The sequence below is a fragment of the Anolis sagrei genome, chromosome 2 (assembly GCF_037176765.1).
Source record: "Anolis sagrei isolate rAnoSag1 chromosome 2, rAnoSag1.mat, whole genome shotgun sequence".
Classification (NCBI taxonomy): Eukaryota; Metazoa; Chordata; class Lepidosauria; order Squamata; family Dactyloidae; genus Anolis; species Anolis sagrei.
In genome coordinates, this window is record NC_090022.1 from 289498999 (window position 1) to 289603633 (window position 104635).

The 104635-nt window shown below is 41.7% G+C and overlaps 1 protein-coding gene across 1 annotated transcript; it reads left to right on the forward strand.

The window, feature by feature from the left end:
• The first annotated feature begins 21157 nt into the window (after positions 1-21157).
• SKOR2 (SKI family transcriptional corepressor 2) lies at positions 21158-86214 on the forward strand. Its single transcript, XM_060761226.2, is given in 10 exon segments — positions 21158-21451; positions 46473-46639; positions 46641-48783; positions 57419-57479; positions 61742-61816; positions 75959-76024; positions 76460-76558; positions 79457-79524; positions 80863-80928; positions 85354-86214. Coding segments are annotated over 9 exon segments (2751 nt in total). The 5' UTR covers positions 21158-21442; the 3' UTR covers positions 80926-80928; positions 85354-86214.
• Positions 86215-104635: the final 18421 nt, after the last annotated feature.

Genomic DNA, 104635 nt, shown 5'->3' on the forward strand with positions numbered 1-104635 from the left:
GGAGCCTTTAAACCTTTCCTTTTCTGGCTTGTTCTGTGTTTTCCGGGCTGTCTGGCCATGTTCCAGAAGCATTCTCTCCTGACGTTTTGCCTGCATCTATGACAGCCATCCTCAGAGGTCTACTGGAGAGCCAGAGCAACCCAATCCGTGTTGCACTCCAGAACAGGAATAGCTCTCTGACTTCAAAACACCACATGCAGAGTAGGAAAAACAATCCTTTTCTATTGAAGATAAGTAAAAACAGCAAATGAGAAAAACGCTTTAAGGGAATAGATAAATCCAATTAAGTTGGAAAATAAGCAGGAACAAATTAGTCCAAAGTATAGTTCAGCAAAGTTCAAAAACAAAGCATCCTCTGAGGATGTATTGTCGAAGGCTTTCATGGCTGGAATCATTAGGTTCTTGTGGGTTTTTTCGGGCTATAGGGCCATGTTCTAGAGGCATCCTCTGAGGATGCTTGCCATAGATGCAGGCGAAATGTCAGGAGAAAATACCTCTAGAACATGGCCATACAGCCCCAAAAAACCTACAACAACCCAGTGATTCCGACCATGAAAGCCTTCCACAATACTTCAAAAACAAAGTCCAGACGGGTTTGTTGTTGGTTTTTTTTTTTGGGGGGGGGGGGGCTATATGGCCATGTTCTAGAGGCATTCTCTCCTGACGTTTCACCTGCATCTATGGCAAGCATCCTCAGAGGTTGTGAGGTCCAGACTTCTCGAATAAAATCCAAAGAAACCGTTCAGGCAAGGCTTTCATGAGAGGAGAACAAGAACTTAGCAGGGATCTGAAACGATGCTTCATCTGACTATATTTCCTATGGTTGGAACTTTATATCCCATCCTTCTATTTTCCCTGAATGCCTCTCATCCTTATCTGAGAAGACTAACACTGTCTGTATGCTCATTGGTTTCTCCAGGTGCCAAATTGTTTTCAAACCCCAAATCCTGGGAACTCTCTGGGAGCAATTCAGGGAGAAAACTATCATCCCTATACTCTGTAGGAACATTCTCATGCAAAACTACACTTTGAACCGATGTCTCTATGTCATTCTCTGCATTACTATTATTGACCAAACCATTGCCATCTTGACCCTCATTGACACAATTCCCCACATCTAAAGCACCTTGATCTTGAAACACAATCACAGGATGAACTTCAACAATCAGAGGGAAACTGGCGCCTTTAAACCTTTCCTTTTCTTGTTTGTTGTTGTTTTCCGGCCTGTGTGGCCATGTTCCAGAAGCATTCTCTCCTGACGTTTCACCTGCATCTATGGCAACCATCCTTAGAGGTTGTGAGGTCTTCTGGAAGACCTCACAACCTCTGAGGATGCCTACCAGAGATGTAGGTGAAATGTCAGGAGAGAATGCTTCTGGAAGGTGGCCACACAGCCAGCAAAACACACAACAACCCCGTGATTCCTCGACAATCCTTTCCTTTTCTATCTGAAAGTCAAATAAATCAGCAAAAAGGCAGGAACACACACACCAGGGATCGAAGTTAGGCAAAAGCAACAGGGAAAGAAAGGGAAAAGAGTAGAGACCAAGCCAGGAATCGAGAGAAACTGTTTGCGTCCAGACTTTGGAAAGGCAGATTTTATGATCAGGAAACTGATTCAGCATTGTATTGTCGAAGGCTTTCATGGCCGGAATCACTGGGTTGCTGTAGTTTTTTTCGGGCTATATGGCCATGTTCTAGAGGCATTCTCTCCTGACGTTTCGCCTGCATCTATGGCAAGCATCCTCAGAGGTAGTGAGGTCTGTTGGAACTAGGAAAATTGGTTTATATATCTGTGGAATGACCAGGGTGGGACAAAGAGCTCTTGTCTGCTGGAGCTAGGTGTGAATGTTTCAACTGACCACCTTGATTAGCATTTGATGGCCTAGCTCCACACCTTCTCTTCTTCAGGCTAAACATTCCTAGCTCTTTAAGCTGCTCCTCATAGGGCTTGTTCTCCAGACTCTTGATCATTTTAGTCAATGTTGACTTTTGTGGAGAGGTGGCTGTCAAGGCAGCGGAAATGGTCAACATTTTCAAATCTTGATGTTCAATGACAGGCCAAGCTTCTGCGAAGGTGTTTAGAGTGGCTTGTAGGTCTTCTTCTGAATGCGCACAGATGACGTTGTCATCAGCATATTGGAGCTCTATCATGATTAGTCCAACATTGAAGCAATGGCTCTGTCCCAGGCTCGATGTACACCAGGTATGGACTTTAGTGGCTGAGGAGGAAAAGGAAGGAGCCTGAAGCTGATAGGAATTATGGGAGTTGAAGTCCAAAACACCTGCGCCTGGAGGGTCCAAGATTGCCCACACCTGACTACCAAATAAGGTAGCAGAATTTTGTGATCGAGCCCTTAGAAGTTGCTGCTGCTGTGGTTGCTGTTGGATCTGATCCCATTGCCAAATAATCTACATTGCCAAATAGTGCGTTATATAGTCAATGTAGACCAGGCATAGGCAAACTTCGGCCCTCCAGGTATTTGGACTTTTAAACCGGAGTATATGTGAGTCTCCACTGTTTTAAACCGGAATATATTAGTCTCCACTGTTTTAAGCCAGGGTATATGAGGCTCCAGTTTTAAAATCGTCTCCGGAGTATATTAGTATCCAGGTTTTTAAACCGAAGTATACGAGTCTCCAGTTTTGTAAACCGGAGTTTATGAGTCTCCATTGATTGAAACTGGAGTATATGAATCTCCAGTTTTCTTATACCGGAGTATATAAACCGGAGTATATGAGCCTCCACTGTTTAAAACTGGAGTACATGAATCTCCAGGTTTTTTTAAACCGGAGTATATGAGTCTCCACTGTTTTAAACCGGAGTATAAGAATCTCCAGTTTTTTAAACCGGGGTATATGAGCCTCCAGTTTAAACCGGAGTATATGAGTCTCCATTGTTTGAAACAGGAGTATAATAAATCTCCAGTTTTTAAACCGGAGTATATGAATCTCCACTGTTTTCAACCGGAGTATATGAATCTCCAGTTTTTTAAACCGGAGTATATGAGTCTTCACTGTTTGAAACGGGAGTATATGAATCTCCAGGTTTTTTTTAAAAAAAACCGGAGTATATGAATCTCCAGGTTTTTAAACCGGAGTATATGAGTCTCCACTATTTTCAACCGGAGTATAATAAATCTCCAGTTTTTAAACCGGAGTATATGAGTCTCCACTGTTTAAAACTGGAGTATATGGATCCCCCCGTTTATTTTTAAACTGGAGTATATGAATCCAGTTTTTAAACCGGAGTATACGAGTCTCCACTGTTTTCAACCGGAGTATATGAATCTCCAGTTTTTTAGACTGGAATAAATGAGTCTCCACTGTTTTAAACAGGTTTATATGAGTTTCAATTGAAAGATAATCAAGGATGGTGTCCTGGGAAATAGGGACCATATAAAATCTACGACGCCATATTAAATCCAGATTATCTGTTTGCACCGGATTATATATCAATGTAGACTCATATAATCCGGATTATATGGCTGTGTAGAGGGCACTACCATTTGGATTATATGACAGTGTAGAAGGTGTTAGAGTATTGTTTTTTCCTCGCCTCTTTCTCCCTCCAATCCATGGAAAGGTTTCAGCAAGAGTCTCAATGGAATTAAATGGACTTCCTTTCAGTGAAATGAGATTTATTTGGGGTCTTGCCCAATGGAAGCAGAAGCTCAAGATTTTAGGACTCTCTGCATTAGTCTTTTCACCTGAAAGGTGGGTTTGGAAATCCAAAGGGAAGAGCATTCGGAAGTGTATGTACACTAGTATAAACCCTCCTTTCGCTTCCCTCCCTGCTTCCCTCTTGCCTGGTGACCACCTACTGCTTTATGGTTGCTTTGTTCCAATGAGGACAATCAAGAGAAGGCTTTATTTACTGTTAACATTCACTTAAAGCAGATGTTAATGAGGCCTCTCAATTTGCCAATGAGATGGGTTTCCCTGCACCCTCCCCTCCCTTGCTTTTGGGAAGGTTTTGGGAGAATTTGAAGGAAAAGGATTGGGTTTTGGGAAGGAAAGGAGCCAATCAAGGTCTTTTGGTGGCAGTTGAATCCTATTTGAGAAAAGTGTTGGGGAATCTGAGTTGTTAGGCTCAAAAATAACCCTCAGTTGGGGTGATTCCACCATAAATATTACAGAGTATCCAGAGGTAGACTTCAAAATCAGCAGAAACTTAAGTGTGGTGAAACTGGGATAAGCTTGCATGTATACTTAGGATGGCTCAGGATTGCAGAGTAGGAACTTTAGGTTCCAAAATATGTATTAAAGCAAAAGAAATACATTCTAGATCAGTGGTTCTCAACCTTAATACAGTCCCTCATGTTGTGGTGACCCCATAGAATCAAAGAGTTGGAAGAGACCTCATGGGCCATTCAGTCCAACCCCATTCTGCCAAGAAGCAGGAATATTGCATTCAAATCACCCCTGACAGATGGCCATCCAGACTCTGTTTAAAAGCTTCCAAAGAAGGAGCCTCCACCACACTCCGGAGCAGAGAGTTCCACTGCTGAACGGCTCTCACAGTCAGGAAGTTCTTCCTCATGTTCAGATGGAATCTCCTCTCTTGTAGTTTGAACCATAACATTATTCTTGTTGCTACTTCATAACTGTAATTTTGCTGCTGTTATTAATCTTAATGCAAATATCTGATATGCAGGATGGATTTTCATTCACTGGACCAAATTTGGCACAAAGACCTCATACATCCAAATCTGAATACTGGTGGGGTTGGGCGGCAAATCTGAATACTGGTGGGGGATTGATTTTGTCATTTGGGAGTTGTAGTTGTTGGGATTTATAGTTCACCTACAATCAAAGAGCATTCTGAACTCCACCAAAGATTGAATTGAACCCATATTGGCACACAGAACTCCCATGACGAACAGAAAATAGTGGAAGGGTTTGCTTGGCATTGATCTTGATTTTTGGAGTTGTAGTTCACCTACAGAGCATTGTGTACTCAAATAATGGTGGATCTGGCCCAAACTTGGCACAAATACATAATATGCCCAAATGTGAACACTGGTGGAGTTTGGGGGAAATAGAGCTTAACATTTGGGAGTTGTAGTTGCTGAGATTTATAGTTCACCTACAATCAAAGAGCATTCTGAACTCCACCAAAGATGGAATTGAACCCATCTTGGCACACAGAACTCCCATGACCAACAGAAAATAGTGGAAGGGTTTGGTTGGCATTGACCTTGATTTTTGGAGTTGTAGTTCACCTACATCCAGAGAGCACTGTGGACTCAAACAATGATGGATCTGGGCCAAACTTGGCACAAATACGCAATATGCCCAAATGTGAACACTGGTGGAGATTGGGGAAAATAGAGCTTCACATTTGGGAGTTGTAGTTGCTGGTTTTTATAGTTCACCTACACTCAAAGAGCATTCTGAACTCCACCAAAGATGGAATTGAATCTTTGGCACACAGAACTCCCCATGACCAACAGAAAATAGTGGAAGAGTTTGGTGGGCATTGACCTTGAGTTTTGGAGTTGTAGTTCTCCTACATCCAGAGAGCACTGTGGACTCAAACAATGATGGATCTGGGCCAAACTTGACACAAATATGCAATATGCCCAAATGTGAACACTGGTGGAGTTTGGGGAAAATAGAGCTTCACATTTGGGAGTTGTAGTTGCTGGTTTTTATAGTTCACCTACAATCAAAGAGCATTCTGAACTCCACCAAAGATTGAATTGAACCCATATTGGCACACAGAACTCCCATGACCAACAGAAAATAGTAGAAGGGTTTGGTGGGCATTGATCTTGATTTTTGGAGTTGTAGTTCACCTACATCCACAGAGCACTGTGGACTCAAACAATGATGGATCTGGGCCAAACTTGACACAAATACTCAATATGCCCAAATGTGAAGATTGGTGGAGTTTGGGGGAAAATAAACCTTGACATTTGGGAGTTGTAGTTGCTGGGATTTATAGTTTACCTACAATCAAAGAGTACTCTGTACCCAGCCCACAATGGATCCACACCAAACTTGGCACACTACCTACATGGGCAATGTTGAATACTGGTGGGACTTTGGGAGGGAGGGGTTGAATTTTGGGAGTTTTAGTTCACCAACACCAAAAAGGAAGGGAAGGACAGATTGAGAGATCTTGAACCCCACCAATGATAGAATTTGGAAAAACTTCCCGCAAAGAACGCTCGTGACCAAAAGAAAGTACTGGGCTGCATGGCCATGTTCCAGAAGCATTCTCTCCTGACGTTTCGCCCACATCTATGGCAGGCATCCTCAGAGATTGTGAAGTCTGTTGGAAACTAGGCAAGTGGGGTTAATACACCTATGGAATAATGTCCAGGGTGGGAGAAAGAAGTGTTGTCTGCTTGAAGCAAGTATGAATGTTGCAATTGATCACATTGATTTGCCTTAAATGATTAGCATTCACCCAGGCAGAAAGAAGCCAAGCTTTTAAGCTGCAAAGCCATTCAATGCTAATTAAGGTGATCCATTGCAACATTCACACTTGCCTCAAGCAGGCAAGACTTCTTTCTCCCACCCTGGACATTCTCAACTAGGATATAGATCAGGAATGGGCAAACTTCGGCCCTTCAGGCGTTTTGGACTTCAACTCCCACAATTCCTAACAGCAACATATAGCATTTCCAGAGAGTTGAGTGCAAGCAAATTCATTCTTATAGCAAAGACTGACTTCCTATTATTATTATTATTATTATTATTATTACTACATGCTTTTCTCTCTTAATCCAGACGCATAATAATTTATTATTATCTTCGTGTAATAATAATATATGATATATAATTATGTATCATAATATAATAACAATATATATTATTATATTATATAATAATATTTTATTATTTTCTTTGTGTAATAATATATAATATATAGTTATCTATAATAATAATAAAACATAATAATATATATTATTATAATAATATAATATAATATAATATAATATTATTTATATTATATTATATTATGTTATTATATATTATTATTTTCTTCATGTCAGGAGCGACTTGCGAAACTGCAAGTCGCTTCTGGTGTGAGCTAAATGGTCGTCTGCAAGAATGTTGCCCAGGAGATGTTTTTGATGTTTTATCATCCTTGTGGGAGGCTTCTCTCATGTCCTGACATGGGGAGCTGGAGCTGACAGAGGGAGCTCAACTCACTCTCCCCACATTTGAACCTCTGACCTGTCGGATAATATTAATAATAATAATAACATAACAATATATTATATTATTATATTACATTATTATTATTATTATTGTATTGTCGAAGGCTTTCAAGACCGGAATCAAGGTGGTCAGTTGAAACATTCACACCTAGCTCCAACAGACAAGAGTCCTTTGTCCCACCCTGGTCATTCCACAGATAGATAAACCCCTTTTTCCTAGTTCCAGAAGACCTCACTACCTCTAGATGCAGGCGAAACGTCAGGAAAAAATGCCTCTAGAACATGGCCATATAGCCCGGAAAAAAACCTACAACTCATTATTATTATTATTATTATTATTATTATTATTATTATTATTTGAAACACAAGATGAGTCCACAGTAGACACTTCTGGCTGTTGAATTGGATCACACGTCAGACACTTCCCAAGTGTTGTTGTTGTTGTTGTTGTTGTTGTTATTAACCTCTAGTCCCCATCCTGTAGTAGAGTCACCCCAAATCTTCCTTGCTACTCAAAGATGAGTAGGCTTGCTTTCTGGAAAAATAATATATTTATTTAGGAAGGAGCTGCTTCCTCTTTGTCAAGGTTCAAAGGGCTGAATGAGGCTTGAATGGACTCCCCTAAAGCAGCCAGCTTCATTGCCGCCAATGAGCTTCAAAATGCTATTCCAGAGACTTTGACATGCCTTAGTCTCCCCCTGAAATGAATGTAAAAGCCCCCCAACATGGAAGCTGCTTCTCCATTGGGTTTCTTCCCCACCTCCTTTCTGCAAATGCAAAGTGATGCGCATATTGCATGCTTCTTCTTCCAAGGGACTTCTGGCAAACTGTGGATTTCAAAGGTTTGTACAACCTCCATTTATCCCCCCCCCCCCAGGCTTTCTTCCCCCTACTCCCAAAAAGGGGGGGGGGGATAGAGGAAATCCACAGCGGGGAAAGAAAGGAAGGTTGTGGCTTGGAAGAGGAGGAAGGCAACCGGCTCCCTTTGGAGACCCAGCAGAGAGAAAAGCAGAAAGACCTGGGAGGGGAATGGGAAAGGGCCCCAGCTGTTTGGAGGCAGCCCCCATTATCCCCTCCACGGCTATTCTGGGCTGACCAGCCTTGCAGAAAGGGAGAGCCCTCAGGTAACGGAGGCTGTGGGTCACAAGGCGGAGGAAGGGGTCGAAAGAGGAGGGATCCCTCCCCCAAAAAACAATATCAGAGGCCAATCTCCCGACTTTGGATTTCTGCACCTCTTTCGGGGTTGTGAAAAATACAATTTGCTGTGGAATTATTTATTTGTAAGAGAAGACCCGGTCACATTTAAATCTGCATTATTATTATTATTATTATTATTATTATTATTATTTGAAACACAACAAGATGAGTCCACAGCAGACAAGACCACTCTGTTGGCTGTTGTACTGGATCACATATTATTATTATTATTATTATTATTATTATTATTGGGTTGTTGTAGGGATTATTATTATTATTATTATTATTTGAAACACAACAAGATAAGTCCACAGAAGACAAGATCACTCTGCTGGCTCTTGGATTGGATCTCACGTCGGATATTATTATTATTATTATTATTATTATTATTATTAGAAACACAACAAGATGAATCCACAGCAACTGAGATCACTCTGCTGGCTGTTGTACTAGATCACACGTCGGACATTATTATTATTATTATTATTATTATTATTATTATTATTATTGGGTTGTTGTAGGGATTATTATTATTATTATTATTATTATTAATTAGAAACACAACAAGATGAGTCCACAGCAGATGAGATCACTCTACTGGCTGTTGTATTGGATCACATATTATTATTATTATTATTATTATTATTATTATTATTATTATTATTGGGTTGTTGCAGGGATTATTATTATTATTTGAAACACAACAAGATGAGTCCACAGCAGATGAGATCACTCTGCTGGCTGTTGTATTGGATCACACGTCGGATATTATTATTATTATTATTGGGTTGTTGTAGGGATTATTATTATTATTATTATTATTATTATTATTATTAGAAACACAACAAGATGAGTCCACAACAGACAAGACCACTCTGATGGCTGTTGTATTGGATCACATATTATTATTATTATTATTATTATTATTATTATTGGGTTGTTGTAGGCATTATTGTTATTATTATTATTATTATTATTATTATTATTACTAGAAACACAGCAAGATGAGTCCACAGCAGACAAGATCACTCTGCTGGCTGTTGAATTGGATCACACGTCGGACATTACTATTATTATTATTATTATTATTATTGTATTGTCGAAGGCTTTCATGGCTGGAATCACTAGGTTCTTGTGGGTTTTTTCGGGCTATAGAGCCATGTTCTAGAGACATTTCTCTAGAGGAGAAATGCCTCTAGAACATGGCTCTATAGCCCGAAAAAACCCACAAGAACCTTATTATTATTATTATTATTATTATTATTATTATTATTATTGGGTTTTGTAGGGATTATTATTATTATTATTAGATACATAACAAGATTAGTACACAGCAAACAAGATGACTATGCTGGCATTTGTATTTGAGCACAAGTCGGGCACTTCCCAAGTGCCTAAGATTGTGTAAAGTCCTATTATTATTATTATTATTATTATTATTATTATTATTATTACTAGAAACACAACAAGAGGAGTCCACAGCAGGCAAGATCACTCTGCTGCCTGTTGTATTGGATCACACGTCGGACTATTATTATTATTATTATTATTATTATTATTATTATTATTGGGTTGTAGGAATTATTATCATTATTATTATTATTAGATACATAACAAGATTAGTACACAGCAAACAAGATGACTATGCTGGCTTTTTATTTGAGCACAAGTCGGGCACTTCCCAAGTGCCTAGGATTGTGTAAAGTCCTATTATTATTATTATTATTATTATTATTATTATTATTATTATTATTATTAGAAACACAACAAGATGAGTCCACAGCAGACAAGATCACTCTGGTGGCTGTTGTATTGGATCTCACGTAGGATATTATTATTATTATTATTATTATTATTATTATTATTATTGGGTTGTTGTGGGAATTATTATTATTATTATTAGATACATAACAAGATTAGTACACAGCAAATAAGATGATTATGCTGGCTTTTTATTTGAGCACAAGTTGGGCACTTCCCAAGTGCCTAGGATTGTGTAAAGTCCTATTATTATTATTATTATTATTATTATTATTATTAGAAACACAACAAGATGAGTCCACAGCAGACAAGATCACTCTGCTGACTGTTGTATTGGACCTCACGTCGGATATTATTATTATTATTATTATTATTATTATTATTATTACTAGCTGTCCCCTGCCACGCGTTACTGTGGCCCACATGGGGGTTCTGTGTGGGAGGTTTGGCCCAATTCTATTGTTGGTGGGGTTCAGTATGCTCTGTGATTGTAGGTGAACTATAATCCCAGCAACTACAACTCCCAAATGCGCAGCTCTATTTTCCCCTGGTCCACCAGTGTTGACATTTGGGCATATGGAGTATTCATGTAGAGTTTGGTCCAGATCCATCATTGTTTGAGTCCACAATGCTCTCTGAATGTAGGTGAACTACAACTCCAAAACACAAGGTCAATGCCCACCAAACCCTTCCAGTATTTTCTGTTGGTCATGGGAGAACTGTGTGCCAAGTTTGGTTCAATTCCATGGTTGGTGGGGTTCAGAGTGCTCTTGGATTGTAGGTGAACTATAAATCCCAGCAACTTCAACTCCCAAATGATAAAATCATTATTTTTTTTGAGTGAAGGACATACATTGGGTTGTTAGGTGTCTTGTGTCCAAATTTGGTGCCAATTCGTCCAGGGGTTTTTGAGTTCTGTGAATACCACAAATCTATTTATATAGATTATTATTATTATTGGGTTGTTGTAGGTATTATTATTATTATTATTATTATTATTATTATTAGGAACACAACAATATGAGTCCACAGCAGACAAGATCACTCTGCTGGCTGTTGTATTGGATATTATTATTATTATTATTATTATTATTATTATGCACCAGCAAATGCCATCCTTGCTCCTTCCATTCCTCTCTCGTTGCTCCTCCGCAGTTTGTTGCATCTGGAAGGTGATTTAGGAGGCTGAAAGAGGGAATGGGGGAGGGAGAGAGAGAGAAAGAGAAGGAAGAAGAAAAGACCCTGAAGTGAGGCGGACTAATTGAAGGCCGGCTTCTCCAGATGGGTCTCCCTTGTCTTTTCCCTCTCTCAGTTTCATTCAGAAGAGTCCCTGCTTCTTTCACATTCAAATGACGGCAGCGGGGATGATATTTCCATCCATGCATCGAATTAAATCCAAATATGCTACTTCCAGTTTCTAATAGATGAGGGAAAAAGCTGGGGAGACGTTATTATTGAGGAAACAGAAGTAATCATTGGGTTGTTGTGAGTTTCCCGGGCTGTATGGCCATGTTCCAGAAGCATTCTCTCCTGACGTTTCGCCTGCATCTATGGCAGGCATAATGCCATAGGTGCAGCCCTATGAGGAGCGGCTTAAAGAGCTGGGTATGTTTAGCTTTCAGAAGAGAAGGCTCAGAGGAGACATGATCATAGAATCATAGAAGAGTTGGAAGAGACCTCATGGGCCATCCAGTCCAACCCCCTGCCAAGAAGCAGGAATATTGCATTCAAATCACCCCTGACAGATGGCCATCCAGCCTCTGTTTAAAAGCTTCCAAAGAAGGAGCCTCCACCACTCCACCATGATAGCCATGTATTATTATATATAAGTATGTGAGAGGAAGTCATAGGGAGGAGGCTTGTTTTCTGCTTCCCTGGAGACTAGGAAGCAATGGATCAATGGCTTCAAACTACAGGAAAGGATATTCCATCTGAACATGAGGAAGAACTTCCTGACTGTGAGAGCTGTTCAGCCGTGGAACTCTCTGCCCTCGACTGTGGCGGAGGCTCCTTCTTTGGAGGCTTTCAAACAGAGCCTGGATGGCCATCTGTGGGGGGTGCTTTAAATGTGATTTTCCTGCTTCTTGACAGGAGGTTGGACTGGATGGCCCATGAGGTCTCTTCCAACTCTATGATTCTGTGATGTAGGAGAAACGTCAGAAGAGAATGCTTCTGGAACATGGCCATACAGTCTGGGGAAACTCACAACAACCTAGTGATTCTGGCCATGAAAACTTTCAACAATAATAATCAGATTCTAGCCAAAGTCACTCTCTTCAAGGACCATGAATTCTCTTGGACTGTTTAATTGGTTGGTTTGTGTTGGGGAATCTGAGCAGTTAGGCTCAAAATAATCCTCAGTTGGGGCGATTCCACCACAAATATAGCAGAGCTCCAGAAGTAAATTTCATTTTCAGTAACATTCATTTTCATTTTCAGTAACAGTAAATTTCAGTAACATTCACACCTAGCTCCAGCAGACAAGAGTCCTTTGTCCCAGCCTGGTCATTCCACAGATATATAAACCCTTTTTCCTAGTTCCAACAGACCTCACTACCTCTGAGGATGCTTGCCATAGATGCAGGTGAAACATCAGGAGAAAATGCCTTTAGAACATGGCTATATAGCCTGGAAAAACCTACAACAACCCAGTAAATTTCATTACCTGTGGTGAGCTAGGATAAGCTCTCACTCCATAGGATGGCTCAGGATTGCAGAGTCAGAACTTTAGGTTCAAAAATATTTAATCAATATTTAGATAGAAAGGTCTAACTTACTAAGTTTCATCTTCTAAAGTAGTAAAATGGTAAAAGTCAAAAAAATTCATGCAGCTACATTTTGCCTAGAGAGAGAGGCAAAGTGCGACCTCACTGGAAGGAAGAACAGGCAGAAGAGATAATAGAAGATGGCAGAGTGGCCAGCCCAGGGCAATAAAAAATACATTTAAAAAGGAAGTTCCCTCACAGATATTCCATTGGGTTGTTGTAGGTTTTTTCGGGCTATATGGTCATGTTCTAGAGGCATTCTCTCCTGATGTTTCGCCTGCATCTATGGCAAGCATCCTCAGAGGTAGTGAGGTCTTTTGGAACTAGGAAAAAAAGGGGTTTATATATCTGTGGAATGACCAGGGTGGGACAAAGGACTCTTGTCTGTTGGAGCTAGGTGTGAATGTTTCAACTGACTACCTTGATTAGCATTTGATGGCCTGGCAGTGCCTGGAGCAATCTTTTGTTGAGAGGTGATTAGATGTCCTTGTTTGTTTCCTCTCTGTTGTTGTGCTGTTCTAATTTTAGAGTTTTTTAATAGCCAGATTTTGTTTAGCTCTTGCTTAGAGCTAAAATACTGGATCAGGGGTGAAACTGGATACTCATCTGGATAATTTTAAACTGGATTTTCTTATGAAATGGAGGGAGATAGATAAACCCATTTTCCTAGTTCCAACAGACCTCACTACCTCTGAGGATGCTTGCCATAGATGCAAGCGAAACGTCAGGAGAGAATGCCTCTAGAACATGGCCATACAGCCCGAAAAACCTACAACAACCCAGTGATTCAGCTATGAAAGCCTTCGACAATACAAGAGCTAAACAACCCATTACTTCCAGGACTTCTTACCATGGCTGTATATCAATGAAAATGGTGCAAATTTCTCAATGAAATCTTCTCTGTTTAAGTGTTTATAAGTGAGTGGCAGCCTGCTGTTGGATGCATTGTTGTACAAACAAGGAGTCATTAATTCAAATCTATTTGAATGTGTAGAGGTAGGAGGTGGGTCCTTTTGCAAAGGAATGAATGTGAAGTCAAAAGGGAGAGGCAGAATTAGGAAAGCAAGGAAGCTGGACCCATTCCTGCATCTTACCTCAAAACATTGAGAGAGACATGATGATGATGATGATGATGATGATGATGATGATGATGATGGTGATGATGGTGATGGTGGTGGTGGTGGCGATGATTATTTTACTCCAAACAGTCTAGATTACAGTTACAGCAAAGAGTACTTGGTGAGGACCCTTATCCACACATTATCCACACATTATAATGTAAACAATATATTCAATGTGGTCATTGCCAGATGCCACGACCCCTTTGTACAGTTCCGCATGTTGTGGTGAACCCCAACCATAACATTATTTTCGTTGCTACTTCATAAGTGTAATTTTGCACATTTTATGAATTTATTTATTTATTTATTTACAACATTTATATGTCACCCTTCTCACCCCAAGGGGACTCAGAGTGGCTTACAAGGTATATATACATCTTCTATATATATATAAATGCTCTGTGCGTAATGAGTACCTTAAAAACAAAAGAACCAATGAACGAAATCACACCAAATTTGGCAACAAAACGTCTCACATCACAAGGAGTGACCATCACTCAAAAAAAAAATATGATTTTGTCATTTGGGAGTTGTAGTTGCTGGGATTTATAGTTCATCTACAATCAAAAAGCATTCTGAACTCCATCAACAATGGAATTGAACCAAACTTGGCACACAGAACTCCCATGACAAATAGAAAATACTGGAAGGGTTTGGTGGGCATTGACCTTGAGTTTTGGAGTTGTAGTTCACCTACATCCAGAAAGTACTGGACTCAAACAATGATGGATCTGGACCAAAATTGGCACAAATATTCAATATGCCCATATGTGAACACTGGTGGAATTTGGGGAAAATAGATCTTGACATTTGGGAGTTGCAATTGCTGGGATGTATAGTTCACCTACAATCAAAGAGCACTCTGAACCTAGCCCACAATAGATCTGCACCAAACTTGGCACACTACCTACATGGGTGACATTGAATACTGGTGGGGTTGGGGGGGTTGCTTTTTAATTTTTGGAGTTGTAGTTCACAAACACCAAAAAGGAAGAGAAGGACAGGCAGAGAGATCTTCAGCCTTCTTTTCCAACATGGTTCCTAAGACCATCAGAAATATATGTTTTCTGATGGTCTTTGGCAACCCCTCTGAAACCCCTCATGACCCCCCTAGGCGTCTTGACCCCCAGGTTGAAAAACACTGAATTAGGCTCAGCTGATATTCCTTGAGAAGGACAAGAGAGCCCTGGCCCTGTTGTATCACTATTATTCCACTTTAATTGCCATGGAAACACTGTTGTATCACTATTATTCCACTTTAATTGCCATGGAAACAATTTGTATAAATTTGGGGGAGTTGTTGTTTTATCTAAGTTCATGGGAAGGACATCCACATGCTCCCTCCCTAATTAGCAATCCTAGGATTCCATAATGTAGAGCCATAGCAATTAATGTGGAACAAGTGTGTTATAACAGCACAGTGTGATAGATTCCTCGGTATACTCACCAAGTTAGGATGGATAACCAATGTCATTTAATGGAGTGCATCTATATTGCAGAATTAATGTGGTTTGACAACCCTTCGGCTGTTGTGGCTGAATGCTATGTAATTGTGGGACTTGTAGTTTGATGAAGCACCAGCACTATTTAGCAGAGAAGGCTAAAGACCTCATGGTATTACTAGGATTGCAAAGCATCACTCTAGGGCAGTGGTTCTCAACATGTGGGTCCCCAGATGTTTTGGCCTTCAACTCCCAGAAATCCTAACAACTGGTAGACTGGCTGGGATTTCTGGGAGTTGTAGACCAACCTGGGGACCCACAGGTTGAGAACCACTGCTCTAAGGTACTTAAAGTGGTGCCAAACTGCATTCATTCAATGTTAAATCTCCTCTCAACATTGAAGCTTCCCTCCCTTCCAAGATTATCAGCTAGGATGCCTGGCAGTTATGGGCATTGTAGTCCAAAAGCATACATTACTAAAATTAGGTGAGCCAGGGTCACATTCACTACCAAGCTCAACTCATAGGAACCATCTTGACTTTCTTAGTGGGAATTGAAGGGTTTAAATGCAACAGGAAGTTATTGAAACCAAGTTTTCTAAATAACATTAAGGGATAGTGCACATTCATAGCATGCAAGGTTCACAATGAGGAAGCGGCTGTTTAGAGGGTTTGGATTCTACCAAAACACCAAATGAAATCTGAGGAGGCTTGCCATAGACGCAGGCGAAACGTCAGGAGAGAATGCCTCTAGACCAGTGGTTCTCAACCTTCCTGATGCTGCGACCCCTCATGTTGTGGCGACCCCCGGCCATAAAATTATTTTCGTTGTTACTTCATAACTCTCATTTTGCTACTATTATTAATCATAATGTAAATATCAAATATCCAGAATGTATTTTCATTCACTGGACCAAATTTTGCACAAATACCTGATAAGCCCAAATTGGAATACTGGTGGGGTTTGTGGAGGGGGGGGGGTGATTTTGTCATTTGGGTGTTGTAGTTGCTGGGATTTATAGTTCACCTACAATCAAAGAACATTCTTAACTCCACCAATGATGGAATTGAACCATACTTGGAACACAGCACTTCCATGACCAACAGAAAATACTGAAAGGATTTGGTGGGCATTGACTTTAAGTTTGGGAGTTGTAGTTCACCTACATCCAGAGAGCACTGTGGACTCAAACAGTGATGGATTAGGACCAAACTTGGCACCAATACTCAATATGCCCAAATGTGAACACTGGTGGAATTTGGGGAAAATAGACTTTGACATTTGAGAGTTGTAGTTGCTGGGATTTATAGTTCACCTACAATCAAAGAACATTCTGAACCCCACCAATGATAGAAGTGAGCCAAACTTCCTACAAAGAAATTGATAATTTGCAACAAGAGAAAGATATGAAAATATGAGAGGGAAAAGACTTCCTCCTGCTTTGAAGTGTGGTGGAGTCTCCATCTTTGGAGATCTGTAAACAGAGGCTGGATGGCTATCTGCCAGGAAGGCTTTGACTTTGTTTCCCTACATGGCAGAATTGGGTTGGACTGGATGACCTTTGGGATCCTTTTCCAAGCCTACGAGTCTATGAATTGGCCTTCTACAATACTTTGCTGCTGTTGTTGTTACTGCTGCTGCTGTTAGGTTGGGTTAGGAATGCAATTCAATTTGTTTACAATGAACTGTAGAAAACTGGATTTAATGTTCCATAATTTGAAAACCAGAAGAGGCCTCCTTTTATTGACATGAGTTGGATGAAAAAGGGACACGTATGTTTACTGTGAATGTCATGAATTTACTCAGAGGTAAATCCCCTTCCATTCAATATGCCTTTCCCCAAAGGATCAGGGCCAATAGCCGGTTCCAGGATTTCTAGTATGTATTTCACATACTAGAAATCACAACACACAGAGAGACCGGTATATATTACTGCCTAAATTTGAATTGTATTATATGCAATTAGGCACCACTTGCACTGCCAGGGCTCCATGCTATGCAATGGTGGGAGTTGTAGTTTTACCAGCTCTGCCTACGAAAGGGTGTGGATGCCTCAGCAAAACACTCTCTGTGTATAGATATGTAAATATTTATAAGTAAATATATATCTTTTATCATGAAATAAATTATACATATGCGTGTGTGTCTATATATATTCCTATAAATATAAATATGTCTAAATATGTGTATATAGATATATGTGTATATAGAGATTTATATATTTTATTTTTATTATTTTATTTATTCACAATTTATTTAAATAAATTGATAAATATAAAAAATATGTGTGTCTATAAATCTATATACACACATATATAGATTTATATTTTATATATATAATATGTGTATATAGATTTATATATTTTTATTTTAATAAAATAAATAAATATTTTATTAATTTACATTTTATTTAAATTAATTAATATAAAACATATATGTGTCTATAAATCTATATACACACATATATAGATTTATATTATATATATATATATATATATATATATATATAATATGTGTATATAGATGTATATTTTTATTTTTATTTATTTTAATAAAATAAATAAATATTTTTATTTATTTACATTTTATTTAAATTAATTAATAAATGTAAAACATATAAGTGCCTATAAATCTATATACACACATATATATGTTTATATTTATTGGTTGATTTAAATAAAATGTAAATAAAATATTTATTTAAATAATTTTAATAAGATTTATATACACATATGTGTACATGTGTGTGTACATGTGTGTGTTTGTGTGTGTGTCTGTGTGTGTGTTTGTATATATATATATCCGCCAATCAGGCAGAAGCGCCTCTGTTTATAAGTAAACTGAATGATCTATGTATGTGTGTAGTGTATATGTGTGTGTACATGTGTGTATTTGTGTGGGTGTGTGTATATATATATCCGCCAATCAGGCAGAAGCGCCTCTGTTTATAAGTAAACTGAATGATCTATGTATGTGTGTAGTGTATATGTGTGTGTACATGTGTGTATTTGTGTGGGTGTGTGTATATATATATCCGCCAATCAGGCAGAAGCGCCTCTGTTTATAAGTAAACTGAATGATCTGTGTGTGTGTGTGTAAATAAGTTATTGTGTGTGTGTAAGAACGATCTGTGTGCGTGTGTATAATTACTTACACACACACACACACACACTCCTATATCATTCAGCTTTGTAGCATAAGGCACATACATGCATTGTATGTATATTCATATATACATACATACATATACATACATGCACATACATGCACATATACATGCACATACATTGTGCATATATATATATACACAGTAAGTTATTATGTGTGTGTAAGAACGATCTGTGTGTGTGTGTATAATTACTTACACACACATATATACACACACACACTCATATATCATTCAGCTTTGCTGATTTGAGCTAATATATATACATACATACATTGTGTGTATATACATACATACATACATATACATACATACATACATGCACATACATTGTGCATATATATATATATATATATATACACACACACACACACACATACACAACAATATACATACACATATATCGTGTAAGTAAGTAAGTAAAGTACAAACCAACCAACCAATACAGACAATGCAAACAAAGCAACAAACAGACATGCATACTTTGGCTTTTATAGATATAGATAGGCATGCAAACACACACAGAGATCAGTATAATATATTAATTATATTGATCTTGTAGCTCTGCCGTTGGAGAGCGGCTTTGTCTTGATTGCTGCGAATGCATATTGCCTTCTTTTTGACACCTGTCTGTTGTGAATACCCGAGGTCCAGTTAGAACCCGAGTCAGAATGACGCCACACGGAGAAATTGATGCAGTTTGATTCCACTTGAACTGCCATGGCTTGTTTGTATGGAATCGTGGGGATTGTAGTATAACGAGGCACCCTTTGGAAGAGGAGACCTTGAGAACTACAAACTTCCAGGATTTCCGGGGCATTGATTGCGCCATGGAGGTTGAAATGGTGTTTCAACCCGACTTATTTTTGCAGTGTAGGCGCCTTTTTTATCGTGCCAAAAAAAAAAAAGGATTTGCAGCCAAGGGTTCCGAATCAGCCCGCGTTCACACGAGATCCGAATCTTCTTCCTCCTCCCTTAAAGAGCGCGACTTCGGACGCATCTACACAGGACAAATGGGCGCAGTTCGAGCCCGCTTTAGCTGCCATGGCTCCTTGCTTTGGGATCTTGGGAGCTGGAGTTTCACAAATTCTTCGGCAATACATCTATCTACTACATTGTCCAATTCACCCAGTTTAGCACCACTTTAGGCTCCATGTCATAATGAAATCCTGGGAGTTGTAGCCTTGAACCTTCTCTGACAGGGTCTCATCAAACTACAGCTCCCAGGATCCCCTAGCATTGAGCCAGGGAAGTTTAAAGCTGTGCCAAACTGCTTTCAATCCACAGAGGCTTGGCACCACTTTAGGCTCAATGGCATTATGAAATCCTGGGAGTTGTAGTCCTGAGCCTTGGTAAACTGGCTGGGATTTCTGGGAGTTGTAGGCCAAAACACCTGGGGACCCACAGGTTGAGAACCACTGTGCCAAGGCCTCATCAAACTACAACTCCCAGAATCCCCTAGCATTGAGCCAGGGAAGTTTAAAGCTGTACCAAGCTGCTTTCAACCCGTAGAAATTTGGCACCACTTTGGGCTCAATGTCATTATGAAATCCTGGGAGTTGTAGTCCTGAGCCTTCTCTGCCAAGGCCTCATCAAACTACAACTCACAAAATCCCCTATCATTGAGCCAGGAAAGTTTAAAGTTGTGCCAAGCTGTTTTCAATCCATAGAGGCTTGGCACCACTTTATGCTCAATGGCATTACGAAATCCTGGGAGTTGTAGTCCTGAACCTTCTCTGCCAGGGCATCACCAAACTACAACTCCCAGGATCCCCTAAAATTGAGTCAGGGAAGTTTAAAGCTGTGCCAAGCTGTTTTCAATCCATAGAAGCTTGGCATCACTTTATGCTCAATGCCATTATGAAATCCTGGGAGTTGTAGCCTTGAACTTTCTCTGCCAGGGCATCACCAAACTACAACTCCCAGGATCCCCTAGCATTGAGCCAGGGAAGTTTAAAGCGGCGCCAAGCTGCTTTCAATACACAGAGGCTTGGCACAAGTTTAGCCTCAATGCCATTATGAAATCCTGGGAGTTGTAGTCCGGAGCCTTCTCTGCCAGGGCCTCACCAAACTACAACTCCCAGGGTCCTCTAGCATTGAGCCAAGACTGTGCCAAGCTGCTTTCAAGCATGGAGCCAGGGAAGTTTAAAGCGGTGCCAAGCTATTTTCAATCCGTAGAGATTTGGCTCCACTTTGGGTTCAATGTCATTATGAAATCCTGGGAGTTGTAGTCCTGAGCCTTCTCTGCCAGGGCCTCGCTAAACTACAACTCCCAGGATCCCCTAGCATTGAGCCAGGGAAGTTTAAAGTGGTGCCAAGCTGCTTGCATTCTACAAAGTAGAGGCACTCTATCCTTTCCCAGCCAGGTTTCTTTCCTTCCTCCTTTCTTCCTTCTTTCCTTCCTTCCCTCCCTTCCTTGCTTCCTCCAGAGGCACAGAAAGAGCTCGGGAGCCGGTGACGTCACCGGGACTAATGGGTGTCGTCCTCTCGGTCCGCCTCTGAGTTCAGAGAGAGAGAGAGAGAGAGAGAGAGGAGAAAGGCAGGCAGGCGCGCAAAGCAAAGCACTCGTCTGGAGTCTCGCCTGGAGCGCACGCAAAAGGCGCATTCCTTTCCTGCGCCTGTCCGTGGGCTGAAGGGGGGCAAAGTCTTGGGATAGCCCCCTCAAAACCAAGCTTGGCCACTCTACCTTGGCTCCAGGAGGAGACCCCCACCCCTCAAAGCCGACTTGACCTCTTTTCCCGGGGCTCTAACACATCCCCCCCACCCCCAAAAAAGGCAGCGGCGTCCATCCCGATGCGCCTTCCTTTCCCGGTGGATGCGCCAGGTAAGGCTTCTCCTTGGCGTGCCTTCTCGCAGGGCCCACGCGTGTCTGGGTCGGGGTGCGTGGGATTCGAGGGGAGATGCGTGTCTAGAGAGAAGCAGAGAGAAGAAGAAGAAGAGGAAGAAGAAGAGGGGCCGCTTTGGCGCCACACCGGCTTCTTTGGAGACGGAGGCTGCAACAGAATTCTCACATTGGAGTGGACTCTGCCTTGTAGTTTTTACTCGAGAAAAAATCCACTTAAAATCCAGTTTCTGCCTCCTGCAAAATTATGGGGTTTGTAGTTTTAGGCTTCTCCTTAAATTACAAACCCCAGAATTCTGCAAGAGGTAGAAACCGGATTTTAAGTGGATTTTTTTCTCGAGTATGTCTACAAAAACTACAAGTGGATTTTAAGTGGATTTTTTCTCTAGTGCGATGAACTATATTGTCGAAGGCTTTCATGGCCGGAATCAGTAGGTTGCTGTGAGTGTTCCCAGGTTGTCTGGCCATGTTCCAGAAGCATTCTCTCCTGACGTTTCGCCTGCATCTATGGCAGGCATCCTCAGAGGTTGTGAGGTCTGTTGAAAACGAGGAAAACCTCACTTGCATTAATGGTCTTGCAGTTTCAAGATCTGGCTGCTTCCTGCCCGGGGGAAATGCTATTCATTCAATGCTAATCAAGGTGATCCATTTCAGCATGCACACTTGTCTCAAGCAGACGAGTTCTTTCTCCCACCCTGGACATTATTCCACAGATATAGAAATATCACTTGCATTGAATGGTCTTGCAGTTTCAAGGTCTGGCTGCTTCCTGCCCGAGGGAAATCCTTTGTTGGGAGGCGAGTAGCTGGCCCTGGCTGTTTCTTGTTTCTTTGTAGACACTCTTTGGCAGAGAAGGCTGAAGTCTCCTAAAGCTGACTATCCCACTATTCTATAGGAGGCAGCCCTGGCAGTTCAAGTGGTCATTCTCTTGTCTGCTTGAGGCAAGTGTCAATGTTGCAATTGGCTACCTTGGTTAGCTTTGAATGGTCTCGCAGCTTCAAGGTCTGGCTGCTTCCTGTCTGGAGAAATCCCTTTTGGGAGATGATTAGCTGGCCCTGATTGTTTAGCATCGAATGGTCTCGCAGCTTCAAGGTCTGGCTGCTTCCTGCCTGGAGAAATCCCTTTTGGGAGATGATTAGCTGGCCCTGATGGTTTAGCATCGAATGGCCTTGCAGCTTCAAGGTCTGGCTGCTTCCTGCCTGGAGAAATCCCTTTTGAGAGATTATTAGCTGGCCCTGATGGTTTAGCATTGAATGGCCTTGCAGCTTCAAGGTCTGGCTGCTTCCTGCCTAAAGAAATCCCTTTTGGAAGATGATTAGCTGGCCCTGATTGTTTAGCATCGAATGGTCTCGCAGCTTCAAGGTCTGGCTGCTTCCTGCCTGGAGAAATCCCTTTTGAAAGATGATCAGTCGGCCGTGGTTGTTTCTTGTTTATTTGCAGAGAAGGCTGAAGATTCCTAAAGCGGTAAATACCACTGTTCCATAGTAGGCAGCCCTGGCAGTTCAAGTGGTGCCGAACCGCATTAATTCTGTAGTGTAGACACACCCAGAGAAGGGAAAGAAGAAGAGAGAGGATAGAAGGAAGGAGGCATCTCCATTCTACAGTTAACGCAGCTTGATTGATACTGCCGAATGCTATGGAATATTGAGATTTGTAGTTGTTAGGTTTTGTGAGTCTAATTCTCTTTTAGCAGAGGTAAAGCCCTTGTGAAACTACAGCTCCCACGACCCGATATCATTGAGCCGTGGCAGTGGAAATGGGTTCACACTGCATTCATTCTCCAGTGTTGATATATAGATGCGCCCTTGATGGGAGAAGGAATTGGCTTGCTTTGAGTTTTCCAGGCTGTATGGCCATGTTTCAGAAGCATTCTCTCCTGACGTTTCGCCTGCATCTATGGCAGGCATCCTCAGAGGTTGTCAAGCCCGGAAAACTCACTGCAATTTAGTGATTCCGGCCATGAAAGCCTTCGACAAGACATTGAAATAGGAAGCGATTTAAAAACAATAATTTGCAATATATGGCACCCAGTGTCTTCCTTTTGGAAATGGGTTTTTAGGGCAAGCTTTTCCTTAAGGAAAGGGAGTCGGTGGCTTGCCAGGTATGGACTCCGAACACCATCAGCCCCAACCCGAAGCCAAGGGGTCAGGGCTGATGGGAATTGTAGTCCAATCGCTTTTTGGTTGCTTAAAAGGCGCAGGAAAGAGCGGAAAACAGTATGAACTAAGTTCTGGGCAGCTCCATCCTCGCTTTGCTTCTTTCCAAAGCTGTCCCATTGACTCTGCTTGGACTGGGCACATCTACACAGTAGAATTAAAGCTATTTGAGGCCTCACAACCTCTGAGGATGCCTGCCATAGATGCAGGCCAAACGTCAGGAGAGAATGCTTCTATACATCCCGGAAAACATACAACAACCCAGTTTGAGGTCACTTTTAACTGCTCAATGGGATGAAGCAGCAAGAGTGCTTGTTCCTCGTCACACTACAACTCTCCTGACTCCATAGCATTGAGCCGCGGCAGTTAAAGCGGCGTCACACTGCATTCATTCCACAGTGTAGATGCAGCCTTAGGAACAGTTCACCTCAAAGCATCAACTGCTCATCTAGAGCAATAACTGAAGGCTTCCAACGCAATAAATATTATAATTGAGTTGTCGAAGGCTTTCATGGCCGGAATCACTGGGTTGTTGTAGGTTTTTTCGGGCTATATGGCCATATTCTAGAGGCATTTTCTCCAGATGTTTCGCCTGCATCTATGGCAAGCATCCTCTGGCAAGCATCCTTTCGCCTGCCATAGATGCAGGCGAAATGTCAGGAGAAAATGCCCCTAGAACATGGCCATATAGCCCGAAAAAACCTACAACAACCCAATTATAATTGCGTTATTATTGCATTTTTAATGTTTTATTATAGAATAGCCGTCCCCTGCCTCGCGATACTGTGTTCCAGTCTGTATATATGTGTTTTGTGTGTGTATTTGTGTATATGTGTATATATGCGTGTATTATCCTATCTGCAGACTTTCAGAAATACCACACAGAAAAAGACAACTGTTAATAGACTACTTGTCTCAAGTGTTGAGCTTTTTGATAAGTGAGTAAATAGTGTGTGTGTATGTGTGTGTGTGTGTTTGTGTACCCACACACATACACAATAGCCGTCCCCTGCCACGCGTTGCTGTGGCCCAGTCTGTGTATATGTGTTTTGTTTGTGTATATATTTGTGTATATGTGTGTTTGTGTTTATATGTGGTTTTCTGCATGTGTTGCAATGAATTTTTTTGGTTTTTGGCTTTTAAAGTATCTTCCACTGTGTTTTTCAGTGTTTTTATGAGTGATATTCACTCGTTGGCCCGATAAGTGTATTGTGTCCAAATTTGGAGACAATTCGTCCAGTGGTTTTTGAATTATGTTAATCTCACAAACGAACATTACATTTTTATTTATATGGATAGACTAGCCGTCCCCTGCCACGCGTTGCTGTGGCCCAGTCTGTGCATTTGTGTTTTGTGTGTGTGTGTGTGTGTGTGTGTGTGTGTATATATATATATATATATATATATATACACATATACATATACATATATACATATACACATATATGTTTATATGTGTGTATATATATATATATATATATGTTTATATGTGTGTATATATTTGTGTATCTGTGTATATATGTGTGTGTGTGTGTATAGATATAGATAGATAGATAGATAGATAGATAGATAGATAGATGTGTGGGGGTATGTGTGGATGTATATATATGTGTGTGTGTAGAAGGGTGTATATAGGTGTGGGGGTATGTGTGGGTGTATATATGTGTGTAGATATGTGTATATATTTGTTTGTTTATAAGTGCATATGTATATTGTGTATATGTGTGTGCTTGTCTTTATGCATATTTGTGTTTATATATGTGTATGTAGGTGTGCATGTCTATATTTGTGTGTGAATGTGAATATGTGTATATGTGTATGTAGATGTATGTGTGTGCTTGGGTATATATATACACGTATGTGTATGTATGTGTGCATGTGTATATGTGTGTGTGTATATATATATATAGTGTACTTTTGAGGTTTGTGTATATTTGAGTATATATGTATTTATGTGGGTATGCACATAGGTGGTAATGTGATATATTTTTTATTTTATTTTTTGGCTTTTTAAGTCTCTTCTGCTGTGTTTTTCAGTGTTTTAATGAGTGATGGTCACTTGTTGGCCTGAGAGGTGTCTTGTGTCCAAATTTGGTGTCAATTCGTTCAGTGGTTTTTGAGTTATGCTAATCCCACAAACGAGCATTACATTTTTATTTATATAGGTGTTGGATTTGCAATTGTTTGTAGGGAGAGCCTTCTGGCAAGGACTGAAGGGGTTTACACTGGGCATCTATATTGTTGAATTAATGGAGTTTGGCACTTCTTGGGGCCCTTCTACGCATCCCTTTATCCCAGAATATCAAGGCAGAAAATCCCGCATTATCTGAGTGTGGACTAATATAATCCGGTTCAAAGCAGATATTGTGGGATTTTCTGCCTTGATATTCTGGAATATAGGGCTGTGTGGAAGTGCTGAATGCTACGGTATCCCGGGAGTTGTAGTTTCACATGGTCCTCAGCCTTCTTTCCCTTCATCAAACTAGGAGTAAACATTTCAGGATTCCTGAAACCGCTCCTGATTTAAGGCTGCATCTTCACTGTGGAATGAATGCAGTGTGGTACCGCTTTAACTGCCGCAGCTCAGTGCTATGGAGAAATAGCAGTTAGGCGTCAAACCGCATTCATTCGACACTACAGACGTCATTTTGGGTTTGCTGAAGACAGGCACCCGATTGCAAAAGGGGAAATTGGGTTTTCTAAGTATTTGGATCATCATCATCATCATCATCATCATTATTATTAGGGAGCCCCCGGTGGCGCAGTGGGTTAAACCGCTGAACTGCTGTGCTTGTTGACCAAAAGGTCGCAGGTTCGAATCCGGGGAGCGGGATGAGCTTCCGCTGTCAGCCCCAGCTTCTACCAACCTAGCAGTTCGGAAACATGCAAATGTGAGTACCAGTAGATCAATAGGTACCGCTCCGGCGGGAAAGTACCTATTGATCTACTATCTCCATGCAGTCGTGCCGGCCACATGACCTTGGAGGTGTCTACGGACAAGGCCGGCTCTTCGGCTTGGAAATGGAGATGAGCACCAACCCCCAGAGTCGGTCACGACTGGACTTCTTGTCAAGGGAAAACCTTTACTTTAAGGATTGGGTCCACTCCACTTAAAATAACCCCTCAAAAGTGTTTGACTAGGACAAGAAAAAAGAAATGGAGAAGAGGCCTTCTCTTCCCTAGGTAGGCCTCGATCCCTTGACGTTTCTTGAGGAAAGTCGGATTTTAATAGAGCTAACATTTTGGACTATTTTAAAAAGCAATACTTCAGTGCATTCCGGCGCTTTTCCGAAGCTGAGGATCAGGCGATTGCCAGCCTGCCGAAGGGGCCTCTCTCTCTTCTACACAGCTCTATAAAATCCGAATTAAACTGCATTATATGGCCTTGTGGATTCAGCAGATATTGTGGATTATCTGCCTTGATACTCTGGATTATGTGGCTGTGTGGAAGGGCGCTCTTTCTCTCTGGTCCGCGTTTGCTCCTCGGATTTTCCTGCGTGTCGGCCGCGTTCAGACAACCCACTCAAGATATTTAGGGTTGTTTTTTCCCCCCGCTGGTTTCGAGCAGGAAAAAGAGCTTGCAAACGTAGGGTGCATTTTCATCTAATTCCTATATTATGATCTCTCCCAATTCTATGGTCGCCCCTTCAACGTCTCCATCGCTATTCCCCCCTCCCTTCCTCCCTCCCTTCTTCGTCTTTTCTTTCTTTCTTTCTTCTTTTCTTTCTTTGCTTCTTAAGTCCTTCCTTTTCATTTCTTTTCTCCCTCCCTTCCTTTTTTACTTTTTCTTTTCCTTCTTTCCTTTCTTCCCTTCCTACTTCCTTCCTTTCTTCTTAACGTTTTCTCTTCCTTCCTTCCTTCCTTCCTTCCATCCTTCCCTTCCTACTTCCTTCATTCTTCCTTTCTTCCCCCTCTTTCTTTCCTTCTTAATTTTTTATTTTCCTTCCTTCCTTCCTTCGTTCATTTCTTTTTTCTTTCTATCCTTCCGTTATTCATTTTTTCTTTTATTCCTTCCTTTTCTTATTTCCTTCCTCTTTTCTCCTTCCTTTCCTTTCTTGTTTTCTTCTTCCACCCTCGTCTTTTATTTTCCTTCCTTCTTTGTTCCTTCCTTCTTATTTATCCCCCTTTATTTTCCTTCTTTCCTTCCTTTTCTTTTTTCCTTCCTCTTTTCTACTTTCTCCCTTTCCTTACTTGTTTCCTTCTTCCTTCCTCGTCTTTTATTTTCCTTCCTTCTTCCTTCCTTCTTATTTCTCCTCCTTTATTTTCTTTCCCTTTCTTCTTTCCTTCCTCTTTTCTCCTTTCTCCCTTTCCTTTCTTGTTTCCTTCTTCCTTCCTCGTCTTTTATTTTCCTTCATTCTTCCTTCCTTCCTTCTTGTTTCTCCTCCTTTATTTTCCTTCCTTCCTTTTATTTCCTTTCCTTCCTCTTTTCCCCTTCCTTTCTTTTCCTTTCCTTTCTTGTTTTCTTCTTCCTTCCTAGTCTTTTCTTTTTCTTCCTTCTTTGTTCCTTCTTGTTTCTCCCCCATTATTTTCCTTCCTTCCTTCCTTTTATTTCCTTTCCTTCCTCTTTCCCCCTTCCTTTCCTTTCCTTTCTTTTCCTTTCCTTTCTTGTTTTCTTCTTCCTTCCTAGTCTTTTATTTTTCTTCCTTCTTTGTTCCTTCCTTCTTGTTTCTCCCCCTTTATTTTCCTCCCTCCCTCCCTTCCTTCCTTTCTCTCCCTCCGAAGAAAGGGAGGCAGGATCCCTTCCTTTGGCCTCTATCCTGAAGTTCTGCCTCTCTGGAATATTATTGGGTGGGTTGCCTTCAGAGGAATCAAGCCAGCACACACTTGCTTGATCTCAGGGCCAACCGCAAAGGCGCTCTCCTAGGTGCTGAAGCTATCTTTGGCTCTTAGGATTGCATACCTCCTCCAGCCTGGAAGAGTAGTTGAAGCATTGGACTTGACTCAGGAGATGAGGAGTCAGATCTTGCTCACTTGGTGACCTTGGACAAGTCACTCCCTCTCAGCCTCAGGGAGAATATGAAACCCCTCTGGACAAACCTTGGCAGGAAAACCCTGGGACAGAGCTGCCCTTAGTCAAATGGGTCTTAAGAGAGCATCAAAACCCAGAGTAGGATCAGCATTTGGAGGCCTTGGTAAGGCCACCTGGGACAGGAGCACACTCCGCTCTTCATTACCATTGACATTCCCTTCTCACCCTCTCTTAAACTAGACTCAGGACACTAAATACCACACCATGACCTCAGTCTCTTTAGTTTAAGGAGGGAGGCACCAGTTTTGGGATCACAGCCTTTATTTATTTATTTATTTGTCGTGTCAGGGCAACCAGCAAATTGTATTACATTTCTAACAGAACAAAACAAACAAACAGACAGACAAAACACAAAATTTGCAAGTTTGGTAGTTGATTAAATGTCCTTTGACCAGTATCTGGCCACTTGGGATGCCTCTGGTGTTGCCGCAAGAAGGTCCTTCATTGTGCATGTGGCAGGGCTCAGGGTGCATTGCAGCAGGTGGTCTGCAATTTGCTCTTCTCCACACTCGCATGTCGTGGATTCCACTTTGTGGCCCCATTTCTTGAGGTTGGCTCCGCATCTCGTGGTGCCAGAGCACAGTCTGTTCAGCGCCTTCCAAGTCGCCCAGTTTTCTGTATGCCCAGGGGGGAGTCTCTCATTTAGTACCAGCCATTGATTGAGGTTCTGGGCTTGAGCCTGCCACTTTTGGACTCTTGCTTGCTGAGGTGTTCCAGCAAGTGTCTCTGTAGATCTTAGAAAACTATTTCTAGATTTAAGTCGTTGACCTGCTGGCTGATACCCAAACAGGGGATGATACCCAAACCACGGCCTTTAGGACAATAACACAAGAATGATATTGCAGTACAAGTATTTTTCAAAAGCAAAGTTAGAAGCCATCCTATCCAGACAGTGTCTATGGCCTAAAATCAATTGATAGAATAGACCAGTGAATCAATAGCAGAAGAGTAAATCCAAGCATAGACAAATCCCATTGTTGTGATGGGTCTGTTCTAGGTGAGGCCAACAATTGGGCGAAAAGGTCCTTGTAAGCAGCTGAAACTAGCATTATGTGCCTCTCCAATACCTCAGTCCCAATTGGAATCTAGACACTGAAGCTTGGCTTTGGGATACAGACTATAACTTCTGCTGGATCTAACACACAGCCCAAACCAGATAGGATTTAATTTGAAATTGCTTCTAATAGAAACCTTTCCCCACAAACAGAATATCAATAGTGGCATCGATTCATATTAAAGTTAGGCATAACTGTTTGTGGATGGCACTACTGAAATTATCGGGCCTTTCTCCCATCCATTTCCCCTTATTCCTGTTGCCCCATCTTGCCCTTTGAGGTCATTGTTAGGTGCCTGCAACGAGGCCATTTTCGATGCAATTTGTCAAATCTCTGGTGGAAATCCCTTCTGAAAATGTCATGAGGTGTGTTAGTGGAAGGGACCTTGTGTTAGGAATATCTATCCTCTCTATATTTATCTATCTATCTATCTATCTATCTATCTATCTATCTATCTATCATCCATCTATCATGGAGCCACCATGGCACTGTGGGTTAAAGCCTTGTTCTGGCAGGACTGAAGACCAGCAGGTTGGAGGTTCAAATCTGGGGAGAGCGTGGATGAGCTCCCTCTGTCAGCTCCAGCTTCCCATACAGGAACATGAGAGAAGCTTCCCACAAGGATGGTGAAACATCAAAATATCCAGGCATCCCCTGGGCAACATCCTTGCAGATGGTCAATTCTCTCACACCAAAAGTGATTTGCAGTTTCTCAAGTCACTCCTGACACGGAAAAAAATGTATCCAATGAATAAGCATTAGGCTATCGTCTAAAAATCTCAGGAAAGTATTCCTAAATTACCCAGAATTCAGAATTACCTTTTCCATTCTCATTTCACATCTCAGCTGCTAGAAGATAATTCTTCAATTTTCATATCATTTTTGGTTCATTGCAATGGTGTATCATTGTATTTTTGGATTTAATTAAATGTGTTATTCGGCATTTAATTATCACTATACAGGAGTCATTGTCAACTTGGGTGGCTAAAATACAAGCATAGAAAGAAAGGATATTAGAAAAGCATAAGGATGCTGGAGTGTGCACATATATACGTCAAATAGGTCGACATAGGTTTCTAATTTAGATGCTGGTGTATCAGAGGAAAATTTTGTTTATCATTAGAATGCTTTTTTTTGGCAAAGTAATCTCTGAAATCCTTGAGAAATATCATTTTATGCTACCAGTTAAAAAGAAAAGCATGAAGCCTTTTACTGTAATTATTTTCCTGTATATATATGTGTGTGTATTGACTAGCACGAATGATGAAAACTTCTGTGTTGCACTGCATTGGAAGCATGCATCTTAATACAGATATTATTTTATTGAATTGTGGATCTTGGTTTTGCCTCTACTGCCCTTCAAGGATGCACACACATTGATTTCTCCTTACTGTTGTGTTTGGTTTACTTGAATATATTTATCACTCGGATATGAGAGTTACAGAACATTCATGTTGTTTTTACATGACCCAAAATGCTTTGTAAGAGAAGGCGAGCCATTGTTCATCAGTTGGCTAAATAAGTACCAGAATGTACAGATAATGAAGCTGTGTCTACATGGTTAGAATTAATGCAGTTTGACACCACTTTAATAATAAATAATAATAAATAATAACATGTTATTTGTATCCCAGCCCCTCTCCCCAAAGGGACTCGGGGCAGCTCACAAGAGAAAAAATAGACTATACATAATGATACTTGACCAATCAAGACAACAACTGCCATGGCTCGATGCTATTGAATCCTGAGAGTTTTAGTACGGTGAGTTACCAGCACTCTTTGGCAAAGAAGGCCAAAGACATTGCAAAACTGCAACTCCAAGGATTCAATAGCATTGTATATGTGGTGTTAAACTGTGACCACTCTAGGTGCATCCTGTGACTAACAACTGTGTGAATGGAGTTGGGGGTTGCATTTGAGGTTATATACAATGGAACAGGAATATTTTTAAACATAAAGTTAGATCTGTGATGCCCCATTCACACATGCAGGCCATCCTCTGACAGTGAAGACATCAAGCAAATATGCCTTTATTAGGCAAACATGGTTATGCACCCACAGTCTATTCAATGTATTTTGGTAAAGTCCAACTAATTATTTTTTTTGTCATGTCAGGAGCGACTTGAGAAACTGCAAGTCACTTCTGGTGTGAGAGAATTTGCCGTCTGCAAGGACGTTGCCGAGGGGCTGCCTGGATGATTTGATGTTTTTATCATCCTTGTGGGAGGCTTCTCTCATGTCCCCACATGAGGAGCTGGATCTGATAGAGGGAGTTCATCCGCCTCTCCCCGGATTTGAACCTGAGACCTGTCCGTCTTCAGTCCTGCCGGCACAGGGGTTTAATCCACTCCATCACCGGGGGCTCCCTAGTCCAACTAATAAAAAAACCTAAAATATAAAATGGCCCTAAGATGCTTTACCTGCACTTAATTTGGGATGGTGACACCATTCCAGGTTCAGTGGATGTGTCCGAAATGTTGAACTAAATTGGTTCAAAACCTTTGATAGCTTCTTTAAAGCCTGAATTAAATCCAATAATAGAATTGACATGGAAGATGCAACATACAGGTTCTTCTAAAGGTCAGTCTTGCTTCATGCATCATAATAATAATAATAATAATAATAATAATAATAATAATAATAATCAGGGACATCTAATCACCTCTCAACAAAAGATTGCTCCAGGCACTGCTAGGCTATCGAATGCTAATCAAGGTGGTTAGTTGAAACATTCACACCTAGCTCCAGCAGACAAGAGTCCTTTGTCCCACCCTGGTCTTTCCACAGATATATAAACCCATTTTCCTACTTCCAACAGACCTCACTACCTCTGAAGATGCTTGCCATAGATGCAGGCAAAACGTCAGGAGAGAATGCCTCTAGAACATGGCCATATAGCCTGAAAAAACCTACAACAACCCAGTGATTCCAGCCATGAAAGCCTTCGACAATATAATAATAATAATAATAATAATAATAATAATAATACATTTTATTTAGATTCCACTTTATCTCTCCAGTTGGACTCAGAGCGGATTACAGTAAATACTAAATACATATAAGGAAAACATTCAATGCCCTTTACACAGTGAATGAACGACATACAATACACAGACAGGTAAAAGCTTTCCCTTTCCATCTCCGGCATCCGGCCATGGGAGGTGCTTTTGTTCCATTTTCCATTCCAAGGAGCCTGTTGTCCATGCACATTTCTGATTGTATTTATTTATTATTTATTTAAAGCATTTATATTCCACCCTTCTCACACCAAGGGGGACTCAGGGCAGAGCACAACATATATATGGCAAACATTCAATGCTGGAACATGAAATAAACTATAAATATACACAAACACTAAAATCAGTCATCTCCACTTAAAATCAATTGTTTTAAACCATCTCAGATCAGCTGTACCAGAGCTGGTCAGCAGGATAGCGTTTCCTATCATTCCTGTGATGGTGGTGGGACTAAGAGCAGGGCCTCCCCAGAGGATCTTAATCTCCACAGTGGTTCATAGAGGGAACCGCAGTGGTTCATAGTGTTCATACAGGTAAACTAGGCTGGAGACATTGTGTCATATGTACTGCAGTTGATGGTGGTTGGTGATGGAAGGGTTAATGTATTAGTTCTAAAGGGTTTAGTAATCTGTAAGTAAGAGTTCATGGGTGAAAGCAATTAGGGGTGAAGGTGTGCAGGTGATGGGTTGCAGCTGGGTGTGACTGGATTTAAGGAGCTAACTTTGAGACTGATCTTTGGGAGAAAAGTATCTGTTATATTTTGGTGGTGGATGCTGCTGGTTTTTCCCCCAGGTCAGTTGGATTTTTTGGTATCCTGACCTGTCTCCTGTAATCTTGGAATCCTGGAACCTTGAACCTTTGGACTGGTTTTTGACTACAGTATAGACCAGGGGTCCTCAAACTAAGGCCTGGGGGCCGGATGAGGCCCTCCAAGGTCATTTACCCGGCCCTCGCTCAGGGTCAATCTAAGTCTGAAATGACTTGAAAACACACAACAACAATTACAACAATCCTATCTCATGAGCCAAAAGCAGGTCCACACTTCCCATTGAGATACTAATAAGTTTATATTTGTTTAAATTGTTCTTCATTTTAATTATTGTATTGTTTTTAAGTGATTTTTGCACTACAAATAAGATATGTGGTATGCATAGGAATTCATTCATATTTTTTTTCAAATTATAATCCGGCCCTCCAACAGTTTGAGGAACTGTGACCCGGCCCTCTGTTTAAAAAGTTTGTGAACCCCTGGTATAGACTCTTGATCCCTGGACTTTGTTTATTGAACTCTCTGCATTTGACCACTGGACTGGACCCTTTTGACTATGGAGTTATTTTTGCTATCAGTTTTTGTTTATTCTGTGGCTGGGTGCTATCTTTACATTTTATGTTTTTTGGTCTATTAAAACAGCCAGCAAGTAAGTGCTGTTTTAATTAAACTATTTGATAAAACTGGGAGTTTGGTTCATCTCTACCTAAACAAGGTAGAGCCCTGGCAACGTGACACATTGCCTGCATATCTGCATGGATCACCCTTTTACCTTCCCGCTGCGGCGGTACCTACTGATCTACTCGCATTACTTGCTTTCGAACTGCTAGATTGGCAGAAGCTAGGGCTGACAGGCAGGAGCTCACCCTGACTCACTGCTTTGAACTGCTAAATCTCTGGTCAACAGATTTCCTGCAGCTAGCAGTTTAACTCACTGCGCTACCACATGTACCTTTTAGCAAGAGAAATCTCTCTTATTAGTAGTATATTCCAGGCTCCACAGGTCCATGGAAAAAGATGCCAAGGTCACATCCTCCTGAGCCTCCAGGTCTCTTATGCTCCCATCCTCACTCTTTATTCTGAATTGGGTTTTGTCCAAAAACAAGCAAAAGAGGTGTTTACTCTTCCTGTTGTTTTCGTTATTTGCCATCAGCTCTAACTTCTGGTGACTTTATGGATGAAAGTCCTCCAAGAGCACCATTGTGCTGCTCAGTTCTTTCAAATTCAGGTTTGTGACTTCCTTGACTGAGTCAATCCACTTGTAATCAAAACCGGCTTCTTTTCCTATTGCCAATCATTACAATATCCTGGGATTCATATTGTGTTGTGATGGGTCCAAAGTACGACAGCCTCAGTTGGCTTGTAGGAAGAGTTTAGGTTCGGTTTGCTTTAGGAAGCATTTGTTTATCTTTCTAGCCACCCAGGGTTTTCTTCTCTAGCACATTTCAAATGAATTGATTTTCTTCCTGTCATCATTCTCCACTGTTCAGCCTGAATACTACTACTACTACTACTACTAATAATAATAATAATATACTTTATTTATATTCTGCTCTATCTCTCTGAGGGGATTCAGAGTGGATTACAGAATACATATATGGTAAACATTCGATGTCATTATACAATTAACAACAAAGACAGACAGTATATAGACCATATCTTGGGAGGTCTGACTTGGCCACGGTAGTCCATGCTCTTGTTACATCCCAAATAGACTACTGCAATGCGCTCTACATGGGGTTGCCTTTGAAGACTGCCCGGAAGCTTCAGCTAGTCCAAAGCTCAGCAGTCAGGTTACTTACGAGAGTGGAGTACAGGGAGCGCACAATGCCCTTGTTACACCAGCTCCACTGGCTGCCTATTAGCTTCCGAGCACCATTCAAAGTGCTAGTTTTGACCTATAAAACCATAAATGGCTCTGGCCACTTTACCTATTTGAACATGTCTCTCCCTATGAACCATCAAGGACTTTAAAATCATCTGGGAATGTGTCTCTCCCTATGAACCATCAAGGACCTTAAGATCATCTGGGGAGGCCCTGCTCTCGGTCTCGCCACCATCGCAGTCGTGTTTGGTGAGGACGAGAGACAGGACCTTCTCCGTGGTGGCCCCTCGGCTATGGAACTCCCTTCCTAAAGAGGCTACATCTGCCCCTTCCCTCCTGACATTTCACAAGACACTTAAGACTTGACTGTGGGAGCAAGCATTTGCAGAATGGACGGTATTTATTGGCATAGATGAGATTTGTATGGACTGCATTTTTTGGACTGATTTGAAGTACGTTTTAAACCTGGCAAACTCTTTTAAAATGTTGATTTATTTATTTATAGCATTTCTATCCCGTCCTTCTCAGGGCGACTCAGGGCGGCTTACACAAGGCAGCAATTCTATCCATACAACAAACAACAATATAACAATAATTTAAAACCATGGATAAATCATTACGTTAAAACAATTAAAAGTATTTGTCAAAAGCATAGAGCCATTCCAGTTCAATTCCATAATTTGTTAAGACCATAAAGCCATTCGAGTTCAATTCCATAACCACGGTGGTGCTACGTCTGTTGACCAAAGGCCTGGTCCCAGAACCATGATTTCAGTTTTTTTCTGAAAAACAGGAGGGAAGAAGCCGACCTGATCTCACTGGGGAGCGAGTTCCACAGGTGGGGGGCCACAGCCAAGAAGGCCCTGTCTCTCATCCCCACCAAACACATTTGCAAAGCTGGCGGAGCCAAGAGCAGGGCCGCCCTGAATGATCTTAGGTTGCAAGGTGGGACGTAAATAGAGACACATTCGGAAAAGTATCATTTTATGTAATTGTGTATTTTATTGGCAAAGGCTTCCTTGTTTTCATCTCCAGCATCTGGAGGCTGTGCTCAACTCCAGCTACAAGGAGATGCTCTTCTTCTCTTTTCCATGCCGAAGAGCCTGTTGTCCATGGACACCTTTATGATTGAATTGCTGACGTGTCTGAATGGATGCCTTTTACCTCCTTGCCAAAGTGGTACCTATTGATCTACTCACATTATTGTTTTCAAACTGCTAAGTAGGCAGAAGCTTGGGCTGATGGCATGAGCTCACCCAACCCCTTGGCTTTGAACTGCCAACCTTTCTATTGGCAAGATTTTTTGCTGCTGGCACTGTACTATCACAGCCTTCATAACCATACACAGAAATTGTAAATACTATATCCTTTTGTGTTTTGAGATATGTATTTATACTTGACAATTTTATCCAGTTCCTTCATGGCTGCCTTTCCATGTCTTAATGGCAGAATGGGATTGGATTGGACAGCCTTTTGGGGTCTCTTCCAACTCTGTGCTTCTAAGGACACTTCATTCAGCTTCGATGCTAAGAAAAATAAGGTCTCTAGGCTCCCTTAGTTTTATTCTTCCAGTGATAAAGAACTTTTTTTGTCCTGTTTTGCCAGATGAAGCCTGAATTGTTAGTCCTAACTAGAATAGACATGTTACGTAAGTGTTGACTCACAATTTAACAGCTGATTGAATGAGTTTCTATTCTGGTTGAGATTGCTAATAAAAGTCGGACCAAAGGCACAGACTGTGATGGCAATGATGACGAATTTATTTTTACCCTGCTTTTCTGAATTGAGAAATTCCTCTCCCCAATAATAATAAAATGGCTTACACTTATAGAAGCATTAAAACACATCAATTAAAAACAATTAAGATAAATGTTAAACTTGTGAAAACCCATTCCTTAGCTCAAGGCACCATTCTTTTCCAATACAATCTACTCTCAGTTACCTGGAACTCATGAAATAATAGTTTAAGTTTATCTTTATTTGTCTTTGATTTTAATGGGTATATTTCAACATTCATATCAATATAGAGTTTATGGTTTGGTATAGTATTAATTAGGCCTATTTTTAGTGGTAACTCAAGCAGTCAGTAACTAGGTTGCAATGAGTTTTCTGGACTGTATGGTCGTGTTCCAGAAGCATTCCCTCCTGATGTTTCACCCACATTTATGACAGGAGTCCTCAGAGGTTGTGAAGTGTGTTTGAAACTAGGCAAGTGGGGTTTATATATTTGTGGAATGTCCAAGGTGGAAGAAAGAACTCTTGTCTGTTGGAGGCAAATATGAATGTTGCAATTAGCCACTGAATAGCTTGGCAGCTTCAAAGTCTAACTGCTTCCTGCCTGGGGAATAATTTGTTGGGTGGTGTTAGCTGGCCCTGATGGTTTCTTGTCTGGAATTCCCCCACACTACAAGAAAGGAGGAAACCACGAAAATGAACCAAATCTGTCTACCATCTGTTTACTATCAGGATAGTAAATAAAGAGCAAAACTCAGAAAAAGGGGAATTCCAGAGGAAAAAACAACCAGGCCCTGCTAACATCTCCCAACAAAGGATTCCACAAGGCAGGATGCAGTCAGCTTCGAAGCTGCAAGGCTATTCAATGCTGATAAAGGTGAGTAATTGCAACATTCACACTTGCCTCCAACAGACAAGAGTTCTTTCTCCCACCCTGGACATTCCACAGATACATAAACTCCATTTTCCTAGTTTCCAACAGACCTCACAACCTCGGAGGATGCTTCCCATAGATGTGGGTGAAACATGAGGAGAGAATACTTCTGGAATGTGGCCATACAGCTTGGAAAACTCACAGCAACCAAGTGATTCCAGCCATGAAAACCTTTGACAATACAATCAGAAACTATATTTTTCCGGCATCTACCAATCCTCATGGGTTTTTGGTTAACTGAGAGTCTACTATATATTGTTTTAAAATACTGCCACTAGAAAGACAACAGGAATATTAGTAAAATGCATAAACATAGAAATAAGTGGCCATCATGGTCTATACTGCTACATACACACATTTCCTGATTTTAAAGATTGTGTTTTTTCTGCAGTGATCATAAAGACATCTTTGGAAACTGCAATAGGTGTCAAACGTCTGTTGTTATAGCTTTGTCTGAATTTCACACTTAATTCATTCATGTTGGGGAGAGTATTTTCAGCTTAATATCTGTTTTGCAAAATGAGATGGATTTTGAATTTTGCTCTATCAGGACATGTGAGAGGCAGTCACATATTTTCTCTCTTTTTTTTTAAAAAAAAAAAACCTACCCAGAATGTCAGGAATGTGCCAGTCACAGGGCGCTGCTTCAATTAAATGTTTCTCCTGGGTGTGTTAATGTAGGGCAAACAAGGATCGCTATATTTAAATATTGGAAGTGATGTCATGTAGAAGATGGAGTGAGCTTATTTTTTTGCTCCTCCAAAGACAAGGACATGGAGCAATGGATTCGAATAGCAAGGTATAAATAAGATTCCAGCTAACACAGGGAAGAGATTGCTGATGGAAATTGCTGCTCACTGGTGGAACAGAGGTTGGATATCTTCCTGTTATAGGTTTATTATTTATTTACAGTATTTATATTCCGCCCTTCTCACCCTGCAGGGGAGTCAGGGTGGATTACAATGTATATATACATGGCAAACATTCAATGCCATAGACACACAACATATATAGACAGACACACAGAGACAATTTAACATTCCAGCTTTTTCATGAGGGTATTCTGGTCACCAGGGGAGCTGTTGCTTCACCGTCCATTTGTGACACTGATGAAGTACTTCCTCATTCTTTGCATGCTTGCTGGAGATTTTTATGGCGTCGTAAATTAGCCTCCCCGCATAAGCGGTACCTACATTTCCTACTTGACAGATGTAACTATCTTTTGGGTTGCAAAGGTTTGACAGCAAGCTACACAAATTGGTCGGAAGCTCACTCCAACCCGGGCTCACTTCGAACTCATGACCTTTTGGTCAGTAGTGATCTTAGTCCCAGCCAGCTGCGCCACAGTTCCAGTGCTTCAATTCTTTGGATTCCTTCATGGCACAGGATGGCTGTTGAGGTCCCTAAGACTCCATTATTTAGCTTTCACAATGCAGCTTGGAAATCCATCACTGGACTCTTGTAGGAGTCTCAGCAAGACGTTTGTCATTTAGGAAAGATGATGCTGGGTGCATCTACACTGTAGAAACAATGTAGTTTGAAACCACTTTAACTGCCATGGCCCAATGCTATGGGATATTGGGGTTTCAGTTGTACAAGCTCTGTAGCCTTCTCTGCCCAAAAGTGCTGATGCCTCACCAAACTTCAAATCCCAGGGTGGTGATACTTAGTCAATGATGAGAAGAGTAGTTTATCAACATCTATTAGACCACAAAGGTTCATACCCCCTGATTTGAAGACATGGTGGTGATACTTAATCAGTATGTCCCACAGCATCTACATTCATGTCTAAATTAACTAATAGGGGATGTACCCATACTCAGAGGCGGCCCTAGGTAATTTTCAATGGTAAGCAAACAGTATTTTGGTGCCCCCCGCAACCAATCACTGATATATATTTTCTGTTCATCGTGGGAGTTCTGTGTGCCATATTTGGTTCAATTCCATCATTGGTGGAGTTCAGAATGCTCTTTGATTGTAGGTGAACTATACATCCCAGTAACTACAACTCACATATGTCAAGGTCTATTTTCCCCCAAGAGTGCCTCAAGAGCACCCCTGGGCAAAATCAACTATCTGCAAATGCTTACTTTGCGTAATGGGTTGAGCTGCCCTGCCCGTACTATAGAATTAATGCGGTTTTGCACCACTTTAGCTGCCTTGGCTAAATGCTATGTAATCCTGGGATTTGCAGTTTGTTGAGGTACCAGCTTTCGTTGTCAGAAAAAGATAAGACTCCCATGTTTCCATGGAACTGAGCCACGGTAGTTAAAGTATGTCAAACTGAATTGATTCTTCAGAATTGATGGATGTACCCTTAGTTGATTATCTCCATACCATCTGAGAATTGTTTTGCACTATAGCTCCCATAATCCACCAGGCAGCATATCTACTGGTCATGTTGGCTAGAAAATGGTGAAAACAGTAGTCCCAAAAATGTAACTTCTCAGAGTGTTTTTTTGGTTACTTTCTCAACCTTACTTTATTGCTTTCCAGACCTGGACACATGTGAGTTGGAAGCAGCAGGAGAACTCCTAAAACAGGAGGAGTTCCCATAAGCACCATCATCTTCTGGACAGCTCTAATTGGGAGTCTCCTAAATAGGATCGTAGCCTTGGCAGGAACCATGAAGGTTATAAAATCTAGTTCCCTGCCATGCAGAAACACAAAAAATATTTCTGAAAAGAGAGGCTCTCGTGGTCCAAGCCATTCTATTTCATGATTGAACAGCTTTTGCAAAGCTCCTTCCTAAAGTTAGCAGGAATCTTTTCCCTGTATTGTCGAAGGCTGGAATCACTGGGTTGTTGTAGGATTTTTCGGACTATATGGCCATGGTCTAGAGGCATTATCTCCTGACGTTTCACCTGTGTCTATGGCAAGCATCCTCAGAGGTAGTGAGGTCTGTTGGAACTAGGAAAAAGGGTTTATATATCTGTGGAATGACCAGGGTGGGACAAAGGACTCTTGTCTGCTGGAGCTGATGTGAATGTTTCAACTGACCACCTTGATTAGCATATAATGGCCTGACAGTGCCTGGAGCAAACTTTTTTTGAGAAGTGCTTAGATGTCCTTGTTTGTTTCCTCTCTGTTGTTGTGCTGTTGTAATTTTAGAGGTTTTTTTTATACTGGTAGCCAAATTTTGTTCATTTTCATGGTTTCCTCCTTTCTGCTAGCCCTAGCAGACAAGAGTCCTTTGTCCCACCCTGGTCATTCCACAGATATATAAACCCCTTTTCCTAGTTCCAACACCCTCACTATCTCTGAGGATGCTTGCCACAGATACAGGTGAAACGTCAGGAGAGAATGCCTCTAGACCATGGCCATTTAGCCCGAAAAAACCTACAACAACCCAATCTTTTCCCTTCTTGTTGTCCCTGGAATTCATTGGTTCATGTCCTAGTTTCTGGAACAACAGTAAACAAGTTTGTTCCATCTTCTACACAGCTTCCCTTGTAATGGTTAGATAGCTTTACAAGAATTAAAGATTCATTTGTATGCGAATCTGTTTTGGTGAGCCCAATAAACTCCATTCTGACAATAGATGCCACCTCCCCATGGCCTATTTTGTTTTGTTGCACTCTGTCATTTATGTTTTGCTAGGAATGCTGTAACTGTAATACTAAGTGCCCAGAGTTACTGACCTGATGTTATGGCCACCCTGAGAACATCCTTGTAAACAACCAACAATCCATGGCTACATTCTGTTCATGCTACATAGACCTCGGATAAAAATTGCCCAAATTGCATTAGATATCACTCATGCATACTTGGTCTTTGTCTGAATAACTCTGAAGTTCTATCAAAATGTTTGGAATAAACATTGTCTACCTCAACCATTGCTGAGAGTACATTGAGTCCTAGTGCAGTGGTTCTCAATCTTCCTAATGTCGCGACCCCTTAATACAGTTCCTCATGTTGTGGTGATCCCCAACCATAACATTATTTTTGTTGCTACTTCATAACTGTAATTTTGCTACTGTGATGAATCGTCATGTAAATATCTGAGATGCAGGATGTATTTTCGTTCACTGGACAAAATTTGGCACAAATACCCAATAGGCCCAAATTTGAATACTGGTGGGTTTGGGGGTGGTATTGATTTTGTCATTTGAGAGTTTTAGTTGATGGAATTTATAGTTCAGCTACAATCAAAGAGCATTCTGAACTCCACTAATGATGGAATTGAACCAAAGTTTACACCCAGAACTCCCATGACCAACAGAAAATACTGGAAGGGTTTGGTGGGCATTGACCTTGTGTTTTGAAGTTGTAGTTTGCCTACTTTCAGAGAGCACTGTGGATTCAAACAATGTTCAATCTGGATCAAACTTGACACAAATACTCAATATGCCCAAACATAGACCTTGATATTTAGGAGTTGTAGTTGTTGGGATTTATAGTTCACCTACAATAAAAGAGCATTCTAGAATTGGGCCAAACTACCCACACAGAACCCCCATGACCAACAGAAAATACTGTGTTTTCTGATGGTCTTTGGTGACCCCTCTGACACCCCCTTGTGACCCCCCCCCCAGGGGTCCTGACCCCCAGGTTGAGAAATACTGTCCTAGTGGATTTGGGCTTTGAACTGGTCATAATATTCCAGGTGAGGCCTGACCAAAATGGAACAGAGTAGAACTATGACTTCTCTCAATTTAAACAATACATTCCTTTTTATTCAGCCTAGAATTGCATTGGGCTTTTTGGATTCCACATCACGTTGTTGGCGCATATTTAGCCTGTGATATAGTAAGACCCCTATATTCTTTTATTCTGTTGCTATCAAGCCAGTTAGGATGACAGAGACAGAAGGGGCTTCATGCTCATAATTGCAGCTTTTTGCTCAATGCTAGATCACTCACAGCAGGCTGCTGTCTATCCTCTTTTTGAAGACACCCAGAGAAGCAGGCCCAATCTTCTCTCAAGACAATTGGTTCCATTACTGAACCACTCTTATTGTCAAAAAGTTTATTCTAATGTTCAAACAATACATTTAGGCTAGGTTACAAAAAAAACAAACACACAGGTAGAGGGTACGCAAAACAGAGCCCAGCTGTACTACACTCAAAAGAGACTTTGAGAATATTGCTGCTCACAAACCAATTGTCATCCATCATCTATTTGTACTGTTTTTTGCTGCCTCTTTCACATACATCATCTTTCTCCTTCTGTCTCATTTTGTCCCTCACATTATAAATATTCTCACTCTTGCCAGAAGTCAGAGTGGATCTCCTAAAGAAAACATTTTGAAATCGATCCAAAACTATGTTCCCGTTTGGAGTGCTCTTGGATCCATCTTCTCAAATGTCAGCTGAGATAGATGGACAGTCAGGAGTGTTTATTATCAGCTTCAGCTGACATGCCAGCTGCACCCCATCTTAGAATTGGAAGATCTAAAGAACATAGTACACATGCTGATATGAGAATTATCCGGAAAGTAAGGTTACGATATTTTTTTTAAATACAAAGAATAAATATATTTTAATAAAACATACTTGGATTGTAGCATAGATATTAAATTATTTTCCCACATAATCACCATTCAGTTCAATAGATTTTGTCATCTGTGGGATTAGTTTTTGTTGCCGGTGTCATAGAAGTTTCTCTTCATCACTTTGATTTTCAGCTTGTCGTTGTCGGAAAAGTGTTGAAGGTGTCCCTTCAATTTAGTGAACAGATGATAGTCACTGGGTGTGAGATCAAGGCTGTGAGAGGGTGGCTTAAAACATCCCAAACAAATGAAGACAACAACTCTTCTGTTACATGAGCGGTGTGTGGACACGCATTGTCATGAAGGAAACAGACTTGTAGTCTCAATGTTGGACTTCTGCAATGCACTGTACATTGGGCGACCTCTGTGTCAAGTTCAGAAACCCCAGTTAGTTCAAAATATGACAGCCAGATTGGTTACAGACATAGCCAGAGAAGAACACATGCAGAGGCGGCTCAAGCCGGTACACGAATTACGCTTTTGCATAGAGCGCGCATCTCGGGGGGGGGGGGGGACTCTTGAGGAGCTCTTGAGGTGCCCCTGCCCCGAACAACACCCAGAGGCAGCTCGCTCTCCCTCCTTCCCTCACAAGTGCGCATGTGCACGTGTGTTGTCTTCCTCTCCTCCTCCTCCTCCTCCTCCTCCTCGCAGGCCAAGGGAGACAACAACACCAGCGTGCATCCCTCTCCTGCTGTTAGGAAGTGTGTGGGGAAGGAGGGGAGTTGCAGGGTGCGCACTTCCTAATGCCAGGAGAGGGATGCGCAGCGGCGTTGCCGGGCATGTGGGAAAAGAGGCATGCACGCATCGCAGGTAAATGGTACAAGTTCCAATGAATCATCTGAGCAATGGTGTTATGCCTCTGCTTGTAGTCTGTCTGTGCCATCTTCTTGCAGCAGCTCAGAATGTGATCTATTGTTTCATCTGCTTGTTTGCAGTCTACACTTGGGATTATTATTGTTGTTGTTGTTATTTGAAACATAACAAGATTAGTACACAGAAAACAAGATTGCTGTACTGGCTGTTGTATTGGATCACACTTTCCAATTGTCTAGGACTGTGTGATGTATCGGCGAATAATGTGTGCAGATCCAAGTCGGGTGGCCTTTTGCAGCTGACAGAGGGTAATTTTGTCAGCAGCGGATTGTTTTTAAGTGCAGGCCAAGATCTTTAGGCACTACACTCAGTGTGCTGATCACCACTGGGACCACCTTTACTGGCTTGTGCCAGAATCTTTGCAGTTCTATCTTTAAATCTTTATATTGTGTAAGCTTTTTTTTTAATAATAATAATAATAATAATAATAATAATAAATTATCATCACATGCTTTTCTCTCTTAATCCAGACGCAACCCATAATAACACTGGGACCACCTTTACTAGCTTGTGCCAGAGTCTTATTATTATTTTGGAATACCTATATTTGCACATATTATGTACACAATGAGATATCTTGGATACTGGACCCAATACTAAACATGAAAATCATTTATGTTTCATATATGCCTTCTGCCCATAGTACAATGGTAATTTTAGACACATGGAACAAAGTTTGTGTATGATGAACCTCCAGAAGCCAAAGGTGTCATTATCTTAGCCACCCATGTGGACAATTTGGGGTTTTGAGGTATAGTGGGCCCTCGGTATTCACTGGGATTTGGTTCCAGGTCCCAACCACAATGGATAAGATACCAAAATATGTTTCTCAAGCCCTATCATATACAGTGTCATAGTAAAATGTGCCCTTTATTTAAAATGACAAAATCATGAAGGGTGTGTGTGTGTGTAAAATATTTTCAAGCAGTGGATAGCTGAATCTGTGGATCCAGAGAAGGTAACTCCACTTGCACCATGATTCACAAGCTCCAGGACTTTTGGATGCCAACTCCCAGATGGGTCAACTGCTTTGGACAATAGGAGCTGAAGACAAAAAATACCGGGAAAACCAGAATGGAGCCTTTGCTGCTCTAGGATCTCACCAAACTCCTAGGGTGCACCTGCACTGTAGAATTAATGCAGTTTGACCCCACTTTAACTGCCACGACTCAATGCTATGGAATCATGGGACCTGTAGTTGGTTTGGTGAGGAACCAGTATGCTTTGGCAGAGAAGGATAAAAACCATGTAAAACTAGAATTCCTGAGATCCTGTGACATTAAGTCAAGGTGGTTAAAATTGGAGCCAGACTGCATTAATTCTACAATGTTGATGCACTCAGAATCCCAGGTTTCCACAGTGTTAATACAATTGTGAATGATGTTGACAAGGCCTCTTAACCAGCCAGGGTAGCTGGATGGAAACCTATCTTTGGGCATTGCTGGAATTATGGACAGGCTGCTAAGGATGGGGTGACTGGGATTTGGGAGAAGCTATGTAGTTTTTAGTGTATTTAAACTATGAAACATCAAAAGTATTAAAGGATACAAAGGATTGCACTGTTTTATTCTAATTTTTTATACAGTCAGTCCCCAAATTATCAACAAAATAGGCTTTGTAGGTTTGTTCTTATGTTGAATTTGTATATAAGTTGGAACAGGTGTATTTTTAGTATAACTCCGACCAAATATAAGCATAGAAAAAGGTCAACATCCCTGTGGTGTTTGTCTTGCTGTCTGTGCCCCTGTTCAGAAGATTTCACTTCACTTTCTGACCCTGTGAAAATTGGATTTTGGAAAATGTGGCTTGTTGAGGAAACAAGAATTGGTGATTAAGCTTCAGTGGAGACCCCTTTCCCCCATAATAACACTTTCAGGAGTGAATTTCCATTCCGTGGTATAGATTTCTCTCACTGCTTATTGTCTCACCCCTGTTCTTCACTAGTTGTTTGTAAGTTGGCCTGTGCTCATATTTTACATGTTTTGATTTGTGTCATATTTGTATTGAGTTGCTTCAGGTCCCTCTATGATGGGAATGATTATAGCAAAACAAATAAGTAAACAAGGGGAGCTAGTCCTCATGATCTCCTTTCTCTCTCTCTTTCTTTCTCTCTTCTTCAGGTGGTGGTGGAGGGGCTCCCGGTGAACCATGGCCAGCAGCAGCCCTTTACCTGTCGTCCCTCCGGATCTGCTCCTGCCGAATCCCTCTGGCACCTTCCCGGGCCCCCCTTTGAACCAGGGCCCCCCTCCTCCTCCCCGCGGTGCCAGCACTCCCTCAGGCCCCTCGCTGTCCACCATGAAGCCCAACCAGGTGGGCCAGGTGGTCCTCTACGGCATCCCCATCGTGTCACTGGTGATCGACGGGCAGGAGCGCCTCTGCTTGGCCCAGATCTCCAACACACTGCTCAAGACTTTCAGCTACAACGAGATCCACAACCGTCGAGTGGCTCTCGGCATCACTTGTGTGCAGTGCACCCCGGTGCAGCTGGAGATCCTCCGCCGGGCAGGCGCCATGCCCATCTCGTCCAGGCGCTGTGGGATGATCACCAAACGGGAAGCCGAGCGCCTCTGCAAGTCCTTCCTGGGTGAGAACCGTCCACCGAAGCTGCCGGACAACTTTGCCTTCGACGTAGGGCACGAGTGCGCCTGGGGCTGCCGAGGCAGCTTCATCCCAGCCCGGTACAATAGCTCACGGGCCAAATGCATCAAGTGTGGCTACTGCAGCTTGTACTTCTCACCCAACAAGTTCATCTTTCACTCGCACCGCGTCCCGGAGGCAAAGTACACGCAACCTGATGCCGCCAACTTCAACTCCTGGCGGAGGCACCTTAAACTCAGCGACAAGACCCCCCCTGACGAGCTGGTCTTTGCCTGGGAGGATGTTAAGGCCATGTTCAATGGTGGGAGCCGGAAAAGGGCACTCCCGCAGGCTTCCAGCAGTCATCACCATCACTCCTTGTCTGTTGGGGGTGCGGCAGGGGCCACCTCGCATTGCCCACCATTAGGTGGTGCTGTCAAGGCCTCTCCAGGTGTGGTGGGTGCAGGAGGGGGTCTGCTCAGCCCACACCTCTTGCCACCCCCACCTCCACCTCCGCCCGAGCTCCACCACCCGCACCACTTGCCTTCCAAGCGCGGGCGCTTCCTCGACGGCACTGAGGCCGAGCTGCAGGAGGCAGTGGCTGCTTTGGTGCAAGGAGGAGGTGGAAACAAAGCTCCTCGCAGCTACCCAGTGATCCCAGTGCCCAGCAAGGGGCCCTCGACCTTTGGGAGCGTCCTGCAGAAGTTCCCATCATGTGGGGGGCTCTTCCCACACCCTTACGGCTTCCCTGCTGCTGCCTTTGGGCTGTGCCACAAGAAGGAAGAGGCAGAGGGGATGGGACAAAGCGGGACCAAAGCCAACTCTGCAACAGTGGCCTCTGCCTCTGCTGCCCCGACGGCGGGACTCTCGGGCCTTTTCTGGCCTGGTGCGAGAAAGGACGCTGCCACTGCTGCTGCTGCCGCCGCCGCCGCTGCTTTCTACCCTCCTTTCTGCATGTTTTGGCCACCCAGGGCCCCTGGAGGGCTCCCCGGTCTTCCAACGTACCTCCAACCGCCTCCTCCACCGCCTCCTCAGCCTCCCAACTGTACCGTCGAGGGCCCCGGATTGCTCCGGCAAGCCTTCCTTGACTTAGGAGACCCCAGCGGGGAAGCGGGGACCCCTGGGGCCCCAAGCGGAGACAGGGAGGCCCGGGGCTTCGAGGGCGAAGAGGCAGTGCCCTCTCCTCCTGCAGAAGGGGGTCCCGCAGCCCCTCCGCCCGCTTTGCTGGAAGAAGCACCCCCGAGGGGCAAGGGCGGTCCCTCTTCCTCCTCCTCTTCCTCTTCATACCACCATTCCAGTGCTTTCCGCCCCGTCGGGGGCAAAGAGGACTCGGAGAGCTTGGCCAAACTCCACCATCACCACCACGCGCATCATCCCCACTCACAGTCCTCCTCTTCCTCACCACCTTTGCTGCTCTTGAGCTCAGAGAGGGAGCCGTCGGGTGCCCACCGCCTCCTCTTGTCCCCCGAAGGCACCAGTTGCAGCTTCAACAGCGAAGAGGAGGAGGAAGAGAGCAGTGCGGAGGAAGGGCAGCCAGAGGAAGGGGAAGAGGAGCCTGAGGTGGACGTGGAGGGGCACAAGGCACCAGAGGAGGAAGAAGAAGAGGAAGAGGAGGAAGAGGAGATGCGGGAGGAAGCGGAGCCAGACGTGGTGGCGGAACATTACCTGCCCAGCCAAGGACTGACGGACACAGGGGAGGACAACAAGGGGCCTGGTCCTGAGAAGCAACAGCTTTCCCCTTCACAGCCCCCTCCTCTTCCTCCCACCGCCTCCCCCAAAAGGGCCAACAGCCCCAGGGACATCCTCCAAGGCACCCAGGAGGCTACGCAGCGGCCCATGGCCCCCTACAAAGATGTAAACACCAATAACACCCTCTTCTCTCCCCTTCTAAGCTTCTTGGAGCCCTGCCTTGTTTGGGTTGGATTTCCCCCTTGGCCTAAGCAGGGGAGGGTCCTACCTTTTTGTCTCCTCTTCCCCCCACTTTGTTGGACAAACCTACTTTCTATGTGTCTGAAATCCCTCTTTCTCTCCCTCTAGGCTTCTTGGAATCCATAATGGTTTATACATAGTTTTAGTATTATGATTCAGAAGGAAAGGAGAGGTAATAGAAAAATACCAAAGTACTAAAAAAGATGTTTATAATACATAACATTACAACGAATAATAATATTGTCAAGGGCTTTCATGGCTGGAATGACTGGGTTGCTGTGAGGTTTCTGGGCTGTATGACCTTGTTCCAGAAGCATTCTCTCCTGACGTTTCGCCTGCATCTGTAGCTGGCATCGTCAGAGGTTCTGTTAGAATCATAGAATCAAAGAGTTGGAAGAGACCTCAAGGGCCATCCAGTCCAACCCCCTGCCAAGAAGCAGGAATATTGCATTCAAATCACCCCTGACAGATGGCCATCCAGCCTCTATTTAAAAAGTTCCAAAGAAGGAGTCTCCACCACACTCCGGGGCAGAGAGTTCCACTGCTGAACGGCTCTCACAGTCAGTGTTGGCAGTGAAGCAAGTGGAGTATATATAGATATCTGTGGAATAACATCCAGGGTGAGAAAAATAACCTTTGTCTGTTTCAGGAAAGTGTGAATATTGCAATAGGGAAGCATGAATTAGCATTTAAGCAGCTATGAGGAGTCCCTTGTAGCACAGTGGGTTAAACTACTGAGCTGCTGAACATGCTGATTGAAAGGTCAGAGGATCGAATCCGGGAAACAGGGTGAGCTCCCACTGTTAATCCTAGCTTCTGCCAACCTAGCAGTTCAAAAACATGCAAATGTGAGTAGATCAATAGATACTGCTCCGGCGGGAAGGTAGCAGCATTCCATGCAGTCATGCTGGCCACATAACCTTGGAGGTGTCTATGGATCGAATCCAGGAAACAGGGTGAGCTCCCACTGTTAACCCTAGCTTCTGCCAACCTGGCAGTTCAAAAACATGCAAATGTGAGTAGATCAATAGATACTGCTCCGGCAGGAAGGTAAGAGCACTCCATGCAGTCATGCTGGCCACATAACCTTGGAGATGTCTATGGACGGCTGCTCTTCTGCTTACAAAAGGAGGTGAGCACCAACCCCCAGAGTCAGACATGACTAGACTTAATATCAGGAGAAAACCTGTTCCTTTACCTAGCCATGAAGCTGAGAAGTCAGTCTGTGATGGTATCTCTGCAACAAAGGCCACCTGTATGCAGATACTCTCACTGATTGACTTTGCAAACTTCATGGCTACTCAAATGCTAATTCAAGTGTGGGAAAAAGAACTCTAGTCTGCTTGCAAGACCATTCAGTGCTAATCAAGGTGGCCAATGGCAACATTTACACTTGCAGTCAACAGACAAGAGTTCTTTCTCCCATTCTTGACATTCCACATAGATATAAACCCCCTTGCCTAGTTTCCAACAGATCTCACAACCTCTGAGGATGCCTGCCGTAGATGTGGGTGAAACGTCAGGAGAGAATGCTTCTGGAACATGGCCATACACAGCAACCCCATAATAATATTAATAATAACAATAATTTTATTTCTTACCCACCTTTCCTTATGGCTCGAGGTGGGTTCCAGAACAACTAAAACACATCCGCACTACAAAAACACCACAAATACACACATTAAAATGTTCCCCTATAAAAGTTACATCTCTATAAAATACATATTAAAATACACCAAACAGAGATTAAACAAAAGACACCTCACAAATCTAAATCTTAAACCATCTCACAAAACTAAGTCTTAAACCAGCACATGAACTGATGACATCCCTGCTATAAGAAAGGTCAACTAGACACACACATACCAAAATTACTACATCTAACAACACTAAATCTCAAAGGAACACACTGATCTAAGACATACCTGCATTGATAAATACACACTAGACATACTGCAGTAACTACTTGATGTAACACAATTTTTGTCCCTGAGTCATAACTGGTCCTATCATTAAAATATGGGAAAAAGATGTTCAATGTATTGTCGAAGGCTTTCATGGCTGGAATCACTAGGTTCTTGTGGGGTTTTTCGGGCTATATGGCCATGTTCTAGAAGCATTTTCTCCTGACGTTTCATCTGAATTGGATTTTTGGGTGGATGCTGTTAAGATGGATGACACCTTTACCATTTGGAGCCATGGAGAAGAAGAACTCAACAGATTCCTGGACCATCAAATGCTAATGAAGGTGGTCCAGTTGAAACATTCACACCTAGCTCCAGCAGAGAAGAGCTCTTTGCCCCACCCCAGTCATTCCACAGATATATAAACCCATTTTCCAAACTCCAACAGACCTCACTACCTCTGAGGATGCTTGACATAGATGCAGGTGAAACATCAGGAGAAAATGCCTCTAGAACATGGTCATATAGCCCGAAAAACCCCACAAGAACCTAATATGGAAAAAGTTTATTGTTTCTGCAGGAGGAACATCCTGCAGTACATTTGGCTATCATTTTACTATGAATATTTTGCTATGAACTCACAAATTTTATTTCTAAGGGTCATTGTGTTAAATGTGTCTAGAGCAGGCATGGGCAAACTTCAGCCCTTCAGGTGTTTTGGACTTCAACTTCCTAAGAGTCGGTAGGCTGTTAGGAACTGTGGAAGTTGAAATCCAAAATACCCGAAGGGCTGAAATTTGCCCATGCCTGCTCTAGAAATGATCAGAAATAAGATTTGTGAGTTCAAATGAGCTTATTCCAAGTTATCTCTGTATAGAAGAAATTGGAGAAAAGTCAATCCTTCAGGTGTTGTTGGACTGTAAGTCCCACTAGCCTTAACCTGAATGGTCAGCATCAACTAATACTGGAAAGCTCAGTTCCACAACATCTGGAGGACCACAATTTATTTACTCTTTGTTAATATGACAGTAACAGCCTGAGGCTGTTAGGAATTGTGGGAGTTGAAGTCCAAAGCACTTGGAGGGCAGATATTTGCCCATACCTGTCATAGAAGTTTGCCCATGCCTGTCAACCAAATTTAACATAGTCTGTGGCCACCATAAAAACAAAGTTTCTGGAGTATAACAACTACTTTCAGAATAAATACCACACAATTAAAACAGGAAATGACACTTTCAAACCAAGAACAGATATTTTTTTCAAATTTTGTTATCTAATGTAATTATTAGGCATGGTTAGGTACTGTCAGAATCTTCATAATTACCTTTTAAAAGAAAACCGGAAGTCCCTTTGCCCATCCAAAGCTTCTCTCACCATTTTTATTCCGACTCAGGAAGTGAGTCGGAAGTGACTCAGTGTTTGGAGGCAAGCAGTTTGCATGCTGGGATGCTTGCCTCCCAGCCAATGAGGGGAGAAGTTTTGGGGAGGGGAGGGGTGGGGTTTTGGCAGAACAGCCATCACACTATATAAAGGACAGTACATGGCTCAGAGGCTCATTGTGAGCCCAGGAAGGGAAGGGGAAAGGGAAAGGGAAGGGAGGTTGTGAAGGGAGGTTGGAAGAAGAGCAGTTGAAAGAGCAGGGCAAGCGGAGAAGGGCTGGGAGCAGGGCTGTTGCCTGACTGTCTGCCTTGCCGCCACTTGTGTGTTGTTGCTGTTGGGGGGGGGGGGGGGGAGAAGAGCCGGACTGCAGAGAACTAGGACAGGGAGAAGGGCTGTTGCGCAATTGCATCTACCATTAACGAAGTGATTCGGAAATTTTGAAAAGTTTCGGAAACATTCAGAATTTCTTTCCAAATCGAACCACCAGTGCACCCTACATCCGAAACGAGTTTTGAACCATATTTTTTGATCAACCAAGCCTAGTAATTATCTATATTTTTAGATTAATTTTTATTCAGATGTAAAGGGGGAGGGAATAGAAAAATAACAAAGGCAGTACCAAATAAGCATATTTTCATAATATATGACATTACAGCTACTGAATCTAACAAAACTCAATCTTAAATGCACAAACTGATGACAAAATTATTGTAAAAAACATGTACTAGACACATGGCTACTGAAACTACTACATCTAATAAAACTAAAGGCAACACACTGATTGAAGACATACCTGCACAAATAAACCCACACTAGACATACTATTCTACAAACCTCGCCCTCATTGTGTCTCAGTTTTTACTCATTGTTATCCCATATTTAGATAACATTACAACCACACTTTTATTAAAATCTTCTAATTCGTTAATCCAATAGTTGAAAATTGCCCCCATGGTTGATGGGAAAAAAGTGATAAATAAGTCCCAACTTTTTTGAAGTTGGTCAAAGATTTCTCCTTTAAGAGGATTATCAGTTTGTCCAATAATGTTTTTCATTTCATTCCTGGAGCCACTGAATAACCCAGGCCCCTTCTACACCACCATTTAACCCAGTTCAAAGCAGATAATCTGGATTTTATATGGCAGTGTAGAAGGGACTCCCCTGCCCATTGCCCCTTTGCAAAGATGTAAATATACCCTTGATTCCCTCCTTCTGAGCTCTTTTGCTGAACTAGAACACTAAAGCACTCAGGCAGGCAATCTCAAGTCTATTCCAAAACTTCAGATTCCAGCATTCCATGGCAATTGGAAAGGTATCAAAGTGGTGCAAATGTGTAGTGTGGATACACTGTCAGGCAACACATGATTCCATTAGTTTTGTGCTCTGCTTCCTGAGTAACAAGTTCAGGAAAAAACAAAAAGTGAGTCCTACAAAGCCTGAAAGTTAGCCTAGCCTTTCCGTGGTTCCTCTTTGATGCTAGAAAATTAAAATCATTAGTACAATTAAATTGCCAGTTTCCCTTGTTGATAGACTGGGCAAACCCATCAGATATTTGTCGCACGTTCATAAAGAGTCCCCATTTGTAGGTTTAATTCTCTAGGAATCTGGCCACTTTTCTAAATCATCTCAGCATTTGTCTCTCCTGTCATGCCTTGTGGCAATTTCTCCTGCCTCTTTTCTTACTGCTATTACTGTACATACAATACAGTAATAGTAAACCCCTGTATCTGTAGGACCAGTATCCGTTGTTTCATTTAGCCACACCCAACTAAGTATGGCTTGTTTAGGCATTTTCTAGGTCCTTCAATATGACTCTTACCATGGTATTGCTTTCAGGCGAGTTCAGTCTAGTTTGTGATTTCACATATCCATGTGAAGTCCAGATATATATTCCTCCATGGAAATGCCATACATTATATGTGCCTGCCTTCGGGTCATCTGTCCACTTATGGCAACCCCATGAATTTCATAGATTAGATAGAATACTTAGAGGTACTTTTACTGGTTCCTTTCTCTGCAATATAACGGTTAACACCTGGGATTCTTTGGTGGTCTCCCATCCAAGGACTACCCAGGGCCAGCTCTGCTTAGCTTCCAAGAGCAGATGGAATCTGGTGCTCTCGGGGTTTAGGGGGCTTAGAATTGTATTTTTTTCACAAGTTAAATAAAACGCTTTTCGTTGCATTTTTCCCACTTTTGTGAAGGTCCTGAATCCCCAACTCCAGTAAATGTGCCAGTATTAGTTGTAAAGGCACTATGCAGCATTCTGGTTTAAAAGGGAGACAGCACTTCTTTGGGTGAGAGCTGTTCAACAGTGGAAATCTCTGCCCTGGATTGTAGTAGAGGCTCCTTCTTTGGAAGCTTTTAAAAAGAGGCTGGATGGCCATCTGTCAGGGGTGCTTTGAATGTAATATTCCTGTTTCTTGGCAGGGGGTTGGACTGGATGGCCCATGAGGTCTCTTCCAACTCTATGATTCTGTGATTCTATAAGAATGCACAATTTGATCAGAGCTACCCATAATCTCTTTTTAGAGACTACCTGTTGACTTTAGCTTAATGGAACTGAATTGCCAGCTTCTGCTTCTCCCACAAGGGACCAAGTGGGCTTGAAGGTGGATCCCATATATATTTACTCCAAAACAAGCTTTGATGTGTGTTCATGGATTCTGTGCATTGTGTGCATTTCACATGTATGGTAAATGTTATTGTCATATAAACAAAGAGTAAACAAACTCTGGTCCTCCAGATATTGAGGGACAGAGCTTTCCAGTATTCCTTGATGCTAACAATTCAGATTAAGGCTGATGGAACTTGCAGTCCAACAACGCCTGAAGGATTGACTTTTCTCCAATTTCTTCTATACAGAGATAACTTGAAATAATCCCCTTTGAACTCACAGATCTTATTTCTGAGGGTCACAGTATTAAATGTGTCTAGAGCAGGGGGTGCTTTGAATGCGATTTCTCTGCTTCTTCGCAGGGGTTGGACTGGATGGCCCACAAGGTCTCGTCCAACTCAATGATTCTATGATTCTCTGGGCAAACCAGCCTCCAAGTGTTTTGGACTTCAGCTTCCACAATTCCTAAAAGCTGATAGGCTGTTAAGAATTGTGGAAGCTGAAGTCCAAAACACCTGGAAGGCTGAAGTTTGCTCATGCCTGGACTAGAGGGATAAGTCTGGTGGAAAGTCCCCATTGATTCAGTACATCAGCATTTGTGTATGCAGATGTCAGCCTGTGGTCCTCAACTATTTTCTCAATGGTTGTTGCCCCCTAGTTTCCTGATACTAAATATCTGAACTCTTTTGAACCTTCTCAATGAAGATCAGGGTGAAAAGGATCTCATCCCTGGCATTTCTTTGTTTCTGTTTACTAGCTAACCTGCAAGTATAGAACATGTTGTGAACAAAGTCCATGTATTAAGTTCCTGCAAGAAGAACCACAGGAAACGTACATAAACATGGCTTCTGTCTGCAGCTTAGCCTAGTGGTTTCCAAGCTTTGGTCTTCCAGATGTCTTGAACTTGAGCTTCCAGAAGCCACAGGCAGCTTGACCAAGAATCAGGAATTTTAGGAGCTAAAGTCCAAAACATCTGGAGGACCAATGTTTAGAAACCACAGGTCCAGCCCAATGATATTATTTTGGAGGCTTGATTTCCATAGGTCTGTTCTAAGCAGGGATAACCCTGAGTCTAATCACTTGGCGTGACTTCTCTTGCTTGGTCCAAACTAGATCAGACCCTATTGAATCAACTGATGAATTAATACGTCCCATTGATTCAATCCATCTACTTCTATGAGGATCTGCAGTACATTTGAGACTTTTCTCTCCACAGTATTAGTGGCCTGAAACCGCATGTCTTGCAGTTGAAGGTTCCCAACCTTCTCATCCAGCATGGCCATAGCTAGCTGAGAATAATGGATATTGTAGTCCAATACATTTTGGAAGGCACCAAGGCAATAAAATCTTGAGATAGATCTGGACAAATGCTTCCAAAAGGGGGAAAATAGACTAAAACAAGACATCCTCCTGTGTTTTGTTTACTCGAGCCCTACCACATAGTAGTAAGATGTATAATGTTCTTGGAGGTTTACAATGAGATGGCAAATAGTCCTTGATGTTGCGCAGCAGCGGATTTTACCCAGCGCCCAAAGTCCAAATGCAATAGAGTCACAGACAAGAGGAAAAATGAACAGAAAAATCTTTACTCTTTCCTCAGCAGAGATGAAACATAAACTTGCAATGTTGCCTACAAAAATTAAACAGTGCAAGACACTTACATAGTCCTTGGAACACAAAATAAGGCATCTTCATCTTAAATCAAATGAGAGAGCAAAACATAAACCTTGAGTAAATATCTATTCCTTCAGAGTAGCTTTTCCATACTACTCCCTAGAGCAAAGCCTTTGAGCATAGATCTCCTCAGAGAAAAAGCTCTCCAGAAGCTCTCCAACACCCACACTGTATTCTAAAAAAAAAAAACCAAACCCATACAGATATACCCCATTGGGTGTGGTTCAAGCTTGCTGGTTGACCTACATTACCAGCTGTACATAATTACCATCATAACAACACACACACTTGGTCCTGCTATGACTTACCGCAACACTTGATTGGTTGGCCACAAGGTCTCCAAAGTCTGCAGCCCTACAGAAGCCATTGAAGGATGCTTCCTATCATCCCTGACCATTAGCCATGCTGATAGAGGGGCTGATGGGAGTTACAGACCAACCACATCCAGATATCCAAGGTTCTCCATCCTTACAAGCTTACCATCTGGAGGAAAAACAAGTCTAAACAAAGAGGCATAATTTTCAATAGTAAAAGTGTGGTAGGCTCCTACACAAAGGGAACTTTCCCCCAAAGTAAACAAGGGTCAGAACTTAGACCAATGTCAGTTCAAGAAACATGCTCTCACTGATGTCAGTCTGTCAAGTTGCATGTTTTTCCATCCTCAGCTAAAATGTGTTTACTTAGAAGTCTGTCTCAATTAATTTAAGGGGACATCAAGCTAAGGAAACATGTCTTGGCCAACTGGCCATGGAGTATCCATTTTAGGGATGGGTGTTTTAAAGCCAAGCATCTTTTGATCCAGAAACCCATAGGAAGACCTCCCCTAATTAAAGTCCCAAGCATAGTCTTTATTCCTATTCTATTCCCGCTTCTGTTCTATTTTTTCCTCTCCCGCCTGCCCTCTCTATCCTGTTAATTGCTCATCGACTGAAGTGGGTTTTTGCTGTTTTAATCCGTGTCTGTTCATTTGTTTTCATTCTGGCAGATTCAGAAGAGCAAGGAAGGGAGCCAAGTTGTCGTATCCCTGAAGGAAAATAATTTCTCAGGCAAGACACAAAGAAATCTCTCTCTCTCTCTCTCCTCTCTCTCTCTTATTCTCTCTCCTGCACAACTAAGAACATTGTTGAAATTGACTAATGCTATCTCTGGGTGGAGACTGGGTTATGTCCTTGGATGTTGCTTTTGAAACTGCTGTTGAATGTGACTTCCAAATCATCATTCCTCAAAAATTCAGAATACAGACACACACACACACACACACACACACACACATATATATACATACATACACACATATATATACACCTACATACACACAACATATTATAGTACATTAGATCAGGGTTACTATTAGACTATATAGTAGATTGATCTGACGTGTGGGTAACACACACATTTCAAAGCTGTTTTTCCAGCTACAAAATGTCTGCATGGCACTTCCATCTTGCTGCATACCTTCCAAATTTATGCCAATTTGAAAACAACTGGCTCATAGAATATTTTGGAGCTGAGAATGTGTGACTTGCCCAAGGTCATCTGAGCAAGGAATTGAACCCTATTTGCCATAGTTCAATGCTTATCTACTAGACCTGGGCAATCCATGATTCTAAATGGTTCTAAAGTACTTACAAAACTAAAATTCTGGTGGTGAAAATTTCAGAACTCTAACAAAACTTTCAAAATTTATTTATTATTTCATTATTGGTGATTTTTATGTCATAACCAATTAGGAACTGCCATTAATAATGAAATTTTGAGAGTTTTGTTAGAGTTCTGAAATTTTCACCACCGGTTTTGTAAGTACTTTAGAACCATTTAGAACCATTCATTGCCCAGGCCTATTATCTACTACACTACACCAAAATGTGACACACACACACACACACACATATATATATATATACCAGAGACCCCGGTGGCACAGTCAGTTAAAGCACCGAGCTGCTGAACTTGTTGACCAAAAGGTCACAAGTTCAAATCCGGGGAGTGGCGTGAGCTCCCACTGTTAGCCCCAGCTTCTGCCAACCTAGCAGTTCGAAAACATGCAAATGTGAATAGATCAATAGGTACCGCTTCAGCAGGAAGGTAACGGCGCTCCATGCAGTCATGCCAACCACATGACCTTGATGGTGTCTACGGACAATGCCAGCTCTTTGGCTTGGAAATTGAGATGAGCACCACCCCCCAGAGTCAGACACGACTGGACTTAATGTCAGGGAAAAACCTTTACCGTGTGTGTGTGTGTGTGTATATATATATATATATATATATATATATATATATATATATAATTTTACAGTACCAGATTTTACAGATATATTCCTTAATGGTACATATGCATTTCTGTATTATGTTGTATATGCCATTGTATCTTCTTTCAATAATCCCATTCAGGGGTGGCTCAACCCATTATGTAAAGTAAACATTTACAGTATAGTTGATTTTTCCCATGGGTGCTCTTGAGGCGCTCTTGGGGGAAAATAGACCTTAACATATGCAAGTTGTAGTTACTGGGATGTATAGTTCACCTACAATCAAAGAGCATTCTGCACTCCAGCAATGATGGAATTGAACCAAATATGGCACACAGAACTCCCATGACGAACAGAAAATATATATATCAGTGATTGAGGGGGGGGGGGGGGATACTGTTTGCTTACCGTTGAAAATTACCTAGGGCCGCCTCTGATCCCATCTGATTATATAGAAAGATGCCTATACTTGTAATGCACACACATGTACACATTCACATGAATGAATGAAGTTGGCATCTCGTTGTTGTTTTATATGCACGCAAGTTCCCTTCCACAAGCAGCTTGTGTAAGGTTTTGGCTCCCTGCAATGCCTGCACAATGGGCCCTTGATATCCACTGGGTCTTGGGCCCAGCCACCCATACAACCACCTTCCAAAATCCATAGATGCTCAAGCCCCATTATATGTAATAGGGCAATAAAATGGTGTTATGTAATGGCAAAACCAAGGCTTGCTTTTTGTATTTTTAAAGATATTTTCCAGCAGTGGAAGGGTAACTCTTTGGTTGGAAGATCTGTGCAAACTGATGGCTGGCTGTATTCAGACTATAGTTGGAGAAATACTTTCCACATGTATAGCTAATGCAGCTGCAGTCGAACATGCTTGGATGGTGCACAGCTCATCATCAACATTTTCAGTTTTCACTGGAATTGTGCAAACAACAGGCACATTGGCAGATACACCATATTATTATTCTCCATATTACTATCCATCACTTATCTCCATGACTATAGATTTACACTGTGCCAACACAATGTAGGATCTGGCTCAATACAGAGTAGTCTTTCTCAACTTTTTTTTATACCTTGGAGGAACAATTTTAATAATTTGCAGGTTTCTTGGAAGCCTTGCATTAAAAATTACTAGATGTATAGCTCAAACATGATCCATTGAGGGCTGATCGCATAAGCCCATATCAATATGTATATTATAAACATTGTTTCTATATTGATGTTTCAATGATAACTGATATATCAATAGAATAAACGAAACACTGATATTTAGCTGTGTATTTTCCAGAGGGATTACTACCTTCACCTTTCACAACAAAACACCAGATTTATTGTAGCATGGATTTTAAAGCTGCAGTGTATTTGTATCTGTTGAAAGAGGCTGCGGTCCACAAATGCCATAATAGACGTCTTTGCCTTTAAGGTTCCACAAGTCTTAACTAATCGATGAAGTGGAGGAAAGCTTGTTAAAAATCTCTTCTTGCCGATTAGTCTCAAAGCTGCTACTGGATTCCTTTATTCTCTGGTTTTGCTAAAAGACATTTAACACAGCTATCTCTTTGCAGACTAACATCATTTGTTAAAGCTACCGCTTGAATCAATTGAACTTAACTAAATGTTGAGGTGGCCAGTTTCCCATTGATTCAAAATCCTCTCTAGTTTGTTGTATCAATATTTGGGATTTAGCGCTCACACTCAAGCAATGCACAATTTCCTTGTCTATATATTGGAATCTTTGCATGCTTAATACTGTCTCCATACTTTAATTCAGCGTTTCTCAACCTAGGAGTTGGGACCCCTTTGGAGGCTACAAAGAGGGTGTCAGAGGGGTCGCCAAAGACAGAAAACAGTATTTTATGTTGGTCATAGGCGTTCTGTGTGGGACGTTTGGCCCAATTCTATCTCGGTGGGTTTCAGAATGATCTTTGATTGTAGGTAAACTATAAATCCCAGAGACCACAACTCCCGAATGTCAAGGTCTATTTCCCTCAAGCTTCACCAGTGTTCACATTTGGACATATTGAGTGTTCGTGCCAAGTATGGTTCACATCCATAATTGTTTGAGTCCACAGTGCTTTCTGGATGTGGGTGAACTACAACTCCAAGTCTCAAGGTCACCCACCAAACCCTTCCAGTATTTTCTGTTGGTCATGGGAGTTCTGTGTGCCAAGTTTGGTTCAATTCCATTGTTGATGGAGTTCAGAATGCTCTTTGATTGTAGCTGAACTATAAATCCCAGCAACTACAACTCCCAAATGCCAAGTCTATTTCCCTCAAACTCCACCAGTGTTCACATTTGGGTATATTGAGTATTTGTGCCAGGTTTGGTCCAGATTCAACATTGTTTGAGTCCACAGTGCTCTCTGAATGTAGGTGAACTTCAACTCCAAAACTCAAGGTCAATGCCCACCAAACCCTTCCAGTATTTTCTGTTGGCCATTTACTTTTTTATTTATTTACTATATTTATCTCTCAGCCTGGAGGCGACTCGAGGCAGTTTACAGTCAGCAATCAATGCCCCACAAAATAAAATACAGTCAAAAACATTACATATGATATAAACCATATAAAAGCAATAAAACAATTAAAACCATAAAGTACAAGTTCTCAGCGTCTCATCATTAAAATCATTTTCCGTTGCATCGTCCAATCATTCATGGGAATTTTGCGTGCTAAGTTTGATTCAGTTCCATTCTTGGTTGAGTTCAGAATGCTCTTTGATTGTAGTTTAACTCTAAATCCCAGCAACTACAGCTCCCAAATGACAAAAGTGATCCCCAACCCACATGTATTCAAATTTGGGCATATTGGGTATTTGTGCCAAATTTGTTCCAGTGAATGATAATACATCCTGCATATCAGATATTTACATGACAATTTGTAACAGTAGCAAAATTCCAGTTATGAAGTAGCAACGCAAATAATTTTATGGTTGGGGCTCAACACAACATGAGGAACTGTATTAAAGGGTCGCGGCATTAGGAAGGTTGAGAGTCACTGTTTCGAGAAATTCATATATTCATATTTGTCCTTTTGTTTCCAGATAAAAACAAGGAGCACAGTTTTTTCATCACGGAAGCTGAACACCCGGCAGGAGACTTCTGGAGAAATATAGCTGGTAGGCTCCAAAATGGGGATCAACAGATATTTCCGCAACCCAGTCCAATGTATGTCATTGTTTACACAGAAGGAAGCCCTCCTGGGTTGACCCAGTCTTGCTCTCAAATTGCACAGGACTGCAGCCTTGAGAACCTGGGTATTTTAGCAGAAGGGGGTAGAAAATAAATTAAGAAACCAGCAATATTATAAGTAAAGGAGAAATGCAAACAAGGAGGAGCGTAGCAACATTAATAACAAAGAGATTATTAATTGTTGGGCATATTTCAGCAGGAAATTTCGGGAACGTATCAGGTTACACAATGGCGCAGGCCGGGAAGGTGGGGAGGGTGAGGGAGAAAAGAAAAGAAAAACATAAAAATGACAATAATTGAAATGTTCTCTTTGAAACCTTCCATTAAAAAGGATCACAGCTTATTGCTTTTAATATCTGTCAGAGAGACATTAAAGGTGTTTTATGAGATCTATGGCAACATTTATATTATCTCCGTGATAATGATCTCTACACAAAATGTATAATACATTGACAAAAATTACATTATACAAATTAAATGGAACCACCTTTTACTGATTGCTAAATGTCTCCAAGGGGTTTGGGGAGGAGGGAGAGGAGGAACGTGATTAGAAGTTTTGATACTGAAGTTGTCTATTGCCGGGCTGGCGGGTTATAAGGGAAGCGGGTTTTGTTTCTTGGGAGAGAGAGAGAGAGAAAAGGGAATCTAATTTTCCATTTATGTAATGCAAACTGTCTTGGCTTTGACTATTCACGGTTAATTGACTGTCAAACGAGGTTGTTATCCCGAGGCTATGTCTGCAAATTTGCCTGTCAAATGAGACAGAGAGAGCAAGGCTGAGAGAGGGAAGGAGGGGGACAGAAAGAGAAGGAAGGAAGCAGAGGAAAAGGCTACTGCAAGGAAATGAGATCCTAAAGGAAACCTTCCTATAATAGCAGCAGCAAACAAACAATATTTAGAACCTCCAAAAATTAAAAATATATACTATTTGATCCAGCCTGCTGATACCTTTGCTCTACAGCAAGTGCCAACTTCCTTCCAAAAAGAAAACAAAATTCCGCATGAATAAAAATCCCATTTAGAAAGGAGAAGGGTGGAAAGGGGAAGACAAAGCAATAGGCTCTTAAGTAAAGTGAATAGATGATAAAAATTGATATGGGAGGGATAATGTGGCTTGCTTATTTCCAGCGGATGATGAAATAGCTCATTAGAGAGCCAGGGATCAACAAGAAAACATTCCGGAGTGAATTATGGGAAGGGTTTTGGATCTTTCTAGGCCCCTTGAGTTGTGCCAGATTCTACTAAACAAGATGGAAAAGGCCATTCTACTTCTGCACGTGCCTTCCTATTTTGTGCACTCCTGTTCAACATCTTTATTAATGACTTAGATGAAGGGTTAGAAGGCGGGATCATCAAGTTTGCAGACGACACCAAATTGGGAGGGATAGCCAATACTCCAGAGGACAGGAGCAGGATTCAAAACGATCTTGACAGATTAGAGAGATGGGCCAAAATTAACAAAATGAAGTTCAACAGTGACAAATGCAAGATACTCCACTTAGGCAGAAAAAACAAAATGCAAAGATACAGAATGGGGGACAATGCCTGGCTCGAGAGCAGTACATGTGAAAAAGATCTTGGAGTCCTCGTGGACAACAAGTTAAACATGAGCCAACAATGTGATGTGGTGGCAAAAAAAGCCAATGGGATTTTGGCCTGCATCAATAGGAGCATAGTGTCTAGATCTAGGGAAGTCATGCTACCCCTCTATTCTGCTTTGGTTAGACCACACCTGGAATATTGTGTCCAGTTCTGGGCACCACAATTCAAGAGAGATATTGACAAGCTGTAATGTGTCCAGAGGAGAGCGACTAAAATGATAAAAAGTCTGGAGAACAAGCCCTATGAGGAGCAGCTAAAGGAGCTGGGCATGTTTAGCCTGAAGAAGAGAAGGCTGAGAGGGGATATGATAGCCATGTATAAATATGTGAGAGGAAGGCACAGGGAGGAGGGAGCAAGCTTGTTTTCTGCTTCCCTGGAGACTAGGACGCGGAACAATGGCTTCAAACTACAAGAGAGGAGATTCCATCTGAACATGAGGAAGAACTTCCTGACTGTGAGAGCCGTTCAGCAGTGGAACTCTCTGCCCCGGAGTGTGGTGGAGGCTCCTTCTTTGGAAGCTTTTAAACAGAGGCTGGATGGCCATTTGTCAGGGGTGATTTGAATGCAATATTCCTGCTTCCTGGCAGAGGGTTGGACTGGATGGCCTATGAGGTCTCTTCCAACTCTTTGATTCTATGATTCTATATGCAATCCTAAAAGTGAAATTCATGGATACAGAAACTTACTTACTTAGGCGATCCCTCGTAGCTTGAGGATGATGATCCACCAAGTCTGGTGTCTTGGAGGGTGGATTTGCAGGTGGCTGTGGAGCTCTATTCTAGATCTGCATGTTCTTCCACAGTGAGGACATCGGTTTCCAGGTGGAAGGCAGTCCTTCCTCTTGGCACTTTTGCCCTCCATTCGTGCCTCTTCTAATTCTGCAGCAATATATAGAACACAGATATCTACTACTAAGATACACAAAGTATTATGTTCTTGTTGTTGAAACTTCAAATATGATGTCATATGACAGGTTTATAACTTATAAACACAATATAGAGGAACAACTTCTCTTTGTCATGGATAAATGTCCATATTCATGTAGATAAACATAATAGTCCAATCTGTCTGATGATGATTTAAAGAGTCACTTGTAGATGTTTCGAAGGACTATTTGTGGCATCCAAGGTTGTGTCAGAGAAGAGTTCTACACGGTGACCAGGTTACAACAAGGTATCCCGGGTGTAGTTCCTTGTTTCAGTGTTGGTGATGAAGATACCTTCTTCAGGTAATGAATTCTTCTAAATATTTCAACAGGAGACAAGTTTCTGGTACTACAATTACATGTATGAAAAGAACAACAACATACATAAAATAGATAGATTGGACTATTATGTTTATCTACATGAATATGGACATTTATCCATGACAAAGAGAAGTTGTTCCTCTATATTGTGTTTATAAGTTATAAACCTGTCATATGACATCATATTTGAAGTTTCAACAACAATAACATAATAGTTTGTGTATCTTCTATTTCTGCAGCACTGCTGGTTACAGCTGACCTCCAGTTAGAGCGCTCAAGGGCCAGGGCTTCCCAGTTCTTGTTGTCTATGCCACAGTTTTTAAGGTTGGCTTTAAGCCCATCTTTAAATCTCTTTTCCTGCCCACCAATGTTACATTTCCCATTCTTGAGATGGGGGTATAGTAACTGCTTTGGGGGATGGTAATCAGGCATTCAGACAACGTGGCCAGTCCAGCGGAATTGATGGCGTAGGAGCATCGCTTCAGTGCTGATGGTCTTGGCTTCTTCCAGCATGCTGACATTTGTCCTCCTGTCTTCCCAAGAGATTTGCAGGATTTTTCAGAAGCAATGCTGATGGAATCGTTCCAGTGGTTGAGTGTGACATCTGTAGTGAGTCCACGTTTTGCAGATGTATAGCAGGATTGGGAGGACAATACGTAAACACTCCATATGCACACACATCAAAGAGTTATATGGCATCTGAAAGACTTCACAAATGTACTGTGGCATAATATTGTCATGGCCTGGAATTTGTTGCATCCATTACAACCAATGAATTGGATGGACTTCAGTCCAGGGAAGCTTGTGCTGTAATAGATTTATTGGTGTTTAGATGCAACAAGGCTTTGTGTTATTATTTATATTGCGTTATTAGACTGTATCACTTGATACAATACATGTTGTTGTTGCTGTCGATAACATTATTGCTGTGTGTCTTCCAGTCTTTTCTGGCTTGTAGCAACTCTAATGCAAATTTGTAATGGGTTCTCTAGCAACCCTTTGCTTTCCTCAGAGGCTGAGAGAGTGTGACTTGCCAAAAGCCACTCAGAGGGTTTCCATGGCTGTGTAGAGATGCATGTCCTCATTTCCAGTTGCAATCCAATGTCAAACCACTTCACCATGTTGGCTCTCCATGATACACAATTTCCAATTATCTATTAATTTTGTTAATTTGGTTTCCAATGGTTTTATCAAGTAGGGCAGATGGAACTAAGGGTTGTGGACTGAAACACTTGGAAGGTCAACATCTCTCAGTACCAAAGTTGGGGACTTAGGATGCATCTACATTGCAGAATTAATGAAGTTTTACACCACTTGAACAGCAATGGCTGCATGTATGGAATAATGGGAGTTTTAGGTTGGTGAGGAAACAGCAATCTTTGGCAAAGAAGACTCAAGATCTAGTAAATCTATAGCTCCCATGACTCCACATCTTCGATCCATGGCGTTCAAGAGGTGCCAAAATACAATAATTCATAGAATCAAAGAATCAAAGAGTTGGAAGAGACCTCATGGGCCATCCAGTCCAACCCCCTGCCAAGAAGCAGGAATATTGCATTCAAAGCACCCCTGACAGATGGCCATCCAGCCTCTGTTTAAAAGCTTCCAAAGAAGGAGCCTCCACCACACTCCGGGGCAGAGAGTTCCACTGCTGAACGGCTCTCACAGTCAGGAAGTTCTTCCTCATGTTCAGATGGAATCTCCTCTCTTGTAGTTTGAAGCCATTGTTCTGCGTCCTAGTCTCCAGGGAAGCAGAAAACAAGCTTGCTCCCTCCTCCCTGTGGCTTCCTCTCACATATTTATACATGGCTATCATATCTCCTCTCAGCCTTCTCTTCTTCAGGCTAACCATGCCCAGCTCCTTAAGCTGCTCCTCATAGGGCTTGTTCTCCAGGCCTTTGATCATTTTAGCCGCCCTCCTCTGGCGCATACATCCAGGCATAACATCCCAGTGCAAAGTAGTGGTTGGACTGGTTGACTAGGAGGTTTCAAACCCTGGTTTAGATATAGTAACTCACTGGATGACCTTGGCCAAGTCACATCTCTCTCAGCCTTAGGGGAAGGCAATGAGAAGCCACCTTTGACTCAAGTTTACTGTGAAATCCCCTTAATAGGTTCACCTTAGTGTCACCATGAGTTAGAAATGACTTGACAGCACACAACAATAACAGGTATAATCATTATGGGTTCAAACAGCTCAGCTGGGTACAACAAAGTACATTTTGAAGTCCCCATGGTTTCAGTTCTGATTTGCAAGGCTGCAGGTGTATGTGGGGACGCTCTCCTGGGAATTATGGATCCAATCCACCTTCCCTTTTCAATAATCAGAGAAGAGCACCTGCATCTCATACAAAATTCCCCCCTTTGAATCTTGGTGCCTCCAAGGACAAAAACAGATTAGAAACAAGTGATATGAAGCTCCTCTAGAGAAACACAGAACTTGGGATGCACCAAGACTTGTTTTGACACCACTTTAACTGCCATGGCTCAATGCTTTTCAATAGTGAAGGCTGTACTTTGTTGAGGCAACAGCACTCTTGAGTAGGAACTACAATTCCCATGATTCCATACCATTAAGCCATGGCAGTGAAAGTGGTATCAAATAGGTAGTGTAGATTCAACCTTGGACAGATGCTACCAACCCAACTAGACTAGTGGTCCTAACATACATCCCAAAGGCCACCCATGACTTTCATTGGCAATGAATAATGTTTGGGTAGGGGGAGATAATAGAAAATAGGTATCTGTGACAGTGACACACATGTACGTATGCACACATATGCAGGTCTGTGTGCAGGGGCCTGTGTATACGTACTTTCAATTTACTGGGAGTTGATTGTAGAAAGGCAATGGAGAATTTTGAGATTCCTAAAGAGTTTCTTAATACGATCCATGAATAATAAGATCATGTTCATAGAGATAACTTGACTCTTGCTGTGTTGGCTGTGGATTATGGGAAATTTAGTCCAATACATTGGGAGCTCCCGGTGGCACAGTGGGTTAAAGCACTGAGCTGCTGAGCTTGTTGACTGAAAGGTTGCAGGTTCGAATCTGGGGAGTGGCGTGAGCTTCTGCTATCAGCTCCATCTTCTGCCAACCTAGCAGTTCAAAAACGTGCAAATGTGAGCAGATCAATAGGTACCGCTCTGGCAGGAAGATAACGGCGTTCTCTGCAGTCATGCCGACCACATGACCTTGGAGGTGTCTACGGACAACGCCGGCTCTTCAGCTTAGAAATGGAGATGAGCACCACACCCCAGAGTCGGACACAACTAGACTTAATGTCAGGGGAAAACCTTTACCTTTACCTAGTCCAATACCCACTGATCTAGGGCAGGCTGGTGTTGGGACTGACAGTTCCTTGTCTTCATTTTGCCACTGTAATTGAAGTAGGGCTCGTTGTGTGGCGTTTTCTGACTTGTGCGGACCATTTCCATTTGGAAGAGCTGCCTAATGGACCACAAGCCCTGGAAAGAATAACTTGGACCTTTTCTCCCCTCTTCATATTATTTCCTCATGGAAAGTAAAATGACTTAAAAACAGTCCTTGGGATTCATTGGAAGATTTTGCCATGTTTTTCACTGAAATATTATCTGGCAACACACTAAATTGAGTTGACGAAGCCCCTTCCTCTCCATTAATCGATCAGTTGAATGCAAATACATATAATCAAAAATGTTTTTGAGCAGCTGAGGGGGAAATGGAAAGGACCTGAGGCTGTTAGGAATGGTGGAAGTTAAAGTCCAAAACACCTGGAGGGCCCAAGTTTGCCCACACCTGGTATAGATCCACCCGAAATGAGCTGTATTTACTGTACTGAAATCCTTTGAAAATGTGCCCTCAAAATCTTCAAACAAAGAAGGACGATCTATAGACTGTTTACCTTAACAAACACCAAAGGAACTTTCCTTTTTCTGGAATCTCCTTTAGTGCTGGAATGATGAAGGAGGAGAGCGCCAGCCCTGAATGAAATCCACTAGAAATCCAATCAATGAGCGCCTTTTGCAAATGCATTCAAATTGTGGCAGGAAGCAACTAATGAAAATCAATTAAATTATGAATTAAGTTGGAAAATTTGCTAATGAAGAAGGGGAAGCTTAATTAAATGTATTTTTTTTAACTTAACTGACGGACTTAGGTCAGCATTTCCGCATGAACGTTCTTCCAGAATCACAATATTAATTAAGGTATCTATTAATTAAACAAGCCAAGCCCTGTGCTTTTTTTTTGTCGTGTCAGGAGCGACTTGAGAAGCTGCAAGTCACTTCTGGTGTGAGAGAATTGGCTGTCTGCAAGGACATTGCCCAGGGGATGCCCAGATGTTTTGATGTTTTATCATCCTTGTGGGAGGCTTCTCTCATGTCCCCGTATGAGGAGCTGGAGCTGATAGAAGGAGCTCAGCCACGCTCTCCCCGGATTAGAACCTGTGACCTTCAGTTCTGCCAGCACAGGGGTTAGGAGTCCCCGGTGGCGCAGTGGGTTAAAACCCTGTGCCGGCAGGACTGAAGACTGACAGGTCGCAGGTTCGAATTCGGGGAGAGGCAGATGAGTGCCTCTATCAGCTCCAGCTCCTTATGCGGGGACATGAGAGAAGCCTCCCACAAGGACGATAAAAACATAAAAAAAATCATCCGGGCATCCCCTGGGCAATGTCCTTGCAGACAGCCAATTCTCTCACACCAGAAGTGACTTGCAGCTTCTCAAGTCGCTCCTGACACGACAAAAAAAAAAAGCACAGGGGTTTAACCCACTGCGCCACCGGGGGCTCTGGCCTCACCATTGCTTCTACGGATAATAACACAGCTTAACCAAAAACAATTTTCTTGGTGTCTTCATTTTTAGGCCTGTTACTGGGGTTATTTGGGGTGCTGATTCGTAAAATTGCATTAGAAAAACCACTTCAGCTCTAGACTATTAAATATGGATTTTTGTGGGCAAGCAGATGGTGACTACTGGATGGCATGTGTTCTGTATCATAAACTAGAGCGGATGTGGTCTATCCAATGCAAATTTCTGAATCAGCACCTCAAATAACCAAATCGAATCCAAAGTTGACCAAAAACCGATTCATAATCCTTTTGGTACTAATGTTAGAAAGTGGTCCCTGGTCAAAGTGGAGCCTGGTCAAAGTGATCCCGGGTCGAGTGGTCCCTGGTCAAAATGGTGCCTGGTCAAAGTGGTCCCTGGTCAAGTTGTTCCTGGCTAAGGTGGTCCCTGGTCAAGTGGTTCCTGGTTGAGTGGTCCCTAGTCAACTTGCTGCCTGGTCAATGTGGTGCCTGGTCAAAGTAGTCCCTGGTCGAGTGGTCCCTGGTCAAAGTGGTGCCTGGTCAAGTTGTCTCTGACCAAGGTGGTCCCTGGTCAAAGTGGTTCCTGGTCAAAGTGGTCCCTGGTCAAGGTGGTCCCTGGTCAAGGTGGTCCCTGGTCAAAGTGGTCCCTGACCAAGGTGGTTCCTGGTCAAATTGGTGCTTGGTCAAAGTGGTTCCTGGTCAAAGTGGTCCCTGGTCAAAGTGGCACCTGGGCAAAGTGGTCCCTGGTCAAAGTGGTGCCTGGTCAAGTTGTCCCTGACCAAGGTGGTTCCTGGTCAAAGTGGTCCCTGGTCAAAGTGGTCCCTGGGCAAAGTGGCACCTGGGCAAAGTGGTCCCTGGTCAAGTGGTCCCTGGTCAAGATGGTGCCTGATCAAGCTGATCCCTGATCAAGTGGTGCCTGGTCAAAGTGGTCCCTGGTCAAAGTAGTCCCTGGTCTAGTGGTCCTTTGTCAAGGTGGTCCTTGGTCAAGTGGTCCCTGGTCATAAAATGATTGGGAACCACTGCTCAAGAGTTAATTCCAATTGCATAAAGAAGGTCATGAAAGTATAAGTACCAGTAATGGATTCTTTCTCATCCAATATCTAAAAGATTCAGATTATTATTCACTTATTTATATCTGTAAAATCTGGAGTTGTTCTGGAAGTTGTAGAAAAACTTAAAACCCCCATAATGTAAAGACTTCTAGAGTTGAACAAGTTCAATGTCCTCTTCTACGTTCAAAATAGCTTTTTGCCTCAGTGATATCAATTATCAGGAAAAACACAAAGTTACTGAAATACAAGAATGGCTTTACGCTTTACTACAGTTGTGTTAAATATGCACTGAAATGTGTTTGCATGGACATATTAAGGTGCATTCAATTTTAGTTACCTTGCAAAATTACAGTGAAACAAAATCACCAACAACCCTGATTTATTAAACCATAAGACAGATGGTTATGAACTGGAGAGAGAATGAAATGTGTTGTAAATCTAAATTTCAAAATGGGTTCATTTGATGTAAAATTAAAAATGTGGTTAAGGTGGCGGGGGGGGGGGGGGTAGGAAAGAGCCTGAGGCTGTTAGGAATTGTGGGAGTTGAAGTCCAAAATACTTGGAAGGCCGAAGTTTGCCCATGCCTGATCTACACTGTAGAGTGCATGCGGTTTGACACCACTTCAACGAACATGAACTCTTGGGAGTTGCAGTTTGTTGTGGCTCTCAAATATCTCAAAACTGTAACTCCCAGGGTTGCATAGCATTGAGTCATTGCAGGTGTTAAACTGCATTAATTGTACAGTGTAGATGCAGCCGATGATTCCTCTTTGACCCCAACTACACTGTTGTATACATAATCAAGTTTCTGAATCCAGATTATCTGCTTTGAAGTGGATTATATGGCAGTTTAGACCCAGTTGCACAGTGGGTTAAAGCACTGAGCTGCTGAGCTTGTTGACCAAAAGGTCGCAGGTTCGATTCCAGGGGGCGGTGTGAAGCTTCTGCTGTCAGCCCTAGCTTCTGCCAACCTAGCAGTTTGAAAACATACAAATGTGAGTAGATCAATAGGTACCGCTCCGGCGGGAAGGTAACGACGCTCCATGCGGTCATGCTGGCCACATGATCTCGGAGGTGTCTATGGACAACGCTGGCTCTTCGGCTTAGAAATGGAGATGAGCACCACACCCCAGAGTCAGACATGACTGGACTTAATGTCAGGGGACTACCTTTAACCTTTAGACTCATATAACCCAGTGCAAAGTGGATCATCTGGGTTCAGAAACTGCATCATATAGCAGTGTAGATCCAGCCTGTGCCTGCTATAGCTCTTCTTACGAAATCATGGGATTTGTAGTTCAGGGCATTGAGAATTAAAGGATTTCATAAGATACAGCCACAGAAATTTGCAGAGGTGTGGAGCTCAGTTTCAAAGGATGACTGATGCTGTTATTTATGGATGTATTTCCTGACGAAACAATTGCTCTGGACAGCAACCTTGAGCTCTTTAAACAGCATCCTGGAATGAATTCTTGCAGTCTTGTTTCTGAGCATAATGGATGTGCTGGCACTCATCTAGGTCCATCTGGTTATCCAAGCTCAATTGCATTAATACGGTGAATATCGAGAGGAGAGAGCTCAAGTATTGCTATTGAATATGCTTCATTTGCAATAATACGATTGCTGTAGACTGAGGATGGATGCAAGCAGGCATTGATCAGCAAGGAACCAGGAATAAATAAACCCACCACGGTAAATATTATTAAAATATCTATGAATCCGAAGTTTGTCTCGTAGCAATAACTCATCATGATAAGTGCTGGAGTGACATTTTGCTGATTTGTGTCTTGCTCTCCCTCCAAAGAGCTCCTCTCTTTCCATTTTATCTTTAAGATCAGTAAAACTTAGCCTTAGTGAATAGCCCAAGGCCAACTGATCAGATCAGAGCTTGGGAAAGTTACTTTTTTAATTGCAACTTCCAGAAATGTGATGATTCACATCTCAACCAGTTCTTTTAGCATTAAGCTGCCTTAAGAAGAAGAGCCTTTTACCTGGCATTCTGGCTGAGGATCTGAATGGGTTTCAGCTGTTGTTGTTGTTGTTGTTGTTGTTGTTGTTGTGTGGCCGTCCCCAAAAGTCTCAGTCAGTGGACCTATGGAAGTGGGTTAAGTCAATGTGGATTTTTAAAATTTAAATGTAAATTCACAGCCAACACACACACACACACAAGCAAGAGAGAGAAAAAGTGTAAGCAGATACATATCAATATGTTGTTGTTGTTGTTGTGTGGCCATCCACAAAAGTCTGAGTCAGTGGACCTACGGAAATGGGTTAAGTCAATGTGGATCTTTTTTTATTTAAATGTAAATTCACAGCCCACACACACACATATGGGAGAGAGAAAATGTGTAAGCAGATGCTCACATATCAATATGTTGTTGTTGTTATTGTTGTGTGACTGTCCCCAAAAGTCTCAGTCAATGGTCTTATGGAAGTGGGTTAAGTCAATGTGGATTTTTTTATTTAAATGTAAATTCACAGCCTACACTCACACACACACATATGAGAGAGAGAAAATGTGCAAGCAGATACTCAAATATCAATATGTTGTTGTTGTTGTTGTTGTGTGGCCGTCCACAAAAGTCTGAGTCAGTGGACCTACGGAAGTGGGTTAAGTCAATGTGGATTTTTTTTATTTAAATGTAAATTTACAGCCCACACACACACATATGGGAGAGAGAAAATGTGTAATCAGATACTCACATATCAATATGTTGTTGTTGTTGTTGTGTGGCCGTCCCCAAAAGTCTCAGTCAGTGGACCTATGGAAGTGGGTTAAGTCAATGTGGATTTTTTAATTTAAATGTAAATTCACAGCCTACACACAATGGGAGAGAGAAAATGTGTAGGCTGATACTCACATATCAATATGTTGTTGTTGTTGTTGTTGTTGTTGTTGTTGTTGTGTAGCCTTTCCCAAAAGTCTCCGTCAATGGACCTATGGAAGTGGGTTAAGTCAATGTGGAATTTTTAATGTAAATGTAAATTCACAGCCTACATTCACACACACATATGAGAGAGAGAAAATGTGTAAGCAGATATTCACATATCAATATGTTGTTGTTGCTGTTGTTGTTGTTGTTGTTATTGTGTGACCATCCCCAAAAGCCTTAGTCAATGGACATATGGAAGTGTGTTAAGACAATGTGAAATTTTAATTTAAATGTAAATTCACAGCCTACACTCACACACACATATGAGAGAGAGAAAATGTATAAGCAGATGCTCACATATCAATATGTTGTTGTTGTTGTTGTTGCTGCTGTGCGGCTGTCCCCAAAAGTCTCAGTCAATGGACCTATGGAAGTGGGTTAAGTCAATGTGGATTTTTAAATTTAAATGTAAATTCACAGCCTACGCTCACACACACATATGAGAGAGACAAAATGTGTAAACAGATACTCACATATCAATTTGTTGTTGTTGATGATGATGTTGTTGTTGTGTGGCCATCCCCAAAAGTCATCAACTCCACTGGACTGGTCACATTGTCCAAATGCTTGATCACTGTGTCCTAAAGCAGTTACTCTACTCTGAACTCAAGAACAGAAAACATAATGTTGGTGGAGAGGAAAAGAGATTTAAAAATGGGCTTAAAGAGGAAGCTGTTCTCTAGTACGAGGGTTGAATAAAAAGTAATGCCTCCACCTTCCTAATTCCTCAACAGATGGCAGTACTGATATGCGGCAGGTACTGGCTTGTTCAGTAGACTCTCTCTACAGTGCCATTTTGGCAGGAAGCCTTAGCATTGAACGGTTGTGTTGTTAAAGTGCAACGTATGGAACCCTGCGCAGATGGTCAGTCAATGCGACTTAAGCAATGTGCAGTCATTGAATTCTTGACAGCAGAAGGTGTCACCTCAACATCTTTAACGACCCAATGACACATAGTACTCACATCAACGCAATCACCATAAACAGCTTGCATTCTCTGATGAATCTCCTTTGGGATGACACCTTCTGCTATCAAGAATTCAATGACTGCACATTGCTTAATCCACATAGTTAAAGCAATGGTATTCCCCATAGTCACCTACAGATGTGATAGCTGGACCATAGGGAAGGCTGAGCGAAGAAAGATAGATGCTTTTGAACTGTGGTGCAGGAGGAAAGTTCTGAGAGTGCCTTGGACTGCGAGAAGATCCAACCAGTCCATCCTCCAGGAAATAATGCACAGGTGCTCACTGGAGGGAAGGATATTAGAGGCAAAGTACTTTGGCCACATCATGAGGAGACAGGAAAGCTTAGAGAGGACAACAATGCTGGTGAAAATGGAAGGAAAAAGGAAGAGGGGCCGACCAAGAGCAAGATGGATGGATGAGATCTAGGGCCGTAGCCAGAAAAAAATTTCGGGGAGGATTGAAAATTTGGGGGGGGGGTGAAAATTTCAGGGGGGCGTGTTTGAAAATTTTGGGGCGGGGGGGAGTTGAAACCTGCCTCTTAGCTCACGCTGAAGCAAAGAACACAGCAGGGGGCAGAGCAGCCTTCAATAGCCTGCAGCTCTGCCCCTGTCAACCACTTCCACCAAGTCTGGCCTCCCCCAACTTGGTTGCTTCACTACATCGGCTATTGCTGCAAGTAATGACAGTGTGAATAAATTGTCAATATTTGCTTAAGATAGTGCTTGCAGTTCTGGAGGGACTCTTAATTTTTGCATCTCAAAAACTTAGCATGGGGATTAGGTTAACCAGGTAAAATTCATGTGTAAACCAGGTTTATTTTTTTTTAACCTGAAAAATTTGGGGGGGAGGGGTTTGAACCCCTAACCCCTAACCCCCCCCCCCTCGCTACAGGCCTGATGAGATCCTTGAAGTGACTGGCTTGACCTTGAAGGAGCTGGGGGTGGTGACGGCCGACAGGGAGCTCTGGCGTGGGCTGGTCCATGAGGTCACGAAGAGTCGGAAATGACTGAACGAATGAACAACAACAACACGTTTCTTAAGTTGCATTGACCGACCGTCTGCGCAGGGTTCCATATTTCACACTTTAACAACACAACCGTTCAATGCTAAAGCTTCCCGTCAAAATGGAACTGTAGAGGAGAGTCTACTGAACAAGCCAGTACCTGCCGCATACCAGTACTGCCATCTGTTGCAGAGTTACGAAGGTGGAAGCATTACTTTTCATTCAACCCTTGTAACATGGAACTCTTAATGGGGAAAGGGACATTTTAGTTCATTGATACGTAATGCTCCTTTCACAGACCATGATGGATCCTGAATGAACGAAAGCAGGAGGGTTTGGCTTCCACACATTAAAATCACATTTGGCCCTATTTCTCCGCAGGCCCCTCTTTTAGATGAGGATGCAGAACGAAACCTGATATTTGATAAGAAGCTGCCTCGGCATAAATCAATAACTTTGTATTTCTCTCTTCATTAAGGTGAACCCATACAGGAAACCAATCCACCTCATTCTCTGAAAAAGGATGTCGAAAACATGGGGAAAGGTAAAGGCGGGGTGGGGAGAGAAATTATATATAGATAAATTGATATAGATCCCTTTGTTTGAGTAGTATATATGAAGACAATTGAGGGTAATATGTTTTTTTTATTCCCCGCCATATTTTAAGCTTTGACAAGTAACATATGAATAATATATGGACCTTTTGTGCGGCTATAATTGAGATTAATGCATATGTATCAATCAATACGTGACACTGGGCTATAATACTTTGAAATAATGTATTGCATTGATTTATATTCATGGATTTCTGCACAAAAATCTATCCCCGGCCTGTGGAAATCATGCCACTGCCACCCTTCACGTGCCAACAAATATTTTGCCTTTTTTTGAAAATTATGAGCTCCCCGGATAAGTGGGCTTTGGAGATTTGTTTCCACCAATGAGCAAAAAAGGCTTTTTGTTTCTCCTCTCGATCTAGAAGAGCTTCAGAAGGTCTTGTTTGAACAGATCGACCTGCGGAGAAGGCTAGAACAGGAGTTCCAGGTCCTCAAAGGAACGGCCTCTTTCCCAGTATTCAGTAAGGAGAACCATACTATTGTGACTTTCCTGTGGCTTTTGTTGTGTCCTAAACTGTGTCTTGGTGATGGACAACTCATGATAATTAAGTACAGTCATCTCCCTACTTTTGTGGTTTTGACTTATTCAAAATCTCTAGCTTCACCAATGTCAACCTCTCTAGAAATCTCTACGCCCCCTTCTACACTGCCATAAAAAATCTAGGTTATCTGCTTTGGACTGGATTATATGGTAGTGTAGACTCATATGATCCAGTTTAAAGCAGATAATGTGGATTATGTGATTGGTTAATCTGGATTATATGGCAGTGTAAGGCAGTGTAAATGCTTTTTTAGACTGTGTCGCTCGGAGCACCTTGGTGGAGAGTGACTAATTAAGAAATAAAGTGAAGTGAAGTGAAGTGAAGTGAAGTGTACACTGCCCTATATACCAGGATCTGATCACAGATTACCTGATTATCCCAGATTATCTGGCAGTGTAGACTCATATAATCCAGATAATGTGGACTATCTGATTGCCTTACACTGCCATATAATTCTTATTATCCAATCAGATAATCCACATTATCTGGATTATAGGAGTCTACACTGCCAGATAATCTGGGATAATCAGGTAATCCGGGATCAGATCCTGGGATATAGGGCAGTGCACATTGCCATATAATTCTTATCCAATGTGCACTGCCCTATATCCCAGGATCTAATCCCAGATTATCTTCTTATCCCAGATTATCTGGCCGTGTAGACTCGTATAATCCAGTTCAAAGCAGATAATGTGGATAATCTGATTGGATAATCTGGATTATGTAGCAGTGTAAGGCAGTGTACACTGCCCTATATCCCAGGATCTGATCCCAAATTATCTGATTATCCTAGATTATTTGGCAGTGTAAACTCATATAATCCAATTCAAGGCAGATAATGTGGATAATCTGATTGGATAATCTGGATTATTCACATTATCTGCTTTGAACTGGATTATATGAGTATATCCCATGATCTGATCCTATATCCTGAATATCCCAGATTATCTGGCAGTGTAGACACATATAATCCGGTTCAAAGCAGATAATATAGTTTATCTGATTGGATAGTCTCGACTATATAGCTGTGCAAGGTAGTGTACTCTCCCCTATATCCCAGAATCTGATCCCAGATTATCTGTTTATCCCAGATTATCTGGCAGTGTAGACTCATATAATTCAGCTCAAAGCAGATAATCTGGGATCAGATCCTGGGATATACAGCAGTGTAGATCCAGCCTAAGTCTTCCAATGCAACTTTGTTGTCAGAAGTCAACCACAGAATAATACTGGAAAACTGAAATTTCTAGAGTAATTTTCTCTCAGGTTGAAAAAAAATGTTTTTAATAATAATAACAACAACAACAACAACAACAACAACTATATTTACATGCCGCTTTTCTCCTGCAAAGGGACCCAAAGCAGATTCAAATATATTAAAATGCAATACAAAATCAACAACATCAAAGGGACAGATATAAAACATTACAAGCAATCAATAAAACATAAATAAACATTGAAAACAATATACATTATTGTGACATGTTATTAAATCTTTGCACTGCCCAATGGAGATTAAACCTTCTCTTTAGTTTATGGTTTTCTGACTTTTGTTCTGCTTGTATCTCTTGATTGAGACACAACGCAGCTCACAACATTCAAAACAATGCAATTTAAAATCTGCAACATAATTCATCCTGCCATCGGAAAGACCACATGGAGGGTCATATCAGTAAAAAGAAATGAAAATCATCCCAGACAAGGAAATTTGAATTGCTTGGTTAGAGATTGGTTAGCAAGCATCACCATACATTAGTTACCTGCCAGGTGATGTCAGTGCGGTGGCTTGGAAATTTGCCATAGTCATTTCCACCTGTATCCTTTTGCACCACAGTAAAATTTAAGACTCGCCTCCCCGTTACTGTAAATACAGCGTGCAATGAAACCACACAAAAGTCAACTCAAATGGAAACAGATGGCGGTGTACTGCTGACCAAGGAAGCGGCGGCAGAAGCGTTTGCCAGCTTGAAGAATGTGTGGTCTTCCCGTCATCTACCACAAAGCAGTGGTCAATTTTGCTCTAGATTAAGAAAAACGAATGCCAGGCTATAAACAATCACGGGGATTGCTTCCTGCTTTGGGAAACTGATCCTAGAAACATGTAATCAGAACTGAATCCCAGGTATGAATGGGAACCCCTAAGTAAACATGCCTAGATAAGCATGGACATAGTTCAAAGCATTGTGTGTTTGCTTAGAAGTAAACATTATTGAGTTTAGGGTCCAGTTCTACATATCTTTTAATATGGCCCACATGTTTAGATTGTGCAAATGACTCACTTTCTCATGTGGGATCATACATACATATGTGTTGTTGAAGGCTTCATGGCAACAATCACTGGATTGCTGTGAGTTTTCTGGGCTGTATGGCTGTGTTCCAGAAGCATTCTCTCCTGATGTTTCACCCACATCTATGGAAGGCATTCTCAGAGGTTGTGAAGTCTGTTGGAAACTGAGTTATATAGTAATTTAGAAGGGGTCTGGGTGCTACTGTTGAAGACATATACAGGGTTTCATTGTATGTAGACCTTCCATTTCTCCTGAACTGTTCAAAATGGCAGCTTAACATTTTTGCTTTGTGCAACACAATGGCTTATTATGATCTTGTAACTGTACATATTTAATTTAGTAACTTTTGCTGTTTTCAATAGCGAATATTCAGTTCCTCCAGCAATGCAACATTCTCAGAGATGAAGCAAACAGATATATTTTCCAGAATTAACTACCTGCATGATTTGGTTGCTTAGTTGTTTGTAATTCAAATCCTTCCATTAGCATTATTTTCTACATTTCTTTCTTTTCTTTCCTCTTTCCCAAGATAATTTTCAAGACCAGATGAAGCGTGAATTGGCCTACAGAGAAGAAATGGTTCAACAATTACAAATCGTAAGATATCTTCCCTTGTTAAAAATATTAAGATTAAAGTTCTTTACTTTTCAACATATTGATAGCAATGCAATACTAATTCAGAATAGGGAGGGTGTTGCACTCTAGCACTACAAAGTGTAGTAGAGCATAGGAAACTTGTTTCCTGGTCAATTGACCACCATAAGTTCTGAGGGAAGCATGTCCAAATGAACATTGGGTAGGAGAAATGTCTTGCAGCGCAGGCCACACAATCCCATTGCTTTGTGGTGTTCTGGACCTGCAGCTCGGTCTCCCAGTGCCCTCTTCTGCCTCCGAGTTATTACTACACCCTCCAGGACTCCAGCAAGCAAACAGTGTAAATCTGGAGACTGAAATAATGTTGGATCGATAGCTTTCATTTTCGGCTTTTTGTCCGCAGCTTTTTACGACTTCCTGAACGAATGACTTTCCTGGCTTCCCCAGTAATTGGGAAATTGGCAAGACAGTCTTTCTCCTCTGTTGCACATCCCTTGCCACAGGAAATTATCTTCCCGAACAAAGTGAGGTTGCAGACAACAGATGTGGGAACTACTTGTTGAAGGCAATGTAGTGAGATTCTTGCTGATATCCTAAATCACATTACATAGTGTAAACCTACGTGCAAGTAGTTACTTGATGATGACATTACGGAATCTTTCTGCTGAAGAACAACACTGTGCAACCAACTATGACCCTGTTGTAAAGTTTGCTTATCGTTGTGCAATTCCTGCAATATGAGAGAATTAAGTGGCAAATTGAAGGGACTGGTGAATGTCTGACTGAAGGGCCAGAATCCTGTTGGTTAGTCCCAGTTAGAGTTCACCTCTTAAATAAATTGTTGAATGGTGATAATACATATAGCTGAATCTTGTTGATTTGTATGCAAAGGAATCTTGTAATATGTATTGTCGAAGGCTTTCATGGCCACAATCACTGGGTTGTTGTAGGTTTTTCTGGGTTATATGGCCATATTCTGGAGGCATTTTCTCCTGATGTTTTGCCTGCATCTCTGGCAAGCATCCTCAGAGGTAGTGAGGTCTGTTGGAAGTAGGAAAATGGGTTTATATATCTGTAGAATGACCAGGGTGTGACAAAGGACTCTTGTCTGCTGGAGCTAGGTGTGAATGTTTCAACTGACCACCTTAATTAGCATTTGATGGCTTGGCAGTGCCTGGGGAAATCTTTTGTTGAGAGGTGATTAGATGTGCCTGATGGTTTACACTCTGTTGTTTTGCTGTTGTAATTTTAGAGTTTTTTAATATTGGTAGCCAGATTTTGTTCATTTTCATGGTTGCTTGCATCACATCTTCACCTTCTGGCTTTCTGTGTCCTTTGCAGATTCCCTATGCAGCAAGCTTGATCAGGAAAGAAAAACTCGGAGCACATCTCAGCAAAAGCTAAAAGGTGAGCAAGCATGATTGCATTAGAAACTCAGTTGTTACTGTTGTTGGATGTTGTAGCGAGTGTTAAATTCACTATACAACTTTGGATGGTGTCTTGGTGAACATTTGAGCGTTTGGAACAAAGAACACTAGGAATTCTGTATATATCTAATGTAAAGTTCTCACTGAAAAACACAGTCAAAAGTTCACTATATAGCAGGCATGGGCAAACTTCCACAATTCCTAACACTTGGGGGTTTCTCAACCTGGGGGTCAGGACTCCAGGGTGAGGGGGTCATGAGGGAGTGTCAGAGGGGTTGCCTAAGACCATCAAAAAACACTATTTTCGGTTGATCATGGGGTTCTGTGTAGGAAGTTTGGCCCAACTCTATCCTTGGTGGGGTTCAGAATGCTCTTTGATTGTTGGTGAACTATAAATCCCAGCAACTACAACTCCCAAATGTCAAGGTCTATTTTCACAACCTCCACCAGTGTTCACATTTGGGTGTATTGAGTATTCATGCCAAATTTGGTCCAAATCCATCATTGTTTGAGTCCACAGTGCTCTCTGGATTTAGGTGAACTACGACTCCAAAACTCAAGGTCAAAATCTATTTTCCCCAAACTCCACCAGTGTTCACATCTGGGCATATTGAATATTTCTACCAAGTTTGGTCCATATCCATCATTGTTTGAGTCCAGTACTTTCTGGATGAAGGTGAACTACAACTCCAAAACGCAAGGTCAATGCCCACCAAATACTTCCAGTATTTTCTGTTGGCCATGGGAATTCTATGTGCCAAGTTTGGTTCATTCCCATCATTGGTGGTGTTCAGAATGCTCTTTGATTACAGGTTAACTATAAATCCCAGCAACTACAACTCCCAAATGACAAAATCAATCCACCCCAACCACACTAGTATTCATATTTGGGCTTATTGTGTATTTGTGCCAAATTTAGTCTAGTGAATAAAAATACACCCTGCATATCGGATATTTGCATTACTATTCATAACAGTAGCAAAATTACAGTTATGAAGTAGCAATGAAAATAATTTTATGGTTGGGGGTCACAACATGAGGAACTGTATTAAGGGGTCACGGCATTAGGAAGGTTGAGAACCCTTGCCCTAAAGGGACATAATGCCCCAGCATCCATAAGCTGCCTGACATCCCAGACTGTGAGAAAGGCAGGACGGAAATTAGTTAAATACATAATAAGTAGGCCAAAAATGAAGTCTGAAAAAAATAACCCAGTGCTTAGTCTTCATACAGAGTGAACAGCACTGGGAACCCATTTCTCATGCTGTGTGTCTTGCCTTGACACATGCCTTTTTGACCGGCAGCAGAGATTGTTTCCGTAAAGCAAACTGCGCTGCTATTCTGAGATTAGTGTTCACTTAAATGATTAACCAAAGCAACCAAGCAGGGAAAGACATGGATTTTTTGAGCGGTAGTTTTTAGAAACAGTTTCCGATTCTCTGTAAGCCCCGGCCAAAGAGACAAAGCTGCTTTGGAGTCCGATATGGACGTATTCTCCTGTGAACCACAAATCAGTAAAGCTGAGAGTCTAGGCTTTATAGAGACTCCAGCAAGGTCCAACTTACCATAAGTTATTTCTTTTTCTCTCTGACTGACATGTATGGGTTATTCTGCATCCATGGAGAGCCATTTGGAAACTTTTAGGACTAAGCATGTTGGTAGGAGTCCTATCCACACCACACCATCCATGCCTGGATCAATCCTGCTCTTTTTCCTCATCAGCAACATGTTGGCGACTGTCTAGTGTTCAGAAACGGAGGTCAGGCTCACTGTGCAAAACCCAAACATTTCTGGACACCACTCTAATAAAGACAATTGGTTGCTTCGTATTCAGAAGTGGCAATCCTCAAGTCTTCACTGGACGTCTATCTATCCCAGACATGAGGAAACTTGGGCCCTCCAGGTGTTTTGGACTTCAACTTCCACAATTCTTAACAGCCTGCATGGCCATGTTCCACAAGCATTATCTCCTGACATTTTGCCACATCTATGGCAGGCATCCTCAGAGGGTGTGAGGTATATTGGAATCTAAGCAAGTGAGGTTTGTATATCTGTGGAAGGTCCAGGGTGGGAGAAAGAACTCCTGTCGGTTGGAGGCAAGTGTAAATGTTGCAGTTAATTACCTTGATTAGCATTGCAAAGCCTTGCAACTTTAAGGCTTGGGTGCTTGCTGCCTGGGGGAATCCTTTGTTGGGATGTGTTAGCTGGTCCTGATTGTTTCATGTCTGGAATTCCCCAGTTTTCTGAGCATTGCTCTTTATTTATTGTCTTGATCCTGGTGTTCTTCAATACTGGTAGCTAGAAAGGTTTCCTCCTTTCTGTTGAAATTATCCACATGCTTCTTTGTGTAGTCTGACATGGTGGTTGTTAGAGTGGTCCAGCATTTCTGTGTTCTCCAATAATATGCTGTGTCCCGGTTGGTCCATCACATGCTCTGCTATGAGCAATTCCAGACATGAAACAATTAGGGCCAGCTAACACCTCCCAACAAAGAATTTCCCCAGGCAGGAAACAGCTAGGATTTGTGTCCAATTATGGGCACCACAATTCAAGAGAGAGATTGACAAGCTGGAATGTGTCCAGAGGAGGGCAACTAAAATGATCAAGGGTCTGGAGAACAAGCCCTATGAGGAGCGGCTTAAGGAGCTGGGCATGTTTAGCCTGAAGAAGAGAAGGCTGAGAGGAGATATGATAGCCATGTATAAATATGTGAGAGGAAGTCACAGGGGGGAGGAGGGAGCAAGCTTGTTTCCTGCTTCCCTGGAGACTAGGACGCGGAACAATGGCTTCAAACTACAAGAAAGGAGATTCCATCTGAACATGAGGAAGAACTTCCTGACTGTGAGAGCCTTTCAGCAGTGGAACTCTCTGTCCCGGAGTGTGGTGGAGGCTCCTTCTTTGGAAGCTTTTAAACAGAGGCTGGATAGCCATCTGTAAGGGGTGATTTGAATGCAATATTCCTGCTTCTTGGCAGGGGGTAGGACTGGATGGACCATGAGGTCTCTTCCAACTCTTTGATTCTATGATTCTATGAAGCTGCAAGGCTACTCAATGCTAATCAAGGTCATCAATTGCAACATTCATACAGACAAGAGTTCTTTCTCTCACCCTGGACATTCCATAGGTACATAAACCTCACTTGCCTAGTTTCCAAGAGACTTCACAATTTCTGAGGATGTCTTCCATAGATGTGGGTGAAACATCAGGAGAGAATGCCTCTGGAACATAGCCATACAGCCTGGAAAACTCACAGCAACCCAGTGATTCTGGCCATGAAGGACTTCGACAACACTTCTAGATATTGTTGAGCTGGCACTTCCCACTAGCTCTGACTGGCACTGCCAATGTTGAGGAATTGCTGGCTGATGCAGTCCAGTATGGATTCAGTTACACTTGGGTTGGCTGGCTTCAGTCCTTGGGTGCACTTTCATATAATTTAATTAATTGCAGTTTCTGTGATAAGATGTACAACCACAGGGAGAAAGGAGCAAGCTTGTTTACTGCTTCCATGGAGATTAGGACGAGGAACAATGGCTTCAAACTACAAGAGAGGAGATTCCATCTGAACATGAGGAAGAACTTCCTGACTGTGAGAGCCGTTCAGCAGTGGAACTCTCTGCCCCAGAGTGTGGTGGAGGCTCCCTCTTTGGAGGCTTTTAAACAGAGGCTGGATGGCCATCTGTCAGGGGTGATTTGAATGCAATATTATTGCTTCTTGGCAGGGGGTTGGACTGGATGGCCCAAGAGGTCTCTTCCAACTCTTTGATTCTATGATTCTACTAGCCATCCCCTGCCACACGTTGCTGTGGCCCACATGGGGGTTCTGTGTGGGAGGTTTGGCCCAATTCTATCGTTGGTGGAGTTCAGAATGTTCTGTGATTGTTGGTGAACTATAAATCCCAGCAACTACCACTCCCAAATGTCAAGATTCTATTTTCCCCAAACTCTACCAGTGTTCACATTTGGGCATATTGAGTATTTGTGTAGAATTTGGTCTAGATCCATCATTGTTTGAATCCACAGTGATCTCTGCATGTAGGTGAACTACAACTCCAAAACCAAAGGACACTGCCCACCAAACCCTTCCAGTATTTTCTGTTGGTCCTGGGAGTTCTGTGTGCCAAGTTTGGTTCAATTCCATCATTGGTGGGGTTCAGAATGCTCTTTGGTTGTAGGTGAACTATAAATCCCAGCAACTACAACTCCCAAATGACAAAATCAATTTTTTTGAGTGAAGGACATACATTGGGTTGTTAGGTGTCTTGTGTCCAAATTTGGTTTCAGTTCCCCCAGTGGTTTTTTAGTTCTGTTAATCCCACAAACGAACATTACATTTTTATTTATATAGATAGATGAACCAGTGGGCTCAGAGTTTGGTAATGTTTTCTTTTCTTTCTCCTTACAGCAGGTGCGTCAGAACTTCTTGTAAGATACCACCCATCACTCTGAATTCAGACTTACCTAAAGACTGAAAATGGAAGGGCTTTGGGTTTAAAACAAAAACAAAAGGAACAAAGAAATAAACCAGGTTCCACTCAACCTAAGGACAAGTGACCTCAAAGCTTCATGGACAACCCATGTAAATTAGAATGTAGCAGCCATTTATTGATTTTTTTAAGACAACAGAAAAGGAAGGGGGACATGGAACACATTCAAGAATGCTTGTCTTGGATCTTTTCGGTGGTACCAAAGTTCGGTTTGGTGTTTTTAGAAGGACTACTCCTGAACTTGATAGAAACTGTGAAAAGGCTTTTGACCTGGTCGTGTGGATAAACCCATGCAAAGAACTCCCTGGCACCTCTCCGTCCTATGCCATGAAAAGCGTTTTAGAGTTATGCTATTTTGCTTTTTGGGAAGTGATTCTTTTCTGGAGAGGAATGTGATTCAGAAAAAAAAATCCCCAAACAACAACAATCATGGGCAAGCATTACATCAAGAAGTCCCAATGGAAGAGCATTAGCCATATCCAGGGCTTTCTGAAAGCAACCTGGAAACTTCAAGGATCCCATACATCCATTCCAGCCCAACCCAAAACAATTCCCTCATCCCTTCCCAGACTCTGTCCATTCTCTCCTGGTATTTTGCCTGCTGTATGAATGAAGATTGTACTCTTCTGGAAATATTTTACAATTTATTATTGAGTGTAATTTAAAAAAAAATATAACCACTGAGATTAAAAAAAGGTATTTAACTCTGTTGTAGTTTCTTTAACATTCATGTGGATAAAAAGAAGTCTATAATAAAAACACAAAACTATATGATGCAATAGTTGGTGCTTTCGTACAATTCAATCATTGTGTGCATTTGCTTAACCTGTCTCCTTGTGCTCTCACTTGCCACATTTAGGGGGAAACTGTGTTGGTTATTCATTAATTTGAAACTAGAGTATGTATCTGGATTATGAGAGCCACCGGTGGTGCAGTGGGTTAATCCCCTGTGCTGGCAGGACTGAAGACCGACAGGTTGCGGGTTCGAATCTGGGGAGAGGCGGATGAGCTCCCTCTATCAGCTCCAGCTCCTCATGTGGGGACATGAGAGCAACCTCCCACAAGGATGATAAACATCAAATCATCCAGGCATCCCCTGGGCAACGTCCTTGCAGAGGGCCAATTCTCTCACACCAGAAACTACTTGCAGTTTCTCAGGTCGCTCCTGACACGACAAAAAAAATCTGGATTATGAAGGGTATATGTACCAAATGTGGTCTCAATCCATCAAGACATAGAGGAGACTTTGTAGAACAAACATACATGTATTTATACTTTACTTATGTAGATACTAGCCATCCCCTGCCACGCGTTGCCATAGCCCAGTCTGTGTATATGTGTTTTGTGTGTGTATATATTTGTGTATATGTGTATATATGTGGTTTTGTTGCACTCCAGGTCTGGAAGAAGCCCTCTGACTTAAAACGCACCACATGAAGAGTGAAGAACCAAATCTCCTTTTATTGAAGCTTAGTAAATAACCAGAAGAAATAAATGCTTGTAAGAAAATCAGAAGGTTCCAAAAAGTATTAGTCCATAAACAGTAGTAACCCAAAGCAATGTCCACACATGAAATACAGGCAATCCAAGACAGCATAAATCTGGACATGAATCAAGCAGGATGCAAAGACAATCCAAAAGGCTTAAAAAACTCCACAGAAACAAGATCCCTTGAACAAGACTTTCATGGCACAAGAACTTGGTTTTCAAACGATGCCTGATCTGACAGGTTTTCCCTTGAAGCAAACTTTAAATCCCAAAACTCAGAAATTGGTTTTGTTTCCCTCCACATTTTCCCTTTATCAGACACAGCCTTTTGGAGCGACGTAAATACTGAGATTGTTGCTAATCTTGGCTAATCTCTAGCCGCCTATTCTTCAGCTCCTTATCTGGCTGCTCTGGCTGCTCATTAAAATTTCCAGGTGTCAGATTGTTTCCCAAACCCAAATCTTAAAAGCTCACAGAGAGGAAGTGAATTATCATTGCTAGGCCCAGGGATATTCTCATGAGAAAATGCCCTCTGCAGTGGGGCCCCTCTGTTATTGTCTGTTTGAAAATCATTGACCAAACCATCTCCATCTTGTACCTCAGCCTCGGCACCATCATTTCCCTCATCATTTCCCACATCAGGATCCTGAAACACAAACACAGGCTGATTCCCAAGAGTAATGTATTTTTTTGGTTTTTGGCTTTTTTTAGTCTCTTCTGCTGTGTTTTTCAGGGTTTTTTTATGAGCAATGGTCACTCATTGGCCTGATCGGTGTATTGTGTCCAAATTTGGTGTCAATTCGTCCAGTGGTTTTTGGTTATGTTAATCCCACAAATGAACACTACATTTTTATTGATAGAGACAGAGACAGAGACAGAGACATAGCATGGGTTGTTGTAGGTTTTTCAGGCTATATGGCCATGTTCTAGAAGCATTCTCTCCTGACGTTTTCCTGGCATATATGGTACGCATCCTCAGAGGCTTGTTTGTTTGTTTGCTATATTTATATACTGCCCCTCTCAGCCCCGCAGGTGACTCAAGGCGGTTCACAAGGCAGCAATCCAATGCCCAACAACATCATAAAAACATTTAAAAACATTGACATATCATATAAGATCATAACAGTTAGTAAAAACAAATCATTTTTGTCACCTAGATAAAAACGTAATCTGATCTCAGGTTGGGAGGATGCCTGCCATAGACGCAGGCAAAATGTCAGGAGAGAATGCTTCTAGAACATGCCCATATAGCCTGAAAAACCTACAACCATCCAGTGATTCTGGCCATGAAAGCCTCCGACAATCGAATCATAGAATCATAGAGTTGGAACAGACCTCTTGGGCCATCCAGTCCAACCCCCTGCCATGGCAGACCTTTGCCCCTTTGGTAAGGTATATTGAAACTCTTTAGGTGAAACCCAGTGAGTCATTTCATATCATTAGAGGAGAATGAAGTCATTGAGTCCAATTATACGTCTTCACCCATGAAACAAGCTTACTGGAAGAAAACACTTTATGAGTATGGCATTTTATCTTATCTTTATCCTGAACATATAAAACCAAGGCAGAGTAAACTATAAAATCTGGGAATCTGGGAGTTCCCTTTGAATAGAGGGAAGAAAGGCCAAGGCATTCCCCACTTTCTCCCTTTGGGCGATAAGGTACTACATAGAGTCATGGCTTGTTTATTTATTAACCTCCACACTCAGCTGCTGCTTATCTTTTGAGACTGATAGTATCTGCACGTTTCAATCCACCTATATAAAAAGTCTTCATACCCAGAGCAGTGGGAAGTACCAAATGTTGGGAAAAGGAAGAAAAGAACTTGCCAGAAACATGAAATTACTTTGCTTTGAATGCCTGTGCTTCAAAATGAGCTAGTACGAGTAATATATAGATGCAAAATTAATTCTGCAGGGTGAATTTTGTTGTTCATAATGCAAAACCTGGTAAAAGAAATTTGAGTGCCAAATTCTAAGACAGGAGAAACAGAGGAAAAGGACAATAGGCTTTCTTTATACAACTCAGGAGCAAAAGAAAATGACAGTCCTTACATTTGATAGTATGATAAATCAGCATGATAACACCATGGACATGGCGCATCCAGAAGAGCAAATGGAAGGATACTCTACAGTTACAAGGTGAGTCTGCCCTTCCTCTTGTTCTGTTACAATAATTCAATAGACTTTCCATATTTAAATCAGTCTATCTCTGTGTAGTTTGGGTTCAATTCCATTATTGATGAAGTTCAGAGTGCTCTTTGATTGTAGGTGAACTATAAATCCCAGCAACTACAACTCCCAAATGTCAAGCTCTATTTTCCCCAACCTCTGCCAGTGTTCATATTTGGGCATATTGAGTATTTGTGCCAATGTTGGGGGTCACCACAAGATGGGGAACTGGATAAAGGGGTCACGGTGTTAGGAAGGTTGAGAACCACTGTTTTACAGGGTAAAGACCGTGCAGAAGTACAGTTCCCATGACTGTGTCATGGCAATTAATGTGGGGTCAAACTACATTAATCCTAGAGTGTAGATGCATCCTAAATCTGAATGTTGGTGCCAGTGTTCACATTTGGGCATATTGAGTATTTGTGCCAAGGTTGGTCCAAATCCATCATTGTTTGAGTCCACTGGTGGAGGTTGGGGAAAATAGAGCTTGACATTTGGGAGTTATAGTTGCTGGGATTTATAGTTCACCTACAATCAAAGAGCATTGTGAACTCCACCAATGATGGAATTGAACCACACACAGAACTCCCATGACCAACAGAAAATACTGGAAGGGTTTGGTGAGCACTGACCTTGAGTTTTGGAGTTGTAGTTCACCTATATCCAGAGAGCACTGTGGACTCAAATGATGGATTTGGACCAACCTTGGCACAAATACTCAATATACCCAAATGTGAACACTGGCGGAGGTTGGGGAAAATAGATCTTGACATTTGGCAGTTGTAGTTGCTGGGATTTATAGTTGACCTACAATCAAAGAGCACTCTGAACTCCATCAATAATGGAATTGAACCAAAATTGTCACACAGAACTCCCATGGCCAACAGAAAATACTGGAAGAGTTTGGTGAGCACTGACCTTGAGTTTTGGAGTTGTAGTTCACCTACATCCAGAGAGCACTGTGGACTCAAATGATGGATTTGGACCAACCTTGGCACAAATACTCAATATGACTAAATGTGAACTCTGGTGGAGTTTGGGGGAAAATAGAGTTTGATATTTGGAAGTTGTAGTTGCTGACCTTCTGTTTTGCAGTTGTAGTTCACCTACATCCAGAGAGCACTGTGGACTCAAACAATGATGGATCAGAAATATCAGAAACAACAAATTGGTGATATCTGGAGATTGCACTATTTCTAATATTTTAATTCATTCTTAAAAATACCAACCCAGAGGCAGGATTTTGGAGGGGAAATGAATCAGGGTTTGGTGGGAGATCTAGAAATGCCAATGACTCCATGTCAACATGGCAAATTTGATAGATCCTATCCCACCTGCCCCCCCTCCCCCGCCCCTTTCTCCCATTTCCATGTGTATCAGGATTTCAGAAGACACTTTCTAACAGATTCCAGTTCTCCATTTCCCTACACTTCAGAGAGACTTCAGAGACAAAGCAACTCAGGAAAGAGGCAGAAGTTCCCTTGTGTTGTATGATGAGATCCATGTTGCTTTGTCTATGAGATGGTTTAAATGCATGTGGAAATGGAAGTGGGGAGAGACTTGCATGTGATGAGGTCCCAAGTGGGATTTCAACCCATTCTACAGAGTTATCGACCAATCCCTCAAGCCACTACACAACACTAGTGTGCTGGTACGGCTGTACCAGGAGCTCTAACTTTATTTGCTTTGTATTAAATGTTTGCTTGCAGTCCAAGGTTTCAAGGAGTCTACAGAAAGGTGGCTTCCTTCGGTTGCAGTCATAGGGCAAGTCACCTGTCCATCATCGTTAAGTTTTGGTTCCGCCCCTTGCTCAGGGCAATTGGGAAGGGAAGGGAGCCATTTTTAGTTAGTCTCAGCAAGGAAAGCTAATGTACAGCTTCCCCTGTACAAAAGCTTCAACCCTTAAGACTTTCCAGGGGGAAACAGTCTTAAGAGCATCCAAGACCTTCCGGGGGGAAACAATCTTAAGAGTCTCCAAAGATTTCCAGGGAAACAGCCCTAAAGACCAAAGAACTCCAGCTGGAGAACATCTAAGCCTTTACTGGTAGGTCCACTCGGCGTTCGAGAAGCAGTTCGACCCAGTAGCGGAGCCCACATCAGTAAGGGTTAGATTACAGTCAGCCTGGGAGAAGTTAAAAAGGGGACTTTCCTTTAAAGTAAAGAAGTTATTGAAGACAGTTGCCTGTCCTTCGTGGGCAAGATTAGGAAGTCACCAGTTTCATAAAGCCTGGAATCATTTGCAAGAGCAGTTTCTGTTTGATTGTTCATTAATAAAAGACTTTGTTATACTTCACAAGCCATCTAAAGACTATTTGTGGTGGAAAACCTCTGAGAACTTCTTCTCGGGGGCCCTGGCTTCCCGCTGGGCAAAGGTTGCACGTCCTGTCTTAAAGGAAATTCTTTACAGGCCCAGTGCGCAACAGAACAACTAGCTATATGGGATTGATTCTGAATTACTTTAAGGAACTAAATCTGTAGCTGATTTAACCAGTTTTGTTTAACTGGCATTGTTAATTCATTGGAGCAGCATATTAAGAGCACACCCTTTTGTTTCAGGGGGTTATTTTGGTCTGCATTCATTACTGTCATAGGGGATGAAAAATAATATATTAAAAATGGTTAGTCTTTCTAATATAGTTCTGCATATATATGCAAATGATTTTGACATAGTTAGGAATGCTGAAGAATTCATTTCAGGGCTCTGAAGGCAGGTGAGTAATAATTCACATTAGTAGGTAGGCTACGATGGATGGAGAAAGCTGTTCATCCCTAGAAGGTTTTTTACCCTGCCTAGAAATTAAAAGCAACAATTCAAAGGCATCACATGGCAACAGTTAGGCAGTAAAAAACAGCACATTTATTCTGACATTACAGCACACATGAGATCCAGTTGCAAGAAACATCAAATGTGCACATACCCAAAAAGCCTTGGGGCAGGAAATTTAAAAAACTAAGATAATTTCTATAGGTGGTTTGGATTTAAAATTATTATTATTATTATTATTATTATTAGATACACAACAATATTAGTGCACAGCAAACAAGATCACTATGCTGCCTTTTGTATTCCATCACATGTCAGACACTTCCCAATGTCTAGGACTGTGTCATGTATCGGCGAAGAAAGCATGCAGATTCGAGTAGGGTAGCCTTTTGCAGCTGACAGGTGGTAATTTTGTCAGTGCCAATTGTTTTTAAGTGCAGACCAAGGTATTTAGGCACTATGCCCTATGTGACAATCACCACTGGGACCATCTTTACCGGCTTGTGCCAGAGTCTTTGCAGTTTGATCTTTAAATCCTCATATCGTGTACGCTTTTCTAGTTGCTTCTTACCCATTCTGCTGTTGCCTGGGATTGCAACATCAATGATCCATACTTAATTTTTTAACACGATTGTGAGGTCAGGAGTATTGTGCTCCAAAAACTCTGTCAGTCTGAATTCGGAAGTCCCAGCGTTGTTTGACATGTTCATTTTCTGTAACTTTTTCCGGCTTGTGATCCCACCAGTTCTTTCTTACAGGTAGATGGTATTTATGGCACATGAATCATCTGAGCAACAGTGTTATGCCTCTGTTTGTACTCTGCCTGTGCAATCTTGCAACAGCTGAGGATATGATCTATTGTTTCATCTGCTTTCTTGCAGAGTCTACACTTGGAATCTGTCCACCCCCCGCAGCTCCTTCAGAGTCAGGGCAGTCACTTCAAGGATACCATCCAACCATCTTGCTCTTGGTTGGCCTCTCTTTCTTTTTCCTTCCATTTCCTCCAGCATCATTGTCTTCTCTAAGCTTTCCTGTATTCTCATGATGTGGCCAAAATACTTTATCTTTGCCTCTAATATCTTTCCCTCCAGTGAGCAGTCAGGCTTTATTTCCTGAAGTATGGACTAGTTTGATCTTCTTGTGGTCCAAGGCACTCTCAGAATTTTCCTCCAGCACCACAGTTCAAAAGCATCTATTTTCCTTCTCTCAGCCTTCCTTATGGTCCAGCTCTCACATCCATAGGTGACTATGGGGAATACCATTGCTTTAACTATGCAGATCTTTGTCGCCAGTGTGATGTCTCTACTCTTCACTGTTTTATTGAGATTGGTCATTGCTTTCCTCCCAAGAAGTAAGTGTCTCCTGATTTCCTGGCTGCACTCTGCATCTGCAGTCATCTTTGCACCTAGAAATACAAAGTCTGTCACGGCCTCTATGTTTTCTCCCTCTATTTGCCAGTTATCAATCAGTCCGATTGCCAGAATCTTGTTTTTTTTTTTTAATGTTTCACTGTAACCCAGCTTTTGCGCTTTCTTCTTTCACCTTGATTAGAAGGCTCCTCAGCTCCTCCTCGCTTTCAGCCATCCAAGTGGTATCATCTGCATATCTAAGGGTGTTAATGTTTCTTCCAACAATTTTAATCCAGCCTTGGATTCATCAAGCCTCGCACATCACATGATGTGTTCTGCATACAAGTTGAATAGGTTGGGTGAGAGTATACAACCCTGCCTTACGCCTTTCCCAATCTTGAACCAGTCTGTTGTTCCATAGTCAGTTCTTACTGTTGCTACTGTCACATCTTTATTCATGGCCCTTATCATGTCTCCTCTTTGCCTTCTTTTCTGTAGGCTAAACATTCTCAGTTCTTTAAGCCGCTCCTCATAGGGCTTGTTCTCCAGACCCTTGATCATTTTAGTCACCCTCCTCCGGACACATTCCAGCTTGTCAACATCTCTCTTCAGTTATGGTGCCCAGAATTGGACATAGTTTCCAGGTGTGGTCTAACCAAGGCAGAGCAGAGGGGCAGCATGACTTCCCTGGATCTAGACACTATGCTCCTCTATAAAACAGTTTGAGACAGTAGTGAAGCCATGAGTTTTGGGATTTGTAGTTTGGTTAGATATTTACCCTTCTCTATCAGGGATCTCTGGTGCCATAAGGAGTCCCATGAATTCATAGTACGGAGACATGGAGGTTAAAGTGGTACCAAACTGCATTCATTCTACAGTCACAGATCATACTGGTTGAGAGTTTGGGAGAGTTGTAGTACAAAACCTCATAGTATTTTACTAAGCTGGGGTGCGAGAGACAACGTACCCATACACCATCGTGCAGCTTTCGCCCCTTTCTTTTTCCTGTATGTAACTTACTAATGGGTTCACACTCTTCCAATGAATCCATTTTAACTTAAGGTTGTCACTGGAAAGAGAATAGAATTTAAAGTGCCCCATCCATAACGGGCGGCACCAACTCTCCAGTCCGCAGCCGGAGGACACGTCGTAGACAGTTGATTAACATATTTATTAAAGGTGTTTGCTATCAGGACCGGCGTCCTGTAATTCCACACCTCATTTATAATCTGGAATAAGGGGCAACCGGGGTCAGTGCGTAAATGCCACGAGGAAGCCACTATATTAATGTGCAAGTGACAAACGGAAAATGCCTTGGGATGCATTTATGAGGAAGGAAGGCCTTTAAATCCCATGGCTTTAATGGAAGCTCAGAACTCAACCAGGCTCTGAAATTATTTGCTATAATGTTTAACGGGAGTTTTGCAGTCACGTATATTATTTCTTTCTCCTGATAAGTAAACACATTCATTTATATCGCGGGCTTTTCCTTCAGAAAAAAAAGAGAGAGAAAGATAATGGTATTGTAAAGCAAGCTGGTGCCTTTGCTCTCATGATTGGATGCCCCTTGGCCAGAACCTGGACTGAATGGGAATAAGAGCATTAAAATACAATACAATATAAAATAAAATAAAATAAAATAAAATAAAATAAAATAAAATAAAATAAAATAAAATAAAATAAAATAAAATAAAATAAAATAAAATAAAATAAAATAAAATAAAATAAAATAAAATAAAATAAAATAAAAGCAAATAATTAAAAATAAATTAAATTGAGTAAAAATTAAATTATTTTAATAAAGTAAATTTAAATTTAAAAATTAAATTAAATTAATTGAAAAATAAATAAATAAATAAATAATAAAATGAAAAATAGAAATAAATGAATATGAATGAAATACATAAAATAAAATAAAATAAAATAAAAGCAAATAAAATAAAATAATTAAATTATAAGTAAATTAAATTGAGTAAAAATTAAATTAATTTTAATAAAATAAAATACATTTAAATTGAGTAAAATTAAATTAAATTAATTGAAAAAATAATTAATTAATCAATAATAAAATGAAAAATAGAAATAAATAAATATGAATAAAATACATAAAATAAAATTAAATAAAAGCAAATAAAATAAAATAATTAAATTAAAAGTAAATTAAATTGAGTAAAAAATTAAATTGAATTTTAATAAAATAAAATAAATTTAAATTTAAAAATTAAATTAATTGAAAAATAATAAATAATAAATAAATAATAAAATGAAAAATAAAACTAACTAAATAAAAAAAATACCTAGAATAAAATAAATAAAATAAGAAATATAATAAAAGAAAAGAAAACAATCTTTGTTAGATATGGAGAAAGTTATTTTTTTGGACAATTCCAAGTACCCACCAACCAGCATAGTCAATAGCCATAACAGCCAGGGGATTCTCTGTGGGGCCCAAAAAGTAACTTTCCAACTGCCGAGCCTAATAGATTGGGTCCCAAGCTTGGAAAGAATAATCTTTTCCCCAAAATCTCATGGCCAATTGCTTCACTAGTGCTGCTACAGTATATGCCATTAAAAAAAAAAAAACAGTGCTCCTTCTTTTTATATCTTTCAAGATTTCGCAGATTAAAATGTGTCCAGGTACATTCAGAGTGTGGTCAAGATAATAAAAGTTTTCAATGAGGAAAAGGATGCAAACTTGCAGCTCTTTGCTTTTGCCTGAGCCTACTGGGAAACCAAGGCTCCATCCACACATCTCCTCCTTCCCTCTGCTGATGGTGCATCTACGCTGTAAAATTAATGCAGTTTGACACCACTTTGACTGCCATGGCACAATGCTATGACAATATGGGAGCTGCACTTTTATAGTGTTGGTGAATCACTAAATTACAAATTCCAGGATTTCAAAGCATTGAATCATGACAGTCAAAGTGGGGCCAAATTGCATTACTTCTACAGTGTAGATGCACCCAATTTCAGCAAGTGAAATATGTGGAGGATGAAGGAGGAATGTGGGAAGAAGAGAAAGAAACTGGAACAATTTAAAAGCAGCTGAATAAAATGGGGTGACACAGGATTAATCAGAATTGTCCCTAGCCTATCATGAGTGCAATCACTTTATCATTTTCAGGTCTCTGTTTTTGTTTGTTTGTTTGTTTGTTTGTTTGTTTTTGTTTTGTCAGAAGCGAATTGAGAATAAAGTTACAATATACAAAAAAGCACAAAGTTAAAAACTTGGCATGATACTAAATTTCCTTTTAGCAGAAGCTGGTCATCTGGAGTGCCCTTTGGTGTCACTGCGAGAAGGTCCTCCATTGTGAATTTGGTGGGGATAACACTACATTGCAGTAGATGGTCTGTGGTTTGCTCTTCTCCACGCTCACATGTCGTGGACTCCACTTTGTGGCCCCGTCTCTTAAGGTTGGGTCTGCATCTCGTGGTGCCAGAGTGCAACCTGTTCAGTGTCTTCCAGGTCACCCAGACTTCTGTGTGCCCAGGAAGGAGTTTCTCATCCGATCTCATCCACTGATTGAGGTTCTGGGTTTTCGCCTGCCACTTTTGGACTCTCGTTTGCTGGATTGTTCCTGCAAGTAACTCTATAGATCTTAGGAAGCTATTTCTTGAGTTAAGGTATTGGGATGCTGGTTGATATCCAAACCGAGGATGGGCCAGAGATAGGAGCATAGTGTCTAGATCTAGGGAAGTAATGCTACCTCTCTATTCTGCCTTGGTTAGACCACACCTGGAATATTGTGTCCAATTCTGGGTACCACAATTCAAGAGAGATATTGACAAGCTGGAATGTGTCCAGAGGAGGGCAACTAAAATGATCAAGGGTCTGGAGAACAAGCCCTATGAGGAGCGGCTTAGGGAACTGGGCATGTTTAGCCTGAAGAAGAGAAGGCTGAGAGGAGATATGATAGCCATGTATAAATATGTGAGAGGAAGCCACAGGGAGGCGGGAGCAATCTTGTTTTCTGCTTCCTTGGAGACTAGGATGCAGAACAATGGCTTCAAACTACAAGAAAGGAAATTCCATCTGAACATGAGGAAGAACTTCCTGACTGTGGGAGCCGTTCAGCAGTGGAACTCTCTGCCCCGGAGTGTGGTGGAGGTTCCTTCTTTGGAAGCTTTTAAACAGAGGCTGGATGGCCATCTGTCAGGGTGATTTGAATGCAATATTCCTGCTTCTTGGCAGGGGGTTGGACTGGATGGCCCATGAGGTCTCTTCCAACTCTATGATTCTAGGTTTCTATGTCACTGCCTTGGTCCTTTCATTGCTGGCTTCAACTTCCCGGTGGATGTTAGGTAGTGGAATACCAGCTAAACAGTATAATTTCTCCAGTAGGGTAAACATCCTGTGATAATGCGGCATGTCTCATTAAGAGCCACATCCACTGTTTTAATGTGGTGAGATGTATTCTACACTGGGAATACATCAGCAACATAGTAGCAAAGCGCATGGGCAGATGTCTTCACTGTGTCTAGTTGTGATCCCCAGGTTGTGCCAGTCAGCTTTTGTATATTATTTCTAGCATCCACTTTTTGCTCTGGTAATAGATTGTGTGCCAATATCCTTCATATTTTTAAAATGGATTATGTTCCATTTTTGTTTCCTAGCCTGACAACTCCTTCAGAGACTCAACTCCAGAGATCGGCTTCCTCCCAAAATTCAGGTACTTTGCTCTGCAAAAATGTCTGTGTGCTTTTTGTTTTAATAAGTGTTACTGTTTATTAATGACTGATCATACCCATTTACAAAAAGCACACCATTACTACTGAAGCCTCTTTCTTTATGTGGGTCTAGTTTTGAAACGGTAAGGATTTCCTATAAGGTTTATTTCTCCTGGTCATTGAAAACTTCCCCATCAAACTGCAAGGACTTTATCTATTGAATTCATGTATATCCCATCTTTATCTCAATCTAGAACCCAATGCAACCTATAATGAAAAGTTAAAATTAGATAGAGTTTAAACATATAGGGCACAATTTTTTTAAAAGAATGAAATCCTAAGATAGCATCCTTTATCCAAAAAGCCTGGAACCAGAAGTCTTTTGAACTTTTTTGGATTTTGGAACACTGATATACACAATAGAGAGATGGGACTCGGGTCTATACGTGATGTTCATTTCTATTTCTATACACTTCATACACAAAGCCAGATAGGCAGCCAGTGGAGCTGGCGTAACAGAGGAGTTGTATGCTCCCTGTATGCTACTCCAGTGAGCAACCCGGCTGCTGACCGCTGAACTAATTGAAGCTTCTGGGCCGTCTTCAAAGGCAGCCCCATATAGAGTGTGTTGCAGTAGTCTAATCAGGATGTAACAAGGGCATGGACCACCGTCGCAGACTTCCCAAGGTACGGGCGCCGCTGGTGACAATGTTATCAATACTTCCTCAGGTCTCTTTCTCTCTGTTTAGGTCCTTCATGCCAAACGTATGAGATCATCATGCTCTCTCTCTGCGGAAGTATTTTTCTGATTACCATTATGGTTATTGCCCTTCAAAGAACTCAAAAGCGAATAGTACATTTTCAGAGGTAAGGTCTTTTTGCAGAATCTGGGACTGGAGATCGGAATTCATGTTTCTATATAAAACAATATGGAAGCATAAGCAAGAAAGTGCTTCCAGGTGCAACAGTCTCAAGGAAGTGGGGAAGGGCTGATTCCATTACAACAGAGGTGGGGAAGATGTGACCAGGGACAGACCTGCTTAATCCTCTTTGTAACAGATCTCTTTGCTTAGTATTCCCTTTTAAAGGGTTCCATAAGCTTGACAAGATTTGTTTTGAGGAGGTTTGCCTTTGTCTCCTTTAAGGCTGTGAAAGTGTGACTTTTCCAAGTTCACCCAATGAGTTTCCATGGCTGAGTAGGGACTCAGTCGCTGGTCTTCGGAGTCGTCATCCAATGTGCAAACCACAGCACCGAGCTGGCCCTCTTGTAGTGATTTCAGCTAGGACTGTAGTTACAGAGTCCATGCCCGGTGAGCATATACTAAACCAGATAGGCCAGGACAGAGAAACAAGCTCACCAGGTAGAAGATACCCACAGAGGTTTATTATGATTCGGCCAAAATCTGATATTTCTAGGGAGGGCATTCCACAGACAGGGGGCCACTGCTGAGAAGGCCCTGTTCCTTGTCCCCACCAGTCGCGTTTGCAATAGCGGTGGGATTGAGAGCAGGGCCTCCCCAGATGATCTTAAGTTTTGTGATGGTTCATACCAGGAGATACATTCAGACAGGTAGTCTGGGCCAGAGCCGTTTAGGTCTTTAAAGGTTAAAACCAGCACTTTCCATCTGAACATGAGGAAGAACTTCCTGACTGTGGAACTCAGCAGTGGAACTCTCTACCCCGGAGTGTGGTGGAGGCTCCTTCTTTGGAAGCTTTTAAACAGAGGCTGGATGGCCATCTGTCAGGGGTGATTTGAATGCAATATTCCTGCTTCTTGGCAGGGGGTTGGACTGGATGACCCATGAGGTCTCTTCCAACTCTTTGATTCTATGATTCTATGACTTTGAATTGAGCTCGGAAACTGATCGGCAACCAGTGGAGCTGGCGTAACATAGGAGTTGTGTGCTCCCTGTACGCTGCTCTAGTGAGTAACCTGGCTGCCGACCGTTGAACTAGCTGAAGCTTCCAGGCAATCTTCAAAGGCAGCCTTACGTAGAGTGCGTTACAGTAGTCTATTCGGGATGTAACAATACCATGGACCACCGTGGCCAAGTCTATTTTATATATAAGACATGGTTTATAAACTTCATATAAGAAATGGATTTAGTACACAGTAAGAAAAATACAAGTTACACAGCAATCATTAAATTGATATAATTTATTAAAGGGTTAGGCATGATAGTTTGAGGGGTACAGCTGCTGCTAGGTCCATTCCTGACCCTCTAAAGCTTCAAAACTCTGCAACTTCACACCTTCAGAAAAGGCTTTTAATCTAAAGGAGAAATCATATATTTATTGGTAGTCTCCTACTGAACTACACATCTTTCGGTGTGTGTGGGGAGGGGGGGATACCGTGGCTTGATAACCAAGATTTATTTAGCCAAGATTCTGTAGGATGTAACTATGGTACTTATAGTGTTATGAAACTGATATAACTGGATAATGCAGTCAAATTATTAATCTAGCACAAGCTAAGACATCATGCCTATTTATTCTGCACTAGCCGTCCCCTGCTACGCATTGCTGTGGTCCAGATGGGGGTTCTGTGTTGGCCCAATTCTATCGCTGGTGGGGTTCAGAATGCTCTGTGATTGTAGGTGAACTATAAATCCCAGCAATGACAGCTCCCAAATGTCAAGATTCTATTTTCCCCAAACTCCACCAGTGTTCACATTGGGCATATTGAGTATTTGTGTAGAGTTTGGTCCAGATCCATCATTGTTTGAGTCCACAGTGATGTCTGGATGCAGGTGAACTACAACTCCAAAACCAAAGGACACTGCCCACCAAAACTTCCAGTATTTTCTGTTGGTCATGGGAGAACTGTGTGCCAAGTTTGGTTCAATTCCATCGTTGGTGGGGTTCAGAATGCTCTTTGATTGTAGGTGAACTATAAATCCCAGCAACTACAACTCCCAAATGACAAAATCATTTTTTGAGTGAAGGACATACATTGGTTTGTTAAGTGTCTTGTGTCCAAATTTGGTGTCAATTCATCCAGTGGTTTTTGAGTTCTGTTAATCCCCCACAAACGAACATTACATTTTTATTTATATAGATTATCTTAATCTTTTCTTGTTCTTAATTTAGGCAGAATAAATCAACTACTTCCTCCAGAGACCTCCCTGCAGTGGAAACGGTGGCAGCAAATATCACCATGAAACACAGCGATGGGGAAACAATCTTTACCGCACAATTTATTGGGCCAGCATGTGAAACATACATATCGGAGAAAGAAGAGTCATCCTTCGCTGTTCTCACTGCTGGAGGGAAGCCGAATAGCAATACGATACATCCTTTTTCACTGGCATCTTCTATCACACCATTCAACACAACTCCAGAAAAGTGATGATTCTAAGACTTTCACAAACTCTGACAATAACAATTGGTATTTATCACACTCTGATTTTGCCTGGTCACATGTATCCTGGTTTGCACACGTGAGATGTTGGAGATTGTTGGAGATTCCTTAGTCATTGTCTAAGGAAGTGAGAATGAGCTCAGTAGACGTTGCTTTCAAAGTTCACATGCACGGGATGAAAAAGAGCACTTTGATCGCTTGAAAATTCCTCTTATGAATGCCATCTGTTGCTTCCTGGGCCTCCTGATTTCAGCGCCTAGCTTAAAGATATTTAATCTTCCGTACTTAAGCTTCTCGTATGGGTTTCCCTATTAATCTTTAAACAGAACATAATCATCTTCAACAACATCTATATGAACTATGACCCAAACACATGCACGTAAACACACACACAGAGAGAGAAAGAGAGCTGCCTAACAAGCAAATTAATAGATTGTGACATCAACTTCTTAAGATACTTACAGCTGTGGTTCCCAAAAAAGGAAGCACTCCAGAATACATTTAAGAACTTCCAGGAGGAATAAACACTTAAGGAAGGAATGTGGGAGGGTGATTATAGATCTACGCTATGAAAGTTTCGTGCTACTTTAGCTCTCATATGGCCATCCCATGTACCCTGGGATTTGGAATTTGGAGTTGTCTTTAAAATCCTCTGCTAGAGTCTTCTTGTGTTGTAGTTCAGAGAAGGGCAACACATATCTTCAGCAGAGAACTCTAAATAACTTGTCACAGGTGACTAAAATGATCAAGGGTCTGGAGAACAAGCCCTATGAGGAGCGGCTTAAGGAGCTGGGCATGTTTAGCCTGAAGAAGAGAAGGCTGAGAGGAGATATGATAGTCATGTATAAATATGTGAGAGGAAGTCTCAGGGAGGAGGGAGCAAGCTTGTTTTCTGCTTCCCTGTAGACTAAGACGCGGAACAATGGCTTCAAACTACAAGAGAGGAGATTCCATCTGAACATAAGGAAGAACTTCCTGACTGTGAGAGCCGTTCAGCAGTGGAACTCTCTGCCCTGGAGTGTGGTGGAGGCTCCTTCTTTGGAAGCTTTTAAACAGAGGCTGGATGGCCATCTGTCAGGGGTGATTTGAATGCAATGTTCCTGCTTCTTGGCAGAATGGGGTTGGACTGGATGGCCCATGAGGTCTCTTCCAACTCTTTGATTCTATACCTGCACATCCCAGGATTCCACAGTTTGAAAGCTAAAGGGGTACAAGTGTTAACATTACTCAGTCGTAATAACTGTCAGAGTAGCGTTAGGAGCCTGCAGAATGTCTCAGCCCCTTTTACTCTCAGTGTGATAAAAAAACTCAAAAAATACATGAGTCTATTGCTTTAAGTAGAAACAAAAATATAGTTCTATTCACTGTAGGTCAAAAACACAAAGCAAAACAGAATAATTGTTCTCACCAATATACAACAAACAATATTTCTAGTGAGTCTTCTTCTTTACACGACAATATGCAAACATATAGCAAAATAATACAGTCTCTCTACTTAGTTATCAGTAGAATGTCCTTATCTTGTCATAAACAAGTAGTTTCCTTGGTATTCCAAACTGCTTCACTCTTCAGCTTCAGGATGCTGCGTAACCACTCCCAGCAACAGCCAAAGGTTTCTTCAGCTCAAAATGAGCCATCAAGCTAAGCCAAAATGCAAAGCTCAAAACTTGTAAGCCTAGTGCCTTGTTGTTCTGTCTTCCAGGAGCTTGGTTTGCATTGCCCCTTAGTTGCTTGAAATAGCATCCTTTTGCATTTCCCCCAGGGTTGCTACAGTCTTAGCAGCACCCTAATAGTCAAACATTAACAGAGGCTGGAAGCCAGCCTGCAAGCCTTTTGCAGCTATTGGTTTAAAAAGTATCCTTTTGGTCTAGAGAGCGCCCTTTTTCCTGGGGATGAGATCTCCATTTTGGAAAGGCTCTCCTGCCTTCTTTAGTATAGAAAAAGCTTCAGATGTGCTGGTGGCCAAGCTAGGCAGCTCAGACAAGCCATTGTGAGAACGGTTGTGGTTAAGGTTAAGGTTACCTTCTCGCCTTTGAAACTGGTGCTGAGCTCAGATAGAGAAAGACCTGCTCTTTCTAAAGGACAATAGCTCAGCGCTGGGGCAGGGAATATCTCTGGATTTCTCTGCCATTGAGAGAGGCTCCATTACTTCATCTCCAAAACTAATCTTGAACTTAGATAGGGGAAGACCTGCTCTTTCTGAAAGAAAACAGCTCAGGGTTAGGGTAAAAGATCCCAGGATTTGTCTACCGTTGGGGAAAAGTTAACTCGGTAACTGAAGGAAAAAGGAAAGAAAGAACATTTATATGGTTTCCCAAATTGACTGTTTGTGTTTGTAACTTCATCAGGCTGTGCCAAGGCTGTCAAGGACTTTGAAATATAAATGTTCTGTTGATGTTCAAATCTGGACTGGCCTCAGTTGCTGAGAATCTTGAGCTTCTAAGAAAGGCACCCGTGGTTCACCCAGATAAAGAGAGAAGCACATCTTAGTTTTAACTTTATAGTGTCTGGGTGTGACGACACACTTGTTATACGCTGAAACAGATAGCACACCCAATTAACGTGTGGCGGCTGTAACAGAAAATGTTCAGAGAGTCTAATGTGGGGAGCTAGCATTTTTTTTCTCTTAATGTGCCAAGGAATTGCACTATATTTGTGCCCATTGGCTACAACTCTTTTTTTCTTTCCTTCCAATAAACTTTCTGTGGATCGGCAGCCCTTGGCTTCTGGATGGACACAGAACATGAATTGTATATACCTGCATAGCAGAAGTTTGACTACATGGCCTTTGCAGTCATTTCCATTATTGTTTCTAATGATTCATTCCTCCTCATTCTGGTTATCAGATTGAAGTAACTTGAGGCACACAGATCACTGGAGATCCTTTGCAAGAGGAAAATTTAACCTACTAGGTTGGTGTATTGTACACAGGTATTGTTGCTACTAGAGGTTTACAACAGGGTTTTTCTAAGTAACAGGGAGTATCATTTCCTGTATGTTTTGGAGAGGTTTGGTTCTGATTTTGCCACTTGTGCTAGCAAGGAAAACTATGGAATTATTGCATTTTCGTGCACCCTACTTTGCATGAAATGGCTATGGTAGGAGTGATTAAGAACATTACAACTGGTTATTGCAGACATATATATGCTAATATGGATTAACAGGTTGCCAGTTAACTAAAATATATTGGCTCGCAGACCACTGTGCATGGACACACATGTGCATTTATGTTTGTACATTCTACGTCTTGGTTCAGTTGTGCAGCATTGCCATTCAACACAAGTATCACAATTAATGCAGAATTATGTGCGTGGAGCTTTACACAATTCAACCAAAATATAGGATTTCATACACAATAATATTGATCATTGTGGACCGTGAAAAACAACAAAACCC